This window comes from Jaculus jaculus, chromosome 3 (genome assembly GCF_020740685.1).
Source record: "Jaculus jaculus isolate mJacJac1 chromosome 3, mJacJac1.mat.Y.cur, whole genome shotgun sequence".
Lineage (NCBI taxonomy): Eukaryota > Metazoa > Chordata > Mammalia > Rodentia > Dipodidae > Jaculus > Jaculus jaculus.
Genome location: NC_059104.1, coordinates 172,480,737 through 172,624,915, shown reverse-complemented (window position 1 = coordinate 172,624,915; position 144,179 = coordinate 172,480,737). Strand labels below are relative to the sequence as shown.

Genomic DNA, 144,179 nt, shown 5'->3' with positions numbered 1-144,179 from the left:
CCCGGCAGAACTTAACATCTACCAGTTCCCAACACTTCATCATTAATCAGTACTCAACATCCACCTAGAGAGGTCTTTCTGCTCTTCTGCCTCAGAGGATAGGCCTGTTTCCCGATTTTGGTATCCTTCTCTGATATTCCCAACTTGCTGCATCTCCTGACCATATGCAACCCCAGGAGATGATAGCCCTATCCCGTTCTCACAATAAGGTCAATCCTCTCATCCTCTCTAGAACGGTATTCCATCAAATATTTCCCTTGTCTCCTAAGCCATTGTTAATACCATTTGAAAATTTCCTGCTTAAGTTTTAAAGCATTGTTAAGTTTTCTCTCCATTATTTTGTATGCTAACTATTGGTTTATCTGATCTTTCTCTTCAAAGAACAGGATGCAAATTTTCATTTGCAGACTTGAATTTTCTTCTCACCTCTAGGCACATTATATTTTGAGTGATTGTTATAAATCTCTACTTTCATATTTCGTGAACCTATCAGACATAAAACTCAAAATATAAATTTATTTCCTTGTCTTCAAAACATATTCTTTCCCCATCTCTAACATTTCAGTAAAATTTTCATTCTTTTGTCATTCCAGGAACTAAAGAGTAGAGAGTCGTGTGTGACACTGTGACAATATTGAAGACCCAGTTTTCTCTTTCTCAGTGTGCTCCGTGTTACCTTGATCAATAACAAGCGGTGAGTATGTTCTTCAGTAATGGCCAAATAATGAACACTTAAAAGCCTTTCTTTGCTCATCTACACTTACAATTCTGAAACCATTTGTCTACGACCAGTCTGCAATAAAGAAATGCCACTTGGAATAGAGAAGGAGCCATTACTGAAGGGGCAGGCAGAGGCTGGGTCAGTTTCTGAGATCCAGGAGGCACCTGGTGAGGACATATTCAGAGGCTAGCGCAGGGAGTGGCCTCCGGACAGGCCCAGAGCACTCTAGTCCCTCTGTCGTTCACAGAGGACCGTCTGGGGCTGAGCTTCCCCAGAGAAAGGGAAGAAAGGCTCCATAGCTCACCTTTCAAAGCCTGATAAGAGCGGGTCATTTCTGGGTAGCAGTCCTGGGACAGAGTAGCTTATAGTCTGTCTGGAGCAATACATGTCACGAAAGGCCACAGAGCTCCAGAGTCAGGGTGTGAAGGAGACCCAGGCTCAGATTGGTGACATTCCAGAAGCCCCCTGGCCTCTCTCAGCTTTCTCCCCAAGCTGAGCCAAGTATGTCTCCCTGTTACGTTTCCAAGTGCGTTCCTCTTTTGAGTGACCCTCAGAGATCCTAGTTTGTATTTGGAAAATTTCTCAGCTTCCCCCCAGAGTACTGCGCAGTCCTGTCCGAACTGAACAAAAGCCTGTAAGGCCTTCACAAAGAGAAACAACAGTGGATATTTAAGTAAAGGAGGGACGCTGTGTTCTTAAAGTGACCTCTGTGAGGGGCAAGTCTGCTTCCCTCAAATGCAGTATTTCCTGAAGAAGGAAAATAAAGAACCTTGTCCAGCTCTGCGGAGTCTTTGGGCTCAGCCAAAGTTGCTGTTTCTTCAAAACCCAGAAGGAAGAAAGGAAGGGAGGGAGGGAGGGAGGGAGGGAGGGAGGGAGGGAGGGAGAGAGGAAGGGCTTAGTTGAGTCATTGTGCAGCCGCTGACAGGAGAGATTGAGTCAGACTCCAGGGCTCACCACTTAGGGGTAATTATGATCATACTGTTGTGCTGTTCCTTCACGTTTCTGTTAAATTCATACAACCATACCATCCACTCCAGTATGTTGTTATTTATTTATTTGCAAGAAGAAAAGAAACAAACAGAGGGGGAATGGTGCCAGTCCCTCGAGCCACTGCAAACTCCAGATGCGTGTACCACTTTGTGCATCTGGCTTTACATGGGCACTGGGAAATCTTTAGGCTTTGAAGGCAAGTGCCTTCACCATTGGACCATCTCCAGCCCCTCCAGTGTGTTTTTAAAGATCAAATGAGATGACAACTATACAGCATTTCATGCAGTGTGGGCCTGGAAGTGCTCTGATAGTGGCAATGATATGGATAGTAATTTACAATTCTCCCGGACAGGTTCAAGCCTGAAGAGAACTCAAGTACTCCTTTATCTAGAACATGTCCTTTCTACGATTATTTACTTCAGTCTTCCACTGTGAAGTACTCTGGACTGCCAGCTTGACTGAGCTTCATTCCATGGCATTCTTTAGCCGTAACTCCACTGCTCTGGTCTCTGAATTCTTCCTCATCTGTTGCCCTAACTACCAGAGTTGGCAGCACTGGCTGTCCCTGCCCCTCAGCTTCCTCTTCCTCCTGGCCGTGGGAGCCAACATCACCCTCCTCGTCACCGTCCGGCTGGAGGCCTCTCTGCACGAGCCCATGTACTACCTGCTCAGCCTCCTCTCCCTGCTGGACGTCGTCCTCTGCCTCACCATCACCCCCAAGGTCCTGGCCATCTTCTGCTTTGACCACAGGGCCATCAGCTTCCCGGCCTGCTTCCTCCAGATGCTCATCATGAACTGTTTCCTGACCATGGAGTCCTGCACCTTCATGGTCATGGCCTACGGCTGCCATGTGGCCATCTGCAAACCTTTGCGGTACCCCTTCATCCTAACTGACCAGTTTGTGGCTCAGGCTGCCTTGTTTGTTATAGGCCGAAATGCCCTTTTCAGTCTCCCTGTTCCCATTCTTTCTGCCAGGCTGAGGGACTGTGCAGGGAGCATCATCAAGAACTGCATCTGCACTAACCTGTCTGTGTCCAAACTGTCTTGTGATGACATCACCTTCAATAAACTCTACCAGTTCGTAGCAGGTTGGACACTGCTGGACTCTGACTGTACCCTTATCATTCTCTCCTACTTCTTCATCTTGAAAGTTGTGCTAAGGATCGAGGTGGAGGGAGCTGTGGCCAAGGCCCTGAGCACGTGTGGTTCCCACTTCATCCTCACCCTCTTCTTCAGCACGGTCCTCCTGGTGCTGGTCATCACTAACATGGCCAGAGAGAGGATTCCCCCGGATGTCCCCATCCTGCTCAACATCCTGCACCACCTCATTCCCCCAGCTCTGAACCCCATTGTTTATGGGGTGAGAACCAAGGAGCTCAAGCAGATTTGGAATCCGGAACCTGCTGAAGAGGTTCTAAGAGGTACCTGTCCACTTTTGGATTTGTTAGTAAGTAACAGGGAAATTGAGAATACTTTTGATGTTGGAAAGAAATTAAAATTTTTTTTTTTTTTTTTAAATTTTATTTATTTATTTGAGAGAGACAGACACAGAGAGAAAGACAGATAGAGGGAGAGAGAGAGAGAATGGGCGCGCCAGGGCTTCCAGCCTCTGCAAACGAACTCCAGATGCATGCGCCCCTTTGTGCATCTGGCTAACGTGGGACCTGGGGAACTGAGCCTCGAACCGGGGTCCTTAGGCTTCACAGGCAAGCGCTTAACCGCTACGCCATCTCTCCAGCCCAGAAATTAAAATTTTAAGTCCTGGAAAGTGTTCAGATTCTGCTTTTTACCAGCCTTTCAGGCAACAATGACAATACTGATTTTCTGAATCACTTTCCCTCTTCTTAAAAAAAGGAAATCCTCTTTCCTAAGATCTGGGGATATTTTGTAATTTTTTCCCCAATTATTTATGCCTTCACCAGAGGTGAATTAGGGTAGAGTGTTTGAGCTCTAAAGTAACAAACTTTTCCTGATGCCCTTGAAAAGACCTGTGTCCTGATTTTCAAAGGACACAGTTTCCTATCTGATTCAATGCTGCTTTTGTGCTTGAAGGGATTGATTGTCTGAACAGAAATCCAGATGTCAATCCTAGAACATAGCTCTTGGGGGGGGAATGCATTGTCCTGAGCACCCATCTCTTCTGTTTAGTCAGAATCTCCTTTCCTTGGCTCCCCACACCTTTCTAGACCCAGTTCAGATGTGTGGTCTGTTCCACTTCTCAGGGTACATTTCCTATTCCTTCCTTCTTCCCTTCCTCTCTTCTCTCCCTTCCTTCATCCTTCCCTGTCTTCCTTCCAGCTTTATCTCAAACTGTTTTATCTGCCACGGTAGCCAAGGTACTAGCACTGTTTTTCTATTTCTATTTGACATTTTACACATCAATCTGGTTTTACTAATCATTTGCCAAATCCTGTCTTTTATCCCAGGTTTAGTTCAGGAGCTACCTCGTGTGGGAAGCATTCCTTTCTTGGTTTTCTCAACTCTTTTATGGCTTTCATATCTTAAGTAGTTGTCTGTCATTCTCTGACATTTCCTTAAGCTTCTTTTAGGTTGAGACAGTATTTTGTTCATTCTTTATCATTATCTTTGTTGCTCCTTATAGAGAAGTTTAAGACAGGAGTGTATTGAACATTGATTGTGGCTATAGCACAGTGGTAAAGTATTTGTCCAGGATGTACAAGGCCTTGGGTTCAATCTCCAGCCCTGAAAAATAAGCAAACAGACAAACAGACCCCCCCCAACACATAAATGAATTAACAAAATTAAATGCAAAACAAAAAGCCCATAAGACCAAAACAAACAAAGCAACAAACAAAAGTACATTGACAGATGCTAAGAACTTATTGCTGAAGATGCCACATGCTTCATGTAGGACACTGAAAGTGCGAGCTGCAACTGAGCAGGAAGCCTCTCTGCTGGCTGGTCGTCAGGGTGCTGGAGGGTGTTATGCAGGCTGGTGGTATACCAACAACTTAGCAGTGGTTCCTACGAACTACACAATCAGACATCCAGGAAAGAGGTGCAGTAGTGGAATGATTGTTGTAGGAATAAACAGCTACTTTCTGATTGAACTTGAAGCCAGTTTTATGGGCCAGAATTCATCCAGAATTCATGAAATCTAATCCAAATCTTATTGCTGGAAATGTCAGAGGCTCACCAGAAACTTTTTTCAGGACAGCTGCTACTGTGGTTGAGCTAAATGGATGTGTTCTATGCCCAGCAAACTGCTCTCTAAATGTTTATGTTTATGGCTATAGATAGCGCTGCCCTGATCTTTGGTGAAGAGATGCTTTCTTTCGCAGTTGGTGGTGACTACTGAGGTGACTCAGCTCATCAAAGTGCTGAGAAGAAGTGACTTTTAGTGCGCACACTTCCCTATTATGTTCTCTAAGACTCTTGGCACGCTGAGAATGAGGGAGCTGCTGGAGTGTGGGGAAGAGTGCTCTTGACCACTGTCTTCTTGACATGACATGACTGTCGCATTCATGTCCTCATAGCAACTGCCATTACCTGCACCCAACCTGCACAAGTTTGGGCCCAGCAGCATTCTGTTATGGATGATAGGAGAGGGCAAAAAAGAACATCAAATAAAAAGGAACTAGTTGAGAAGAAAAGGAGTTCTGTGGAAAGGAGGTAGGGGAAGGGGAAGAAGAGAAGTTAGTGGGAAGGGATTCTAGTCAAAATATATTACATATATATATATATATATATATATATATATATATATATAACTGTTGATTAAACGTAAAAAAATTAATACTACCATCTGACCTAAATTAGTAACAATTTCTTAATATCAACATTACCTGTTATCTAGTCATATTTTTAGATGTTTCATTAATTAAAAGAGAATAATTTCTTTTGTTTCAATCACAATCCAAATAAAATATGAATGTTGAGCCTGAAAAAATGTGTTGAGAAAAATGGAACATTATTAAAATGTATTAGCTCCCTTGCTTTCTTTGAAAACTGCTCACAAATGATGATCAAATCTTAGCTACAGTGTGTTTTTATCACATATAATACAAATTTATAGAACCTCCCTTCTATTCAGCTCTAAATGGAACTTTGTACAATGAATAGCAGGATTGGAGTGGTCAGAATAGTTGGAATTTAGTTATCTGATAAAATATCCAGCTGGATCATCACTTTGGTTTAACAAAATTTAGATAACTTGGTGAATCTTTGGCTTCCATACTTTGAAAAGGGTGGAGTTTAGTGATCTTATTTCTTTTTAAATATTTAGTTATTTATTTTATGAGAGAGAGAATGGGAATGTGCATATTAGGGCCTCTAGCCACTGCAAACTAACTCCATATGCATGCACCATTATGTGAATCTGGCTTACTTGGGTTATGGGAAATTGAACCTAGGTCCTTATGCTTTGCTGGCAGGAATCTTAACCACTAAGCCATCTCTCCAGCCCTAATGATCTTATTTCTTACTGCTGTCTTGAAGACTGAGTGACCATGTTTGTATATACATATTTAATTACATGCACTCTAAGTGAACTGTTGTTTTCATTATTTCCCTAAGCACACTGCTACCTTTGCTGACTTTGAATAGGAGAGGCATTCCTGGCAAAAATATCTCATTTTCCCTGGGGTGGAAGATCGTTTGTTTCTACGTCTGTATTTATAGTGTGTGTGTGTGTGTGTGTGTGTGTGTGCCACAATGCCCTTGTGGATGTCAGAGACAACTTTGAGCGTCAGTTCTCACATTCTACTTTGTTTGGTGGAGTTTCTCTTGTTTACCAGGCGAGTTGGCCTTCGAGCTTCGAGCTTCCCCTGTTTCTTACTGCAGGCACACTGGGATTCCAGATGCTAGCACTATGTGTCCAGCTTTGTGTGGTTTCTGGGCACTTGAACTCAGGTTATCAGGCTTGAGTAGCTATGCTTTACCCACTGAGCAATCTCCCCAGTCCCCCATGATCAATTTCATTATAGCTTGTTCTCTTTGTAAATCCTCTTGCGTACATGAGAATTATCATGTGGGAGCACAAGACTATGGGATATGCCACAAAATTGTCAATGGGACATATTCTATTGATATCCACGTGAGACGAGGTGTGCCAGGAAGCTTCCTTCAAGCCTCCTTTCAGAGATATCCGGGACAGACACCAGTGACATGGGAATGCACCACCACCTCACGGCTCACGTATTTGAAACTCCCACTTAACTTCCTGACAAGCTCTCTTCACAGTTCCACTGGAATAGTAGTTGAGGGTCCAGGACAGGTCACACTGGTCAAGAAACTAGAATTTGTTTCTCTCACATGCAGAAACTTTCTTAGTAAATTATCTTCTTGATTTCCAGCTTGAGTGCTTTACAACTTCTGCCCAAAGTAGGAAAAAGAATCAATACTGCTTAAATAAATAAATAAGTAAATAAATAAATAAATAAACAGACCACAAATGCTGTATCATGTATGTTTCCCAGGCAGTCTCCAGGATGTCTCACTTGTAGAAGTAGAGTTGTCTTGGCAATTTACCTAAGCATCAGCTGCCAGCAGGCACATGGTCTGCAAAACACTGCTAAAGCATCTCAGTAGGAAAGAATGTTAACATCTTCCCTTGGCAGGCCATTCTTGTCTTCTTTGCTCTTTCCTATCATAATGGCCCTTTCCTTCCATTTGCTGTTTTTCCTGGCTGAGGGTCTGGGGTGAACTATGTAAACAACAAACAAACCAGGAGGCTGCAGGATCCTTCTTGCAAGCTCTCCTCTTGTCCAGGAGGTTGGAATGGTAAAGTGTAGTAAAACAATCTCTATTCCTAGGCATTATTTATGGCTGGCTTGGCCAGAGGAAGTAAGCTGTAAACTGACGTTCCCTTCAGAAAGCAGGGAGACAAGTTCAATTTGTACCTTTCCTAGTTATGCCCCATCATCTAAAATATGACAGCTGTCCCATTATTGAAACACATACCTTGTGGACTAAGGAAGATAAAGGAATGTCGCTCAGGATCCTTTCTAACTCCCTTACTCCTATTGCTATGGGCACTACTACTGCACATGTGCAGATGAAGCCTGTATTTGCTCAGTTTCTGTGTCATACTTTTCCCTGTGTCATGCCCTTGCACCAATCATCATTAGGATACGAATGTAGCTCAGGTCTCTTCCCTTTAGCGGCCATCCCCAGAGTGGTAGCTGCCAAAATGAAGTTCAATCCCTTTGTGACTTCTGACCGAAGCAAGAACCATAAAAGGCATTTCAATGCACCTTCCCACATCCGGAGGAAGATTATGTCTTCCCCTCTTTCCAAAGAGCTGAGACAGAAGTGCAATGTTCGTTCCATGCCTATCCGAAAGGATGATGAAGTTCAGGTTGTACGAGGACTCTATAAAGATCAGCAGGTTGGCAAAGTAGTCCAGGTGTACAGGAAGAAATATGTCATCTACAATGAACGGGTACAGAGGGAAAAGGATAATGGCACAACTGTCCATGTGGGCATCCACCCCAGCAAGGTGGTGATCACCAGGCTAAAACTGGCTAAAGATCGCAAGAAGATCCTGGAACGGAAAGCCAAATCTCGCCAAGTAGGAAAGGAGAAGGGCAAATACAAGGAGGAAACACTTGAGAAGACGCAGGAGTGGAGCCGTCTTGTGTACAGCTTTCCCTGAACACTTAAGATTCAATGATCCTGGCCATCTAAAAAAAAAAAAAAAAAAAAAAAAAGAATGTAGCTCAGTAGCGGAACACTCAGTCAGCTCAAAACATTGGGCTCAAATCCCTAGCACCGCAAAGAAAGACAAGAGAGAAAGAAATAAATAGAGAAAACTATTTCACTTGCCCATTTCAATTTGCAATGAAGTCACTGCTCTGTTGGGAATAAGAGAGAAGATATATCTACAATATAGTATGGCTTATAGCTCAGCTTTACAAATATGACACTTCTTTTAATGAGAGAAATGTTATGTGTATATACTATTTATATGATAGCAAACTGAGAGGTTATCTTGTATCCATGTAGAAAAGCTACTTTTTTGGCTACAAGATGACCAATATCGCTTTCTGTGAAGTTAGTGATCTATCAATACAATGATAGGCAGAATGTAAAGTAATTTTATAACATGCATAGTCAGTTGATCCTGATATCTACATCATTTATATATTTATTTATTTAAGAGAGAAAGGGAGAGAGAGAGAGAAAGAGAGAGAATGAGCTCCAGATGCATGTGCGACCTTGTGCATATGGCTTAGGTGGGACCTGGAGAATTGAACCTGGGTGCTAGGCTTCGCAGACATGTGCCTTAACCACTAAGCCATCTCTCCAGCCTGGTAATAGTGTTTTTTAAATGCAGTGGTTACTGAGTGAGAATTATAATTTGTGATGACTCAATGGACAACTTAAACTATAATGTTCCATTGATTCTTGATTTCAAAACAAAATTCACATGAATATAAATGTGTGTCAATGTCTTGGCCCTTAATATCAAGGCTCATGAAAATACTGCATCTGCTGAATTCAATCTCCAAAAGGAAACTTGCTTTCATTTCCTGACAACATTTTCTCCTATTGTGTATGAGTAACATATCCCCTGAAGAGATCATAATCAATGACAAAGAAATGGAAGTTTCTAAGGAGAATTACAACTCCAAATGAGTTTGAATCCCTGATTCAGGAAAATAAAAAATGAAAAATGTGTGGAGTTGCATTTGTTTCAAAATTCAAAGCCCAGGCTATGTATCAGTCTGTTTATTGAGCATAGTAAGTGACAGGAAGTCAGACAAATACCAAGTCGAAGGAAGAGTAACAAACCAGAAGAAATGACGAGTAGGATTAGTTACACTAATCAGTTAATTTGGACACAAGGTCTCACTATGTAGTGCAAACAGGGACACTCCTGCTTCGGTCCCTTGAGTGCTGGGCTTATAGGCCTAGACCACCACATCGTGGCTCATTCTGGTGAGCTGCTTGTACAGTGCTGGTTAAGAGACACAGGGGATCATGTGGGTGTTGTGCAGTTACTGTTAGACAGGTACAACATTATAGCTAGGTAGGAGGATAATGTTCTGGTATTCCATGACACCGCAGAATATACGGTCTCAGAATAGAAGGAGGCACTCACTCTTAATAACCAGTACATGAGATAAATAGAAGGAAGAACTTGGGGTGCACTCACTATTAATGAACAGTAAATAGAATGAATACAGGAGGGATCTGAGATGCACTCACTGTTAAGAGATAGTAAATGGCTAGATGTTGGATATGCTTATTTTCCTGAGTTAACCATTATGTGATGCATGTGAGTTAAATTGTCATTTTGTTCCTCACAAACAAGTACAGATATTATGTCAATAAAAAGATAAAATTAGTTAATTAATTAGATGCAGATATTGGAAACAGAGAAGGAAGTAAATCACATGATTCCACATTTAGTATAGTTCAACCTTTTTTTTTTTTGACTTTGTGGAAGCATGATAGCATATTCAGGCTATATAGCTGTATTCAAAATTTAAAAATTCTGATGTTTTCCAGGTAAGTAGTTATACATGGTTGATACTATCCACTCTTATGACACTGGTTAACAGCACCAGTAAGCCACCTGACCACAAGATAAATGACAGATTTTTGTTTAAACACAGGGTACTGCGTTGCTGAGTCACGATGTTCTATAAGTTAGGTGTATCCAGTGCATTTTTAACATTATATTATTTTCAAATAAGATGTGTTTATTGTCATGCAAATTCACTGTAAATCAAAGAGTACTTGCATTAAATCTTCATTTAAACATAGTTTGGAGTTGGAGAGATGGATCAGCTGTTAAGGTACTGGCCTGCAAAGTCCAAGGAGCTGGGTTCAATTCCCCAGTACCCATGTAAAGCCAGATGCACAAGGTGGCATATGCATCTGGAGTTCGTTTGCAGTGACTAGAGGTCCTGACATACACATTCTCTCTCCATTTCTACCTCTCTCTCACACAAATAAATAAAACAGAAATAAATAAAAGACAAACAAAACAAACATATTTTTCTTATTTTTAAAAATTTTCATTTATCTACTTATGACAGAGGGGGAGGGAGGGAGGGAGAGTGGGAGAGAGAGGAACAGAACTATAAGAGTGTCAGGATTTTGTCCCTGCAAACCAATTCCAGATGCATGCATCACTTTGTGCATCTGGCTTTATGGGTAGGCTGGGGAACTGAACCTGGGCTAACAGGCTTTTCAAGCAAGAGGTTAAAACAAGAGGCTTTAATCTCTGAGATATTTTCCCATCTCTAAACACATTTTTTCTACAATCCATATTTGAAGTAGTTATCTGTATCCTAAGTCTATAAATATTTGCTTCCAAATGTCCGTGCTCATTTAGAATGACCATTCTTCTTTTTTTGTTTGTTTGTTTGTTTTTGTTTTTAGAGGTAGTGTCTCACTCTGGTCTAGGCTGATCTGGAATTAACTCTGTAGTCTTAGGGTGGCCTTGAACTCATGGTGATCCTCCTACCTCTGCCTCCCAAGTGCTGGGATTAAAGGTGTGCACCACCACACCTGTCTAGAATGACCATTCTTCTTGATTTTCCTAAACTATCTTTTGCACTTCATCATTAGTCACAAATTGAATTTTGTCTTCTGTATTTTCTCCCCCAGTCTGTAAGGAATAGATTTTTTGCGCTTTGTTTAAGGGCCTAACATGGCTTTAACCCCTGGGGCCAGTGTGGAGGGAAGGGACCGAGTGAAGTAGGGCATGGAAATTCCCTAAGAGACTCTGAGGGCCTGGGCCAGATGGTGCGGCAACCGGTTATAAATGACATTTGCAGCACAGCCTCCTGGTTCAGTCTCGAGAAAATTTTGTGGAGGCATATGGCAACTCAGGTGTCCAATTCAAGCAGGAAGAACAATTCCTCTGGCAGAACTATAGAAGATTTGACATTCAGATTTAGATCGCGCCAGTCTCTCAGATCAGTGCATCCCTGCTTTTGGTTTTGTGTGAGCTGTATGCTACTCATGTAGAAAATGGAGCTGTAAGCAGTGCAAATAGATTCACAGAAGTAGCTTTATGTCTTCAAGGCTTCTAGAATATGGCTACAGGTAAGTTTGTATGATCTGACCTATAGCGTTTTTTTGTTTTTTTTACCTATAGGTTTTTATGTGGGTTTGTATATGCAGTTATAGCTGTTTTCTAATTCCACTTCTGCCTTTTGAACCTTCCTGGTTTTGCCACTCTTGATTAATAATTCCTAGTTCTAATTTAATGGTGTGCATTTGAAGGTATGAAAATCTTGGCCCTTTGGCTTTGGTTTGGAGGTGACTTTGGTTGTAATAGTAACTATGTATATATTCAATCCTAAGGTAGGAGCGAGGAAAGGGCAGGATGGATGGAGCTTGGTCAAGGTGGTTGGCTTGTATTTGCTGGGGCATGCAACTCTGGGATGACCCTGGCCGCTGGACTTCAGGAGACATTTTACACTGAAGTTGGGAAATAAAATAAAATAATAAAACAAAATGAAAATTGTAGTTTTGATCGTACCAGAGATGAAACCAAACAAAAGACTCTCATGTATACCACCCGAGTCAGAGATGCCATGAATCAACAGCAAGATTAAACTCATATGTTAAGGAAAACGACATGAGACATGCCTAATTCACTATTCCTGTAGAGCTATCCTGCTCACTATAGTAGCCAATAGCCACTGGAAATGCGACCAATTTAAGCTGCAACGATTTCAAAGATTTAAATCACTAAAACACTGCAAATAACTCTCTAGCATTTTAAACTTTTTATCAACAACCTCTCTGTATATATGCAATGTACCTTGATCATAAGCCCCTACCACTAACTCCTTTGTCTACGCTCTTCTCTCTCCCCTGCACTGAACCCCTTCTTGCCAACTAGTCCCTGTTCTATTTTGATGCCATTAGAATTTTTTTCCTCTCCTATGGTGCAGTTCTTGTGTGGTTAGCATCAGCCACTGGCGGGGTGGGTGGGGAAGGTCATGAATACCAGGGCCACTTTCTGTCTGGAAGACAGTGTTGTAATCACTTCTCCTCTTCCTTTGACTCTTACATTGTTTTAAAAAATATTTTTTTGATTTACTTGAGAGACAGAGGGAGTGAGGGAGGGAAAGCGGTGGAGCCGGGGGGGGGGGGCAAGGGGGAGAATGGGTGTTTCAGGGCTTCTAGTCACTGCAAAGAACTCCAGTTGCATGTGCTACCTTGTGCATCTGGCTTTACTTGGGAACTGGGAAGTCAAACTCAAGTCCTTAGGCTTTGCAGGCAAACACCTTAACCACTGAGCAACCTCAGCTCTTATATTCTTGCTGCCACTTCTTTTGCAATGGACCCTGAGCCTGGGAGTGTATGTTAGAGATGTCTTACTTGCTGAATAATCACTGTCACTTCTTCCCAGCATTTTGATGTGTTTTGAGTCTCTCTCCAGTAGTTACCATCAGCTGAAAAGAGAAGGTTCTCTAACCAAACCTGAGAGCAGCATTAATATAGGAACATAAACATAAGTATTTAGAAGGAAATTTGGTGGCCATAATATATCCATTTAGCCGAACAACAGTGGTAGCTTAAACCCTAGGGCTTATGGACTCCCCAGTTATCGGCTTTTGGTTAGGTTTTCAGATGACGTCCCCCATAGCAGGCATGCTGCTACTTTGTCTTGATGGCCAGGAATGAAGCTTGCAGGGTCCACGACTGGTTATGACCATTGATAATTTTCTCCTCCAACAGGCCAGCTAGCACTTTCCAGCGCTGTGACAGCTAGTCAACAGGAAGGGGTCTTCCAGCTCAGCTCCAGCTTGGTTTCTCCGTGTCCTGCAGCCCAAGCATGTTCAATGTGCTCTTGTTCTATGGTATATGGTGACGCTATATGGACTGTAGGGAGGGTCGTAACAGAGTAGGCAAAACAGATGGGCAAATCTGTTTCCTTCAACCTCCCCAGATCTTCAACTGTTCATCCTTACTCCTTGCCTTTCAGAGACTGGCTTTAACTTTCCCAGAAAAGAGAGGGAAGTTGACTATAAGAGGCTCCAGCACTCAATGGGACCTCTTTCAGTGTTGATATAAACATGCCTCAGCTTGGATTTTCCCAAGGCATTTAATAGTGTCACTAACTGTGGCATAGAAACCATGTGATAACTTAGCTCATTAAAATAATGCACAATAGGTTATCATTTACTAGACCAGGAAACCAGGGGAAATTATTTCATCTGCCTTTGTGACTTCTTGTGAATTCACAGGAATTTCTAGTGGTAGGAAAAGGAAGTGGTAAAAGTTTTAGGCTTCACGGCTTCACCACTGTGGTTTGAATCAAGTGGCTTTATTTACCTATGCATTTGTCTCTTCATCTGCGGAACTGGAATAGCAGTGGCATTCTCTCTTAAGGTGGGTGACCACATAACTTATCCAAGTCATGCACAGACAAGTGGAAAACAAAATTGACATGAATTATCCGAGATAAACTAGGAAATAAAGCCTTTGTATCAACTCTGCCAGAAGCCATCTAATAGGAAAAGTTCATAAAGATAAGGACTTAGAACATAATCAGATGCTTAGATATATTTTAGCATATAAATATTTGCTATTCTTCAATAGATATTTTTGTTGAAAACGAGCCACTTACCCAAGGGTATTCATGCTGTGTAAATAGATTTCTCTTTCTCTATTCTATGCCTCAAGGTTTTCTGAAGTGTTGGTCCTGATTAGAAGGCAGGAGATGGAGGCTAAAATCAACAGTTCCTCACTTCTAGTCTCTGAATTCTTCCTCATCTGTTTCCCTAACTACCAGAGTTGGCAGCACTGGCTGTCCCTGCCCCTCAGCTTCCTCTTCCTCCTGGCCGTGGGAGCCAACATCACCCTCCTCGTCACCATCCGGCTGGAGGCCTCTCTGCACGAGCCCATGTACTACCTGCTCAGCCTCCTCTCCCTGCTGGACATTGTCCTCTGCCTCACCGTCATCCCCAAGGTCCTGGCCATCTTCTGGTTTGACCACAGGACCATCAGCTTCCCCGCCTGCTTCCTCCAGATGTTCATCATGAACTGTTTCCTGACCATGGAGTCCTGCACCTTCATGGTCATGGCCTATGACCGCTATGTGGCCATCTGCAAGCCTCTGCGGTACCCCTCCATCATTACTGACCAGTTTGTGGTGAGTGCTGCCGCCTTTGTTATAGCACGGAATGGACTTGTTACTATGCCTATCCCCATACTTTCTTCTCAGCTGAGATACTGTGAGAGGATTATCAAGAACTGCATCTGCACTAACCTGTCTGTGTCCAAACTCTCTTGCGATGACATCACCTTCAATAAACTCTACCAGTTTGTCATAGGCTGGACCTTATTGGGTTCTGACCTCATTCTTATTATTCTTTCTTATTCTTTAATCCTGAAAACTGTGCTGAGAATCAAGGCAGAGGGAGCTGTGGCCAAGGCCCTGAGCACGTGTGGTTCCCACTTCATCCTCATCCTCTTCTTCAGCACGGTCCTCCTGGTGCTGGTCATCACTAACATGGCCAGAGAGAGGGTTCCCCCGGATGTCCCCATCCTGCTCAACATCCTGCACCACCTCATTCCCCCAGCTCTGAACCCCATTGTTTATGGGGTGAGAACCAAGGAGCTCAAGCAGGGAATCCGGAACCTGCTGAGAAAGTTGTAAGAAGGATAGTTGAGACCGAGGGACCCACTTTCACATGCAAAGGACACTGAAATACTTAGTCTGTTAATAAGCTTGAATTTGATTCCCTTGATGTTGATCATTGGATGGATATTCAGCCTTGGCTCTTGTTTTATTTACTTTTTGTTTCCCAGCAAAGTCAACATTGATATGACATTAACCCAAAGGAAATAAAGCTACATAGTTTACAGTTAAATAATTTTCTATAGCATTTTTGATGAGTTGGGTAACAGGCACATGCATTTTATAAGCATGGGCTAAAATACAGCATGCCTAATTTGAATGATTGCCAGCACTATATTTTTAAGGCTTCTGTGTATCTTTAAATTCCTTAAAATTTTTAGTGTATATGTGTAACTTTCAATTGTTACATAATTATATTAAAGTAAGACCTGATATGGGATCATCATAACAATAGAAACTCAGTTCTATGCCATAGTAAAGTCAGACATAAATACTATGAAAAGAATAAGAGAGTGGAAATGGGCTCACTAGATTCAGCTTGGCTCCCGTTTCTTACTGCTGTTAGTGGAACCTTAGTTTCCTGCATTTTGGAGTTGTCTGGAAGTTCCCCCTACTTCATCTATGCAAGAGGGTCTTGGGCTGGAGGGATGGCTTAGCAGTTAAGGTGTTTTCGTGCAAAGCCAAAGGACCCAGGTTTGATTCTCCAGGACCCAGGTTAGCCAGATGCACAAGGGGGCGCATGTGTCTGGAGTTCGTCTGCAGTGGCTGGAGGCCATGGTGTGTCCATTCTCTCCCTCTCTCTCCCTCTCCATCTCTCTCTCTCTCTCTCGTTCTCTGTCAAATAAATAAATAAATAATATTTATTAAAAAAAGAGGGTCTTGACAAGCCATGACTTCAGGAGCTTTGAAGGATACCATCTGTCAAATACAGGCTAGATACAAGTCTAATATTTTAAACAATTCTTAATTTCTGAAATTTGTTAATCAATACTTATGCATTAGATCTTTCGATTATCCCCTGATATAGCTCAATCCACTTTAGTACTATGAATGGGCTCTTGTCGAGGCAGAGAACTGGCTACAGAACTTTGCTCTACATGGTATGTGCCATGTACTGAACGGTCTAAGCCTAGCAGATCTTACTAACAGTTTTATTTAATCTCTTCTGTAGAGTATTAATTTCCTATGATTTTGTAGGATTTAACATAATTCATGGTTTTGGTTGGTGGTTATTTTTTCCCCTTTTGACATTCTATGTCAACAATTCGATGTCACACCATCCTACCTGACTCTTCCATGAGATTTTAGGCCACCATCTGCACCCACCCTGTTATAGTCACCTAAGACGTGTAGTTAAATTTTCTTTCACTCTCTACATTCCTCCCTGCAAATCAGCTCTCACATCTTGTCCTGGACCAGTGTAGCTTTCTCACGGCACCCGTCATCTGAGTTAGTGAGTTTATGAACAGGTATAGTGAGTTCCACTCTCCACAGTTTTCAGCCTGTTCATGGGTGGTAAATGGTGGGGAACAGATATTGATTGATATTTCCTGTGATGAACTTACATTAGAAGCCAAGTCCCTTTGGGACAGTAATTGAGAGCTGTGTATTATTTGTATAGATTGTTTCTTAAGAATCATTTGAGAATGGTTTAAGCACAGCTGATTTAGGATGACTTCACTATTCCTAGAGGACTTATGAATGAATTTAACATTTTCATGACTTTGTCTTTCGTCAAAATTGATTTGATCCTCTTTGCTTCTCAACTTCCATGTCTGATCTTAACCAAACTAAAATTAAAAAAAAAAAAAAAAACATTTCAAACACTTGTCTATTCACTTCTCCTTCCAGTTAATTCATTTTTTTACTGTGATTATGCCTTTACTCACTGATATTTTTGCTTTGTCTATGTTTAAGTATCCTTTTAGAAAAATCCAACAATACTCTTTTCATTTACAAACTATATCTACCCTAAAACCCTCAGTTTAATCTTCATCTAGTCTATGATTTCCTTTACCTACTGCACCTTTAATCACGAGGACATGTATGTCTTCTGCTGATATGGGGCTGTAAGGTGCTGTGATTCTGGTGAAGGGAGACTATTCATCTATTAGGCTCTATATGCTTCAGAGCTGAAGATACAATGCCTTTTCTGTTCTGTTTTTTTGGTCAAATAAAAGTGAATAAAACATCACATCTTGTTTCTTACTTTCTCTGAACACTTCTTAAGGAAAGAGTCAAGTTTTTAAATGGGTTTTGAAAAACACCTTACCAAAGACCTTATATAACTCCTAGCTCGATGCCACCTTATATATCACAGAATCTAAATCTACTTATCCTTGAGACTGACCTTAAAATTTGTGGTGTGTGTGTGTGTGTGTGTGTGTGTGTACGCGTGCGTGTGCACACATGCGCGCGTGTGTGTGTTCAACATGATTGTCAGGGTCTCTTGCCTCTGCAAGTGAATGTTCATCTGGCTTGAAATGGGTGTGGTGATACCTCCAGAGGTGTTTGCTTTGGTGAGGATATGTTTAGATATCCAAGCCTGCTGCCATTCCATATGAGCTCTGAGATCATTTTTTCTATCTCTTTGAGGAATGATGCTAGGATTTGTGTTGTTATCACATTAAATCTGTATATTGCTTTTGGTAGAATTGCCATTTTCACAATATTAATTCTACCTATCTGGTAGCATGGGAAGTTTTTCCATCTTCTCAAGTCCTCGGTTTCTTTCTTGAGTGTTTTTATGTTTTCATTATATACATATTTCATATCCTTGGTTAGTGTTACCCCAATCTATCTGATATTTTTGTGGATATTGAAAATGGAACAGTCTCATTGACTTCCTTCTCTGCATGTTTGTCCTTTGCATATAGAAAGACTAATGATTTTGTGTGTGGATTTTGTATCCTGCCACTTTGCTGAAGTAATGAATCACTTTTAGAAGTTTTTTTTTTTTTAATTTATTTATTTGAGAGCGACAGACACAGAGAGAAAGACAGATAGAGGGAGAGAGAGAGAATGGGCGCGCCAGGGCTTCCAGCCTCTGCAAACGAACTCCAGACGCGTGCGCCCCCTTGTGCATCTGGCTAACGTGGGACCTGGGGAACCAAGCCTTGAACTGGGGTCCTTAGGCTTCACAGGCAAGCGCTTAACCGCTATGCCATCTCTCCAGCCCACCTTTAGAAGTTTTGAGATGCAGACTTACAGGTCACTTATGGATAGGATCATGTCATCTGCAATTAGGACTGACTTGACTTCTTCCTTCCCAATTTATATCTCTTTTTTCTTCCTCCTATCTTATTGCTTGAGCTAGGACTTCTAGTACTATGTTGAAGAACAGAGGTGAGGGTGGGTACCCCTGTCTTGTTCCCAATCTCAATAGGAACTCCTTGAGCCTTTCCCCATAAAGTATCATTTGGATTTTAGGTGTTTATATATATATAGCTTTTATTGTGTTGAGATATAAAATGTCCATGCCCATTCTCTCCAGTGGTTTGATCATGATGTGATGCTGTCTTTTGTGAAAGGCCTTCATTACGTTATTTAAATGATCTTATGATTTTTTTCTGAATAGGTTTATTTATGTGGTGTACTATGTTGACCAATTTCTATATGTTAAACTATCCCTGGGATGAATCCTGCTTGATCAAAGTTGATAATGGTTTTGAGTTATTGTTCAATTCAGTTTGCAAGGTTTTGTTCAGGATATTTGTCTCTAAGTTTGTCAGGTATATAGACCTGTAGTTTTCTTTTCTTGTTGGATCTCTGTCTTATTTTAGCATTAGGGTGATTCTAACTTCATAAAAGGAGTTGGGGAGGATTTCCTATTCTCTGACTATGTGAAACAATTTCAGAAAAATTGGTTTTAGTTCTTCAATGAAGGTTTGATAGAATTTGGCCAAGAAGCCATCCAGTCCTGGAATTTTTATTTTGGGGAGGTATTTGATTAACATTTCAATCCCAATGAATATGTAACAGGTTTGTTTAGAGATTAATCTGGTCTGAGTTTAGTTTTGATAGGTGGAGAGACAGGGGATAGAGGCCAGCTCACAGTAGATGGTACACCCTCTGGATCAGAAGAACAGGGATTTTGTGACCCAGGGGCCAGTCATTCAGGAGGAAGCCAGAGCAAAAGGCCTGCCTTTGCTTCACATATGCAGGGACCAGGCAGACCCATACAGCAGCAGTGGGACCAAAACCAGGGAACTTGGAGGTGGGGAAGGAACCAGGAGCTCTGGCCCACTCATTCCCCGTGTGCACCCTCTAGAGCAGGGGGTCCAGGAGCTGGGGACTCAGGGGCAGGTCAATCTGGAAGGCAGAATAAAAGCCCTGCTTCAGAAGAATGCCAGCAGGGTCCAGGCAACCCTAAGCTAGCAGCCGGGCTACCAGGACCAGAGAACTGGGAGGTCAGAGAGGAACCAGGAGCTCTGGCCTACTCACTCTGGGTATGCATCCTCCAGAGCAGGGAATCAGGGCAAGTTTTTAATTTTAATTCTTTTTTTAAAATTTTCACAATTTTTATTAACATTTTCCATAATTATAAAAAATATACCAAGGTAATACCTCCCTCTCGCCCTTTCCCCTTTGAATTTCCATTCTTCATCATATTACCTCCCCATCTCAATCATTGTACTTACATATATACAATACCAATCTATTAAGTACCCTCTTCCCTTCCTTTCTCTTCCCTTTATATCTCCGTTTTAACTTACTGGCCTCTGCTACTAAGTATTTTTCTTCTCATGCAGAAGCCCAATCATCTGTAGCTAGTATCCACATATGAGGGAGAACATGTGGCACTTGGCTTTCTGAGCCTGGGTTACCTCACTTAGTATAATCCTTTCCAGGTCCATCCATTTTTCTGCAATTAATTTTAATTCTTGCAAACATTTCCTGTCATATTTATATACTTTTCAGAAAGCATTTGCTTATGTCTATATTTTAAAGTGTCTTATCTAGAATTTTTTTTTAGTTTCAGGTCATTCATTAAGGTCTTTGATTCATCTAAAGTTGATTTTTTTTGTATAAGGTGATAGGTAGGGATCTTGTTTCAGTCTTCTTCATATGGACATAAGTTAATTTCTAGATTCATATTCCCTACCAAAATTGAACTAAGAAGATATATTTTTCTTTTCTTTTTCTTTCTTTCTTTTTCTTTTTTCTTTTTTTGGATAGGGTCTCACTCTAGCCCAGGCTGACCTGGAATTCACTATGTATTCTCAGAGTGGCTTTGAACTCTCGGTGATGCTATGACCTCTGCCTCTTGAGTGCTGAGATTAAAGGTGTGCTCCACCATGCCTGGTTTGATATTCTTTTTCTTTTAAAGGGCATATCCTTTATGTCCCTAAGTGCTATTCCTTCCAAGTGAAACTAATACATGTCAGGTTATGTAATCCTCAGTCACCTCTAGGGAGACCATATATGGAGTTTGAAATCAGAAGTCTGCCTTTCTACATTGGCTATACCTATGTGTCTACAAGGATGTAGGAGCCCATGGGAACATTTCCAAACCAATGTCTACTTTCCTGCCACTGGAGAATGACTATTAAAGAAATTACATTTTAATAAAGGCATTCATGTGTCAAAGCCACAGTCACAGGGCCAGGGATAACTTGAACAGCCACACATTGCCCCAAACCAAGGAACAGTTAAATCTGCTATCTGAAGAAGACTTTGTAAGTATTTTTAGGAACTGTACTCTAGAAAAGCAAGTATGAGTGACACTCAAAGTTTGTTCTTTGACTTGATGCTTATTTCAAAGGATGTTATTGATTTCTGTAGCTATTAGTTAGTATATGAAGACCCTGAGGTTCATTTATATCATAAGAATCTGAACAGGCTAGGGGAAGTTGAGTTGAGCTCATAAGGCATGGTGTCTCTGTATCCTTACCAATTGTCAGTAAGAGAAAAAGACAGATGTCTTATCCAACTTCATTGCAGAGGTGGCTAAAAAGTACAGATTCATGCAGAGAACTAAGACTACTGAAAAGGAACATATAGAATTCCCAAAAGAATCAGTGGTAAGAAGAAACCTTTCAAGTTGGAAGGCCAGAGATTGGCCAGAACTTTTTGTTTGTTTGTTTGCTTTTTGTTTTTCTAGGTAGGGTCTTACTCTAGCTTAGGCTGATCTGGAATTCACTATGTAGTCTCAGAGTGGCCTTGAACTCACAGCAGTTCTCTTACCTCTGCCTCCTGAGCACTGGGATTAATGGAGTGCTCCACTATCATGCCTGGCAACTGTTTTTATATAACTGAAAATAATGGGAGAAGCAGCCAGTTTATCTGAGGTTTGGAAGAGCCTGATGAGAAAATCATGATGGGTATCCATTGTATATATTCAAGACAAAGTAAACATCTTCAAATCTTGAGTAGGGCTTTTTTTTTCTGCATCCTATAAACTCCACACTGCAGACCTCTAACCCAGTAATTTTCCCTGTGCATCAGAGGAGATCATAACCCAGCCTAGTATCTTCTTCACTTATCAGTTTCTGGATGGTTAAGGAGGTGCTCATAGGGAAATGGTGCTTCAACCTGGGTGGTACTAGGTGCTGGCAAGGTTCAGGTATTTCTCCAGTTTTTTTCTTCATTTGTGAGCGCATGTGCCTGCATGTGTGCATGAATGCATGTGTGTGTGTGTGTGTGCATGCATGGGCATGCCAGTGTCTCTTGATGCAGAAACAAATGCTATCCAGCTTTATGTGGGTGGGAGCTGGGGAATTGAACCCAGGCTAGCAGACTCTGCAAGCAAGTACCTTTAGCCCCTGAGCTATATCCCGTAGCCCCTTCAGTTATTTCTTTTATTAGAAGGCTTGCTTACTATATTTGTTCTTTTTTTCTAGATATTCAGAGGTTAATTTTGGTAGCTACAAAATAAATAGTAAAAAAGGTTGCATTTATATCATTAATATTTATTTTTTACAGTTTTATATTTTTATCATCATTAAATTATCTTTTACCTTCTATTTCATTCAAACTTTTGTCAGTGATAAACAAAAGTTTAGGTGGTTTTTAGTAGTGCAGACAATAGAGATGCTAAATAACATAGAATAATTATCAAAGGCATTATGATTTTTTTCAGGACTCTATGAGACTGGCATACTTATTGAATGACTATCATTCCACTAGGTGCCTAGTGGAATTTTATGTGCTGAAATAAAAAGATAAAATTCCATTCACAACTCTTTGGAAAACAAATAGAGAACATAAATTTTGATTGATTGATTAAATAGTTTGATTAATACTTTACCAGAAACATGCTTGGGCATTTAAGGATTAGGAAGGAGAGGTATTTAAAGTGATTACAAGAAAACATTTTCAAGAAGTGTAGCTTTTGATACAAATAAGAATGGGATAACAGGCTTTTTTTTTTTTAATATATGACAAAGCATATCCTGAAGGTGTCTGGACCTGAGTGTGTATGAGAGAACTATCAAGTCTGCTTATGATTAGGGACTCATTCTTTTTCTAGAGTGATGAATGTTAAAGGACATTGTTTTTAGCAGAAAAGTATATGATCCACTCTAAATTTTAGATCAACTATTATTCAAGATGATGGTGGATAAAGATCAGTTAGGATGCTATTAATGAAACATATAAACATTTGAATTCTTGTTGTTTCTTTTCAGTGATTTCTGACCTCACTGTCCAGTCATGGCATTATTTCCCAACACCACAGGGACTCAGGTGACCGAATTCCTGATGATCTGCTTTCCAGGAATGCAAGACACGCAGCACTGGCTCTCCATCGCCCTGGCTCCTCTCCTGGTTTTGGCAGTGGGGGCCAACATTGTGCTGTTGCTCACCATTTTGAGGGAGGCATCTCTGCATGAGCCCATGTACTACCTGCTTGCCATCCTCTCTGTGCTTGACGTCATCCTCTGCCTCACAGTCATCCCCAAGGTCAGTCCCTCTCTGAGCTCTTCCAGACATCCTGCTGTCATCTTTAGACTGTACTTGGCTTTGGTTCTGCAATTTGCTCTTTTGCTGAAGGAAAGCACTCAATGTATTACTCAGCCATCATGTCAGATATCTAACAGCTCCCAGTTATGTCCCTTCTCATTCTTAACGTCCATAACTTCTTAAGTTTTTTATTAATTCCCAACTGATAGGCCTTCTCACAATGTGAGTTAGTGATAGTTCAACTTCTAAATTTCCTCTCACTTCTAGAAGATGCGATTTGATTATAAATTCTCCTACTCTTACAACCAAGGTTTCTAGAATTTACTATCTAAAATGTAATAGGATGTAAGTTTATGTCATATTCTGAGATAGGAAGCACATTGGAAAATTTTTTTATGTGTATGAAAGGGTTAGAGAGCTCCCTCATATATATTGTCCTTATTACCTTTGATCCTTCTGTGACACAGACATCATGTGATGGCCAGATGTGCCCACTGGAGTTTGGGTAAAGCTACAGAGCTTGGCTGAGGACAGATTACAAGTAAACACTTTAAATCAAAGGCTAGTCTCTAGATGTAGAGAAAGCTATAATGTGGACTTTGCAGATTGAGATGGACATGGAGTATTTGAAATAGTATACTGCTCCACTGTGGAGATAATTGGATTATGAATGGTTTTATTTTTATCATCTACCTAATGATTTCCTTAAGGTCAAGTATTCTAAGCTGATAATGAATATATGAGATCTATGAGAATAACAATTCTGGCAGGTCCTGCTCATCTTCTGGTTCGACATGAAGCCCATCAGCTTTGTGGGATGCTTCCTGCAGATGTTCATCATGAATACCTTCCTTCCCATGGAGTCTTCCACATTTCTGGTCATGGCCTATGATCGCTATGTGGCCATCTGTCATCCACTGCGTTATCCATCCATCATCACAGAACAGTTCATCATTAATGCAGCCATCTTCATTGTCTTTCGAAATCTGATAGCCACAGTGCCCACTCCAGTCCTGGCTGCTAGACTCAACTATTGTGCCAGCAATGTGGTAGAGAACTGTATATGTGCCAACATTTCTGTAGCGAGGCTCTCATGTGACAATATCCACATAAATAAGCTCTATCAATTTGTGAGTGTTTGGTGCCTACTGGGCTCTGATCTGGTCCTCATCTTGCTGTCTTACTGCTTTATCCTGAGGGTTGCTATGTGTCAGCGGTCGGGAGGTACAGTCACCAAGGCCTTGAGTACCTGCGGTTCACATCTCATCCTTATACTTTTCTTCTATACACTACTACTGGTCTTCATCTTCACAAACAAGGCAGGAAAGAAGATACCCTCCGAGGTACCTATTCTTCTCAATGTTCTGCACCATCTCATCCCACCAGCCCTCAACCCCATTGTTTATGGAGTACGAACCCAGGAAATCAAGCAGGGGATTATTAAACTTCTTAAGCCCCAGTTCTGAGAGACATGAGTCAAAGAAGAACTTTTATTTTAAAAAGGGATTGTGGCCAGGCATGGTGGCACATGCCTTTAATCCCAGCACTTGGGAGGTAGAGGTAAGAGAATCACTGTGAGCTCCAGGGTAGCCCGAGACTACATAGAGAATTCCAGGAAAGCTTGGGCTAGTGTGAGACCCTACATAGAAAAACCAAAACCAAAACCAAAACCAAAACCAAAACCAAAACCAAAACCAAAACCAAAACCAAAGCAAAAACAAAAACAAAAAAAGGGTATTGTGAAAGTCTAAATATATTTTATCATTGCTTTCATCTGAGTGTTACAGAAGACACAATATAACAGCTATGCTGCTAACTTCATTTTGTAAAGAATATTTTATTTATTTATTTGAGAGAGAAAGAGAAAGAGGTGCATAGAGAAAGAGGGAGAGAGATATATAGAGAGAGTTGGCATGCCAGGGCCTCCAGCCACTGCAAATGAAGTCCAGATGCATGTACCACCATGTGCATCTGGCTTACATGGTTACCGGGGAATCAAACCTGGGTCCTTAGGCTTCACAGGCATATGTTTTAACTGGTAATCCATCTCTCCAGCCCCACTGCTAACTTCAAAGTAAACTTAAACCTTCATAACTTCTATCACGTTGCTTATCAACATTCTCCTCCACAAATATATTCTTCATCCTCTGTTTGAACATGACTCCTCATTAGTCATTAAAAATGTAATTAATACCTATGTACTCAGTCATTAGATTCTGAGTGAATCTCACATTTAACTTATAGGATAGGAATGACAAAATGATTTCAAGAGGACAGGAGTTCTATGAATAAGACTGGGGAGACCAAGGAGGACTTTATTGCAGTAATCCACATTGAAAGTGATGTCTTGGACCAAGGTGACTGAAAAGTGAAGTTATGGGTCACAAGATTATCAATGAGTCCAAATGCAGAGGATAAGGAGTAAAAAATGATGAAAATGATGCCAAGGTTTTTAGGGGGAGAAATTGAAATTTTGGGAAATTTTCAAGTTTTTGAAATTTTTCCATTAACTCAGGAGCTAGTCCGGAATAGCATACTTGAACAACATCTTAAGATGCTGAACTTCGTTACCATACCAAAATCCTTCCCATGACTGTACATTTGAAGTAAAAATTAAGTAACCAAGAGAAGAGGGACAAGTAAGCAACTGGGCATATTAGCACTATACCTAAGCTCAACATGGAGATTTCAGTTACCAGAGTATATAGATAGAATTTACATCACACTTAGATGGGTTTGATCTAGGATTCACCAATTATCCACACATTTCCATTCCTTTCTTCAGGAAAGATGGATATCCTGCGTAGCATTGTGGCTGTCATATAGTAAGTACTTTTTCAATTATTGAATAAATAATATTTTCTTTTTTGAAGACTTTTCATCCCTCTATGTGGCATTTTGATGAGAGAGTCTTATTCCAAAATATATTAATACCTAGGAATAGGATTTTTTGTTGTTGTTGTTTTCTGAGGTAAGGTTTCACTCTAGCCCAGGCTGACCTGGAATTCACTATGGAGTCTCAGGGTGGCCTCAAGCTCATGGCAATCCTCCTACTTCTGCCTCCCAGGTGCTGGGATTAAAGGCATTTACCATCACGTCCAGTTTGTAAGATCTTACTAGAGATTAGTGACCTGGGCTCTTGCTTTGCCTCCCCATGGCTGTTTTCTACCAGCTCTCTGGGATGTCCATTATGCCTGGTCCTCTGCCCATTCTAGGCATAGGCTCTATATTTTCCATTCCATCTGATAGGAATAAAGGCTCTGTATTCTTTTATCTTCTATCATCTGTAAACTCAGTTCAGAAACCATCTTCAAAGCAAGTACATCCTAATCATTGTGTAAAAGTAGCTTTCCTACCTTTCCTAGTCACTGTAATACACTTTTGTTATAATGTTAATTCTTTTTTAAAAGTTTTTTAAAATTTATTTGAGACAGAGAAAGAGAGAGAGAGAGAGAGAGAGAGAGAGAGAGAGAGAGAGAGAGAGAGAGGAGATAGGAGAGAGAAAAGGCACACCAGGGCCTCCAGCCATTGCAAATGAACTCCAGAGGCAAGCTCTACCTTGTGCATCTGGCTAACGTAGGTCCTGGTGAATCAAACCAGGGTCCTTTGGCTTTGCAGGCAAACACCTTAACTGCTAGGCCATCCCTTCATCCCATTTCTTTCTATTTTATTACTGTATAGCAACTGCACAGAATAGTGTGTTTCATTATGAAATTTTTATATATGTGTATAATTTATTTTTATTTCATTCATCTCTATTACCCTTTCATCTCTACTCTCTCCTCTGGTCTCTCCCCCTTTTTGGTTTTGGTTTTTTGAAGTAGGGTCCCAATCTAGTCCAGGCTGACCTGAAATTCATTATGTCATCTCAGAATGGCCTCAAATTCACAGTGATCTTCCTATCTCTGCCTCCCAAGTGCTGGAGTTAAAGGCGTGTGCCACCACACCAGGCTTTTGTCCCCTTTCTTTTCTGCACTAGTTCTCATTATACTTTCATGATCATTTTAAGTATGGATCATGAGGATGAGAAAAAATTTGTGACACTTGTTTTTCTGTCACTTATTCCCCTTAACATGATGACTTCAAGCTCCTTGGATTTTCCTGAAAATATTATTTTCTTCTTTGTGGCTGATTTATGCTCTATTAATTAATACTTCATTGTATATATTTTACATATCCATTCATCTGTTTATGGGTCCATGGGCTGGTTCTATAATTGGACTATTGGGGAAGATTGCCACAAAATCATGCAGGTATTGCTATTGCATGGTTACTTTGCTATTTTAAGGTATATTCCCATGAGTAGTACAGCTTGATCATATAGCAGTTCTATTTTTAGCTTTACTGAGGGACCTCTGTATTGGTTTCCATACTGGTAGTACTAATTTAAATTTCTGCCAACTATGTTTCTTTCCCCACACCCTCCCAGCACTGTTCTTGATGACAGACATCATGACGAGGGGGAAAGGGCCTCTCAGGGTACTTTTAAACTTCTTTTTCCTGATTGCTAAGTATAATGAATATTTTCATCAGCCATCTATATGTCTTCTTTTGAAAAATCTATACCCTATTTAAGGAATAGCTGACAAAGAGTTTATCTTATTTGGTCAGCTGTCTCTTCAGTCTATTGTTTACTGTGCAGAAGTGTCTATATATTTAAGTATTTTCTGCTATTAGATTCAAAGTTTCCATTTTTACTTTAAGGTCTTTGATCCATCTGGACATAGTTTTTGTAGAGGGTGAGAAATGGAGAGCTAAAAATCTTTACATGCATACATACAGCTTGGTCAGAAATATCCATTAAGGAGGCTTTTTTTTTTCCCCCTGATATATCTTTTAAGCACCTCTGTTGGGAATCAGATGGGTATATCTGTATAGGTTTGTTTTGGAGTCTTCTTTCTTTTGGTATCTGTGCCTATTTTTCTGCTGGACTATACTGTTTTGTTACTATGCCTCTATAATAAAATTTAAAATCAATATGTCTAGTCATTTTTATATATCTCACTATTTTGAAATAATTTAATATTTTTTCCTTGTTTAATGTCTTAAGTTTCCCTTCAGGATGTACATATATCTGTTTTTCTTGTTCATGTACCATTTGCCCAATATTTGGGATGTGTGGCACATCTCAGGTATTGAATATATGCTAGATGAAGGTATAACCCCCAGATTTGCCCACCAGAGGCACTGCTGTGCCTTGAGTCAGCCTTCAATCATGGTCAATATATTCCTTTATCAGTCTCCAATGTCAGTTGAAATATTCTCTCACGTATCTGACAGATGCATCTAGTAGTTAGAGGGGAAGAGTTTCCAGTTCCAAGAAATACTACAGTTACTAGCAAATATTCTATTTTAATATTATCTAGGTAGTTATCCCATGGTCTAAGGAACAGCTTTTTTATTTCTTATTGTATGTTATTTTGTAAAGTATCCTTTTGTCTCATGTTCTCTCTTTAAAAATTTAAACCAGCCAGTTTTGTATAATATTCATATATATATATATATATATATATATATATATATATATATATATATATATATATATATATATATATATATATATTGCTTTTTCGAGGTAGGGTCCTGGAATTCACTCTGTAGTCTCAGGGTGGCCTCAAACTCATGGCGAGCCTCCTACCACTGCTTCACAAGTGCTGGGATTAAAGGTGTGTGCCACTATGCCCAGCTACTGAATAAAATTTTAAAACATTCTAAGACAAAATTTAAATTTAACTCTATTTTTATCAGGTTGAAAAGGAATAGCAAAATAATAAAATTATGAACAAATTATGGCAAACTCTCAAGATGACCTATAGATTACTTCATAACAATATTTCTTAATTTATCATTATTTGCTAACAAAAGTAGTTAGCAATAACATCTTGGATTTGAATGTGGCTTGTTGCAGTCACTGCAGATCTTTAGGCCTGTTTGACACTCATAAAGGTGGCAAAAAAGCTTTTTTGTTCTACTTTTTTAGTTTTTTGTTTTTCAGTTGGCATTCAGAGATTTAGGTACCATTCACTCTGGCATTTTCAAAAAAAAATGGTTTTAGTTGATTCTCATATCCACTCTTCTCCTGAACTTCCCTCTCCTTTCCATTTCCCCTTCTTCCCTCCCCACTTTGCTTACACGTCACATGTGTCCTTTTGTCCTTCCCTCACCCCTCTTCCTACTCATCTCTTGATCTTCACTCTTGGTTACTATTCTAGCTTTGTAGGATTGACTCACATTTGCCTCCCCCATGGAATGAATATATATATATATATGTGTGTGTGTGTGTGTGTGTGTGTGTGTGTGTGTGTTTGTGTGTGTGTGTATGTATGTATTCAGTCTAGCTTATAATAGATATATGTTGTTTATATACCTATTATTAGCCAAACTCTTCAAATCAGAGAAAACATATGGTTTTGGTCTTTTTGAGCATCTGAGCTTGGGTCACTTGACTTAATATAGTTCTTTCCAGGTTCATCCATTCTTTAAAAATTTCATTTTTCTGTACTGCTGAATAGAATTCCATCATGTATATGTACCACATTTTCATTATCCATTCATCCACTGATGGAATTCTGGTTGATTCCAAATCTTAGGAATCATAATCTTTTCATCCTTTGCGCTTACATTTCGTGTGCCGCTCACTCATTATACTAGTGTAAAGAAGCCATCACACTCCCAGACACCCTGCCGTGTTTTTCTGCTATGGCAGAGCAGAAAGGGATGCATGAAGCCATGATTGAGAAGCTGTCTTCTGTGACCATTCTTCTTATAAATAGCTCATTTTCCCCCCAATTAACATGTCATGCCCATCACTTTCCTCAGTTTACACTTTAGTGACTAGAGCAAAATCTCAACTCAGATTACTTCCTGCAGTGGGATACTTAAAGCTCCTGTCTTCTTTGTTACACAGTTTTCCTATGGAAATTGGGTACAATTTCATAAGTGAATCAAAAGTTCTCCCACATTAAAATATTTGAAACAAGACCAAATTTGGAGTTTTAATAAGATAAAACAATTTCAAAGCTATGGTTTAGAAGTAATGGTACATGGTGAGCTCTTCAGCTGTGGTGATTCATTTAAATTAATTTTACTTTTGTAAGGTTTTGAAAAACCTACCTTTGCTTTTATTTTTTATTTACTGCTTTTATTTTGAGACTTCTTATTGATAGTTGGTTATGAACTTGTTGAATTAAAGCCTTCAGAAATACTAATATTTTCAACAAGCAAGGTTTTCATTAGTCATACTGGTTTATGTACTAATGAATATATAGCAAACAGAATTTCAGTCTAGTTTTAGTAATCATTATTGCTTATTATTTAGTGAGATATTGAATACGTTTTCATTTCCAAATTTCTAAATAAGAAAACAATAGCAAGCTGGGCGTGGTGGCACATGACTTCACTCCCAACACTTGAGAGGCTGAGGTAGGAGGATCACTCTGAGTTTGCCAGCCTGGGCTGTGGAATCAGTTTTAGGTCAGCCTGGGCTACAGTACAGTACCAGTGAAATAAAAAAAAAAAAACCATCAAAAAGCTACCAATTTTTCCTGTTAGTTATTATATGGAATTTGACAGAAATTGTTGAATACAAAAGATAATGTGCAAGATACAGCTCAGCAATTCATCAAATATTTTATCTCAGGAGAAGTGGCCTAGGTCTTGGGAAGTTTTCTGATTGTGGACTTACAGGCAACTTCGTTTTGGGATAACATTATGGTTATCCCATAACAGACTAGTGAACCAGTGGGCACGTCTTGCCTGGATGGATAGTATTTTGCATGCAGGGGCCATAATTGAGTAAGACTCTTCTTAATGCTCCCCTAGCAGCCCGCCCTTCTGTCACCCTGAGGGCTGGCTAGCAAGAAGGAAGCTTCTGGCATCGTTCCAGATTGATTTCTCCATGTCCTGCAAACAGGATATGCGACGTCTCCAGTAATAGGGTCTTACCATCTCGTTCTGGTGGGCAACCAAGAGCAATAATAGTCTGCATTGTCTCGGGAGTTTTAGGGTAATATCTAGTATCTAACAAAGATTCTAGATTGATAAGATGCTTTGAAAAATTTTGCCCAACTAGTATTAGATGCTAGTATATTTAAGTGTCATCCTCATCTTCCTCTCCTACACCCTTCTCCTGTGAGCTGCACTGAGGCTCAAGGCAGAGGGCACCCCAGCCAAAGCCCCGAGCACATGAGGCTCCCACCTCATCCTCGCTCTCCTCTTCAGCACCATCCTTGTGGTCTTCATCTTCATTGAAGAAGAAGGTCTCTGCTGATGCCTCCACCCTGTTACCCCTGCAGCCCTCCATCCCGTCATCTGTGGTGTGAGAACCCAGGAGATCAAGCAAATTGGGCTGAAGCTCACAACTCAGAGATAAAATTTCAAGAAGCAAAGTGAATACTAATTCTGAAAAAAGTTCCTGACTCTTCAGTTTTCAAACTCCAGCACTCTGCCCATCCCACCGGCCCACAAAATCTGACATCTCTGACTTTCAAAATCTCTCCAATATTTATGATTATATTAGTTGATGCTTAATCCTTTACTAGTAAAATAATCTTTGCCCACTCTGGGGAGGAAATTTTACAAATGGGGATTGGGTGATTAGGCTAAGTACATTGAAGGAGGGAATGAAGACAAGGAGTCGAACCATTTCTCAACGAGAGCTTTAAGGACCTTACAATCTGTAGTCAAGAGAAGACCCTCAGGGAACTAATTGACTGTCCTTCAGCCTGCAATCAGGTTCTGAGCACTTGGTGTATGCCACAGTAAATGATTCAGTTTCTAATCATATCACAGCCATTCCTCATTTGCCTTTCTTATTCATAAGTAGTGTTAATCACGAGAGAACTGGTCAAGTTTGCCATTCAGAGAGGTTTCCTGGGACTGTATGTTAGTGTTTCTGTCAAATTGTTACAGGGTTTTCATGAACCTTTGCTCTCTTAACAATTACTACTTTATAATTCATTTTTAATATTTGAGAGAGCAAGAAAAAGAGGCAGATAGAATGGATGCAGTAGAGCCTCTGGATATTGCAAATAAACTCCAGACACATGTGCCACCTTATGGATCTGGCTTTACATGGGTAATGGGGAATTGAACCTGGGTCCTTTGGCTTTGCCAGCAAGTACTTTAACCACTAAGCCATCTCTCCAGCCTACTTTATAATTTTTTTTTAATTTTTTGAGATAGGGTCTCACTCTAGCCTAGGCTGACCTGGAATTCACTATGTAGTCTCAGGGTGGCCTTGAACTCATGGCAATCCTCCTACATCTTCCTTCTGAGTGCTGGAATTAAAGGCATGCGCCACCATGCCTGGCTCTACTTTATAATTTTTAGGAAATATTCTTTTAATCTATTTTTGGATCTTTTCTAGGATTAATGCAATGTTTATTTGTTGGAGGCTATGTTCTCATGCTTCCAGAATTAGCTGTAGTCTTCATCCTCTTCCTGAAAGAGGACAGTGAGGGTCAGTCACCGAGGTCACTAGTAGCCTGTGAGCTCCTGGGCACATTAAGTGATAAGGTTTGAGTGTTCTGGATATACCTACTTGCCTTTCCAGTATTTTGTGCACTTAGATTGGGTGTTAAGAGAAAGCTGAAACAAATGACTTTGCGTTTGGCAAAATCTAACTGGCTGTATTTCTTGCTATGAGTTTAATTTGCTCCCCACATTAATCAGTTTGGGATGGAGCCAGGCTGCTGTCGGTCCTGAAGCTCAGCTGAGGCACTCCTGGTGAGTTGATAATCCTCTGCAGTTTGTGTCAAAGGCTCATGCTGTGCGGAGGCAGCAATTTAAACACTTTTATTTTCTCCTTATTATAATTTTGGTATTATGTGCTTCTTGTTGTTGTTGTTGTTGTTTTTCGAGGTAGGGTCTCACTCTAGCCCAGGCTGACCTGGAATTCACTGTGGAGTGTGAGGGTGGCCTCGAACTCACGGCGATCCTCCTACGTCTGCCTCCCGAGTGCTGGGATTAAAGGCGTGCTCCACCATGCCCGGCTCTTTCTTTCTTTTCTTTCTTTTTTTTTTTTTAATCTTTACCAGTTCTCTACTTCTCAGAAATTATTTTCCTCATTTGTGCCCACTTTAGTGCATGCAAGAGAACCCTGTGGTTGTCTCTATCAGCAACATTTTGTCATGGATCCTATAGATTCTTCTAAGTGGAAAACTTTACACAATAGATGTCTACTGAGTAATAAATACACCGTGCCAGTAGGGTCCTTGACCACTGAAGAGATGTAAGGGCACAGGCAGTTAAATATCATCGTCTAGATGTTACTAGTGACATGCATTGATTTGGCTAAAACGAGCACTCAGGCAAGTGTGTGAAAGGCCCCCAGCAGGGCTGCTCCCCAGGCTTGTGGAAGCCCAAGTAGCCACCAAGGTGATGGCTCTGTGGGACTGGAGAAGGAGTTCCGCCCGCGCTCATCTTCCCACGGCACGCTCAGGATGTGAGCATCCCGACACAAGCATGAACCACATCTCATACTTGTCATGTCTTGTGTGCATTTTATAAATATTTAAATCCCCTTGGTTAATTATGCTTACGTGTTCTGGAGAAGGAATATTTTTTAAATGGATTCATGATGAGGTAGATCCTAAAACTAAGAGAAATAAAGTACAGTTACCTTTGCTCGGTTTGTTAAAATCAAAGTTTGTGCCACAGTCCACAGAAGACGTCTCCAGTCCTCCTACTTTACCCCCGAAGCTTATCTTCCTTTTGTGAACTTAATAAAAACTGTCTCAAATAAAAAATAAGTGAATGAATAAAATAAAATGGGAGAACTCAAGAAGATGACTTCTATAGTGAAAAAATTGACTCCCAGCCAATATTGGGTTTATAATCTTTGCATATATTCATCATAACTGTATAGATTAATAGCCTTGATTGCAGCTCATTATCATAAATATTTTATCATTGTTAATTCAGTTGCATTATGCTGTTGATGAAAGAACAGGTCCAGACTCAAGAGATGGGTCTTTCATCTCCTGGTTAACTTAATAAGATCACCCCATAATACCCTCAACCCAGATTTACTTACAGAGGAGGTAAAACATGGGGTCTGGCTTCATGGATTCAGGTGTAGTTAGCTCCAAAAGCACCTGGGCAGTTATAACACTAGAGCCTCAGGGTTCCTACCCTCGGTGAACTTCTGTTTATCCTCCTCTGGATCCCAAAGGCCTTCCTGAGAAAAGCAGGCAGAGAGATGGGACCAGATAATAATTTTGTTTCGGAAAGGAAGTTTCCCTAGTAAGCCACTGTGCCTTGACTATGTGTTCTGTAAGCCATCTCCTGGGAACGGGGTTTGTAGTGCACTCCACTATGGGCTCACGCTCACTGCGTGGACTCACTCAGTGCCTTCGACGGGTTCCCCAAGCTCACGCAGTTGTTATGTGCTTCCTGCACACGTCTATCAGAGAGGTACAGCCCATGCCACTGAATGAAGTAAAGCTGAGTTACCCTGGCTTTTTTATTTGCAGAGAGAGGGGAGGACCGGCCAGGGCCCTTAGTCACTGCAAATGAATTCCAGATGCACGTGCCTCCTTGTGCATCTGGCTTACATGGGTCCTGAGGATTCAAACCTGGATCCTTTGGCTTTGCAGGCAAGTGCCTTAACCACTAAGCCATCTCTCCAGCCCTACCCTGACTTTCGTGATGACACTGCAATCACAAAGATGGAAGAGAAGGTGGAAAGAATCTTAGTGAGGAAATTCTAGTGTCTGCTGCATATTGCTCAATGGTCATGTTGTGATTTAATGGAGACAATGACTCTCCTTTTCTTCCTTTAGGTGAGGCTTAATCTGCCCTCAATCCCATGTTGTCATTGCAGACACCACAGTTTCCATGTAAGCCAGATGCACAAGGAGGCGCGTGCATCTGGAATTCATTTGCAGTGACTAAGGGCCCTGGCCGGTCCTCCCCTCTCTCTGTAAATAAAAAAGCCGGGGTAACTCAGCTTTACTTCATTCAGTGGCATGGGCTGTACCTCTCTGATAGACGTGTGCAGGAAGCGAAAGGGTCACCTCAAGTCTTCTGAGCCTCTACTTCATTCTTGAACAAAGAAAATAAATGCAGTTCTAGTAATTATCTCAAGGCTCTTATCTTCTAATCAATTCTAATATTATTGTTAATTTCAATTGAGAACATACCTTCCTCACCCTATTTTAGGTTACATTTTCTACTTATTTCCACATTTAGTATTTCTTATTAGATATCATATCAGACATTTTAGACTTTGGTTTATTGGGTATTAGCTCTTATATACTTCAATTTTTATGAATATTCTAAAGAATCACTTTGGAATGAGAATGAGTTATTTGAAAATTATTTTATCTTTTGGGCGTCTGCTTAAGATTTATTAAGATAGAGTCAGAATGACTTTTATTAAGAAATTGTTTTAGGGCTGGAGAGATGGCTTAGTGGTTAAGCACTTGCCTGTGAAGCCTAAGGATCCTGGTTCGAGGCTCAATTCCCCAGGACCCACGTTACCCAGATGCACAAGGGGGCGCACGCGTCTGGAGTTCGTTTGCAGTGGCTGGAAGCCCTGGCGCGCCCATTCATTCTCTCTCTCTCCCTCTCTCTCTCTCTCTCTCTCTCTCTCTCTCTCTCTCTCTCTCTCTCTCTCTCTTTCTCTCTCTCTCTCCCCCTATTCTCTCTGTCGATCTCAAATAAATAAACAAAAAAAATAAATAAATAAAAGAAATTGTTTTATGGGAGGGTGAGAGCGAGAGCAGAAATGAGAGTGATCGCAAGCGCGGAACTGGTGCCCCAGGGCCTTCAGCGACCGCAATCAAACTCCAGACACGCGCGCCACCTTGCGGTATGTGCAACCTTGCGCGTTTGCTGCACCCTGTGCCACTGGCTTACTTGGGACCTGGATAGTCGAACGTATGGGTCCTTAGGCTTCTCAGGTAAGTGCCTTAACCTCTAAGCCATCTTTCCAGCCCAGAACAACACTTACTCAAGTATTAGTTTTGATCCATTCCTGAGAAAGGACTCTGAGTAGGTCCTCAATGCCTTGTGACTTATGATGTGTTCCTTCCCAGCTGATGGGATCAGGCATTTCCTTTTCAGGCCCTAGATGAAACCTGGCTCTTGCTCTCCCTAATCGTCTGGGTACCTCCCTACCCTTACGTGTGTGCTTTCATCCTTGGGTGTGGACTCCCTGGAGATTTTCAAGAATCTTTCGGTTCACTCCTCTCTCCTTCACAGCTCTGATCTGCCAGCGGTAGCGCTTTTAATATTTCTGTAGCATCAACTATACCCCCTCAACTCCAGGACTCTGCTGAGTTCCTCCCGAAATCAACCCCTCCTCCCTGCACCTCAGCTGGAAACACTTTTAAGGCAGCAAATTGGGGCATTTGTAGGACTTACTTCATTGGTTCCTATATATCAATTCATTTTAAATAATTTTTGTTTTTATTAATTATGAACTTTAGTATATAAAGAAATTCATGTTGGTCATATTCTCCTCTTCTATCCCTTCTTTTCCTCCCCCATTCCACTGACAGCCCTCCTCTGGGAGGTTATTGGCATTTACTACAGGGTCATGAAGACATTAGTCAGTGTCTTTGTGGAGGGTGTGTACAATGCCTCAGGATATCCCTTCCCACCCCGTGGCTCTTAGAATCCTTCTGCCCCCTCTTCCACCATGTTCCCTGAGCCTTGCTGGGTGTGTTAAAAGTCTACTTTAGTGTTAAGCTCTCTGCATCCTCTGTATTTCTGCTTCGATGAGTTTTCTCCTCTGCCACGGACTGACTCTCGGGGAGATCAGGACCGAGGGAGAACAAGGGCGAAGGCTCAAGGAGAACTCGGGATTCGGCAAGGAAATGACAGACAGACACACTCTAAGTTGAATATGCTGCTGCGATTTACTAAAGTTTTCATCAAGGTTTTATACAGATTGAACAAGTGATCTTAAGAATTATTAATCTAAACAATCTTAAGTATTGTTCTACTCTAAGCATACATGCAGTGTTTATCAGGCAGGAAATGTACCCATTTTCTGAGAAGCACGTCCCGCACCATTGACCACAACATTATATGAACAGAAACTAGAGTAAAAGGTGTAAGGTGAATAACAGGTTACTTATTTCTTATACCCCAAGGACTGTCATGCCCCAAGGACTGTATAAACACCAAGGCTTACGCTTCCTTGCTAAGCGTTCCATAAATGGAAGAGAATGCCATAGCCTTCTTTTTCCTTCATAATTCACCCATCTATTACCGAATTCATCATATCCTCCCTCATAGGGGAGTGGAACTAAGTAGTTTCCAGCTCTAGGAGTCCACCATCTGCCCTTGATCAAGTACTGAACATATCCCCCAGGAAGTTTCCTGATGGGAATGCCTAAGTTTTGCAACTCCTTTTCTGCAGAACTGTCATGCTTCTTATGAACATTACCGATCAACATTTCTACTTTCATATTCTCAGGCTCAGTATCGTTCTCAAACATCAAAAGCTGTTTTTGCTCTACACCATCAAAAACTTGTCCTAAAGTTAATTTTTTATTCTTAGTAGAGTTATACATTCCCTCCATTGCCCTAATTATAGGAGGGGCACATTCAATGCTTAGATTGTTTCTTGTACTCTGATTGCGTGCATGATTACTAGTAAGTGTTGAATTAGCTGTTCTTAGACAAACAACTAGAAGGAAGCAGAAAAGAAACAGAGCGCAGAAAACAGCCCATTGGCGCCAGCAATCGGGTCTTTGTGACTTCTTATGGGCAGCAGGAACCATTATAGTAACTGACTGCCAAGGGGACACTGGGGGCATCCCTCTGAGGAGTGCTGGCCCTCTGTCCTCAGCTCTCTTCCAGTATAGAGGCATCTTTGCTACACAGGCGAGGTCGCCGTGGACGTAGCACTCCTCAGTGTCTGTCTGCATCTCCCTGGGGCAGGTTGTCAGGACACAGTGAGAACAGCACTCACTTTCTCTGAAATGTCTCCTGGCTGATATGTAATGCCCTGGCAGACGTGCTAGATGAGGCTTGGGTAGCGCTAGGTGGCTGGCTATCTCTTCTTGTTGTGTTGATGGATCTTGGTTCTCCCCAGTTTTTGTTGCCATTGCCTGATGCCTTGGTGTGAAATCTGTCTGGACCCTTATGGTGGTCTTAGCAGAGCCTGGGGGTTTGGGCTGAGATACCTTCCTGGGTTTCTCCTGGAGCTGGAATGGGGTCACCTTTACTTCTGCATCCATTTGCTGCCTTCTTCTCCTTCTTCTTCTCCTCCTCCTCCTCCTTCTTCTGATTCTTGATTTTGCAAGGCTGGTGTGCGTAGGGGGGAAATCCCTTTCCAGTAGATCCACTGTTGCTGGTTCAGGCAGGGCCTGGCCTAACCTGTGGCAGTACTTTCCGGGTAGGGCCTTGCAAGTAGAAGCATTTCCTAGCAGCAAGAGGCTGGGGCCAGTCCTGGCTGGCTATTGGTTCCTATATTTCAGTGACCCTGTCTTTATGTGCTTGGTGCCTGGTGCCCTCAAACCCATTGCTCGCTCTGTCTTGTTGAATGGCTTGTTTGGTTCAGGAAGGCAGCAGAATCAGTCCCTTTGGTTCCATCTTGGTTAGAATATGAAGTGCATAGGAAGTTCAGACTTCAACTTTACTTTCCATTAGATTTTGATGTGGTTGTCCTTAGAGGGTGACTATGCAAATAGCAGGCCATTCAAGCTTGAATATCTTTTGTGATCTCTTTATTTTGTGTTTAGGATGTCTCTTGGTTTCACTTATGACCAATAGAATGAGTGAAAAATAAAAAAAAATATTAAATTCTAAGACAAGTTCCCTTTTCTAATGTTTTATTCATTTCTTTGAAAAAGAGACAGGAAGAAACACACACACACACACACACAGAGAGAGAGAGAGAGAGAGAGAGAGAGAGAGAGAGAGAGAGAGAGAGAGAATAGGCATGCCAGGGCCTCTTGCCTCTGCAAATGAACTCCAGACACATGCACCACTTCGTGCATCTGGCTTTCTGTGGGTACTGGGAAAATGAGCCCGAGCCATCAGGCTTTGCAAGTGAATACCTGTAGACCATATTCTTCATCCCCTAAGACAAGTATTATTATTATTATTACTATTATTATTAATTTTTCTTTGGTTTTTCGAGGTAGGGCCTCACTCTAGCTCAGCCTGACCTGGAGTTCACTCTGTAGTCTCAGGGTGGCCTTGGACTCTTGGTGATCCTCCTACATCTGCCTCTTGAGTGCTGGGATTAAAGGCGTGCGCCACCATGCCCAACTCTGTTCTTAATAAGCCGTTTAAGTTCAATTTCAGTGTTTTGGATAAGTTTTTTAGAGAGATGTATAATTATGCCAAGACAGCTTTGCTGAGAAAAAGTCAAGCTAGCCATATGTAGGTAGCCTGTGCCCAGCTATCCTCAAATGTGTGAGTCATCCCAATTCGACTCAAGAGCTAGATATAGGAATAAAGATGCCATTTTTTATATTCTAGTGGCACGAGATGTCATATGAAGAAACATGGAGCCCTAGAAATGCCACCTGGGTAGCTTACTTTAAAAAACACTGAAGAACTGGGGCAATGGAAGAAGCTGAAAGAATAGAATGGGAGCTGTTAAGGGAGCAGGACAAAGAGGACCACAAAGGCAAATGAGAAGGGAAAGCCTGTGAGAGGGAAGGTGGGTAGAAGCCTGCTGAAAGATTCCACTCCCTAGCCTGCTCTAGCAGCAATTGAAGAACAGAAAGAAACACAAGACCCTCAAACCATGGTCCATGCTGCTTTGAAAGTGCCTTCAGGGCTGCTATGCGGACCCACTGACTTGGGAGAATGTCAGCTGAGCAGCATGCTGGTTTCAGAGCAAGGACTTCACTCTTTGAATCCATTGCCTTTTGGCTAACCAGTTCACCTACAGGATACTCACTTCCATGCCAGGGGATCCTAGCATTTGCACTCTCCTGTTTCAAATTTGGACAATTTGCTGAGTACCACGCTACTTTTAAGTGTTAGCAATTTACTGGATAAAATTAAAATGCTAGGGGACAATTTGCTGTGTGTAACATCATTGAACTATTTTAACATGATTTGTTAAATTTGTGATTCATTTTACCATTACAGTCATTGGTTGAAAAAAATTTCTGGAAAACTCTATTTACTGTTTTATGACAATGGAGTTTCTCTAAATTTGAAAAAATCTAATTAGTAATACAATAACTCAAGAAAAGTTTATCTATTTTCAAGAAAAGTTTTCTGTTTTCATTGCTGCAAATAGAACATTTGTTATATTAAAATCTGAATTATAACAACATAACTGTTGAAATGAGGTTAGAAATTTTTCTAAATAAATTTATAATTAATGAATTTCAGACATCATTTTTATTTACATGTGCTTGTTTTTAATAGAATATCCAGATATATGTAGCATTACATATGAAGCAAATCTTATTTAATAATTAAAATTTTAGCCTTTCCATTTACATTTCATGACATTGGTTTAATCTTAATATGATACAACAAGGGCTGGAGAGAGCACTCTGTGGTTAAAGGCACTTTCTTGCAAAACCTAATGGCCTGGGTTCAGTGCTGTACTGCCCTGTAAAGCCAGGTGCACAAAGTGGCACATGCATCTGGAGTTCATTTGTAGCATCAAGAGACCCTGGCATCCATTTCCTCTCTGTCTCTCTCTCTACTTTCAAGTAAAGTAAAATAAAAAATATGATATAGATGTCAACAAAAAGATTTTAAAAAGACAAATAACAAACAAGGTTTATTGCCTCTGAAACAAACAAACAAACAAAAAGAACAAATGAACATATTGTTGTAGGCATCTGTTTTATTGGAGTAGTATAGCAAATTCCTGAGGGCACGCTACTATCTAAATCTCTGGGGAAGAATTATGGTCAACATTCCAATATTTCACTGTAGGATTATAATTATAGTCTAAAGGGTGTGAAAATATTTGTTAAATAAAGATGGAACATGATGAGAACATGGTTACTCCTCAAATTCTCCTGCTGTATGGTCTGGTTGGGACTTGTTTTATGAATTATCATCAATGAAGAAGAAGAATTTTTTTGATTTTTTCAAGGTAGGGTCGGACTTTAACCCAGGCTAACCTGGAATTCACTATGTAGTCTCAAACTGGCCTCGAACTCACAGCGATCCTCCTACCTCTGCCTCCTGAGTGCTGGAATGAAAGGTGTGCACCACCACACCCAGTTAAGGGTCAATACAAGTCAGCACTGGCAGCAACTTAGATATAGTCAAGTACCTGATGGAGACAGAAAGGGAAGTTCTACATTAGAGTCTAATGACTATGTGTATAACAGTAATATCCACATGGGGTAGAAGAGAGTCCACTTCATTCACCCTCTATCCCTACTGCCTAGCACATTTTTTCCAGACTTAAAATGTCAGCTCCAAGATATGTAAAATATTTACCCAATTTGGTCTTTGAATGGTATTCCCTCTGGTATTTTCTCTTGTGTATGTGAATTTATCTTTTTGATGTTTTGCTTGATTAACTTTTAATGAATCATAATTTATTTAAATATTAATGAAATGTGTAAAAGTAAAAAAAACCCTTCAGTTTAATGTAAAAATGTAGTACAGCTGGGTAACTGCTAGTCACAATAATCAGGGATATATTTTAAAATACCTAGAAGATCACACAAATTTACAACATGTGGAAATAATTAATGTTTGAAGAGATTGAAGTGCTCATTACCCTGATTTGATAATTAAATACTATATGTTTATATTGAATTATAAAAAAGAAAAACATGGCTTGAGTGATGGCTTAGGTGTTAAGGCTCTTGATGGCTAAGCCAAAAGACCCAGTTTCAGTTCCCTAGTACCCATGTAAACCAGATGCACAAGGTGGCACATGCATCTGGAGTTCATTTGCAGTGGCTAGGGGTCCTGGCATATCTATTCTCTCTCTCTCTGCCTCTCTCATTTGCCTGTCTGTCTCAAATAAATAAATAAAATATTTTAAAAGATAGAAAAAAGAAAGCTATTCTGAAAACAAGTTCTTATTCACTATCCTGTTTTAAGGTTATACAAGTACTCAGAGGCATCGTGTATAGGTACAAACAACAAATTTCCCAACAAAAATTCGATTAAAAAAACTCACTTATGTCTGTCCACTTTGTTATTTACACTACACCCACTCCCATACTCATGCCCTGTTCCACAACCACATCCACTTATACATTTAATCACATGTACCTATACATTTAATTAGCTCTTACTGGAGTGCCGTGAGTATATCATTGGAAGGTAAAGTAGAATTCTTAGGTCAGGGATGAGTGGGAATCCAGCCATTCAAATCAAACTTTGAGCCCAGTGTGATGGCACATGCCTTCAATTCCAGCACTTGAGAGGCAGAAGTAAGAGGATTACCATGTGAGTTTGAGACTACCCTGACACTACATAGTGAATTTCAGGTCAGCCTGGGATAGAGTGAAACCATAATTCATCCCCCCAAAGAAAAGGTGGTCCTAAAATTACTTTCGTATTGGTTTCTAATCCAGGGGCATTTGTAACATTACATGAACATAACTACGTTTTCACTATCTAATATAGCTCAGAGACACAGATGAAATTTAGGATTATATGGCTATCTTTTATGTCAAAAGATTTATATTCATTCTCTTAGCATTTTCCATAGTTGAAATACTTGAAATTATAGTCATTATGTCATTTGATAGAACACTCAGATATATTCTTCCTGCATAACTGCACATTTTCATCCTTTAACCAATATTTCTCCAATCCACCCCTCACCACCCAGCCACTGCTAATCATCATTCTACCTTCTACTTTTAATGAATACATTAAGCATCTTGCTTTATCCATTCCACAATGCCTATATATTTCAAAACATCATGTAGATCATAGTTTCACATGTCAACTAAGTTTCACATATCAATAGACATATGAAACAATTTCCTATTTCTTCTGTGTCTGCAGGATTTAGGGTCAATCCACATGCCAATTAACATATTCAATTAAATTTAAATGTCATTTTCCTATGTCAACTTAAGAAATACAGGAATAAAATCTAGTCTTTAGCAGGTGACAAATCCACTGGGTGATACCCACTTTGGGCTCCACAGCATTACATCTGGAGTGAAAATATGAGCTAGAAATAAACCTACTATTACATCTCCTCCTCACTCCTACATAGCATGTCAAAAAATTGACTTACTCAAAGCTTATTGTAGGAGAGAAGTTTCCCTTTGTAAACACTGAACCATAGGCTGGTCCTCAAGTGACTTTGTACTCTGAGTTTATACCAACCTCTTTGGCTCAAGAAGGAATTTAATTCTCAGAATGGTGATGGCTTTAGAGAATAATAAAAGCAATTTTAAAAAATCTTTTCTTGAGGTCTCAGCTTTCATCTGAGGCCTCAAAGAATTTTAATACAGAATATTCGGAAGAAATCAATGTTTGTACAAAAAATAACAAAAATGAAAAAAATCAGGAGTAAAAGTACAAAAATGATAGATGGTAGAATCTAGTCTATAAAAGCTAGAGATACTGGAGTTATGTAATGAAAAATGTTAAACAAATTTCCTTCTGGCTTATTATAAATGAAAAATAAGCATGAAAATGTAAGTGATGAATACTTCATAAAAGAAATGCCACAGCTCCTAAAAATGAAAAAAACAACTCAGAGGAAAACGTTGAGACATAGGCTTAATAATAAGTTAGCTACAATGACAGAAATTACTAGTGTTGTAGTTAGTCTTGCATTGCTGGCAGAAAACACCCAACCAAGAGCAGCTTGTGGAAGGAAAGGGTTTATTTTGTCTTACAGATTCCAGGGAAGGGGAAAATGGTGGCATGTGCAGAGGGTAGACCTCACCTCCTGGCCAATATCAGGTGGAAAACAGCAACAAGAGAATGTGCCAAACACTGGAAAGGGGAAGCTGGCTATAACACCTGTAAGTCCACCCCAAGAATACATCACCTCCCGGGGCTCCAGTTTCCAAATTTCCACCAACTGGGGATCCAGCATTCAGAACACATACGTTGATGGGGACACCTGAATCAAACCACCACAACTAGTAAACTCAAAGAAGTAGAGAAATATTCGAAAAACATTTCACTGGATACACAGAAATACAGAAGTACTGTTAAGTACAAGGACATGGGATTCTGATTTGGAATAGTTGGTCTTTTTGTTTGTTTTATTAGCATTTAGAAGGTGAAGTTATTAATATTTAGAAGGTAAAGTATAGATTTCAATGCCTTGTTCATGGTACTGGGAGCCACATTTATTTGAAAATAATGTAATGTGGATAAAAGGAATCTGAAAGATATTTTAAATATTAGATTAAAGTGTAAGTAAGCTGCTAGAAGGGAGGCCAGAAGAGCTTGCCAAGGATGAAGATGGATAGAAGGTGAAAATAAAGGAAAAAGCTAAAGATACCTTGCGGGAAACAGAGGACAGAGCAGAGAGCATTTCACATACATGGTATCAGACTTCCAGATTGAAGGGTACAGAAAGTGAGGCAGAAGCTTTAGAATTTCCCAGAAAGGGTATGCTGCACCAGAAATCAGGTCTAAGGATCCAAAAAAATAAAAATAAAACAAGTGGGGCTCATACAAGTGAAGGATTTGTACCTGGTGTTAACACACACAGAGATGTAATGTCTGCAGGTACCAAAGCCAGAAGGGAGCATCTAAATGGTCAGTGTAAGTAATAAGATTATAAGAGTCAGTGCACACAAAGCCTTCTGTACCAGAATTTCAAGGTGAGAACTGTGTATTAATGACAGGGTCTTGGCCTCTTTTTTGACAAGTAACTATTTTCGAAAGTACCTTGATTTCCCTTCCTAGTCCTGTATTTGCATCTCTTTTAATTCATGTCAACAGTTGCTAGCTTTCTTTGCTCAGGTTGATAAGAACCCTGTTTCCTTCCACCTCTCCTAAGTAGCTCGTAGATGTTTTTTTTCAGGGCATCTATTACCTCTAAAGATCCTCCAGAGAGACCTTTCTGACTGATTTGAACATAGCTGCTCTTGGTGTCAAAAGGAGACATACCAGTGAAGAGGATTTTCTTCATAATCCTTCTCAGTGATAGGACTGTCTTTTAAATCTGACATCAAACCTGTTTAGCAGAAACTGGAAGAGAAGATAGATATTGTAGAATGATAAAAGATGGAGGGGGGTGAGAAAGTCTTTAGTGGAAAGTGGTGCTATCAATGTCACTCTCTTTGAGGGCTTATTAGGGATAAGCCATGCATAGTGGGGAGGCACTGGGCTGAATGGTGAGGAGGGAAACTAGGCTAGGCTGGGCAGTGGGAGAGCAGAAGCATGTCTATCAGAAAAGCAGGTAGTAGCGAAGATGGAAAAAGGAATCCTGGAAATTAGAGCAAAGGGGGTTAAACTGAAAGAGAAGACAAAGCAGGGAGAGAAGTGAGCACTGGATCACGGAGCAGGTGTTTATAAAGTATGAGAAAGGGGAAACTGCGAAAGTTGAGGCAGACTAGTGAAGAGTTATGGTAATATCAAGGGAACGTGATTTGGACCCGTCCTTTCCTTCCAAATTTACGTAACGCCTCCTGCTCCCATGAGAACTCGATAATGCTGGCTCAAAACATCTACTAACTTTGTTCAGATCCCTGGACCGCTGGTCCAAGTTTTCTCCAGAGTGCAAGAGTTTGGCCTTAGCGTTGGTGTAATCTCTACCTGGCCTTGTATCATTCCTCTGTGCAAGGAGTCTCCTCAACTCACCTTTCAGTTCAACCCTCATATGCCATCCATACAGCTTTTTAAAAAGTATTTTAGTTATTTGAGAAAGGAAGAGAGAGAATGGGTACACTAACGCCTCCAACCACTGCAAACCAATGCCAGACTCAGGTGCCAGTTTTTGCGTGTGGCTTATGTGGGTACCGGGGGATCAAACCTGAGTTTTTAGATTTTGCAGGCAAGCACCTTAACTGCTAAGCCACCCCTCTAGCATCCTCCAAACAGCTTTTCACTTGTCATACCAGTATTTATCCTGTGAAATTGGGAGCCCCATTATTCAGTGCATTTGAAATTATTTTATCATCTTGATGAATTGATAATTATATAGTGGTCTACTTTATTTTTTTTTTTTTTTTGAGGCGATCCCAACAGATTGGCCCTTTTTATGTGAGAAAGGGAGAGTGAGGTATTTCTTGGAGGCAATGTATGATTGAATCATGCTTTTAAAATCCAATTAGTCTGCAAGTTTTTATGGGTGAGTTGAGGCTTTTTTAAAACTTAAGTGTACTGTTGAGAGAGAGAGGGAGAGGTCTGCTAAAACATGCATTAAATAAAATTAGACAAATGTGTGAGCAGAAGTAAAAGACTAAAAAAAAATTAAAATATACATTAAGTAAAAATTCTACTAAAAGTATAATAAAAAGAAAAAAAGGAGAAGTAAGGTACAAAGCAAAAAGATGAAGGGTTGGAATAGTTTCTTTGTGGGACTTGAATATTTGAGGCTGCCACGCCATGTAAGTGTGTGTGTTGCGGGGGGGGGGGGGGGGTTGGGGTCACGTGGTCTGTGGACTCTTGTCTTTCCTTTGGTTCATGCTATTGCTGGGTCTGTTTTGGAGGAGTTAGTCGTATCTACCAGAGCTACCTTCACCATAGTAGCTTGCTTTCTTTGTGAGCCAGGCGCCTCTGCTGGCCACATTTGGTTTTGCATTCAGTGGGCTGGGCAGGTTATTCCACTCTCCCCAAACCCCCTCCCATGAGCCCCCCCACCCGCCAGTTCATACGCTTTGGAGTGGTTGGTTCATATGTAGCTAGGGGGTGTCTTCTGGGCATAGGGAGTGGGGGAAGTAACTACAACACTGAGATCTGTAAGGCAGTCCTGTTTTTGTACTTTCAAAACTTATTTAGCATTAATTACTGGGCTGGAGGGAAGCAGCCATGGATGTCAAAGGTTCAGGTGGAGCGCCCGAGTTACCGGATCTCGTGGCAGTGACCTTCAGCAATGAGACAGGGCAAGTAGGTAGCTCCGAGGTTGATTCACTCACTGACCACAGACTGAGGCCTAGCAAATACAGTTATGCTTAGCTGATGAGGTCTGCACCTAGGTACCATGGGAACTGCCTTTGCATACGTAGTTCATTGCCTGGAAAGAGCCCCGTTCTGCCTGGACTTCTTGGCTTTTCAGCATCCAGCCCTCCAGCTCTCCACAACTGTCTTCTTGGGCTGTCTCTCATCCTGGGTCTCTGCTAGATTGAATTAAGGCTTCCTGAAATGTATCATTTCCTGGATTCAGGCTTCTGGCTTTGTTTTTACACAATAGAGTCTTTTTTCCCACAGTATCTTATTTATTTAATTTTTGGAGGGGGGGGGAGAATGGGTGTGCCAGGGTCTTTCAGCTGCTGTGAATGAATTCCAGATGTGTGCATTCCCTGGTGCACATGTGTGACATTGCATGCTTGTATCACTGTGTCTGGCTATGTGGGACCTGGTGATTTGAACATGCTTTCTTAGGCTTTACAGGCAAGACCCTTAACTGCTAAGACCTCTCTCCAGCCCTCATTTTTTTTGTTTTGTTTTGTTTTTGGTTTTTTCAAGATAGGGTCTCACTCTAGCCCAGACTGACCTGGAATTCACTATGGAGTCTCAGGGTGGCCTCAAACTCACGGCGATCCTCCTACCTCTGCCTCCTGAGTGCTAGGATTAAAGACGTGCGCCACCACGCCCGGCCTCCTCATTTTCATTCTTTTAGTCAACTTACATTACAGGGATGTTTCGCTCAATCCTGATCTTTAGTTCACTTAACGTAGGGCCTAGAATGTAGGAAGTTCACAAGTATTGTTGCTTTATATTATTTTTTTGTGTAAGAAAATGACAGTTCTATGAAAGTTCCAGTACCATATGATTGTACATCTTTTAATTTGGTACTACTGTTATAACAACACAGTGTCTTCTGGAAATTTCTCAAAGATAACATCATCATTATTATTATTTAAACTATTTTCTGTTTTAAAGTTTATTTTGTTTTACAACTTCATACATGTATGGAGTGTGTTTGATAGTATGCATTCCCCATTGCTCTCTCTTGTCCCTACTGCTCCATCGATGATCCCCTTCCTCTTCTCACTTAATCCCCTTTCTACTTGCATTTGCCATTTTTTTGTAATTCAATGAGTTTAATTAGAGGTGCTTGCATGAACATGGCTGGGACATCACTGATCCTCCGTCCATTTTCCTTCGGAGACAAATCCACAGATGACCCTTGAGTGCACTCCTTCTGTAAAGGGCTTAGGGGTCCAATATATTTTCACACCATAACTAACTCCTCAAACCAGAAGGCATAGAAGAGAAATTTTCCTTGCTTATTCTCACTGATACTTCTTGAGTAGTATTCACCCCCATCCTTAGAAATCTAATCCATACGGTAATGCTCAGTGCAATCCATTTCCCTATCTTGCTCTGATATCTTTTTAAAATTTGCTGAACACTCTTATTATGACTAAAATTTATATTATAATATGTTCCCCGGGACTTGAATTTCACATCTTGTTGTATCACGTGGCTTTTGTGACATAACTAACTAATACACAATTTGTGACTTAAAATAACTATTTTATTTCAAGATTTTGTGCTGTCATAAACTATTTGAGTGTGGCATTTCTTGTTTGGTCTTCCTGACCCTTGTCTATGGATCGTGTCCTAGTTTGGCTGGATTGTCAAGGACGACCCCACATAGCCCACTGTGCCCGAACGCTGAGAGCTAGGGTGCTTCAATTCTTTCCTCCATCGCCCCCATCCTTCAGAAGGCCACCTGGGACTCCCAATGGTTCTGGAGTTTCAAATGCTATTGCAATAAATCTCAGACACAAGCTCTTTCCAGCCTCCACTTGCATCGTGCTTCCTAACTTCAAGAGAATTCATATCATATCCAAACTCGAGGTAGGAAAACAAACTTACCTCTTGATGAGAAAATACTAAACATTACTTTGCAAGGCAGTCTTTCGAGGGCAAGTCTTACTCATTTGACATTGCTCCACTTATCTAGACGTCTATGCATTTCCTGGTGTTTTAGTTGGTAAGGAAGGATGAAATTGCATCATTTGTAGAAAAATGGATAAAACTAGTGATAATTATATTAAATAAAATAAAACAAAATATTAAATATTAAATAAGCTTAAAATGCATTGATCGCATGTTTTCTTTCATATGGAATATATATAGCTATATCATATATTATACATATGACACAAAAGTAAAACAGGGATGATAAGGAGTGACGTGAGGAACAGGTGTAAAGGAGGAGGAGGGGAAGGTGTATATCAGGTTTTATCATATGTAGGATCTAGGTATCCATACACATAGGCCATGAAAACAGATGAGGGCGTATTTCTGGGAATGAAGGGGACCAACAAGGTGACTGAAGGGGAAAAGGAAGGATAATTGGGATAGTGAATATAACTAAGTGCAATGATATACGTTTTGGAAAAGTCATAATGTGTCCATTATTTTGTATATTAACTAAACATAAGTAAACAAAAAGCATAAAACAGAAAATTAAAATACAAATTGCTTTCAATAAATATACTTTTATTATAAAAGTTTTGTAATCACTTGTTGGATTTAGTCTAAAATATGTGGTTTTATAATTTTATTTTAAAAATATAATGGAAAACATAAAGTGCTAATGTAGATTTTTGTGTCTTTAAGATATTTTCAGTATATAGGAAAATATAGGTTAGCTATTCACTTTTGTAATGTATTTTTGAAACATTATGATAGTCTTGATTTTAAATTATTTGCTATTGGTCTTATTATTGTTCATTTGAAGATATTTTCCACTCTTTACCTGCTTTAATAATTTTCTTTTTCTGTTTGATTTCCTGTGGCTCTGTGATTTTTTTAAAAACAAATAATTCTTGGAATCTTTATACTTTTTGCTTTAATTTATTTCAGCAATTTTGTAATTTCTATTACTTCAATAAGGCTCGTGATCCATATTTTAACTCCTATTTTTTTATGGTCCAATAATATAGAACTTTTTCAAAAGCTACATTCTTTTTTATGTTGCCATCAACTTTTTCTGTATAGTTCATTGTTCATATTTCCTTCTCATTAAAATCAGTCAATTATCTCTTTAATTGGTTATAACCCATTGCTACCTTAAATACTGAGTGAATATTTTAAATTAATGACATTCAATGAAATATAACTACGATTACTTTTTAGTTCATGGCTCCAATTCTACATACTTTTTTTGGTGTTTATGTGGAGCATGTATACAGATGTGCTGACGCAGTACCATGTGGGCTCACCTGCAGCAAACACTGGATACTCCCTCCATCACCCACCTGCCCGTTTGTCCTTGTCATGAAGTCTTTGTTTCTGAAGTGTGAAATCTGTGAGCTCCAGAGCTTATTTGGTCTTGGATCCCCATTAGACTGGGGTTATGAACTTGCATGGCCACATTCAGGCGTTTTTGTGCCTTCTGGAGATTTGAACCCAGGTGTTCTCAGGCCTGCGACACGCCTGTGCAGTAAGTGACTTAGCCACTCGAATTCTATACCTGTACTCCAGTTTATTGTATGTGTTAACCATAGTCATCATCTCACTGTCTGTTTCTCATAATATTTGAATCTTTTTATTTGCTTGCTTTGGTAGGTATTGTGATGTATATACATTCAATGCTTGGTATAATGAGGGAATGGCTTGGCAGGCTGTTTTGGGCTATGTATAGCATCGTCCACCAGAAAACTTCTTTTTTTTTTAATTTTTTTTTATTTTATTATTTTTTTTAATTTTTTTTAATTTGAAAGCGACAGACACACAGAGAAAGACAGATAGAGGGAGAGAGAGAATGGGCGCACCAGGGCTTCCAGCCTCTGCAAATGAACTCCAGATGCGTGCACCCCCTTGTGCATCTGGCTAACGTGGGACCTGGGGAACTGAGCCTTGAACCGGGGTCTTTAGGCTTCACAGGCAAGCGCTTAACCACTAAGCCATCTCTCCAGCCCACCACCAGAAAACTTTTATTTGGGTTCTGAAAAGCCATTGCAGTAAAAGCATATGCAGCCAGTCTACATGGAGCTGCTTGGTTTATGAGTGATGGCTGGTCTTCTCTGATCCACCTTTGTTTCTAGAGTACTTCTATTTCCTATATTCCTAGGCATCTTGGTTAGATACCAGTACTTAACCATGATATATCCTTCAATGCTGCCAATGTGCTCATGGTATTAGTCTCTCTGAAAGATCTTTGCAATTAGATAATTTAAAGTGCATGCATGGAAAAGATAAGCAACACCAGGGACAGGCTTTACTGTTTTTAGAAATATTTTCCAGAATTGTAATTTTTTTTCTTTTTAAAATCTCTGTCATTGAGGGCTGGAGAGATGGCTTAGCAGTTAAGCACTTGCCTGTGAAGCCTAAGGACCCCGGTTCGAGGCTCAGTTCCCCAGGACCCACGTTAGCCAGATGCACAAGGGGCGAATGCATCTGGAGTTCGTTTGCAGTGGCTGGAGGTCCTGGCGCGCCCATTCTCTCACTCTCTTTATCTGCCTCTTTGTCTCTTTCTCTCTCACTCTCAAATAAATAAATAAAAATGTACAACAGCAAAAAAAAAAAAAAAAAAAAAAAAACTTTAAAAAAATCTCTGTCATTGTGTTAGCCCTTAAATATCTTAAAACATGGTTGAGCCGGGCGTGGTAGCACACGCCTTTAATCCCAGCACTCGGGAGGCAGAGGTAGGAGGATCGCTGTGAGTTCAAGGCCACCCTGAAACTACAGAGTTAATTCCAGGTCAGCCTGGACCAGAGTGAGACCCTACCTCGAAGCCCCACCCCCCCAAAAAAAAACCAACAAAAACAACAACAACAACAAAAAAAAACCCACAAAACATGGTTGAAACAATCTGCCTCATTTGTCAAAACTTTCTTGGTGGAAGCAATATGAAATAAGATAGTTTATACTTACTGGAAGTAAATATTCTCTCCTAAAAAAATCACATTAACACAATAAACTATCTACAATTAATTTGGCTTAATTATGCCTTTTGCTACTTTCTTTTATGTATAAGTTGTTTTTCTTATCATGTGATAACCATTTTAGTGTTATGTATGTAGATATATGTACATACATTCTAATATATATAAATCTTATATATACATATATAATCTTTGCTAGAATGTATTTCCAAAACAGTCCCATTTTGACTTAATTTCTCCTTTTGTCATAGGTTCAGATTCACTTTTCACTTTGAATATTACTGTCTTGTCAATGTATCCCTATCTTGCTTGCATAATTTCACTTTATATGATCCAGTGCTTCATGCCTTACCTGGAAAAAAGTAAAAATCCATATCTCTAAGAATGATTTTTTTTTTGCCTGTTTATGAACACAGATATAAGAATAGTATACTTGTGATTGTCTCATGGACTCTGCTGTTTATATTGGTTTACTTTTAGTTTATAAATAATAATTTTGTGCTTGCTTTGAAAAAAATGCTCCTAATTATTCTAGAAGTGCTGTATTACTTGTTTTAGGTTGCTGTAAATTTCCTAACAATAATTTTTATCTAGTTTTATTTGTGGCTGTTGCAGTCTGGTTCGCATTGCTGGTAGAAATCACCCAACCAAGAGCAGCTTCCGGGAAAAAGAGATTTATTTTGGCTTACAGGCTCAAGGGGAAACTCCATGATGGCAGGGGAAAACGATGGCAAGAGCAGAGGGTGGACATCACCCCCTGGCCAACATAAGGTGGACACAGCAACAGGAGGGTGTGCCAAACACTGGCAGGGGGAAACTGGCTTTAGTACCCATAAACCCGCCCCCAACAATACACTCCCTCCAGGAGGCATTAACTCCCAAATCTCCATCAGCTGGGAACCTAGCATTCAGAACACCTAAGTTTATGGGGGACACCTGAATCAAACCACCACAGTGGCTTATCCTTCATTTCAGTGCACAGCTGAAAGACCTGAAAAGTACTGTCATTGAAAAGATCCTGAAATAGAAATTGAGACAGTGATTTTCACAAGCATCTAGGTGAGGCACTGCTCTATTAAGTGGACACTTGGCACTTCATTAACAGGTAAATAATACTAAACTAGAAAGTACATGTACAATTAAATTGGTCATTATAAAAACTTTTGAATATGGCAATTCTCACTATATTCTAAATATTGCCTCCTGTCACTGAAACTGAGAGATTGGCATTCATGACACATTTTGAAAATATTAATTTATTATTAGCAAAAATCAATTAAAAATCATGTAATTATGTAAGATGATTACTATGGCAACTTCCAAAGTCAAATTTGACTTTATCTTTGCTTGAATAGTATTTTACTTAAGTTATTTAGTCATTTAAAATATTCCTTATGGTAGCCTGATATGGTGGTGCACACCTTTAATCCCAGCACTTGGGAAGATAATTGCCATGAGTTCTAGACCATCCTGAGACTACATAGTGAATTCCAGGTCAGCGAGACCTCCACTTCAGAAAACTACACCCCCACACACACATATTTTTTTTTAAATTTTTTATTAATTAGTTTTGTATTCAGCAAATATAGTCAGTTTGGTATCATTATTAGGCTCATCCATGACCTACTCCCCTTTGGCCCCTCCTTGTTGAGGTATATGGGTCATGCATTGTGGAGTTAGCCCACAGTTATGGGTAAGATAAGTGTCTCTGCATATCATAACCCAACATGTGGCTCTGACATTCTTTCCACCCCCTCTTCCGCAAAATTTCCCTGAGCCATGTTGGGTTCATTTTTGGTCTGCTTCAGTGATGAGGTGGTGGGGGCCTCTGGGTCTCTGGCTCTCTGATTTGGTAGGAGTTGATTTTTCTCTGTGTTGATCTTCCTCCTTGTGCTGGTATCCGGTTCACCAGGAAAACAGCACCCTTGCTTGTTTAACCATTTTTCCTTAGTTTCAGCCGGGGCCCTTTTGAGGTATGATGGGGTGGCTCTCTCCTTAGGATCTACATCTATCTAAAAAAGAGAAGCAGATTCTCCAACGGAGAGTAAGATAGCACCAGGACAAATGAAATAACCCTTCCTTTTTTAATACAGAATTTAATAGGTGTAGGCCCTCTTGTAGCCCATGATTGATGGTAACTTGATAATGGACAGTGGGCTTATGTTTGGATATGGTTCTGACTTGTTTCCCAGCTCCAGGTCCTCTACCACTGCGGGGATCAGTTAGCCAAATCAAGAGTTGGTTCCCCACCGTGGCTGCCCACACACATATTCTTTTTTTTTTTTTTTTTTTTTTAAAGTAAGTGTTATCTCAATTTTCCAGGTGCTAACTTACTCTCCATTGGAGAATCTGCTTCTCTTTTTCAGACAGATGCAGATCCTAAGGAGAGAGCTGCCCCAACATACCTCAAAAGGGGCCCGACTGAAACACATATTCTTTATGGTAATTTGACATTTGATCTCTTCTGTTGTCATTATAGAGAACCACATTGCAAAAATTTTAAGGTTCTTTATAATCTTATTTCTGTACCTGCCTTCTTTTCTTCTGCATTAGCTATTTTGAAGTTCATGAATGATTCTCCTTTTTCTTCTTACAAATTTAGTGTTCAATGTCATCTGGTTAACATTCCAATGCACAAAATAAATAAGCATTCTTTCTTGTCGTCTCTATATAATGTGGCCAAATCCTTTCTTATGTTTTCTCGTGTCTAACACCTAGTTCCTCTTTATTATTTGTTTGACCACTACTCAAATTCTAATTCTCCTGTCAGTGATCATTTGACCCCTAATTGGTTGTCTCTATGAAATAAGTATCATTACTACCTGAAAGTGATTTAGACAGTTCCAGCAATAAACTCTTCTTTCAGCAAATTCAAGTACTCTTCAAACTTACTCTTGACGGGCATATTCTGTCTGGTTTCCATAGAGAACGTGCACTGACGTGAAACAGCCATGCCCCTAGCAGCTGCTGCCAGATTTCTTTTGACACATATGAAAATGCTCGATGGCAGGCAATGTACTTGTGACACTGAAGAAGGAGGGTTGCAAGTAAAAGGCTAGCTACATAGTGAGATTTTAATTAAAAACATTAATGATAAATTTTGGTAGAATTAATTTTGTTAGTAATTTTTATTATGAATTTAGGTTGTCTTGGAATTTATTCTTCCTACTCAGTCTTTTTTGACAAAAAGACTTTTCACCCTCTGCTGGATCTGTGTGGTCCTGATCCCATAAATGACAGGGTTGAGGGCAGGGGGGATCACTACGTAGAGATTAGCCAGGAGGATGTGGATATACTGCGGGATGTTATGGCCAAAGCGATGAGTGAGAAAGGAGAAAAGAGCTGGGCCAAAGAAGGCTAAGATGACACACACATGGGAGGTACAGGTGCTCAGAGCCTTCAGGCGGGCGTCTTGGGAAGGGAGGTGGAAGACAGTGTGTAAGATCCTGGCGTAGGACACGATGATAAGAAGCACGTCGAGAAATAAGATGGAAATATTCCCAAGACCAAAGTAGACATTGACTTTGATGCTGGCACAAGCCAGACGTGCCACTCCCATGTGCTCACAGTAGGTGTGAGGGATGATTCTGTGTCCACAGTAAGGCAGCCTGAGGAGGAGGAAAATGATGGGAACAATCATGCACAGGCTTCTCACCACCATGACCACGCCTATCCCAGCAATGATTCTGTTGGTGAGGATCATGGTGTACCTGAGAGGGTTGCAAATTGCCACATAGCGATCGAAGCCCATGGCAAGAAGGACAATGCTCTCCATGACTGTGAAGAAGTGGATACAAAAGACCTGAGCAACACAGCACCCAAAGCACAGCTCCTGGAGCCTGAACCAGAAGATGCCCAGCATCCTGGGGATGGCGGCTGTCGAGAGACTCAGGTCAATGACTGACAGCATAGCCAGAAAGTAGAACATGGGTTGGTGGAGGCTATGCTCAGTCCAGATCACAAACAGAACGACAAGGTTCCCAACGAGCGCGATCAGATACACGGCACAGAAGGGAAAGCCAAACCAGAGCTGTGCAGCTTCCAGTCCCGGAATCCCCAGCAGCAGGAAGGAAGAAGGGTGGGACTCAGTGTCATTGGGAGGAGGCATTCTTCTGCAGGCCGACGCTGCTCCTGGTTTAAAGGCTGCTGCGGGCTTCCACTGGGAAATGCATCTAGGCATAATGAGAACTACAGAAATTTAAAACAAAAACTACAGAAAATTAAGACAAAGAGTTCTCAAAATAATTGATACTAGGGGTTGGGGATTTAGCTCAGTGGATGAGTGCTTGCCTACCAAGCGCAAGGCCCAGGGTTCGGTCCTCAGCACCAAAAAAAAAAAAAAAAAAGATACTGAAGTCGCATTTCTCTCAAGGCTATTGATTCTTCCCCCTTCTTTCAGCTCTGCACAAATCATCCTAGCAACACCTGTCACCTGGACCTAAAGAGTGAGGTTGGAATGACAAAATATAAGCTACACATGGTTCTCCTGAGCTTGATGTTCAGAGTAAGGCAATTTACACAGTCCTCTCTTCCTAAAAAACAGACACTATGAGGAGATAATTGACTATAATAACCACTACCAAAACCATGGTAGTTATCATAAGTTTGAGATCTACTATTCAAACATTGTACCTACCAATGTTTATATCTAAATCTCAACTGTCCTTAAAATTCCTTGGTGTAGGTCTGAAGAGATGGCTTAGTGGTTAAGTGCTTGCTTGTGAAGATTAAGGACCCCGTTCTGAGGCTTGGTTCTCCAGGACCCACGTTAGCCAGATGCACAAGGGGGCGCACGCATCTAGAGTTCGTTTGCAGTGGCTGGAAGCCCTGGTGTGCCCATTCTCTCTCTCTCCCTATCTGCCTCTTTTTCTCTCTGTCTGTCACTCTCAAATAAATAAATAAACATGAACAGAAAAAAAAAAACACTTTAAAAATTCCTTGGTGTAAATTCTATTGTGTCAGTTTTTTGTTTTGTTTTTTGAGGTAGGGTCTCACTCTGGCCCAGGCTGACCTGGAATTCATTATGCAGTCTCAGGCTGGCCTCAAACTCATGGTGATTCTCCTACCTCTGCCTCCTGAGTGCTGGGATTAAAGGTATGCCATACCATGCCCGGCTTGTGTCTGGTTTTATAGAAGAGAAAAACTATTCTGGTAAGTGTTTATTTAAATAAAAAGATAATAAGCAAAAGAGTAAAGATTTGGAAAAAGTTTGACATTCGCCATACAACATAGCTTGGCTCTGTCTTTATAATAGTTGCTAATCTGAGGCAGAATCAAGTATTTAGAGTGGACAAAATTTCTTCAAAGATCAAGTCTGAAAGATTTGTAGTGACATTTGTTGAGACTTTGGTAAAGCTGTAATAGAGTGTCAGTGGTCAAACAGGTAAACACATAGAAAAGTAGCAAAAGATAGATAGTGGAGTCGAGTTGACAGTCTGGAAGCAGAGCCACACATGTCAGAGGGTCTAGGTATTTAATAGTAAGGTATTTTCAGGTGGGGATTTAAGATTAATCAACACAAAGAAATGATAACCTGTGAAATATAAATTATCCATGTGAAGTTCCTTTTTAAGAGCTTATTAACATCTGCTGTACTTGGAAGACTGTCACCTCAAATCCAACCATCTGCCTAGAGCTAAGTAAAGTGAGAAGCTTGAGGGCATGGGTCCCAAGGCTGCTTTAAAGACTTCTGACACCTTCAATCTCAGAATTCCAAATATGCCCTCAGTTTATGTTTACTAGAAGGATTTGTAGAGATCATTTAAAACTATCTTACTCATAATTAAGGTTTCTTTTTAAAATTTTTTAAAAAAGAATTATTTTATTTATTTGAGACTGAAAAAGAGAAGAGAGAGAATGGACATGCCAGGGCCTCTAGCCATTGCAAATGGACTCCAAACGCACATGTCACCATGTGCACCTGGTTTACATGGGAACTGAAGAATTGAACCTGGGTCCTTAGGCTTCGCAGGCAAGTGCCTTAACTGCTAAGCCATCAAGTCACATTTTTTTGTAGGAAACAGACACTGATTAAGTTAAACAAAGGTATGATTAGGGAAGTCTGTGAAATTTCCAAATATGAGGTACCCATGGCCCCCTCAAGAGGTGAGGAGACATTACTCTCCCACCAATGTGTGACATATGCATGGACACATGCCCAGCAGGAGCAGTACACTCAGCACTGGCATATGGACTCGTGACTGTGCCCTTGGTAAATGAGCATGGCGGCTTGCTTGCTGCGTTGACGATGTAGTTGAAATCAGTCTCCAGGTGGACTCATGCTACTGGATCTAACCCTTTACCTGAAGCCATGGTCTTAGCTGTTATGGAATGGCCACCCCGACGCTAAGGTCTGCTGTTTGAAATCCCCACTTCAAACACAGACACTCCTGTCAGGTGTGATGAGGGATGACTTGGAGGAGCCAAGAGTAAAGCAGAACTCTGCAAAGTGAAATTCTTCGCTAAGCATTTTTTCATTTAGTTCTGAAAGTAATCTTGGCTACTATTGTATCTAAGCTTTTAACCTCATACCTCACCTTGGATCTTAGTCTCAATAATAAAGTAAGGTCTACTGATAATTAACTTTGAGTTCAACTTAATGCCTTTAAAGTATAAAGAAAGGAGAGAGTCCAGTGGCAATAGCTATATTATATCCTTTTCTATCTACATGAAGGTACTGTGAAGTGTAAAGAATGCAAACTCATTGCTGCATTGACTCATAGACTATTCAGGTTTTGTCACTTTGTGTGACATAACATGTCCCTCTAAACACAGCATGTATAGGAAAAATGAGCAGAATAACAGACTACTTAATATTAATGGCACTGTAGAACAGGTTGAATCCTGATTCAGTTCTCAGCTCTCTAACCTTAGGTAAGTTATACTATGTCCTGAGTGTCACTTTCACATAGAAAAATAAATTAGCCGGGCGTGGTGGCGCACGCCTTTAATCCCAGCACTCAGGAGGCAGAGGTAGGAGGATCACCAAGAGTTCGAGGCCACCCTGAGACTAATTCCAGGTCAACCTGGACTGGAGTGATACTCTACCTCAAAAAACAAAACAAACAAGCAAAAAAAGAATTATACTGTTATTCAACGAAATTGCCAAAGCCTTATGTATATGAAATATAGTAATTGACACCAAGTATTTTTCTTTCCAGTGTCTCCCACCTTAGTATTCTTTATGTCTCTCCTCTATCATCAATGTGTGACATTGTATTCTCCACTCCATTGCTCTACGTAACTCAATTTCTATGAATCTAAATTCCAGTTCTAAGTATACGTTGCATAGACTTACCAAAATTCCTTTCTCATTCTCATGGAGGCATGGAACATGTGTGCATTCAGTTTTTTAAAAAAATACAAGTAGTTTAAAAAGAGCATTAATACACCTTGAAGATATTAACCGAATGTTTGTGTGTGTTGGGGAGAGGGTTGGTAATAAAGTCTCGGGGTGCCAGAGCTGATCTGTTAAAGTGAATGGTGGTAATTCCCTTTTGGTATTGCACTGCATGAAGAGATGGTAGAGGGAAATCCCAGGGAACATTCTCTCTCCCACTTGGTCAATTGTCAGTTCCTGTTATTTAATATTGTGTTTATGACAAGTCCCACTTTATCTTTTGCTTTATTTCCTTTTATCCACCTCTCTTTAAGTCTATGTGCTGTTTGGTCTACTCCTTTGAACTCTACTAAGAATGTATACAATGGGTAACTCTTGCTAGTGTCAGAACACACATCTGTTACAAAACTTATCATTTTAAAATTTGCAATCCAGTGGCATTTAGTGTATTCCCAATGTTGTGAAATTTTCACTACTATATAGTTCTCTGAAATGTTCATCACCCCCAAAATGAAAACTATATTCCCTAAGCAATCACTCCCCATGATTCCCCCCACCCCCTTCTAGCTCTTGGGAGCCTCAGCTTTGCCTTTGGCTTTAAAATGTGTGCCGGAAAGCTCACGTGAACGGAGTCATGCAATATGTAATCATTCATGTACAGCGTCTTCCGTGTACTCTCGTGATTTCAGTTGTATCATATTGTAGTACTTACTCTCTCTTTTTCTTTTTAAAAGGATTTTATTTTTAGTTATTTATTTGAGAGAGAGAGAGAGAGAAAGAGAGAGAGAGAAAGAGAGAGAGAGAGAGAGAGAGAGAATGGGCACACCAAGGCCTTCAGCCACTGCAGACAAATTCCAGATGCATGCACCTTGTGAATCTGGGTTTATGTGGGTCCTGGGCCATTGAACTTGGATCCTTTGGCTTTGCAGGCATGTGCCTTAACTGCTAAGCCATCTCTCTTGCCCTTTAGTCTCTTTTGGACTAAATGTTACTCCATTGTATGACTATATACAGTTTGTTTTAGATTCATTGGTCGGTGGATTATTGGATTATTTCCATATTTTGACTATTTTCAAATATTGCAAGTTTGGACACATACTTGTAAATCTTTTAGGTGCATGCCTAGAAGTAGAATTGGGGGCTTACAGGCATTATGTTTGACTTTATGAGGAACTAGAATAATTTCGATACCATGTTTTCCATAGTGACTGCATACATTTACATTCAAGCATAAGCAGTGTAATGGAAGAGGTCTACTTTTCACATCTTCTCTGGCCCTTGATGTCTTACAATTACAGCTAGCCTAGTGGCTACCACGTGAGATCTCATCATGTTTTGGATATGCAGTTCTGAGGTCACAGTGACCATTTGGACTTCTTTAGAGATGGGAAATCATTCGCTCATGTTTGACTGAGTTACTTGAGTTATAAGAGCTGTTCATAGATATTCTCTGGAGAGGTGACTCCTGTGAAGGACTTGATTTCCAATCACTCATCCCATCCTATGGGTTGTAGCTTCACTCTCTTGTTAGCATTATCTAAAGTAGCAGCAAACTAGTTGTAGAAAGAACTTAAAACCTTATTCACTATGACACCCACAACTCTAACAACAACAATAACGCTTTTAATGCCAGGACAGAGTAGAAAGAATATAGCCTAAAATTTCAAGTATTACTGTAGCAGTCAGGTCTGCATTGCTGGCAGAAATCACCCAACCAAGAGCAGCTTGTGGGAAAAAACAAGCTTATTTTCACTTACAGACTTGAGGGGAAGCTCCACGATGGCAGAAGAAAACGATGGCATGAGCAGAGGGTGGACATCACCCCCTGGCCAACATCAGGTGGACAATAGCAACAGGAGAGTGTGCCAAACACTAGCAAGGGGAAACTGGCTGTAATACCCATAAGCCCGCCCCCAACAATACACTGCCTCCAGGAGCATTAGTTCCCAAATCTCCATCAGCTGGGAACCTAGCATTCAGAACATCTAAATTTATGGGGGACACCTGAATCAAACCACCCCAATGACAAAGAGAAATATACTAAAGATAGAAGAATATGGGAAATGGAAAATAAAGGAAATTAACAGTATTTTAAAAGAGAAAAAAAAAATCAGAGGAAAGTTTGAAAGTAAAGGCCATGATTATGAATAGAAAGCAATGGATAGAGAATAACAAAAAAATTACTATCAGGAGGAGAAGAAGAAAAAAAAGAGTAGCCAAAAAAATCTGTTCAATTAATATTTACCACACGTTGGTAACTAATGTGTAAATGTCTGACACCAGTGAGAAAAAAAAAATAGAGTAAAATCAGGTTCTATCACAGACAAGTGAATAGAAGTCACCTGGAAAATATCAAATGCTGAAAATTTTACTCCAGCAAATGTAAACCTTTTTATTGGAATACATTTAATTGGGTTTAAGTTTTGGAAAGTATTAATTAAATGATAATTTTATTACGCACATTGTTCAAGTAGCTCAGCATGGAAGAGTAGAAAATATATTTGTTGTATCTGCTAGATAAATCTGTTTTACTAAGAACAAAGAAATGCTTAAAATGTATAATTTCATGTTATGATAAATGTTATGAGTAAAAGCAGATCAGTATTGATGGGTTACATGGAAAGACTTTCTGAGGAGGAGATATTTGAATTGAGCCTGAATGAAGGCACCTGAGCTTCTTGGAGAAACATGGTCACCCAAGGTTCTCAATGAAGGAGCCTAAAAGGTTTGAAGGGCAGAAGGAAGTTTAATGTGCCTAGAGTGAACACAGTGGAATAAGCCCTAGGTGTTGGTGATAAGAAGTCTACAAGAGGCCATAAGGCCATCTTGAGAGGCATGTGTTGGATAAGTCAAAATCATAGAGAATTGAACAAACAGGTTCTTTAAAAATTAATCATTCTATTGGGCTTGGGGGGCAGTTTATAGCTGTGTGTGTGTGTGTGTGTGTGTGTGTGTGTGTAATAAAGATAGATAGATAGATAGATAGATAGATAGATAGATAGATAGATAGAGGGAGAGAGAGAGAAAGAGAGAGAGGGAGAGGGAGAGAGGGAGGGAGAGAAGGAGGGAGAGAGAGAGAGGTTGAGATGAATGTGGAATAGAAAGTCAAAGGGAAAAAAATCCCAGGTATTTTCCAGAGGCTTACCAATTTAATTGAAAATCACAGAGCAAACATATTCTATTGGTGTGAGTAAAGGAACAAAGTTAGGGAGAAGCAAGGCCACACCGATGAGTTCCTTCCATGGTGTATTATGTACGAGGAAGAGATTGAGAGGAAGAATTCTCCTGGGTCCATTAACTCTACTAAGGTTCCCAGGATACTATGGCAGTTACCATCGCAGGGAAAGCAGGACCAAGGAAGTATATATAAATATCTTCTACTCATCATAACAAGAAATGTGTCCCAGAAACATGGCAAAGGATGGTTCGTAGAGATCAAGGTAAGTTATATGTTGGTTATATTGTGAAACAGAGAGAGAGGGCTTTCTGCCATGCCAGAACAAAGCAACGGAGAGAAAGCAGAAGTACACAAACGCCGCAGAGAGAATGCACATTCTACTCACAACCTCCCGAGGCTCCACATAGTTATACCTGTGACTGTGCGGCTTCCCATGTGAAAGTAAAAGCAGAAAGCTCAAGAGGGAAGATTTGTGCCAATAGATTTCACATCAATTTAGACATTGTGTCATGTGGGCACACATGTGAATACCAAGAAAGTAAGGGTTATGTTCCTTTATTTTCAAAAGTACACAAGATATACCAAAATGAATCCAAGATATATTTCTGAAATGATGGAGTTCATGACTAAACAAATAAGCAAGGACCTGAGAAACGTAATTTTGTGAAAATAGGATACAGGGCTAAGACGGTGAAGCATCTGAGGAAGAGAACAAGGTTTATGATTGACAGATGGCCATGGGAGGCAGGACTTGATGAAGATGAGAAGGCATACATTATTTCTTCCATACTTATAAATTCTAGCTGGTGCCATATAACATATACTAATTGAGGTGAGTATTTTAAGTTTTTACAAATACAGCAAATTAAAAACACATTTTGTTTATCACTAGGATTCTGAAAGAAGTGAGGCAAAAATGAACACTGGAAAACTGACAGTTCTTTGCTATTCATAGCAGGAGAAATACTCATGTCTAATGATGCCCACCTGCATCCTTCTGCAATCCTCCTGATGGGCATCCCAGGTCTAGAACATGCACACAACTGGATTGGCTTCCCGTTCTCCTTTGTGTATCTTATTGCAGTCCTGGGGAATGTTGCTGTTGTATTTGTGATCCAAACAAACACAGTCTCCATGAGTCTCAGGTAAAAGGAATGATGCAGTGCCCACAGAAGCAGAGCCTCAGGAGGAGAAACACCAGTGGAACAACCTTGCACAAGCTCTGCAGAATTTCAACGCCAGCAGTGACAACAGTGCCTTTGTTGGTGACGATCATGGTATGTCGAAGGGGTTCGCAAATGACCATGTAGTGATCAAAAGAAAGAGCCAACAACATAGTGGTCTCCATCGCTGTGAAGAAGTGGATGAAGAACATCTGAGAAAAGCAGCCTCCAAAAGATATTTCTCTGAGACTGAACCAGAAGATACCTAACGTTTCAGGTCCAGGTCAATGGAAGCCAAGATGTCCAGGAAGCAGAACATGGGCTCAGCCTTCTCTCCAGTCCCTACTTTATTCTTTAATACCTAGTTACCAGATTAGCTTGTATTTAAGGAGAACCCCCCCCACACACACACTTTGATCAAGTCCTTCCAAAGCCACCAAGAACAACCATGAAATACTAAGCTTGATTTTTCTTACTTCTAAAGTGGTTCCTGTGTTCCTATGGCCATCTCCTGGTTCCCTTCTGAAAGCACTAGGTTAACTAGGAGACACAAAGGTCAGTGGACCAACAGTGCTGACAGCATACTCACCAGGTGTAAAATGTCCTCCCATGGGTTCATGTGTCTGAACATTTGGTACCCCACTTGTGGCACTGATTGGGAAGACTGTGGAAGCTTTAGGAGGTGGAGTCTTTTTGGAAGAAGTGAGTCATTTGGTGCAGGCTTTGAGATTTTCTAGCACTCCATCTTTTATGCTTGCTCTCCGCTTCCTGTATCAGCTGAGCCATGACCAGCCAGCCTGGCTTGTCTTTCTCACCATAATGGAATATGTCCTCTTGAAATACAAGCCCAAATAAACTCTTTCCTTCCTTAAGTTGTTTTTGGTGAGGTATTTATTCACAGAATCGAGAAAGGAGCTAACACACCAGGGTACTGGGGGAAAAAAAACCTTTAAGATGTACTATCTTATCAATTTCATGCACATTACTCAACTCTGATTGCCATGCTATGCATTATTAGAGCTTCAGAATTTATTCACATTATTGCTGAAAGTTTATCCCTTTGACTGAAATCTCTCCTCCTATCCTTTCTAGCAAAAAATATATTCCTTTATTGCCCAACCCAGAATACTGAGGGGGTCAAAATTAATAAGTGGCTAGGACAGGCTGAAAACAGATAAGAGAGGCAGGGATTACCTGCAACCAGCATCTCAGATAGCTCAGGAATCCAGGCACATTGCTCATGGCTCCTCAATATCCCTCATAGAAGGTTCTTCTAACCAGAGGTGGGTTTTGGGCACTCAGCTGTGCTGCCTTGGGCATCACAGTTACAGTAAAACTGTTCTTTCTGTCTTCACTTTATCTGTTCTAGGATGTGCTACTCCAACACTGTGTTAGGGCTTGTCCTTTGGTCTCTTGTAAAGGGATGCTTACCTACCTGTGGGTGGCTGTCAAAAATCAATGTAGGGAAAATCATAACATAAACACCCATTTCATCATGTTGTTATTGTCTCTCACAGCATGTCTGTCATATTCCATTGGTCCCACAGACTAGTCCTGATACCGTGAAGGAAGTAACCTGTACAAGAGGAGGATGTAAGTTTGGAGAGTAGCCAATATTAACAAATAAAATTGTTGAAAGTAAATAATGCAATAAATATTTTTGAAAGACAACCTTGAAAAAGAGATCAATGTACCATTATCTTGATTATAGTGATGTCTCATGCCTACATATTATGTTGGACTCAAATCACACATTTTAGAAATAGTTTGTTGTGTAGCAAGTTTCTGACAAAATTATAAGAGTTCAATTATTATATCCAAATTGAAGAATATCTAAAGAATAATACCTGAAGTGAGGTGGGAATACTAGATATTCTGATATTTCAAATCATTCCTTTAAATCACACATAATCCTAAGTCCAGCATAAATGGGGACACTGCAGCCTGGAGTAAATAGGCCAGACCCATTTCTGGTCCCCTCCCACTCTCCGGGTCTGAGTTCCTTGCACATAAGTGTGTGGGCGGCCACAGCCCTCTGGAATGAGGAGATCAGACTCCTGTATCTGGGTTTCTCCTGCCTCCCCAGTCTAGGTTGCCTGAACTGGTCCATGTCCTGGAGGGCTCAGCATGAAGTAGGCTAGATCTCTGTCCCTTTACTCCTCCTTGGCCCCTGGTTCTTGTAGGTCCCATTGTGCCTTGCTCAAGGAGGCCTGGCCCCTGTGTGAGCTGTAGAATCAGGCCTTTTATTCTGGTATCTTGACTGGACACTAAGTACCAATGTCCCTGTTCACCTGAGTCAGAGGGTGAATGGGCCAAAGGACATAAACTTGCTCCCTCCTCAATAAAATAAAGACTCTTCCTAAAATGGGTAGACAACAATGCAAAAAAGCCAACAAAAGACAGAAAACTGACATATCTCCACCAAAGATGCCTAGTCCTACTACAGAAGCCTCCAGTGAAATCATAGAGAAGTCAACAGAAATTCATTCTTAGAATTAAAACACAACAACCAATGAGACCCTGGTTAAAAAAAAAATGCTCAACTTGAAGCAAACCATCAAGGAACTAACAATGGTATCAATGAAATTGAACAGTATCATCTCCTAGAGCATTCAGCATTTGACAGTAGGCTTAACTTGATGGAAGAAAATATTAGAGTCCTCCAAAGAGATGGACAAATTGAAGGTAAGTTGAGAAATGGAAGACCTCAACAACTGGTTGATTAAGCTTAATGAAGTCTTGATCAAATGCAAGAATGGACTACAGAGCTGGGTGTGGTGGCGCATGCCTTTAATCCCAGCACTCGGGAGGCAGAGGTAGGAGGATCATCATGAGTTCAAGGCCTCCCTGAGATTAGCTAGTGAATTCCAGGTCAGCCTGGGGTAGAGTGAGACCCTACCTTGAAAAACCAAAAAAAAAAAAAAAAAAGAACTACAAGCATCAAGAAAATCAGAATTCAAATTGAAATCATACCTCAAAAAAGAGAAGGACATGGTACAAAACAACACAACAGAAAACAAAAATCAAACAGAATTTATGAAAGCCTCTGTAGACTCACTCACCAACAGAGTTACTCATGTGGAAGACAGAACCTATGACCTGGAAGATAGGACAGAAGAAATCAACTGGGAGGCCAAAAATTTTGCTAAGTTCAAAAAAATCAAGTGAACAGAATATGAGGGAACTTTGGGACACTCTAAAATGATAAAACATCCAGATCATGGGCATACCAGAAAGAGAGGAAATCCAGACCAGAGACATAGAAAACATACTCAACAAAATTATTGAAGAAAATTTTCTGCATTTTGCAAAACAGAGGTCCATCCAGAAACAAGAAGCCCACAGAACACCAAACAGGCAGGACTAAAAAAACTCTCCGAGACACATCATAGTTAAAATCCTTAACAATGAAAACAAGGAAAGAGCATTAAAAGCAGCAAGAGAAAAGCAATTCACAACATACACAGGCAATTCTATTAGAATAACACCAGATTTCTCAGTGAAAACCCTGAAAGCCAGAAGGTCCTGGAATGGAACATTTCAAACTCTAAAACACTGTGGCTTCTAACCCAAGCTACTCTACCCAACAAAAGTATCCCTCATAATACATGGTGAAAAAAAAACTTTCCATGAAAAAAAAATCAACTCTATAATTATATGAACATAAAGCCAGACCTACAGAGAATACTTGAGGGAATACTCCACACAGAACAGTCAAACAGCCAATCTCAGGAGCCAACAAGAAGATCACAATAACCAAAATAGACCAGGCTCAAAACAGCACATAATACAAATAAGCACCCAAGCCGGGCATGGTGCTGCATGCCTTTAATCCCAGCACTTGGGAGGCAGAGGTAGGAGGATTGCCATGAGTTTGAGGCAGTTTGAGGCCACCCTGAGACTACATAGTGAATTCCAGGTCAGCCTGGACTAGAGTGAGACCCTACCTTCAAAAAAAAAAAAAAAAAAAAAAAAAAAAAAGCAAGTAAGCACCCAACCACATTAAATACCTCATCATGGCTGGGATTAATTCAAACCTCACAGTAATAACCTTAAATATTAATGCTCTTAACTTATCCATCAAAGAACACAGGCTAGCAGAATGGGTCAAAAAACTGGATCCTTGGGACTGGAGAGATGGCTTAGTGGTTAAGGTGCATGCCTGAAAAGCTAAAGGACCCAGGTTCAACTCCCAGGACCCATGTAAGCCAGATGCACAAGGGGGCACACACTCTGGAGTTTGTTTACAGTAGCTGCATTCCCATTCTGTCTTTCTCCCCCCACCCTCTCCCTGACTATTTATGCATCTCTCTCTCATAAATAAATAAAACAAAATATTTTTAAAAAATTGGAGAGTGACTGGAGGACTTCCCATTGAGATCAGGAACAAGACAGGGGTGTCCACTCTCACCTCTGCTCTTCAATATAGTACTGGAAGTCCTAGCTCAAGCAATAATACAGGAGAAAGAAATAAAAGGGATACAATTTGGAAAGGAAGAAGGTAAGTTAGCTCTATATGCAGATGACTTGATTCTATACACCCAAGATACTCCATCTCAAAACTCTTGAAGGTGAGTAACTCCTTTAGAAAAGTAGCAGGATACAATATCAATGCACAAAATCTTAGCCTTCCTATATGCAAATGACAAAGATACAGAGAAAGAAATAAGGGACATTGTCCCATTTTTAATAACAACAACAAAATACCTTGGAATACCATTAGCCAAGGAAGTGAAAGATCTATATAATGAAAACATAAAAACACTCAAAAAAGAAGTTGAGGACTTGAGAAAATGGAAGGACCTCCTATGCTCCTGGATAGGCAGAATTAACATTGTGAAAATGGCAATCCTACCAAAGGCAATATACAGATTTAATGCAATTCCAATTAAAATCCCAACATTGTTCTTTACAGAGATAGAAAAAATGATTTCAAAATTCATATGGATAGGCAGAAGTCCTCGGATATCCAAGCATATCCTCAGCAAAAGAAATACCTCTGAAGGCATCACCATACCTGATCTAAAGATATATTACAAAGCCATAGTAATAAAAACAGCATGGTACTGGCATAAAAACAGGTCCAATGGAATAGAATCGAGGACCCAGACTTTGGGTCAAGCAACTACAGTTACTTGATTTGGACAAAGGCCAAAACAATAGAGGTTGGAAAAAAGACAGCATCTTCAACAAATGGTGCTGGACAAATTGGATAACCATATGCAGGAAACTGAAACTTGATCTCACCATGCACAATACTAAAGTCCAAATGGATCAACAACCTCAATATAAGACCAGAAACTTGGTTACTACTGAAAGAAAGTATAGGAGGAACTTTCCATGATATAAGAATGGAAAAAGACTTCCTGAACAAAATCCCAGGAGCACAGGAACTTAAATAAGGGTCACTCAACCAATGGGATCACATGAAGCTGGAGTTTCTTCACAGACAAGCATACAATAAGTAAAGCCAACAGATTACCCACAGAATGGGAGAAAATATTTTCTGAACATCCAACTGACAGAGACCTAATCTCAAGAATCTACAAAGAACTCAAAAAGTTAAACAACCCACACACAAAATGGGGCAAAGAACTGGACAGGCAGTTCACAGAGGAAGAAATACAAACAGCAAACACATACTTAAGAAAATGTTCATCATCCCTGATCATCAGGGAAATGCAAATTAAAACAACTATGAGATTCCACCTTATCCCAATAAGGATAGCAAACATTAAAAAATAAAATGAAAATAAATGCTGGTGAGGATGTGGAGAAATAGGAACACTCATCCACTGTTGGTGGGAATGTAAAATGGTACAACCACATTGGAAAGCAATATGGAGACTCCTAAAAAAAGCTAACTATAGAGTTACCAACAGACCCAGTTATTCCCTTACTGGGCATCTACCCTAAAACCTCCAGGCCTCTGTTCAGAGAGATTTGCTGAACCATGTTTATAGTGGCTCAATTTGTAATAGCTATGAGCTGGAATCAATCCAGATGTCCATCACTAGATGAATTGATAACTAAGATGTGGTATATCTACATGATGGAATTCTACACAGCAGTAAGAAAAAAATGACACAATAAAAATCGTTGGGTCCTTATATGATCTGGCTATTGCTTACCTCCTTAAGTTTATTTTCACTAAGATGCCATCCATGTTCATATCTTAATGTATTCTTAGCATATTATGAATACATCATATTCTCTCTCTTCTCTGGAAGTTTTCAAACCATCTCTATCTGATTCAAATGACATGAGCCTTTTATTTTTCTTTGTTTACATTACATTTGCCTGAATAACTATTTAGGGAGGACATATTTTCATTAATATTTTACTTCCCAAGGAAAGCTTTTGTGACAGATGGCCTAACAAGTGTAGATGCATTCATTTAGCCATATTTTGAATATCTGTTATTCTATGCGTCTTGTACTATGTTAAAGTGTGAGATGTAAAATAAGCATACATATATCTAGATAGGCTTTTTCTTACTTTAGTCATAATAATATGTGCATATTGTTTACTAATCATTACATTTGACACAAGTTTGCTTGAAAGAATTATTTATGTTTTCTTCATGTTAAATCATCCATTTTACAATTACATATTACCTCCCATGTCTCCTTTTATTGCTTCTGATTTAATGTCTATTTAATCTGATATTAACATGACTAATTTAGTGGTGATAGTGTACCATTTCTTTGTTGTCATTTCAAAAGAGTAGCTTATTCCTTCTCTTTGTTTTCTGTTTTAGTTTGTCTGAGACATGGTGTTCTTACAGTATACACAAAATTAAATCTTACTTTCTTACCCATTCACTATGCCTTTTAATTGTATCATTAATGTATTGACCCACAGTTTGTCAACAGGTAATATCTCACACTGGTTTATGACTTGCTTTGTAGTCTCATTGCTCCTTTTATTTCTCCCCAAGAGTCTTTGTGCTTAGGTAGGAAATGGAATCAACATAGGTGTCCATCAACTGATGAGTGGATAATGAAAATGTGCTACATATACACAATGGCATTTTACTCAGCTGTTAAGAAAAATGACGTTATGAAATTTGCAGGAAAATGGATGGAAATGTGTCAGACACTGCCAGGCACTGGCTGGAGCCTTCAGTAGATGGGCCTAAGCTGCCAGGCAAAACTAAGGACCTCCAAGCTACAGGCCACTCCCTCTCCAAGCCTGGAACACCTGAACTTAGGCTTCCCAGTGACCTCTGGCCAGTTGCCTAAGAAACTCCTTATATGGTATCAGCCCTTCACCTTTGCACAGCCCTTCCCCCTGTACCCTATGCCTTCTCCCTGCTGCTGCTATGTGCTGGGATGTATGTCCCCATATGCTGATCAGGCATCAGCAATCAACCTTGTACATCCAGTCCCCTTAGGACCCTCTTTCCACCCTCAACTGCTTATAAACCCATTTCTCTATTGATTAAAGCGAGCTGTTCACAGAGACTGTCTTATGAAAGTGATTCTTTGGCGCGCTTACCGCAGTTGCCTGGACACCTTCAGGGGAACCGTGGCAGGTCCCTGAGGATCCAGGGACGCACAGAATTGGGAAAAATTGTACTGAGTGAGGTAAAAAAATACCCAGAAAGAAAGAAAAAAACAAAAACAAAAACATGGTCTCACTTATTTGTGGTTTTTCACATTTAATGTTTGTATGTATGTAAGTAAGGGGTTGCAAGGCTGAGTAGGGGCTATAATTTGAGATAGAAGCCCATGAGAGAAGAAAATGAGGAGGAGGAAAGGAAATGTAGCATGAAAGCAGAAAGGAGGCTAAGGTGACGGGGCAGAGGAGCAAGGGAGAGACAACTGGAATGGAGGGAAGGGAAGCAAAACACGTGCTTGAAAACACCATAAATAAAAACTATTTTTAATACAATTTTGACTAATTAATTAAATTATTCATTAATTTAGTCAGCATTTCTTATATAATCAATGGAAAACTAGCTGTGATCATTTATTTCATCTTTTTCATTTTTTTTCTTCTTAGAATAAAAATTAGTATTACACTAAATAGAAGTAGGTATTCTGGGAATACTAGATTTGTCTTTACTATTTCACAAATTGTAATGCTTACAGCATATTGTATGTATCTTAAGTAAACCCGAAGCCTGTCTTATTTTCTGGAAGTGTAATAGTCACAATGGAGCACACAGCTTTGTGTTCAATTTGGTCACAGATGTCTACATAATGCAACAACACACAAAGAAAGACTATGATTTATAATATAAATAAATTATAAATAAATATAAATTTATAATATAAAGTCTATGATTTATAACTGAAGGGGGTTGGTACTGATATGCTTTTAATGAAAACTGAAAGATGACATCCATTTATTCTGTGTTTGGCTGAAATCTTCATACATTTGCAGTGAGAAATCATTTTAAATTGTTTTACAGTCCTTTCAATAGTAATTTTCTCAATAAAATATTAAGACTATCATCCAACCAACAAAGCATATGCAAGTAAATGTGATACTGTTTTACCACCATTTCAAAAAGAAAAAAAAACATGTGTTTATTCCAATAATTATAAACTATTATATTAATCAACTTTATAAATTTACAAAATAGAACATATAAAGGATTCAGAAAACCTTTCTGTGTTATTTTATAGGGTGTGTATGGTTGACTCACTTTCTTTTATTAATAATTATCTATAAATCATATCTCTATGAATATGTGTGTATACATGCATATTACATAAATAGTAAGTGATGAGATTGAATTTTAGTCAAGATAAATGACATGGGCAAGACAACACTATTTCTGTGATCAACAGAACTCCTAGTCAGAGTACACGCTGGGGAGATACAACTTTGGTAAAAGTTTATTTTTTTGTTAACCTGCACTAAAAGCACTAATAGACCGAAATTATATCAAATGTCCCACAGGAATTTAATTTTCCAACCAGAGCCCTCTGAGACACTGTACTGCAAAGACCCAGTAGGGTGCATGCACACACCCGAGGCTGCAGAACACTCAAAAGGTACAGCCATGGTGGGCAGGGGTCGAACTCTAGACGCTCCAGACTCTCCCTCATGGACACGAGTCGGGTCTTTGCTAACACTGAGGTGACTTTGATTGACTTTCAGCAGCACTTGCTTTCTGAAAATAAGCTTTAATTCTCTGAAAAACACGTGCTTGGTTTCACTAACACTTTATGTCACATTATCATCCATGTGGGGGATAAATGTGAACCAAGTCTGAAACCACTTCATAATTCCTCAGAGACAGCAAAGTTCAAGTAGTCATGGGTTGCAATGGGAGAAAAATAGATTTTTTTCCTTCCCTGATGCATCCGTTATACTATATGATACTGAGAATTGTTTTCAGTGGACATGGGTGGGGAAAGAGGGAGAAATGCAAGATTAGAATACTAGGCTGTATTGAGAGGGCTTGCTGGAAGATGTGCTGTAGAAATCCTCCAAGGCAAGTTTCCCATGCAACCAGATTCCACACAGCATCTGTATAAAGGGTTCCAGGACGAGACTCCAGCAATCTCACAGGTCATTTTTCTCATGTGGAGAACCTCCCAGTGAAAGACTCCCTTAAATTCTCACATTTGTACCATCTCTTCTGTAGTATATAATTAAGAATAAGATACTTGTATCTTGCACATGAAAATCAGGTCCTAAAGGGGAAAGTGCGGGGGGGGGGAGGGTATTACCATGGGATATTTTTTATAATCATGGAAAATGTTAATAAAAATTGTGAAAAGATTAAAAAAAAAGAAAGAAAAGCAGGTCCTTCCTGTGTCATCATGACTTGTTTATACTTGACTTACATTAAACAAGGGTTAAGATAAGGTTGCTGTTGTAACAGGTCTTCTTTGAACTCGTAGGGGAAAACTCAAACTTTGTTTTGAACCTTTCCTCAGCTGTCCTGTAAGCCTAGATATATTCAGTCACCATGCTGTTGCGTTTTCTCATCTATGTACAACACAGTTGAGTACAGGATCAACCCGCACTGGAAAAAGGGCATTTCATCTATTTGGCTAAGGTTTCTAAAAACAAACAATTAAAATGCTTTCATGTATAAGGAAATCAATACATACTTATTAAATGAACGATGTGTGTCATACATTCTGGAAATTATACTAACATGTAATAGCTTTTACTGAATTCTAGGCATTGGGTAGAAGAGTGATTCTCATTTTGTCTTTTGAGCACAACCTCAATATGGACTACTATGAGTCCTTTCCTCCCCATGAAGATTTCTAGTATTTGTGCAAAGAAATGTTTGCTTGCTCAAGTTGAGCCCGTGGTTTTTGTTGCAAAGAAGCTGTAGTCCAAAGACTACATGTTTCTTTCCTAGGCTTGTAATAGAATATATTCTTGTTGTATTTTGAGAGAACAGAACTTATTTGCTTAGTTTTCTTTCTTTTGGATATATGATGGTACTGCCAGTAGTTCAGCTAATTGTAGGCCACCGTGAATCCATGAAACTGAAATGAGCAGTTCTCAGCAGAAGTGTATGGATGGAAGAGAATGAAAAGCTGGTATTGATTTGTTTGCCTGTGATTTGGTGAATGTTGTGGGGTGATTTTTTTTTTTTTTAATTTCAAGGTAGTCAGGGTCTCTGTGAGGGTTGACCGCTCTAATTTGTAAGCCAGCAATGCAAACTCCCCAAAATTATGCTTCTCCAAGAACTTGGGATTATTCTTCTGAGGTTGTGGCTTTGGAGCCCTCTGGGTGTGTTGGAAGCAGAGACATCTAAGGATCATTCCACACAAGCCAGCCTTCCTGAGGAAAGCTCCACTGGGCAGTCGCTTCATTCCTACTTGGTAGTAGGAGCTTTGCAGGGATTTAGGAGGAAGGCTGTCTCTAGATCTTATTCCAGATGAAACAGACATTTATAATGCTTTTCCTATCTAAACAGAAGTGTATTTGACCTTAGTAAAATTTCCTTCTTACATTTGACATCCCGATTTTCTATCACAATGAAGGTCTCAAAATCCTACCCTACTTTTCTCAGCCTGCCCGCACAGTGACACAAGTTCCAGCAAGGTGCATAGTTCCACCTTCATTGACATGCATCCGTCAAGAGAAGCCCGATCTCATAGAATGTTCTAAATTGAGGTAAGACGTCACAATCGTGGTAACAACAGTAGTGACTGCTACTGATATTTACTTAATATCCACTATGCAGCCTTATTATACTGTGTCAACTTGTCTTTTTGAATAATCTTGTTAGCTTTATGAACTTGGTGCAACTACTATATCATTGTAGAGAGTGAAAAACGAGTGTCAAATTGATGAACTGGTTAGCCTCATGTACTATATGAAGTAAACAATGCAGATAGATTATGAGCAAAAACAGAATTAATCACTTCTCATTTTAGGTCTATCATTTATTTTCCAAGCTCCCTACTTACCTCTGGCTCATATTCTGGTCCAGGGAACTGACCCTGCTAAGGACTATAAGATGCTCTCATCCTCTGAGACATCATGCCTGCAGCCAACAGCTCCAGCCTGATGCCAGGATTCTTCATCTTGAACGGCATTCCTGGGCTAGACGCTGCACACGTCTGGATCTCCCTGCCGTTCTGCTTCATGTATATCATTGCTGTTGTGGGCAACTGCGGGCTTGTCTACCTCATTGTCCATGAGGAGACACTGCACAGGCCCATGTACTACTTCCTAGCCCTACTCTCCTTCACTGATGCCACCCTGTGCACCACCACTGTGCCCAAGATGCTGTGCTTATTCTGGTTCAACCTCAAGGAGATTGGCTTTAATGCCTGCCTGGCCCAGATGTTCTTTGTCCACACGTTGACTGGAATGGAGTCTGGAGTGCTCATGCTCATGGCCCTGGACCGCTACGTGGCCATCTGCTACCCGCTGCGCTATGCCACCATCCTCACGAGCCCTGTGATTGCCAAGGCTGGTCTTGCCACTTTCTTAAGGAATGTAGTGCTCATCTTCCCATTCACTTTGCTCACCAAAGTGCCCTATTGTCATGGAAACCTTATCCCCCACACCTACTGTGACCACATTTCTGTGGCCAGGCTAACCTGTGGCTATGTCAAGGTGAATGCCATCTATGGTCTCACGATTGCCCTTTTGATTGGTGGGTTTGACATGTGCTGCATCTCTGTGTCTTACACAATGATCCTGCGGGCCGTGGTGAGCCTGTCCTCTGCAGATGCTCGCCACAAAGCCTTCAGCACCTGCACATCTCACATCTGTGCTATCGTCATCACTTACGTGCCCGCCTTTTTCACTTTCTTCACTCATTGCTTTGGAGAACATAATATTCCCCACCAGTTGCACATCATTGTGGCCAACCTTTATCTTCTAATACCTCCTACCATGAACCCCATGGTTTATGGAGTCAAGACCAAGCAGATTCGGGAAGGTGTAGTCAAATTTCTACTTGGAGACATGACTGGGATTAGCTAAAACAAATGCATTTAAGAAGCAATTCATTGTTTGCAATGGGGTAGATAGTAGAGAATAAAGTAATAAAAGATGGATGCAATGGTAGGGTCATCTAATATGTAAACATTTAAAAAATATTCTATTGAGTTATTTGCAAATAGAAAGAGATAGAGAACAGCGAAACATAAAGAGAAGAGAAGAGAGAGAGAGAGAGAGAGAGAGAGGCATATCCAGGACTTCTAGCCACTGCAAATGAATTCCCAACACATGTGCCACTGTGCATCTGGCTTTACATGGTTACTGGGGAAAAACCAGATTTTCAGGCTTTACAAGCAAGTGTCGAAACCACTGGGCAATCTTTCCAGCCCATAACATGTGATTCTTTTGAAGTCTTTGCAAGTGTATATTATGGAGTGTTGCTTATTTGTTCAATTCTACCCAAGTACATAATACAGAAATTAAAATGGAGCTTACTACTTGGAGAATTTTAAAAATGGTTATAGAATAATAACAGAAAGGTAATTAAATAAGGAATGCCATAGGTACAATGACATTCTGTAGGCTTACAGCAACATTGACCAATCCTTTCCTCTTTATTAAAGAAATCTTTTACTTCTTCTATTACATTTATTTTTAAGTTTTCATTTTTTTAGTGATTGCATGTGGAATTGCTTTGTTTTCTATTTCAGACAGCTTGAAGCATAGAAATGATGCTGATTTGTTTGTATGTTAACTTTGACCTTGCAACTTTGTTGAATTAATTCAGTATTTTTAATAGATTTTGGATTTTTAAATAGATATCATAATTTGTAATCTTTAGATGGCTTGGCTTTTTTCTTTTTCAATTTAAATTTTTTTTTTTTTTGACTTCTTTCCTAATTGATGATTAGGGCTTCCAGCACTGTACTGAACAAAAACAGTAAAAATGGACCTTTCTATGTTAGAGAGAAGGGAAGCATTTTTCTCTCTGTATGATGTTATCTGTTGACTTATTTATATGTTCTTTTGTGTTGAAATGGAGTCCTATAAAACATTTGCTTGGCGATTTTTATAAGAAATTCTGATAAAAAATTTGTTCACATTTTGAATGTTTGAATTTTTACCTATTTATTAACCAATCAATTCACTATTTTCATTTTTTAAAGAAAACTTCCTCCTATTGAAAAAATTTTATCCCCTTCCTAAAACACTTACACATCCCTTACTTCCACTCCATATTGATTTCATAAAGGAAAACTAATGAGTGTTTCTCCCTTTTGGGAGGTAGTGAGTGGAAATATATTTTGTTCTGTTTTGAAGACAGTTTCATGTACCATAGACTAGCCTTGAACTTGCTTGGGAGCTAAAATGACCTTGAACTTCTTTCATTTAAAAATGCCTTTATTAAAGAGTTTTTATACCCACTAAAATAACCACAAAAGCTTCAACCTAAAGATGTGAATGATTTCTGCACTCTTTTTACAATCTTAGATTGCTCTGAACTTGTCTTTAAAGCTATTCTTGCCAGTGAGTTAACTCACTCACGATGAGCATCCATCTTTGCCCTTTTGATAGATTCCCTTTGATGTCTTTTCCATGAACAGTTCTGGTGCAGATACATTTTTCTCAGCCTTTATTTGTCATGAAATTTGTTAAGGATGGCTATGATGAACATAGTATTATTATTATTATTATTATTATTATTATTTGGTTTTTGAGGTAGGGTTTCACTCTAGCCTAGGCTAACCTGGAATTCACTCTGTATTCTCAGGGTGGCCTCGAACTCACGGTGATCCTCCTACCTCTGCCTCCTGAGTGCTGGGATTAAAGGTGTGCACCACCATGCTCAGATAAGCATAGTATTCTTAATTGGAAGCTTGGTTCCTTAATTTACTGTCAAAATCTCTTGCCAGGTTCTCTTGTACCTGTAAGATTTCTTCTGAGAAATTTGTTCAGGGAAATTAGGAAACCCTCATGTGTTGTTTATTTCTTTATTCTGCCTTGAGAGCCTTCTCTTTATCTTTGAGAAGTTCCATATTATAATCTTGCTTGAGTCAAATCTGAAAAGTGGTTTTGACCTTCCTAAACCTGTATATTTGTATCATTTTATTGGCTTGGAAAGTTTTCTGTTTTTGCTTATTTGACTCTGTTGCCTACCTCTTCTGCATTCTGAAGACCTACATTCTCAAATGCCAAGAAGGAGACTATTCATTCTTTTGCCCATGTTCCATACTTCCCATAAGCTTCCTTCATCTTATTTTTACCTTCCTTTGGCTGTATTCTCCAATGGCTTATGTTAGAGACCCTAATTCTTTCTTCTGCTGGGTCAATGATGCTATCCATGCCTTCGACCATACTTTGATGTTGAATTAGTGAATTTTCCAGCTCAAAGATTCAAAAAAAGCCAGAGTTAGCCATCAAAAACTTCCCACAATTTCACCATAAATCTGGAACAGAAATGATAAATGGATTCTTGCAATTCAGCAGAGACATTTTGGGGGAATATTTTTTTCTGTTTCCCTGTAACACTAGGATATTTGTTCATGTGCATCCCAAATATTGTGGATTATCTATGCTGTGTGAACTTTATTCTTCCCTATGCATCCCCTGCAGTGCCCAGACACAAGGATATTCATAATCATAATGCGTTCACGACAGGTTGCTTTTCCCTACTCCATTCTGCATGTGTTCCATGAGATGTCACTAAGACAAATTGTGTAAGATGTATAATTATTTCTTGACTATTTTGTTCATTTCTATCAAAGTAGGCACATTTTATTCAAGATTGTGTGTTTGGCTTGTGAATTTGATGGCAGAACACTCCCTGATATTTTCCATAGAGTTCATGCATATGTTTTCTTTCTTGATAACTATCTTTGTATTTATGCCAGTCACATGGTTCTATATCTTGGATTTGTTTCTCACTCAAAATGTCTTTGTGTCTAAAGAACAGCTTAATCACTGACTTAATCCTTCACTGATTTGCTTGGCCTTTACTCCATAGATAATTGGATTCAAGGTGAGAGGCAGCAACAGAAAAGTGTTGGCTATAAAAAATGTGGATGTAGCCGGGCATGGTGGCGCACGCCTTGAATCCCAGCACTCTGGAGGCAGAGGTAGGAGGATCGCCTCCTGAGACTATAGAGTGAATTCCAGGTCAGCCTGGACCAGAGTGAGAACCTTCCTCGAAAAACAAACAAACAAAAAATAAATGTGGACATGGTGAGGAATGGTGTGTTCTCCAAAGTGGCGAATGCAGGAGTCACAAAAGGCTGGGCCGTAGGTGATGACAGTGGCTCAGATGTGTGATGTGCGGGCACTGAAGGCTTTGCGTTGAGCTTCTGCCCTTGACAGCTTCATGGCAGCATGGATAATAATGGCATAAGACATGGAAAAGCAGGTTATAGCAAAGCCTCCCCCAATCAATACAGTGGCTACTAGACCATAGGCAGCATTAATCTTCATATTGCCACAGGATAATTTAGCCATGGACATGTCGTCACAATAGGTGTGGAGGATGAGGTTACCTCTACAGTAGGGAAGTAACCTTGGTAATCGTAGTGCTGGTGAGGATGGTGGAATCATAGAGGGTAGCAGATGACCACACGGCGGTCTAGAGCCATGAGCTGTGTACTTGCAAGACTCCATGCCTGTCAGCATGTGGATGAAGAAAACGTCTGTATGAGGCCAGCATTAAAGTCAATCTCCTTGAGAGTAAGCCAAAAGATGCGTAACATACTGCAAACAATTGCACTACACCCAGAAATATCCATAGCCAACAGCATGGCTAGGAAGTGGTCCAAGGGCTGATACAGGGCCTCTTCATGGCTAAGGAGGTAGAGAAGCCCGCAGTTCCCTGAAACAACAATGATACACATGAAGCAGAATGGCAGAGAGATCCAGAGATCACAGCTTCCAACCCAGGAATCCCATTGAGGTAAAGTATCTTGGTGTCAGGCTGGAGCTGTTGGCCTTGTGCATGGTGATAAGTAGGTAACAGGTCACTTTCTGTGCCAGTAAAGGTATCCTGTACTGGAAGAGAGTAGTGATAGGATTTTATTCCAGAGAAAATATATGAAAATAATTTGTACAATACTAATGAATAGTAAATATGGAAAAAGCATGCACATTTTGAACTAATTCTGTTGTGTCCTATAATTACATCAAAAGAGGGCAAATGCAGTGAAAAAAAAATAGTGTCCAACTCTCACCTGGCTTGGCTTTTTATGGTATAACATGAACTCTGTTCACATATTCCTACTTGCATTCTCAAAGCTAGTGAGTAGGGACTAATTTTTCCACTTTAACTCATTTCCAAATTATGGTCTGAACAACATGAGCTCTACTAACTCCTCACCTAATTTCATTTCTTTCCAAAAGGGTTTTCAGATGCCAATCTTATGAACACCTGAACAGTATGTATATCTGCTATAAGAATGACTTTGTTAAATGCCTGTGTAAAGTTGATAAATATGGGTTTGATAAATCAGAGTCAACAAAGACAGAAATATGAACGTGTTTTTACACATGACCAGATGAATATTAAATAATAAATCACAACTGGCGAAGTATGGTCACATACAATTGGCTTTATGGCTCTCGTTCTTGCTGGTTAAAAAAAAAGATGTTTTCAATATTTATATTTATCCATAACATTGTTAACCTTTAATTAAGTCTAATAAGTTTTGTTAGTTATCTTCAAATCCATGTAGATATATGGCACATGTAATGTTTACATATATAAACATGTTTCCATATGTATTATGGTATCTATATAACTAATATATAATCACAATTTTCTTTCTTCTTTTGTTGTATTATTTGATCACCCAATCATCTTAGATGCATGTATTCAATAGCATGTGATCCTTACTAATTTATTTATCAGATTTTTTGTAAGCAAGTGCCTTTTTTTATTAATTAGTTTTGTAGTCAGTGAATACAGTCAAGTTGGTACCATTGTTAGGCTCATCCATGTCCTAGACCCTCCCCCTGGCCCCTCCTTGTTGAGGTATATGGGTCATGCATTGTGGAGTTATCCCCACAGTTATGGGTAGGAGAAATGTCTCTGCATATCATGACCCAACGTGTGGCTCTGACATTCTTTCTGCCTCCTCTTCCGCAAAATTTCCCTGAGCCATGTTGATTTCATTTTTGGTCACTTCAGTGATGAGGTGTTGGGGGCATCTGGGTCTCTGGATATCTGATTTGGTAGGAGTTGATTATTCTCTGTGTTGATCGCCTTTACCCAATAAGATTCTAAATATCTTTTCTTGTAAATTCTTTTTAAATATTTTATTTATTGATTGATTTATTGAAAGAGAGAAAGAAGCAAAGAGAGAGAGAGAGTATGGGCATGCCAGAGCCTCTAAGCACTGCAAATGAATACCTGATACATGCACCACTTTGTGCATCTGACTTTATGTAGGTACTTGGAAACATCAAGATCATAGTTTACTATTATCCTGGGACAAGTGGAGCTGAGTGAAATCTACAGGAGTTGAAAACAGAGGAGTGCAGTGCCATGATGTATCTTTTGCTAGAATGGGCAGATGCCATGGGCAGAAACAGAGAATCTAGATTCATCTTTGGTAGAGAAAAGCAGAAAATACAAACACAAGCCATAAGACACAGATCTCATTCCAGAATAAGAGGCTTGTTCTTAAAAATATAGTGCAAGGTTGGGGATGTGGCTTAGTGGTTAAAGGTGCTTGTTTGCAAAACCTACTGGCCACAATTTGATCAAGCATAAAAAGAGAAGCCTCAAACTAACAAAATCAGAAATGAAAAAGGAAATATCAATGAAATTGGAAGAGTCATCAGGGAATGCTTCCAAAACCTCTACTCCACAAAATTAAATTGTCTGGAAAAAATGGATGAATTCCTCGACACATACCACCTAAACTAAACTCAGAGCAGATTAATCTCCTAAACAAACCTATCATATCCATAGAGATTGAAAAGGTAATCACAAACCTCCCCCAAAAGAAAAGTCCAGGACCAGATGGCTTCTTAACCAAATTCAATCAAACCTTCATTTAAGAACTGAAACCAATTTTTCTCAAACTGCTTTGCATAATTGGAGAACAGGGAATCCTCCTCAACTTCTTTTATGAAGCTAGCATCATCCCAATACCAAAACCAGACAGAGATGCATTCCCTGATGAATTTAGAAGTGAAGATCCTGAACAAAATCCTCACAAACCAAATTCAACCACACATCAAAAGTATTATCCAAAAAAGTGTTATCTACCTTGATAAGTAGAATTTGTCCCAGGGATGCAGGGATGGTTCAACATATTGAAATCCATTAATGTAATACACCATATAAATAAATTTAACCGTAAGAACCATGTGATCATCTCAATTGCTGCAGAGAAAGCCTTTGACAAAATACAGCACCACTTCATGATCAAAACGCTGGGAAGAATAGGCATGGAGGACTTATATCTCAACACAACAAATGCTATGTATAAAGCACCCAAAGCCCAAATAATACTTAATGGGAAAAAACTCAAGGAGTTCTCACTGAGATTGGGAACAAGACACCACTGCAATTCAATATAGTACTAGAAGTACTAGCCCAAGCAATAAGACAGGATAAAGAAATAAAAGGGATGCAAACTGGAAAGGAAGAAGTTAAATTAGCCCTATTTTCAGATAACATGATCCTACACATAAGTGACCCAAAAGTCTCCATCTCAAAACTTCTAAAAATAAATGCACAAAACTCAGTAGCCTTTTTATAAGCAAAGGACAAACATACAAAGAAATAAATCAATGAGGCTGTCCTATTTTCAAGAGCAACAACAACAAAATACCTTGGAATAACACTCACCAAGGATGTGAAAGACCTATATAATGACAACACTAAAAAACTCAAGAAGGAAATCGAGGAGAACTTGAGAAGATGGAAAGACCTCCCATGCTCCTGGATAGGTAGAATTAATATTGTGAAAATGGCAACATTCTACCAAAAGCAATAGATAGTTTTAATGCAATACCAATAAAAATATCAACATCATTCTTCACAGAGATAGAAAAAAATGATCTCAAAATTCATATGGAATGGCATCAGGCCTTGTATATCCAAACATATCCTCAGCAAAAACAAAACAAAACAAAAAATCAGCATGGTACAACATGGCATAATAACAGAAACAAAGACCAATGGAACAGAATTGAAGGTTCATACCTTAGGTCAAGGAACTACAGCTACACTGATAAAGTCCACCCTCTGAAAGAAAAGCAAACATATCAAATTTCCACATCCAAGATGTAGAGAAAATGCTAGTATATTGGGGGAAAAAAAACTCAACTTCTATCAACATATTAACAACTGCAGGAAAACTTTTGGTAAAAATGTTTCTACTGGACTTGGTGTTATGCATCTGTGTTCTCAGCACTTGGAAAGCTGAAGTGGAGAATCACATGAGTCTGAGAGTTCAAAACCAGCATGGGCAACATAGCAAGATCTGGGCTAAACATGCAAATTAATGCTGGGCAATGGCAGTGCTTGTCCTTCAAGCTTGCACTAGGGAGACTGAGGCAAGGAGATGGCGAGTTGGAAGCCACCATTGAATGCTTAGCAATACATGACTCAAACAAAACAGAAAAAAAACTGATGCACATAAATAAACACATAAAATAAAAGAAGCAGTTAAAATTTCTCAAGATGACATACTGCTTTCTATAAATTTATTTGGTAATAATTCACATGAACTAAATAATTATTATTGCTTTATTTTTTCTTATGGCTTTATATTCATACATTCATGTCTTCAAGTAAGGATTATTAATTAAAATTGTAACATATTCACCTGGAGAAATGTTTTTAGACCCTTTCTTGTATTGTTTGGGAGGAATGAGCTAGGTAGTTGGTGGGTTGCACAGCATTACTGTGGGTGAAGCAGAACTGCATGCCAAGTATTTTCTTTCTTCTGTGGTCAGTTGGAGCTGGAGAAAACATGAACATGCATGAGATTTGTAAATTATAAGTAAAGGAGTCATTATTTGCTGAAGGCTATGAAAGTTTGTTAAATGTATTTAAAGACAGAAGTAGAGGTGACAAGTCTTTTCTACTTATTCTTGTACTTGCTAATTACTTTTATCCAGAACAAATGAAGAATATGTCCAACAACAATAATGCAAACAACTCAATTTGGAAAAGCAAATTTTTTTTGAGCAGATTTCACCAAAAAGGGCATATGAGAGACAAATAAGGAAATGAAGGAATGCTTTATGCTGCCAGCCATCAGTGAAATGCTAAGCAAAATATTAGTGAGAGGTCAATATACCTGTACATTAGAATACTTAAAAAGATCTCTGTCACACCATTGAAGGTACAGGAACTAGAGAGGAAGGGGTGGTGGAAAGAATGTAACAGGCAACAACAGGTGTGGAGGAGTGCTGTGGAACAAGCTCTTCCAGACAAAAAGCGGTGGCTGCATTCATGATGTCACAGCAGTTCACCCTGCACAATTTTGGGCCTATCATTAACATGTCATGGATGATGGAGGAGGGAAAATAAATAAATTCAAACAGAAGATGGATGACTTGAAAAGAAGAAAGGATTTGGGAAAAGGGGATAGGGAAGTGGGAAAGAAAATAGTAAGAGAGGATTATGATCAAAACATATTATGTATATGTATGAAAATTGTCAACAAAAACAAAGAGATTGACTATATCAAGTACTCATGATGACATGGAGCAACTGAAACTTAGCAAAATCTTTTTCTGTGGGGCCTTGTACATGCTATACAAGAGTCTTAACATTGACCTACACCCCAGGCCTGAAGGGTACATGGTTGGTTTCAAGTACATTTAAATATTTAATTATTTTTGAATCAGCAAATCTACTTTTAGCAATTTAATGGGTCAAATTGAACATGTATGTCCATATAGTCTTGCCCATAAATGTTCCTTGTAGACAGATTCATAATAACTTCAAATAGGACATAAATGAGTATTTTAAAACATTTATTTGCTTATTTGCAAGGCAGAGAGAGAGAGAGAAAGAGAGAGAGAGAGAGAGAATGGGCATGTCAGGGCCTCTAGCCACTACAATAGAACTCCTGATACATGTGCCACTTTGTATATCTGGCTTTACATGGGTACTGGAGAATCGAGTATGGATCCTTAGGCTTTGCAGACAAACTTCATAACCAGTATGCCAATCTCTCCAGTTCCATAAATGAGTATTGTTATGAGCAACTGCATGCACTTCTTAGTCATATAATGATATATGAAAAGCAATTTTTAAAAAACAAGCCCTTCTTGGGGAAATGGCTCAGTAGGTAGGAGTGCTCACTTACTACACCAGCATGAGGCCCAGACAGGGCTGATTTGCTGAGTTTGATTCCCCGCATATACAACGGGGCAAGACCACCTGTAATCCCTATCTTGTGTGAAGCAGAGACTGGAGAATTGCTGGGGTCTCTTTGGCCAGCCAGTCTGGTGGAAAATAGCAGCTGCAAGTTCACCAATACTCCATCTCAAGAAAACACATGGATGAGAGACCGAGGGGGCGCCTGACATTAACATGGGGCACATCTATCTGTACACATACCTGTACACACACACACACACACACACACACACCACATATACCACATCACATATGTAGCATACCACATATTATACACACACACATGCAAAAATTATAACGAACAAGTCATTAATGCAATAATGTAGTTGTAGTTTACATATATATTGGGTGGAATATAACAAGTGTATAAGAAACATTGTATCTTCTCTGCCATAGTGATCTCCAGAAGAAACAAATCTATAGTGCTCTCAAGGAGACTAGGGACTATTTGGGTATTAAATGTGGTTTTGAGAGACTGAGACAACAAAATTTAAGCACATTTTTGTGTCATAAGAATAGAACTGTGAGAGCATATTTGTCAAATTTTATCAACTGTATGCTTTAGTATGTGCTTTTATGTGGTTGTGAGTTATATGTCAATTAAATTGTCTTTAAAACCAGTAAAATAAAGCAACATTACCAGTAAAATAGAAAATAATCATAGACTTACTCCAAAAGATAAAACACAATGATCATAAAATTGAAAACCCATAAAAAAATCCTCAGAATTGCAAAATAGTAATAAAATAAAATAGATATTTATTTTAGAAGATCTATGAAAACATCATACACAATGACTAATTGATGTTAAATCAGGATTATCTTATCATTAACGAATTAAAATCTCCTAAGCAGCCGGGCATGGTGGTGCACACCTTTAATCCCAGCACTTGGGAGGCAGAGGTAGAAGGATTGCTGTGAGTTCGAGGCCACCCTGAGACTACATAGTGAATTCCAGGTTAGCCTGGGCTAGAGTGAGACCCTACCTTAAAAAAATCAAAAACCAAAAAAAAAAAAAAAAAAATCTCCTAAGCATCCAAATCAGGTATTTCTGGATGTGTGTTGTATTTCACAATATGTGAATTGTAGCAAACATCTGACCTTAGTATTACAAATTGGTGTGTGTAACTGTAAGCATGCAGCCAAGGACAATTCATTATTAATGCAGTGTGTTATTTTTATTATTACAGAGCTACAGTTTTGTGCTATAAAATTTTATTTTACCTCCTATAGGTTTCATTATACCCTGTCATCAGTTGTGATCAAAGACATGGGTTATCACTACCACTGGTAAATATTCCATAGCTGGGCAATGCTCATTGTGAAAGAGGCAAGAAAAAATTGCATTAAAACAGGAAAAGAAGAAATGTGTTCTTCTTTCACACACCTTATGATCATTTTCACATAGATAATAATCTATACAAAAATTGTTACAGTGAATAAGCAAATTCATCCATGACATTAAACAACACACGATATCTATAGTTCAATTGTTTATAGACTAAAATTATTCAATATTTTTTCAAAAATACTTTTTCAGTACCAATTTTGGGAATGACGTGTTAAATTTGAAAGAAGCTTAGAGAAAGTTGTATCACCCAAAAGAATGTGTTTGTCTCTAAGTAGGACCCTCACTGGAGTGGGTACAGGGATAGTGCTAACACATGATGTGTCCATACAAAGCTTCTACTTAATGAAAAAAAGAATGTATTTGTTTCAAAGTCCAAATGGTTTCATATCTACTTAGTCTCTGTTGTATCTAAGAAAGATTTCTGGCCTCGAGAGCTCTACATTATGGTGACAATTCCCAATGGCTCAACTAATGTCCTTAGTATCCAGATACACCTGATTCTTAGGTCTCTTATAATTTTGATTTTAATAGTGTAAACATCCACATGCACACATGGGAAATCACATCACCTTTGAGGCTGCAGTAGGAGTCAGTAATCACTTTGTTTTCTCTATGACTTCAGAGTATATCACGCTCTCTTCCCCAAGACGTACTTACAGAAGGATAGAAATGTTCCATCTGCCACTTGCCTCCCAAGGTCCCAATAGAAATCTTATATTCCTCCTGAAAACTGAAGAGTATCACATAGACATGAATATGACTTAGCCCATGGATACGTTTAGTTTCTCAAGGAACTTGGGTAGTTTGAAGACTAAGCAGACTTTTACTTTGTGATTGCATTCTTGTTACTAAAATGGCTTCAGGAGGAAGGGTGACTAAGTGAGGTTTAGACCAGGTAATAGCCTCACACTGGAAAGTCTCAATGTTACCTACTAGAAGGCTACTGCTTCTTACTGCCTTGCATGCTTGGGTTTTCACTTTGAAGAATACATTCAGTTCTCATCTGTTGAAGCCTAAGCTCTACAAGGAATATTTTTAAAAGTTATTAAAACTACATTAGAGTCATCAACAGCAATTCTGTGAGAAAAGGTTTTATCCTTTGGTAAGTGAAATGATGGTTTTATTATACATTCTTACTTGTATTTTCTCCTTTTAGAGAACTGCTCCCATTTTACACTATGTTCATGAGATCTGAACTATTACTCAATTCAAGATGCCTCTGGAATGTATCTATTAACCCTTAATCTTTTGAAAAGATATAAAGACAAATAAAATCACTTAAAAAAGAGAAATCAATTTAATAAACCTCAAATTTCCAGTAGAGACACCTATTGGAATGATATCTGAGTCTCTTTCAAGTAGTCCAAAAAATGCTATTAAGTTAGAAATTGTTATTTTTAAATAAAAAATTATTTCCCTTTCCTGCAATGTCCTCTGCAAGACTATGTCCCAGGACCAGAATGCTTGCTTTCATTGTTTTCAACAAACACATCTAGTTTAAGGCAGCCCACTTCTTCAGACTACTGCATTCTGTTTATAGCCATCCTTTGGTCACAAATTTGTTCTTATGTCCTCCACACACGCTGCCACATCCAATATTCCCCTCCTTCACTATGCCAAAATGTCATGTTAATCCTGGTTCTACTCCAGCCTGTTTGCTGACAGAGGATAAAATCCATGATCTGCTTTATATCAAAGAAGCTCGGCTTGATTACATGACCTGACATGATTCTATAGTTCTCTGAGATTGATATTTTGATATGACTAGAACATAAGATACTGTGTTACAGAAGGGAATGCAGATTGATCTAGTTTAAAACAAGAAATTGTTATTTAGGTTTTTTTTTTTCCTTTACTTTTAAGAGTGCTCATTGGTTTTGCTTTTAAGATGCTATCTGTGCAAGTAGATGGTTTCTTTGGAACCATTGACATTTCCTGCATATCAAAAAGTGGTGGTGTGAGCTAAAATTAGGTTGAAATCCTTATCAGAATGTATATGAGGTGAAACTTACTTAATTTTAAAGGTGAGCTCCACAGGAGCCAGTGATGTGTGTGAATGTCTCGTTGCAGAACCCGGAACACAGCAAATGTTTCATCTCTCCAGGTTGCTCTGCTAGCGGCGACCTGTAGCCTGTCCAGTGGGTGGCATGATAACCAGGAAAACTAGACACATCCCAATCCAGACGCAGTGACCAGACTCAGCCTCATCGCCGTCTCAACATCTACCACTTGAGGCATGGGCCCAAACAGGGTATGTACCATGTGTAAAACCGATACAATCACGTGCGTTTCTTGATCTACAAGAAAGACAAACAGTGGTCATGGGGAAGAGAGTGATGTTGGTCAACTTTTGCGATTTCTTTTTTTTTTTTTGCTCTCTATGTTGACAGAGACAATTCTGCAGAGCTCTTCAGTGACCTTCCCACAGTCGTCATGTCACTTCTGAACGGCAGCAGCCTCACCCCCGCTACATTCATCCTGAATGGTATCCCTGGTCTGGAGGAGGTGCACCTGTGGATCTCCTTGCCCTTGTTTACCATGTACAGCATTGCTCTTATAGGCAACTGTGGTCTTATGTACCTCATCTACACAGAGAAGGTCTTACACAAACCCATGTACATCTTCCTCGCTCTTCTTTCCCTCACGGATCTGCTCATGTGCACCAGCACCGTTCCCAACACTCTCTGCATACTGTGGTTCAACCTCAAGGAGATTGACTTCAATGCCTGCCTGGCCCAGATGTTCTTTCTGCACACTTTCTCGGGGATGGAGTCTGGAGTGCTCATGCTCATGGCTCTGGACCGCTACGTGGCCATCTGCTACCCGCTGCGCTATGCCACCATCCTCACCAATGTGGTCATCGCCAAAACAGGGCTTCTTGCTTTCCTCAGGGTCGCAGTGCTGGTTGTTCCTTTCTCGTTCCTCATCAAACGCCTCCCATACTGTAGGGGCAACGTCATCCCTCACACCTACTGTGACCACATGTCTGTTGCCAAGATATCCTGTGGGAACATTAAGGTCAACGCCGTCTATGGTCTGGTTGTGGTCCTTCTCATTGGGAGCTTTGACATCCCGTGCATCACCATCTCCTATACGATGATCCTGCGGGCAGTTGTGAGCCTGTCGTCAGCAGATGCGCGACAGAAAGCTTTCAGCACCTGCACGGCGCACATTGGTGCCATCGTCATCACCTATGTCCCGGCCTTCTTCACCTTCTTTACACACCGCTTTGGGCAACACACCATCCCTCCCTACATACACATCATTATGGCTAACCTCTATCTACTCACGCCTCCCACGATGAACCCTATCATATACGGGGTGAAAACCAAGCAGATACGAGAGATTGTCACTAGGTTTTTGTATAGAGGAAAGGAAAATTCTTCTCTTAACATTTAAATAGAGCCTTCTAAGGCTCCGGAGAGCTCTTCATCAAGTGTAAGTCAGAAGAACCCTTCAAACCAGGTGCCTGGCTGCAAGGAATGCTTAGATGTGACTCAACTTCTTCTAACAGGTTGTGACCATGTTCACGTAGGTAAAGACTCCGTTGTGAAATTGAAAGAATCCTCACTTGAGTTCTCTGAGTTCACTGTGATGAAGGCAATCCAGACACTTGCAGTACAGTGATTGTGTCACCAGGACAGTAGTTGAGTGCTTAAGAATATTATAGCCCTGGCCATCTATGATCCACGTTCACTAATATGCGTGCTAATTTACTTAGCTGTCTTCTACCAAAAATGATTTGGTGTTTATACTTTTTTAAGCTTTTTATTGACAACCTCCACTCAAATACACAATAAACCTGATCAAAATCTCCTCCCAACACTCTTATTTTGTTCCCCTCCCTATTCCTCTCCACTGAACCCCTTCGAATTTTCAACCTGTCCCTCTTCTATTTCAATGCCATCAATTTTATTTTCCTCATGTTATGCAGGTCTTGGAAAGGTGGCTTCAGTCACTTTAAGGTCATGAATACAACAGCCACTTTGTGTCTGGAAGACAGTATTTTAAGCGTTCCTCCCCATTCTTTGCCTTTTACATTCTTTCCACCACCTCTTCTGTAGTGGTCCCTAAACCTTGGATATGTGATAGAGGTGTCTCCCATCATGCTGAACACTTCACTGTCACTTCTTCTAGGTGCTTCGATGGGTTTTGAATCTTGCCAGCAGTCATAGTTGACATTCATTTTTAGTTGCCATAGTATGTTCTGTTTTCTATCCTAGCTTTCCCTGCTTTATATTCAGTTGTAATCCATACATCTGTTCACCAGCATACTTAAGGAATGTGAACTGTAGCATATTCCTAATATCTAGGCGCTGGAAATATTACTAGTGGCCATCAACATCAAAAATTGTAATTTATTCAAATATAATGATAAACAGGTGACATAAGACATATATTTTATTTGTATGAAGCTCAGAAAGAAGAAAAATAATTTATGGTATTACAGTGTTTGCCTTTTCAAATGAGAGATCAAGTAAATATGGATACATCTGAGATTTGATTTCCTGGATGGCAAGTGATATTTTGTGAAGTTTTCACTTATGATGTACATTGTGTTTTGTATGCTTTCCTTAATATAGAATTTAACTCAAATAATATGTCTTTTAAGAAATACATATATATAATACACTTACATAATCCATATTATATATAATACACCACTGTCACCATCCTCTAACATTGTGATAGACCTTCAGACACTATACCTTTTACCTAACTTTAGAATTCTACCAGTTGGATCACCTACTCCCCTGCCCAAAGTCACCCTACTTTCCCATTCCTGGTAAACACTATCTATCCTAAACATTTAGATCAGCTCTTTTAGATTCCTCATGCAGTGGAATAAGGGAGTACTTGACTTTTTCGTGCCTGGTTTATTTCACTTAACATGATGTTCTCTAGGTTCATCCATGTTGCTGTACTACATAATCTGTACTAATGGATGTATCAATTCATTCCATGTATCTGCCATATTTCCTTTTACTTTACTTTTCAAATGTTTATATCATCATCATTGTTATTATTAACAACATATTTTGTGTGGACACATCATGTGTTGGTATCCTCTTTTCCCTCTTCCCTGCAGCCGTTCGGCTGGGGACCCGCCTCAGTGGGGTTGCAGGTATTCCCCATGGGGTTGTGAGTTATGTGCTGTGGGAGCAGCAGTCAGTTAGTTTGGAGGGGAGGGAATGCCTCTAGGCATGTCTCCACCTGTGGCTCTTACAGTCTTTCTACCCCCTCTTCCACAAAATTCTCTGAGCCACGTTGGGTGAGTTTTATGTCTACTTCAGTGATGAGCTCTTAGGAGCCTCTGGATCTCTGCTTTGGTAAAGTGTTGAGAATCCTCAGAGTCTGATTTCTTCACCCTGGCGCTGATTACCAGGTTCACCATGGAAGCAGCGCTCTTGCTCGTCTCCCCAGTTCCTCTGTGGTTTCAGCTGAGGCTTGGCTGAAAGTGCAATGGGTGGCTTATCTCCTCTAGTCTCTCTACCGTCTGAAAAAGGAGAGCAGATTCTCCAGTGGAAAATGAAGTCAGCATAGTTTAAATGGGATAAGCATTGCTAATTTAGGGGTAATTTGATGTATGTAACCTCTTTTTTAGCCAAAGACTAATGACAGCTTGACACTGGAGAACATAATCCTTGTATCCACAGGATTCTGACCTTTATCCCAATTCCAGATATGGGTTCCTTTACACTCAGCAGGTCTCTTAGCTAATCAGAAAGCTATTGGTTACCCACCAAGGGTGTGTGCCACTATTGCACTGGTGTGTACATTGTGCCAAGATGTTTGCTTCTGGTTGCTCTGGTTGCTCAGACCTTTGTAGGCCATTTCCACCCACTAGCACATATAGCCCTTTCCAGCACTAGACACGCTAACTGTCTGGGGACTGGCTTTCTTCTGAATTCCAGCCGGGTCTCTCTGTGCTCAGTGTCAGCAGCATATGGGGTCTTCACAACTTCATTATCCATTCACCCAATGATGAGTACCTTGGTTGATTCCAGTTCTTAGCTATAATTAATTGAGCAGCTATAAGAATGGTTGAGCAAATATCTCTGTGGTGAAACATGGTGCATTTAGGACAAATGCCCAGTAAGGTCCATTGGCAGCTCTGTATTCATCATTTTCAGAAATCTCCATATTGATCTCCATAGTGGTTGTACAAGTTTACATTCCCACTAAGAGTTGATAAGGGTTCCTGTTTCCCCACATCTTTGCCAACATTTCTTGTTTGATTTTTTTTTTTTTTTAATGATTGCTGTCCTTACTGGAACAAGGTGCAATCTCATAGTTATTTCAATTTGCATTTCCAGCTGGGCATGGTGGAGCACGCCTTTCATCCCAGCACTCAGGAGGCAGAGGTAGGAGGATCGCCGCAAGTTCTCGGCCACTCTGAGACTACATTGTGAATTCCAGGTCAGCCTGAGCTAGAGTGAAACCCTACCTTGAAAACAAAATCAATTTTCATTTCCCTAATGGTTAGGGATGTTGAACATTTTCTTAAGAGTATGCTAGCTATTTGTATTTCTTTCTCTGAGAGCTCCTTATGCAATTTTCTGTCCCATATTTGGAGTGCATTGATTTTTTTTATTGTTTAGGTTTTTTTGGAGTTCTTTGTAGGTTCTGTCAGTGGTATAGCTGGTGGAACTTTTCTCCCATCCAGTTGGTAATATATTGGCTCTGTATTTGCTATGTTTTCTGTGCAGAAGCTTTTTAGCTTTATTGGATCCCATTGGTTGAAAAATTGTTTAATTTCCTGGGCTACTCTTGGTGTGCATATGTTATGCTCCATGTGTGGAGGTTAGAGGACAATCCTGTGTGTCAGCTTTTGTCTTCTACCTTGTTTGAGTCAAGGTCTCTTGTTATTCAGGTCTTCATGCACCAGGCTCTCTGGCCTGTGAGTTTTGGAATTCTTTGCTCCACCTGACATCTTGCTTCAGGAGCATTGGTGTGCTCTTCTACATCTGGCTTTGTGTGGGTTCTGAGGGTGCAAACGCATGTTCTCATGCTTTCACAGCAAGCAGTTTTCCTACTAAGCCATCTCTCTAGGCTCATAAATGTACTTCTCATTATACAATTACTATGCAGTTTTCTACATATTCATTTTAAAAAAAATATGAGAGAGAGAGGCAATTGGCATTCTAGGGTCTCTAGCTACAACATTCAAACTCCAGACATGTGTGTCACCTTGTGCATATGTGTTACCTTGTGCATATGCATTACCTTGTGTGTTTGGCTTGCATGGGTTTTGGGGAGTTAAACCTGGGTCCTTAGACTTTTCAGACAAGTACCTGAATTGCTAAGCCATCTCTCCAGTCCCTAACTAATGATTTTTTTAAATATTTATTTACTTACAAACATAGAAGGAGATAATACAGACAGAGAGAGATATAGAAAGAATGGGTGTGCCAGGGCCTCTAGCCACTGCAAACAAATTCCAGATGCATGGGCCACTTAGTGCCTCTGGCTTTATGTGGGCACTGAAGAATTGAATCAGGGTCCTTAGGCTTTGCAATCAAGCACCTTAAGCACTAAGCCATCTCTCCAGCCCTAACTAATCATTTTAATAACACTATTTTAAAACATAAGTTCTATTATTTTTCATTATTATTATAATTAATTTAAAGGAGTTTATAATAACATTATTCTACAGTATTATTTTCCTTAAAAGTGAATAGATTATTCACATGATTCTTTAATAACTTTCCTAATTTTGTGAAATATACTATTTTACTTGAAACAGTACAATGAATACACACATAGTTAATTTTAGCATAGTTTCTTATCTTTAGTGAGATAAAAACCACATACCACAATATTTACGTGAATAATTTAAAAGTGTTCAGCTAAGTGACTTTTAGTATTGTCAAAATTCTGTATAACAATTATCACTATGTAAGAATTCCTGAGGATTTGAAAGAATGTCTGTGAAGAACTCCATACCCATTAGCTAGTATGTCTTTATTGCTCTTAACATCCATTTCCCAGCATCCATCTGGATTTTGTGGATTCCCCTATTTTGAGCATTCATTTGTTTTAATGTTTTAAAGATCACTATGTTCTAGTACATTCCAGTACTTCATCACCTTGGGGGTTTTTCTTTGTTTTAATTTTTTGAGATTCATGTTTTTTGTTTATTTGCAAGTTGTTGACATGCAAAAATTAAGTAATTTTTTGCCAAATTTAACAAATTAAACTTTAAGAAAATAATTTTATGAAAGGCTGAATCATGGTGTGATGGGAAATATAATCAGATAATAAAACAATTATGATAGTGGAACTCTTAAGTAACTTTCTCAATTGTGTATAACCACTTTATGGAAAAACTTCATTTCATTTATTCATTCACTATGTTAAGTATTTATAGATTGTTTATACTTTCTGACTAGCAATGTTGCAATAAACACTGATGATATACAAGTTATTTTTTCTCATCTTGCTTTTAATTATGTTGAGTATGTGCTTAGGGGTAAAATGCCTTAGAGTGATTGTGTTTAACTTGCTGAGCAATTGCCAAAGAGTCACCAATGACAGTACCCTTTACATCTCAAACTCAACTAGTGAGGATTTATGTACCCACAAAGCAGGACACACTACCTGATTTCATTTGTTTGGTAAATAATACCCACCTTAGAAGAAGTTGTACTGGTATGTTACTGTGTTTTGATTGGAATATGCCCAACCATCAGTACCAATGATATTTTGAAAACTTTTTCCAGTTACTCCTTGGGGATTATATGTCTTCTCAGGGAAATGTACATGTGAGGTCTTTGATTACTGAAAAGACTTGACACAAAACTTGCAAATTACAAAAAGGCAGAAGTAACTCCTACTTTCTCCACAATTACATTTGAATACAATGTACTAAGTGTCCATTTTAAAAGAGATATTGGTGAATACCATAGCTATTACAGTTGCTTGGAAGAATTATCCATGGAAAATCAGTAAAACAATGAAATGTGTGTTCTGTATGACCTCCTCTTAAATTCCTTGAAACCAGCAGCATCATAAAAATAGCACATATATGATAAAGACTTTGCTTGACATCCAAAGAATATAAATAATATTTTGACCTTTTTTCTATAGTTTTAACTGTTGCCATTAATTTGCAAGACTGTAATATGCTACTATATCCATATTACTGACTTGAAGTCATTGGAGGATATAATGGGTAAATATAGAGAAAATTAAAAATGAGTGCTTTCTCTTCTTAGTTATGTTTAACATCCAGCCCAAGCACCTTGTATAAGCTTTGTCTGAGCTCCTTATTCTTCAGGGCATATACCATGGGGTTGAGGGCAGGAGGGATGACATTATGTAACACATTCAGTAGAACTGGGATGAGGGGAATTTTCATGCCTGCACTATGAGTGACAGAAAGGACAACAATGACCGTGTAGAAGAAGAGGATCAGGATGAGGTGGGAAGTGCAGGTACTCAAGGCCTTGGAAGCTGCCTCTGAGGAGTTCAGCTTCAGCACTGACCGAAGGATCCAAGCATATGAACAAATAATCAGTCCCAGGTCACTTCCCATGACAGCCCAGGCTATGATGAGCTGGTTGATACTGTTGATTCTCCTGTCATCACAGGACAAGCTGGTGACACCAAGATTGGAGCAAAGACAGTGCTCAATGCTATTCCGAGAGCAGTAATGTCTCTGGGCAGCTAACACAGGCACTGACATGGGAGCTAGACAATTTCTGAGTGCCATGATCACAGTTGCTTTGACCACAAAGGATTCAGTAACTATCGATGGATACTGCAGTGGCCGGCAAATGGCTACATATCTATCTATAGCCATGCAGACAAAGATACCTGACTCCATGGCCACAAAGCAGTGGATGGCATACATCTGAGCAAAGCACTCAGGCAGACTGATAGACTTAGCATTGAACCAAAAGATGGCTAAGATCTTGGGCATGATGGTGGTGGCCAGGCCGATGTCCACCAAAGCCAGGATGCTCAGAAAATAGTACATAGGCTGGTGCAGTGCAGACTCTTGATAGATGACTGTCACGATCATCATGTTGGCAAGGAGCGCCAAGAGGTAGAGCAGGGCCAGGGGCAGGGAGAGCCAGTGCTGCCAGCTGTGGATGCCCGGGAATCCCATCAGAATGAACTCAGAGACCTGGGATTCAGAGCTATTGGAATCTCTGAGATTCTGGAACATCATTCACTGAGAAGAAAAAATTTCCTGTTTATTCTTTTTTAAAAAATATATTTTGTTTATTTATGAGAGAGAGAGAGAGAGAGAATGGGCACTCCAGGGCCTCCAGCCACTGCAAACAAACTCCAGATGCATGCGCCCCCTTGTGCATCTGGCTTCTGTGGGTTCTGGAGAGTCAAACTGGGATCCCTTGGCTTTGCAGGCTAACACCTTACAAGCTGAGCCATCTGTCCAGCCCCTCCTGTTATTGTTCTTTATTAGCACAGTGACGGTAGTAGCAGAGGCTTTGTCCCGGATGATGGTATTTAGGGGCTTCGGCATCTTTAGTTTAATGTTGCCATTCATGTTAGTCAGGCATCTCTTGAACTAAGCTCTCTAAGCAGTCATTGGTGGGGAAGGAACTGTAGTGTGTGGAAGTTTGGGAATGCTGTGGGTGCGCATGTGGACAAGGAGGTGGGAGTAATCGAGTTAGCCTCTACCTCCTTGCACTCCGTTTGCCATTCTTTTCTTTCTCCCCCGCACCTTTGTTGGTAGTGGGCATTTACATTTGTGTTTCTTCTCATCCACTAACAAATCTGTAAATTTTCCTAGGGTTGAGGGTAGTAAAAAAGGCAGGGAAGGAGGTGGTAAAAGCAGAAGAGCAGGAGGAGGACACGCAGATGGGGAAGATTAACCTGGACTTAAAGAAAAGAGCCCCGGAGGAGGGCACAGAGTTAGTCCTTCATAATTGCTTGTGTGTCAGTGGGGAAACTGAAGGCCTGAAATGACATCTTTAAAGAACAAGAGTTGCCTAGTATGGCTAATGTGCGATTTATTTCTTGCGATCAGTTCCCCAGCTTACATAAACGTTGAAAGTTGGAACTTAGTGACAATATAATTTCTGAAGGCTTGGAAATCCTGCTATAGAAATGCCCAAGTCAGGCTGGAGAAATGGCTCGGAAGTTAGGGCACTTGATGGCAAAGACTAAGGACCATGGTTTGATGCCCGCTATCCATGGAAAGCCAGAGATAGATGCTCAAAGTGGCGCATGTGTCTGAAGCTTGCTTGAAGTAGCCTGTGGCTCTGGAGCACCCATTCTCTCTCTCTCTTTCTCTCTCATAAGTAAATAATAAAAAAAAATTAAAGAAAAGAAATTCCCAAATTTCACCTACCTCAATTTGAGTGTAAACAAAATCAAGGATGTCAGTACAGTAGCAACAATGTTTAAGTGTTGACTTGTTTAGGTGTGAGGTCACAACCTGGAAGACTATAGAAAAAGCTACACATCATGTGCTTAGATGGATTTGATCAGGAAGAAAACACAGCACCAGACTCCCATGAGGGTGAGGGCAAGAATGGAGATGAAGATGAGGAGGAAGATGACGCTTGTCCACCTGAAGGAGTGAAGAGGACCAAGATGAAGATGAAGCAGGCTCAGAATGGGAGGATGGGGCTGGTTTGACTCCGGTGTCCCCCACTGACTTAGGTGTCCTCAATGCTGGGTTCCCAGCTGACAGAGATTTGGGAACTAACGCCTCCTGGAGGGAGTATATTGTTGGTGGCGGGCTTATGGGTGCTATAGCCAGTTTCCCCTTGCCAGTGTTTGGCACACTCTCCTGTTGCTATTGTCCACTTTATGTTGGTCAGGGGGTGATGTCCACCCTGTGCTCATGCCATCGTTTTCCCTGCCCTCATGGCGCTTCCCCTCAAGTCTGTAAGCCAAAATAAAGCTTTTCCCCACGTGCTGTTCCTGGTTGAGTGATTTCTGCCAGCAATGCGAACCTGGCTGCAACCGAGGAGAATAGAAAATAGAAGAGGAAGTAGAGCTTGTATCCATTGAAAGAAGAAATTAAAGATTAAGAAGAAGATGATGAATATGTTGAATAAGGGGAAGAAGAGGAGGGAGAGGATGGAAAAAGTTTTCAGGGAAAAGAAAAGGAAACAAGATACTAAACATGATGGAGAGGAAGGAAATGGGTAGATCATTCTAAGACCAGATTCCTTTTGTCCCTGGGTGTGTAATAGAGGGATTATATCTTCTCTGTTTCTTCATGTATGATGGCTGTCCCTACTGAAGGTAATGTGTAACTTTTTAGAGGAAAAGTGTGGTTTTGCTATTTTTGCCTTATCATTCCAATTAAGATTTACTAGTCTGTTAATGACCATAATGTATATAGGAAAGAATCTTTATTAAGCACCCCATTGTGAAGTTCTCTAGCATTGTATTTGGAATCTTAATTTTTCTAATGCATGCTTGCTATATTAGATGTTTTTATTTCAATTTTAAAAATTTATCTAAGAGAAGAGGAGAGAGAGAGAGAGACAGAAAGGGAGAGAGACAGAAAGCATGTCAGGGCTTCTAGCCACTCCAAAGGAACTCCAGATTCACAGTCTACCATGTGCATCTGGCTTATGTGGAATCTGGGGAATCAAGCCTGGGTCCTTAGGCTTTGCAAGCAAAGGCCTTAACTGCTAAACCATCTCTCCAGCCCTATATTACATATTTTTTTCAGAGAGAGAGAATTGGCATGCCAGGGCCTCAGCCAGTGAAATTAAATTCCAGATGCTTGCATAACTAGTGGACATGTGAAACCTTGTGCTTGCATCTGGATAGTCGAACATGGTTCTTTAGGCTTTTCAGGCAAGTGCTTAACCACTAAGCAATCTCTGCATCCTTATATTAGACATGTTTTATCCCCAAACTAAAACATGTTTGCGTAAAAATGATCATGTGTAGGTGATGCATTCTGTATCTTAACTCTGCAAGCCATCTCTAAAATTGCATATTGTAGACACCATATTTATACTATGTATTTTTTGCCAAAGAAATGGACTATTCAGACATTACAGCAACTCAGAACTGTGCCCACCAGCTGCCATATGTGATACAACAAGAAAATTGAAAGTTATCTGGTATCACCTCTGACTCTTCGATAGGGCTTTAGTGGTGTCGTTGATCGCCTCCAAAACCCAGTGGGTTTATCAAGGTCATTCTGGCGCAAACAGGCTTCTTATGTAGAAGCAAAAGAACACTTTTCTCATGTGGTTTAGAATGCAGTAGGTACTGGTGTGTGCTTTTTAAATTTTCATTAAGTTATGTGACAGAAAGTATTAGACTTCTTTTACACTTGGGAAGCTGATGTACAAAAACAATAATAACCTCTCCAAAGCCAAGGATTTATGAAAAGAATAGTTTCAAATTCCCAGACCTGTTTAAATTATATTGATTATATCTGTAAGTAAGAGCCCATTTTGAATAATTTCTGTTCTGTAAAGCCTATAGACATCTATACTATAATGAGTTGAGCAAACTTGAAAAGTAAGTAAGAAAAATGTGCAAAAGTTTATGCACTGATCTTGTTTAAAGCCCCATTTTTCTTAGTAGTCTGTATCTAAACTTCCTTTACGTAAGCAAGTGTTCACATTTTAATGTAAAATGTTAAACACATGCTCTCTTCTTGCCAAGTCAGTGCTATTTATTAATTTTTTCCTTTTGAAAGATTTCAATTTTAAAAACAGAAAGATATTTAAGATTTAAAAGTCTTTGGCTGGGCATGTACTTTGGTTGTAGTGTGCTTTCCTAGTATGCATGAAGTCTTGGATTCGAGGCCCAATGCTGCAAAAATATTGTGTTAAAGTGATTGAAACTAGACTGGAGACAACATGGCTCAGAAGTTAAAGAGGACTTCCTGTGCAAGCAGAAGCACATGAGGAGGCTTGAAAGACCAGTTGAGTTCAATCCCCAGGACCCAAGTAAATAGTTGAGTCTATAATCATTCCAGTAGGGAAGCAGAGACCCAAAAATCACCAGAGCTCATGAAAAAAAAAAATGGCAAACTCAGGGATTGATAAGAAATTCTGGCTCAGTAAGCACAGATAGAGGATCCATGGAGTAGGACAACCAATGTTTAACTCTAGCACAGAGCCCTGAAGGGGACATACATGTACTTATACCAAAGAGCATATGTGCAAAAACACACACAAACACACCATCACCACCACACAATGATTGCACCTACAGAGTAAGCAGTGTTGGTAAAGAGCTGGGAAGTCTCTTTATCTTTATCTAAATGATGAACTAAATCTTTCATAATGAATCAAGGCAAATTAATGACAATATAATAATGTACTTCAAATATATTATCTCAATATCTTATTCTTAGTCGTTTTTTGTAATTTTGTTTGTGAGCCTTTTATTTCCGAGTTATTATTGAAATGCCTGCTCAACTTGTGGTATTAATTCAGACTTACAAAACAATCTTAGATGCTGTGCCGTTGTGTGTTAAAGAGCATCAGCCCAGAGCATTTATTTAGAGTATTCATGCCTATCCTCTCTATTCTATTGCTGACATTTTAATTGTCTTGTTTCATCGTTCTTTTCACAAGAACTATCCATTATTTCGGAAAAGAATACACCAGCATACACACCACATGCATGAAGGACCAGTTGCAGCTTTCTTGGGTTTGAGTCATAGTATGGTCCCGGGAAACTCACACTTAAGAATGTTGTGTTCAATTCTATACCTTTAGGGTGGCTTATGTTCAGACTTGTCAGACGTAATGTATGTGCACTCTTGGGATTTGTTAAAATCCCTCACAAACTTCCAGTGATTTATTGGTAGCTAATGGTTGCTAGGAGAGTGGGAAATACTATATTCAATAGTATAGCTGCTGATAAATTATGCGTGATCAGGTAAAAAACCCTTCCACTCACCCTCATGCAGCAACCTCAGCTAAATGCAGGGGTCTTTCATATTCCTGCTGTCCTCCACATGCACAGGGGACATCAGTGCAGAAGAGTGACAAGAAGGAGTTCACTGAGACAGGATGGTGAGAAAAAATGTTAGTAAATTAATAAACGTTAATAGCTGGGCATGGTGGTTGCATGCCTGTAATCTTCATAATTGGGAAGTAGGAGGATTGGTGTGAGTTTCAGGCCTGCCTGAGACGACAGAGAAAATTACAGTTTAGTTTGGACTAGAGCAAGACTCTACCTCAAAACACCCCTTCAAAATTGTCAATAAATAAAATAAAGCAGTTAAAAATAAATGTTATTCAAAAATATGTTCTTGTATCATAATAAAATCTTAGAGTCACACAGTGGCAGACAGAAATGACAAGCAATCCAAACTCTGGACTTCATCACAAATACTTGTGAAGCGAACAAGGCACGCGGTCTTAACCTGCAGGGTGCCTGCTCTTTGCTAGAGCAGCATCCTCTCCGGCTGCTTGTTCCCGGTCACCTCATGCTGACCTTTTTTTTTAAATTTATTTTCAAAGCAGAGTCTCTCTTTAGCCCAGGCTGACCTGGAATTCACTAGGTCATCTCAGGTTGGCCGCAAACTCTTGGTGATCCTCCAACCTCTGCCTTTCAAGTGCTGGGATTAAAGGCGTGCACCACCGCGCCACAGGCCTTGACTTTTAAGCTTTCTGCTCTTGCAATCCTCTGTTCTGTGCTGTGCCCTAATCCCCCCCCCCAAAATCTGCCTTCAGTCTTTATCTTCCTTAGGAAAACTCATCTTGTTTACTTCTAGAAAATAAAGAACCCCTAGAGATTACTGTAAAATGAAATTAGAAAAGTAGCAAGTTTGTCTGCATGTGGTATTGCATGCCTTTGATCCCTGAACTCAGGAGACTGAGGTAGGAGGATCATTGGGAGTTGACGCCAGCCCTGAACTCTGCCTCTCTCATAAAAAACATATACATATTGTTTAAAAAAGTGACAAGTAGACTGGGCGTGGTGGCGCACGCCCTTAATCCCAGCACTTGGGAGGCAGAGGTAGGAGGATCGCCGTGAGTTCAAGGCCACCCTGAGACTACATAGTTAATTCCAGGTTAGCCTGGGCCAGAGTGAGACCCTACCTTGAAAAACAAAACAACAACAACCACAACAACAAAGTGACTAGTAGGAAAATTAGGGAAGGTACGGATACCCGTAAGCTGGGGTGGGAAATTATGTACTCCACATAGACTGTGCTATATTCTGAATATATTATTTGGTAAAACACGAGATAAAAATTATGTTTATTTCCCTCATAGCCATATGTTTAATTATCAACATTTATTTTATTGTTATACACGTGGTTTTTACCTGTTCAGTATATTTTCAAAGCTCTCAGGTAAAGAGGTAAACAGACAAGCAGTGATCCTGCATTAACTGCAAATTAATTTAGATTTTTTTTGAACATAAATACACAATGCTTTCAATAATATGTAACTTTCCTTTCTGAAAGGAAAGAGGCTCACTATGCTGTGAGTGAGAAGACTATTGTAGTAACATTAAACATGAATAATAGCAGGTATAAAAATAACAGCTTAGAAAACATCTATCGTTTTTCTATCCTTAGTCTAAACCCTATAAATAGACAAGTCACTGTCTTGATTAAACTATCTGCAAACAGGACAAACCCTGTTCTTTTCTCAATGTGACGATGGGCTCATTAGATTCTGTTCTGACACTAAAAGAGGTTGTGATAACTACATCTCACTAGACCAGAGGCAAGTTAATTATATGCCCTTCTAAAGAGCAAGGGGGCAGGGAAGGAATAGCAAGGTGCTGAAATGATCAGAAACAGTGCTAGCTATTTCTACTTGCCACATCATGTCTTAATCTGGCTGCTGTCATCTTCAATGATTGTATTTTGGTCAGAGAAAGTGTAGATGCTAACAATCATCATGAAAGCATACACTGGACTGCCATCTTAGAGCTGGGTAAATAAGCATTGCAGGAGAGAAAAATATCTCTTACAAACTTTCTGCATTTAACTGTTTCAAATTAAACCTATATTTCTGAGAATAATATAGTCAATCAAAAATCACTGTCCATATCAGCAAAACAATGTATCTACCACTAGCAGCAAAAATATTCTGGCTTTATTCCCCCTTCCTTTTTATACCCATGGTACCTAGTTTCTGGATATCAAAACAGCGAGCAGAATGAATCACGTCCAAGTAGTCAGGGTTGGCTAAAAACCGTCAGAATACTGCTATATATACATATATCCATACAAGTCCCTCAGCACCCCAACCCCTTGATAGCTGAACAACTGGAGCTACCTGGCCTTTAAAGGAACCTAACCCCAAGAGTTGTGGAGTTGCAAGTGTTTGTATGAGAATCAATACCACCCATATGGGAGGAAGAAAAAGGGGAGGAAATTTCCATCCTTACCACCTCTAAGATGCTGCATAAATAAGTGCATAATTTCATGTGTGTACACCCATACATGTCTGTGTGGGAAGGGGTGGCTATTTATACCTGAGGGGAGGGGAAATAATTTGTATGAAAAAGGCACCATTTTAATATTATTTCATGGTTATTTCTTTCTGCTTAGGAGATCCAAGTATTAAGCACTTACACAAAATAATTAAATTAAAAGACTCACACATTTATATGTCCTTTATTCACAAATGATTTCTTGGGCCTACTTACTCAATATCATTCATTAAGTATTTAGTCTGACCAATTCAATAACAAGACTGGTTTTTAAGGATTTTATTTTCAGTAGAGAATCATGATGAATATACAACATCAGAAAACATATCAAGGTTGAGGTATATTCTGCATAAAAATTAAATTAGCAACAATTGAACTAAAACTAGTTTTGAAACACTAAAGGTAATGCCCTAAATGGCAATATAAAAAATAATGAAGTAATTACTTTCATCTGCATTTTGATTGGAAAAACCTGTCTGTATTTTTTTTTTTCAATTGTAACAGTAAAATGACAGAGATAAAAAAAGAATCACTAAATGTTGTAACATAGTGGTTACTTAAAATATATTTCTCAAAATACAGTTGGTATGCACTTAAAATTTTTGAATTCTGTACTTTACAGACAACTTAAAATGGATTTCTTAATATGCCATTGTAAGAACAACAAATTCCACTATTTTCAATCACCAAAACATAGGCAGCTCCATAAAATATTATTCCTAGTAATTTTGTTAGAATAACACCACAAATATGTACATTCTTAGTCATTTTCCTGTTCCTAAGGACCCAGGTTCGATTCCCCAGTTCCCACATGAGCCAAATGTACAAGGTGGTGTATGCATTTGGAGTTCATTTGCAGTGGCTGGAGGCCCTGACACATCCATTCTCTCTTACACACTATCTGCCTCTTCTTCTCCCTTTCTCTCACAAAATAAATGAAAAATATTATTTTAAAAAGTAGATGTTGGTGCTGGGTGTGGTGGCACACGCCTTTAATCCCAGCACTCGGGAGGCAGAGGTAGGAGGATTGCTGTGAGTTCGAGGCCACCCTGATACTCCATAGTGAATTCCAGGTCAGCCTGGGCTACAGTGAGACCCTACCTCGAGAAAAAAAAAAAAGGAGAGAAAAAGTAGATGTTGGTAAATGTCTGCTTTAAACATCTAATCAATATTATCTGGAAATTCTAGCCATGATGTAGGTAAAGTTATGAAATACATACTCTGCATATATTTCTCTTTAATTCCCAGAGACATGCTACTCATTGTAGTGAAGATCATTGCTCTGTGCTCAGAGACATCAAAGATTATTAGATTTTAATTATTACCATTGATTCCACATGTTACCTGGGCTCCTGCCATGGTGGCCCTGCTGTTTGCTCTTCACTGTGTCCAATGATGGAAGTTTGTAAGGCATAAACATGAGGATAAAGGGAAACAGACTCCCTTGGCATCCATCCTAAGCTCCTTATGTCAGCTTTGCTTTCACTCCTTGTTCTTGCGTGCGTACGCCACGGGGTTGAGGGCGGGAGGGATAACATGGTGTGGACATCGAGTGGAACGGGGATGCGGGGAACTGACAGCTTTGCACTGTGCGTGATGGATATGACACCGACGACTGTGTAGAAAGGGATCAGGATGGGGTGGGAAGTGCAGGTACTTAAGGCCTTGGACGCTGCTTCTGAGGAGTTCAGCTTTAGCACTCTCCAAAGGACCAAAGCATATGAACAAATAATCAGTCCCAAGTCACTTCCCATGACAGCCCAAGCCAGGAACAGCTGGTTGATACTGCTGACTCTCCTGCCATCCACGGGACAGACACCAGGGTTGGTACAGTAACAGGGCTCAATTTTATTCTGGGAGCGGTAATTTCTCTGAGCAGCTAACACAGGCACTGATACGGGAGTCAGACAATTTCTGAGTGCCATGAACACAGTTGCTTTGACTACAAATAATTCAGTAACTATTGATGGATAGCATAATGGCTGGCAAATGGCTACATATCTATCTATAGCCATGCAGACAAAGATACCTGACTCCATGGCCACAAAGCAGTGGATGGCATACATCTGAGCAAAGCACTCAGGCAGACTGATAGACTTAGCATTGAACCAAAAGATGGCTAAGATCTTGGGCATGATGGTGGTGGCCAGGCCGATGTCCACCAAAGCCAGGATGCTCAGAAAATAGTACATAGGCTGGTGCAGTGCAGACTCTTGATAGATGACCGTCACGATCATCATGTTGGCAAGGAGCGCCAAGAGGTAGAGCAGGGCCAGGGGCAGGGAGAGCCAGTGCTGCCAGCTGTGGATGCCCGGGAATCCCATCAGAATGAACTCAGAGACCCGGAACTTGGAGCTATTGGAGTCTTTGAGTGATGCAGACATATTTGCCTACAAGGAAAAATAAACAAACATTTTTAAAGTGATTCTTTCACTGAGAGTATTCAACATCACATGCTACTTTTAAGCTTTCAGCACAGAATAGAGTGTGGTGCTCTAGCAAAATGAATGCATTTTGTTAGCCCATCTCTTTATGGAATTTATAATAAGTTGTAAGAAAGTTCTACTGTTGTAGCAGCAGATGGTAAAGCTAGAAGTCACAATTGTCAGAGATGATTGTGCAGCTCAATGGCCAAGAACCTTCGAACATTCATAAGATCTTGGGCTTAATTCTTAAATGTCAATAAATATGATATTTAGGGCTGGAGGTATGGCTTAGTGGATAAGGTGTTCTCTTGCAAAGCCAAAGGACCCATGTTCAATTCCCCAGGACCCACATAAGCCAGGTGCACAAGGGGGCACATGCTTCTGGAGTTCGTTTGCAGTGGCTGAATGCCCTGACATACCCATTGTCTCCCTCTCTCTTTCTCTCTCAAATAAATGAAATTAAATTAAAATAAAAATTTTTAAATATTATAATTACAATTATCAATGTGGACTCACCAGGGGCATTTTATCATGAATCTCAAATCTCCATATGTAGGATCTTCACTTATCCCTGGCTAGAATTACAACATAAGCACAGACCCAGTTTATCTAAACATTTCTTCATCTCTTCAGCATTTATATAGAATCAAATGAATGCCATAGTTTTTTAAATAGTTTTTTGATGTTGCTTGACTTAACTAATAACAACTAGAAATTTTACTATAGGATTATGAATAATTGAATTTTTACCATGTTTATGTAGATGTACATAAATATTTTGTATTGTTTATAAAAATTTTATCATAAACATTTAAATATTTATAGAAACAAACCATATTAAATAGTGTGGGATAGATATGTCTTTTATATTCTCCCCAGTTTTTCATACAAACCTATTTGAAGATGCTGCAAAAGTGTAACTTCATGAAAATTGACCATAACTGAGTATTTCAACTTAAGGAATCATATGTTGAAGACATCCCTTACACATTTTTTTTTCTAAATTGGCCCTGTAAATAAAAAGTGGCCCTATAAAGACATTAAAGGCAGGAGGATAGGGCAGAGCACTGTGGCATGCTATCTTCTGGACACAAAGTGGCCACTGCATTCATGACGTCACGGTGACAGTCACCTGAACCGAACATGTACAGTGTTGATCTAATCAACATTTTGTAATGGGTTATGGAGGGACTTTTGGACAGAACTAGGGGCTCAGTGGAAGTGGGAAAGGAAAAGGTGTATAAACGAAGGTCATTAGGATGAAAATTACATTCTGCACAGGTATGAAAATTGTCAACAGAAGTTTTAAAAATGGCACTCATTATCTTGAAGTTCTGTCAGTTTATATTTTGTAGACTGGTTCAACTAGCCAAGTGAAACTAGCAAATCAGACTTCCTTTTCCATCGAAAATAAATAAATAGAAAACTTCTTCCCTGCGTTGTTGACTTCCTCCCTCGGCTTTGCAGGCTGTCATCGCCTCCTTCAGTAGAACTGCCTCTGTGACAGATTTGGCCACGCTCCTTTGTCGTGTCTTTATAATTCATTCTTTTCTGCGAAGATCCAATCATTTTAAAATTGCCAATCTCTTGCTTAACACTATTCACAGTTTCACACTTTTGGTCAATCAAAGCCTAAATGCTTTCAAATACATAAGGAACACTGGGGTGTGACTCAAGGCCACTGAGAACCACCTCTTGGCTTCAACTTTCTTATTGTATATACTGCAAATACACATTAAATCTGAATATATTTTGGATATTTGCTTTTACAAAATTATTAATTCAGGGCATATTTTCTTCTTAAAACTTAACTACAGTAGAAGCTATTGCAGGCTTATGAGGGCACACACACAACCCTAGAATGTTATGCACTATTTAAAATATTGTTAAAACAGTATGCTAGCAATTTAACTATCAACTGTAGGTTTAGTCTTGACATAATAACTTTAAAATACAAAAACAGAAATAATTTTTTTTCCTGTGGTGTCACTAACAATAAACATTTATTAGCAACTAGTTGTTTTTCCTTGCATATCTTTCTTGTAGCACTCATATTTTAATGAATGTATACTCCCTGCTGGCTGAATGAAGGTATGCTTTGTTTTGGATGAATGCAATATGACAGAGTCAGATTATCTAAATGTAAGCATGCTGTAATGTAATGCATGAAAGTATAAAGGGGCTTGAACATGAGCTAGCTTTAGACTGAGCCTTCAGAAGAGAGGCCCAAAGGGGTTCAGCACAGTAACACCATCATGAAAACTTGGAGGTGCGTGAGCTGTTCAATTATGCAAGACCTGGTAGTTTTCAAAAACCCTCACTGATTGCTCCCCAGCTTCATATCACATAGCTTTACTTGAAAAAGTATCTCTTTGTATTTTCATACGTTTATAATGTATTTTGATTTTATTCCTCCTAATTACACTCTCTTATTTCCCCCTCCTCCTTCCACTAACATCCTTCTTCCTTCCACATTAGTCCCCATTTTACTTTCGTGAAGCTTTTCTTGTTACCCATTGAGTTAAATTGGGGTTGCTTTCGTGATTGTGGGTGGAAGGTTATTTACCACGGAATGGGTAACGTACCAGTGACTGCATCACTGAGCAACCTCATTCCCCTTTCCCATCAGCCACTAGCTACTCTGGTAGGCATGGGTTCTTGTCACATAGCTTTTATATTTGAAGCATACTCATTTTCTTTCTTTTCAAAAACCATGTCTATTGATTTAACAGAGGGAGGGAGGGAGAGAGAGAGAGAGAGAAAGGGAGTATTTGGGTGCACAGGAGCCTCATGCCACTGCAAACAGACTCCAGGTTCAGGCTCCACTTTGTATGTCTGGCTTATGTAGGTGGCTGAGGAATCAAACCCAGGCCATCAGGCTTTGCAAACAAGTGCCTTTAGCCACTGAGTCTTCTCCCTGGCCTCCCCTCTCTGTTTTTCTTAATTTTTAAAATATTTATTTATTTATTTAATTGATTTGAGAGAAAGAGAAGCAGAGAGGCAGTTAGAGAAAGAGGAAGAATGGGCACACCAGAGTCTTTAGCCACTGCAAATGAACTCCAGATGCATGTATCACTTTGTGCATCTAGCTTACATAAGTACTGGGGAATTGAACCTGGGTCCATAGGCTTCACAGGCAAGTACCTTAACCACTAAGCCATCTCTCCAGCCCTCCTATATCCCTTTTCAAGACATATATTTTGTTTATTTTTACTATCAATTGATAAATTACAGTTGTATATGTTGATGGTATCCAAAGTGATGCTATATTTTGTGATATGATATGGGTAATTTAGTTAATTTGAAAATATGTCTACCTCCTCAAATATTTAACACTTTTTTCTTATGTAATATTGGACATTTATTCTGTTATCAATATTGAAATGCACAATATTCAATTACTAGTTATATTCAGGATTCAATACAGTTGTCCTGAAACAATCAGACAGTTCCTCCTGACAATTTGAGGCTTTGCTTCTTTGATCATTTTTCCTCACTCCTTCATCACAATGCACACTCTGATAATAAACACCATCTCCTTCCAACTGGATGTGATGGCAAATGGCTTTAGTCCCAGCACTCTGGAGGCTGAGGCATTGATATGAGTTTGAGGTTAGCCTAGGTTAGAGGGAGACCCTACCTTGAAAACAACTACAACAACAAAAATCTATTCTCTGCTTCTCTAAGTAAATAGTTTTAGATTCCACATGTAAGTGAGAACACATGGAACTGTGTTATTTCCCTAAGCACAGTGTTCTCTATTTCTACTCATGTTGTCCCAAGTGACATTGTACCATATAATTTTACTCAGCCGTCTCCTGGTGGACTCTTTGATTGAGTCCATAACTTGGCTATTGTAAATGATATTGCAATGATCTAAGTTTTCAGAGATTACTTTATGAAACTGCATTTAAATCTTTTGAGTGCATACTTAGAAGTGGGATTGCTGGATCATATGGTAATTATGTGTTTAATTTTCCCTATTTTCTTCTAAATGTTTCCTCCATGTAATTTTTTGTTTACAATTCAGAGTACTGAATTTATAAAAAAAAACACTTTTAACTTTTGAGACATTAGATCATAGACATAAAATGTGATTCTTCTATTGAAAATAATTAATATGTAGATTAAATATTAATTTACATATTAATGTTCAGATAATGTAGAAGGTTCTCTATTTTTACAGAAAAATCTATTTTTCTATTCTGTATCATCATGGTACTTTGCAGTTTTGCCCTTAGCTCCCTTTTCAAAGGCTTTACACACCTCTGCATCCTGCTCAGGTACAGAAAAAGGTCAATCCTTTTTTCTCAAAATAACCAAAACAACATTAGGCATCAAACATTGTGATTTGGCTAATATGACCTTAACAAGATTTGTAAACTTACTGTCTTTGTAAACAGAGAATCATAGACAGGGGTCTTGGTAATGGAGAGAATTTTCTACTTGGCAAATGTAAGACATTTTGATGATTTCTTCATGTCTGATGAAGACACCTTCAGCTGAGGTGTGGGGCAGAAGTTATGGACTTCTGGAATTTATAGGGCATAATAGAAGTTAGGTGATATAAGCATAAACATACCTCCATTAGAGATATGATGGAGAAAGGACCATTGAGAAAGCTGAATTCCTGTGATGCTAAATCCAAAAGTACAGCAAGATTAACCCAGAGACATGTTTCCTGTTAATGTTACTTAATATCTTATATGAATAGAAAAATAAAACATCTTCATCCAAGAGGCTAAAATGATTCTATAATGGGTGAGAATTTTTGAATTGTTCTTAAACACAGTAATTCACAAGATTATAAATTCTATGATTTGGAAGCTTATTTTAAATATTTTTAAAACCAAAGTATTCATCCATTCAAAAATGTAGGGAGAGTTTCTACTGTGTTTACAAAACCTAGTAGATGCACAGTGATCAAGAAATTACTTACTCTCCATATTTTCACAGAATATTGGTCCATGGGGGTGAAGGAAGAGAATAATACTAAATAAAAAGCAAGCAAATATGTAATAATAATAATAAACTTAGATAATTATGTTAAAACAAACTTGTCCACTGAGGCACAAAAACAGGCATATAACTAGTACAATAGGAAAAAAGATCACTCAGTGCTGGTCATAGAGACCCTTAAGGGCCCCAAAACAATATCAGCTGTTGCCAAAGCTCTTTGATGTCCATCATGACTAGATAGTAAGACTCTATTGCTATAGACAACATATGTATCAGTCTCAGGACACTGAAAAATAAAGCTGGCATAGTTCTGGAAAGTACTAAGCAGGCTATTGGGTGGGAAATTTCAACAACAGGCTAACCTAACTCTAGAGCAACCCTGTGTGTTACACAACAGACCTACCAAACATGACTGTTCTCTGATTGGGCCAGAGACCACTGCAAGGGAGAGAATGCATATCTACTACTGAAAACCTACTCAAAAACCTAGGGAACGCACTCCACAAATGATCACTTTGGCAACTGTGAAAGCACAAAAACACTTAAAAGAAAACTTGAAAATGACTCACAGAGATATCAAACCTTCCAATATTCTTCTGGACAGAAGTGGAAATATTAAACTCTGTGACTTGGCATCAGTGGGCAGCTTGTAGACTCCATTGCCAAGACAAGAGATGTTGGGTATAGACAATAAATGGCACTTGAAAGAATAGACCCAAGTCCATCATGACAAGGCTATGATGTCCACTCTGTTGACTGGAGTTTGGGGATCACATTGTATGACTTGGCCACTAGCCAATTTCCCTGTTTGAAGTGGAATAGCATATGTGATCAGCTAACACAAGTCAGTAAAGGCGCCTCTAAGGAAAATCCTAAGGAAAAATAATTCTGAGACATTCATCAACTTTGTCAACTTGTACGTTACCAATGATGAATCCAAAAGGCCAAAGTATAAGCAACTTCTGAAACATCCCTTTATTTATTTTTTCGAGGTAGGGTCTCACTCTAGCCCAGGCTGACCTGGAATTCACTATGGAGTCTCAGGGTGGCCTTGAACTCACGGCGATTCCCCTACCTCTGCCTCCCGAGTGCTGGGATTAAAGGCGTGTGCCACCACGCCCAGCTCACAACCCTTTATGTTGATGCATGAAGAACGTACCATTGAGAGTGCACACTATGTTCGTAAAATCCTGGGTCAAATGCCAGTTCCTCCCAGCTCTCCCATGTGTGGCAACTGGTAGTACTGCTACATCAGACTCTAGGGAAAAGGGCTGGGAAGGGAGCAAGGCAGAATTTTCAACCTGTGTCACAGTGCTTTTATTGCTTACCAGACACCATGTGCATTAAGACTGGTGTTCACTTCCATCATGTCTGTATACTTTTCTCACCTAGAAAGTGCATCCCCATCACACCTGACTGATCACACAGTGCTCGTGCTGGTCAGAGAGACCTCATCCTGCTCTTGTGTGATGAACATGTACATGACATGTGGAAGTCAGCCGATCAGGTGTTGACTGTGATTAGATCACGTCTTAAATTCATTTCTAGACTCAAAACCTGGCCACACAGCTACTGGAATGGTTCTGCTAAACTTCCAAATCCTACAAGGACACAGCGATGAATGTACTACGTGTGTGCATAGAGACTCGGATTCAAATGAGAAGAGCTTGCCCAGTCAGTGAGACATACATGCTTTTTGGAGCTAGGAGACAAAGGAGGAATTTACGTTCTTCACCAAGTGCACTTGAGTTCCTGATTTGATTTTTTTGTTGTTGTTGTTGTTTCTTTCCAGTCACAGTCAATGTTTAGTGATCCATGTTCTCAGCCAAAGTTCCTGTATAAAATATCATATTCAATTAGAATAAATTTATCTTTACCAAAAACCATGGTGCACTCAAAGAGGTGAATATTAAAATATTGAGATAGGACAGAAGTGTTCTTTTTTCCTGAACAGGCCTCCTTCTCACGGGCAGACTCAGGAGTCTGCTACTCATCACAGGAGGTGCTGCCAACTCGCTGATCTGTCAGCCACCAGTACTGACGGAAGGAAAAAGGACAGAGGGGAGTTTACATGGGTGCTTTTCATTCTAGTACCTTGTCTGGGGCCAGTCGTAGCAGCTACGTGCTTCCCTGGCCTCACACAGATACTTTACCATCGTAATCAACCAACGGGGAGCAGTAGCGATGCGCCTTGACCGATGTGATGCAGATGTCTTGTGGACAGCGGAAGAGCAAGCCTCAGCCTGCCTCTTGCCATCACTGGTCCAGGTCTGCAGGTTCTAACCTCTTCCTTCCCCTTTCCCAGGGGTCTGTTGCCATCACATGACTTTTAAAAAAATTTTTTTTCTTTTAGGAGGTGACTTTTGCTTAATCCAAATTTAATTTTTTTTTCAATACAAATCCCTTTATCATAACCAGATATTTTTCTTACCAAGGACTTTTCTTTAGCCTTCAAGTCTCTCACATGCTCCGATTGAAAAGGCTGAGGAAAGCGGGACCCGTTATTTGGTAGGTGACAAAGATGCAGTCTTTCCTAGAGACACACTTGAGGAGGGGATGTGAAACAGCCGTCTTCTAGATAGGCCCCTGTTGTGCAGGAGTCTCTAGCAGCTCACCATCTCCCTTGGAATTGGAGCTCTACCCAACCCCTTGCTCCCAAGAAGGAAAAGTCAAAACCCTAGACTGGATCCTAGAGGCCCACTTCTCTTGGTCTTCCCAGGCTCTGGGAGGTGCTCCTTCAGCGTCTGGGCCCTGGGGGCCAGGCATTGGGTAGCAGCTGAGCAGCAGCGGAGTGTCACCTGAGATGTAAGTGATGCCATTGCGGAATCAAACCCTGGCAGGGACTGCTGTGTCTCCTCCCAGAGTGACAGTCACAAATGCTACAAAACAACACGGGGGGAACGGTGCTGTTTACTTACATCCTATTAATTGCTGAATTCAAAAAGGATTCCTCTCTTTGCCCATTTGACTAATTCCCTTGTTTTCCCCATGGTGTCCTGACTCTTACCATTCCCAGTGTTGTGAGTGGAGACATTGCACTGTGGCTTCCTTCAGCCACACCAAGCCGTCATCCTCTGTCGTTCCCAGGACTCAAGAGGAGTTTGTTTCTCTGCTGTCACCTTCGTGCCTGGCTCAGGGTAGGGTCACTTTGCTATAATACAAATGGAGATAAAAGCAGTTCTGACTGTCCAGGAGCTGGTCTGACCAGTTGTGTGGATGACCACATAAAAAGGTAATTTTAGAGCTGGAGAGATGGCTTAGCGGTTAAGCGCTTGCCTGTGAAGCCTAAGGACCCCGGTTTGAGGCTCGGTTCCCCAGGTCCCACGTTAGCCAGATGCACAAGGGGGCGCACGCGTCTGGAGTTCGTTTGCAGAGGCTGGAAGCCCTGGTGCGCCCATTCTCTCTCTCTCCCTCTATCTGTCTTTCTCTCTGTGTCTGTCGCTCTCAAATAAATAAATAAAAAATTAAAAATAAATAAAAATCAAAAAAGGTAATTTTAGTGTATAAATCATAATTATGGATGTTGTCAATAAAAAAGTCAATTAAAAAAATAAATAGAGTAGAAACTTAGGGGTGAGGAGTTTATTATAATATATTTTATGAAAACAAAAGGGTGTGTAGTATTCCAAAACTATGAAAATAGTGTAAGAATGACACATTGTGAGCTCTGGTTATTTTTCACTTGTGCCATATAAAAGTGTATAAAAATATCAAACAGCTTATGTGCAGGGATATTGCCTTATTTGTCTGTAAAATGGAGCTCAGTAACATAGCTGCTTCTTGAAACATTGGAACATTTGTCCTGTATTCTTGTTTGAACTCCTCCTCTATTTAAGATATATACATGGTAGCCGGGTGCAGTGGCACACACCTTTAATCCCAGCACTAGGGAGGCAGAGGTAGGAGGGTCACTGTGAGTTCAAGGCCAATAGTGAATTCTAGGCCAGCCTGGGCTAGAGAGAGACTCTACCTTGAAAATAAAAATAGATATATACATGGAATCAAAGTGTTTATATAATAGTTCTATCCTTTTGCCTTTAGGTCCGTTGTAATAAATCTAGATGTGATTTAAAAAATAGAACTTTTGCAAGAGATGGCTTAGCAGTTATGGTGCTTGCCTGCAAAGCCAAAGGACTTAGGTTCAATTCCCCCCCAGGACCCATATAAGTGAGATGCACAAGGTGGCACATGCAACTGAAGTTTATTTGCAGTGGCTAAAGACCCAGGAATGTTCATTCTCTCCTCTCTCTCTCTCTCTCTCTCAAATAAGTAGGATAACAAAATAAAAAAGTAATAACTTAATCAATGGCTCATGAAATGAATGAGAATCAATAAAAAAAATGAACTCAGTGGAATAAACTCAATGAGGTCATATTCAAATGCAGAAATGAATTCTAAGAGTCAATTAAAAAGACAAGCCAAGAAATGATAATGAAATTCAACAAGGAGATGAAGATGCTGAAAAAAAACCTAATGGAGAACAAAAATGAAATAACTCATTTGAAAGGCTCCCAAGGGCTTAGCAGTTGAGGTGCTTGCCTGCAAAGCCAAAGGACCTTGGTTGGATTCCCCAGGACCTACATAAGCCAAATGCACAAGGTGGCACATGCATCTGGAGTTTGTTCGTAGTGGCTGGATGCTCGGTGAGCCCTCTCTCTCTCTCTCTCTCTCTGTGTGTGTGTGTGTGTGTGTGTGTGTGTGTGTGTGTGTGTGTGTGTCTGACTCTCTCGCTCTCTCAAATAAATAATTTTTAAAAAGGCTCCCAGGAAAGCCCCACTATCAGAGCACAAGGTCAAGATAGAGGAAATGGACGGGGAGTCTAAACACAATGACAAGTCAAAAAATGTGTGAACAGAATATGAGGAAAATGTGGGGTACCTTAAAAAGACCAAGAATTCAGATCATGGACAAAAAAGAAGGGGAAGACTACATATAGGCCAAAGGCTGAGAGAATATCTTCAGTAAAATTGGAGACTACCAGTAACCCCACTGAGGAGGGCCCTTGTGGAATGTGGGCAGAAAGAGGGAAAAGATGGTGCCAACAAATGAAGTAGCCATATACAATATATTCTTTTTTTAAAATTTTTTTATTTGTTTATTTGAGAGTGACAGGCATAGAGAGAAAGAGGCAGACAGAGAGAGAGAGAGAGAGAGAATGGGCGCGCCAGGGCCTCCAGCCACTGCAAACGAACTCCAGACGTGTGCGCCCCCTTGTGCATCTCATCTGGCTAACGTGGGTCCTGGGGAATCGAGCCTCGAACCGGTGTCCTTAGGCTTCACAGGCAAGCGCTTAACTGCTAAGCCATCTCTCCAGCCCTAAAATATATTCTTAATAATACAATTATTTTTGCCAGGCGTGGTGGCACACGCCTTTAATCCCAGCACTCGGGAGGCAGAGGTAGGAGGATTGGTGTGAGTTCAAGGCCATCCTGAGACGACAGAGTGCATTCCAGGTCAGCCTGGACTAGTGTGAGACCCTACCTCAAAAAAAAAAAAAAAAGAATTATTTTTAAAAATACAAAAAAAAAAATACAGAAGACTATTTCCCTGAACTTATAAAAAAGAGGTCTATCTAGATTCAGGAGGCATGTATAACACCAAATAGACAGGGATGGGGAATAAATTTCCCATGTCATATTATAGTTAAAACACTGAACACAGAAAACAAATAGAGAGTACTAAAAGCTACAAGAGAGAAACAGCTATCATTTACAAACATAAGCCCATCAGAATTACTCTTGATTTTGCAATGGAAATGCTAAAAGCCAGAAGGGCTTGGAATGGAGTATTTCAGATTTTAAAAGCCTGACAACCAACCCAAGCTACTATATCCAGAAAAATTATCCCTCATCATAGAAAGTAAAATGAAAACTTTCCATAATATAAGACAGCTTTATGACTGTATGAGCACAAAGCCTACCCTGGAGATAACGCTGCCTAGACTACTCCACAGTGAAGAGATGAACAAACTGAGCAGGGTACAGAAAAGAAAATGCAATAACTAAAACCAGAATATATGAGAACACAGGAAAATCAAGAAAATGCCACACTCCACAAGTCTTCATCAAAGCAGGTATTAACTCACATCTCTCCATTATAACTGAATATCAATGGACTCAACTCCCTAATCTAAAGGTGCAAGTTAACAGGATGGATCGGAGCACTGAATCCATGCCTTTTCTGTCTACAGGAAACCCACTTCAGTGTTTAAGATATATGCCACCTTTGAGGGAAAGTATGGAAAAGGATATCCCAAGCAAATGGAAATAGGAAACAAGCATGTATAGACATACTAATATCTGACAAAAGAGCCTTTGAACCAAAAGTAATCAAAAGAGATAAAGAAAGCCACTTTATACCCATTAAGGGAACAATTCAACAAGAGGATATTATAATCACAAACTTTTATGTACCATAGTATGTACCAAACATAGTTGCACTAACTTTTATAAAGCAAAATTTACTAGACATTAAATCAGAAATAAGTCCCAACATAATAATAATAGGAGAATTTAATACACCACTATCATCAATAGATGGATCTCTACACTGAAAAAAAAATTAAAATAATGGAGCTAAATAATGCTATAGATCAAAGGGACCAGACATCTACAGAACTTTCCGGCCTAACTCTGCAGAATATATATTCTCAGCAGCTCATGGAACCATCTCTAAAACAGATCATATATTAGAACATAAAGCAAGTCTCCACAAATTTGGGAAGATGGACCCATGTCTGCATTATAGCTGACTATGATGTGATCCACCTAGCTATCTATAATCTGCTTATACTAGATGAATTGATAAAGAAAATATACTTCGCATATACAATGGGGTTTTGTTCATCTGTAAAAAAATGGTAGAATTAAACAGGGTATAGTAGCTCATGCCTATAAATCCAGGACTCAAGAGGCAAATGCAGGCAAATATTTGAGTTTGAGATCATCTCATTCTTCATAATGAGCTCCAGGCCATCCAAGGACACACAGGCAAAACCCTGTCTAAAAAAAAAAAGAAAGAAAAGAAAAAGAAAAGAAAGAAAAATAGCCAGGTGTGGTGGTGCACACCTTTAATCCCAGCACTCTGGAGGCAGAGGTAGGAGGATTGCCACGAGTTTGAGGCCACCCTGAGACTATATAGTGAATTCCAGGTTGGCCTGGATTAGAGTAAGACTCTACCTCAAAAAAAAAAAAAAATGATATTCATCCCTGGGCAGCAGGTCACTGAAAACCCAAGCAGGAGCTGAGCTGGAAACCTCCTGCCTGTGGACTAGCTCTCAGAATACTGGAAAGGAGAGCTACGCAGCATGCAGTCTTTTGGGGAGAGAGAAGTCACTAATGGTATTAACTGTCAGTGGACCCAAACTTGTTAACTAGTCAGCCAGACCAAATGAAAGAACTGGTGCAATAGTGGCAGGACCTGCTGTGGTGGAAATCAGCTCCTCTGTAACTGGAGTGGAGGCCTGCTCCGTGGGAGGGAATGCATGCCTGGTACTGAAAACCCAGTCAGAAGCCTATGGCGGGGAAGGTCATAAGCCCTATAGGTGTATCTACTGTTGTCTGGCTCAATTGCTATATTATACCCACCAGAGCCCCTCTAAAACACTTATGCATAGGTCCATATGTTAATGCTACTCTCACTTGGTTTAGAGAACCTTCTTTCTTCAGATGGTGGTGACCACTAGGGTGACTCAAAACCAGCCACAGTGCTGGAAGAAGTGATAGTGGAGAGATTAGCACTAACTGAGACATCTCTATCACACCCTCCAAGGCTCAGGGTCCATTGAAGAAGAGGTGGCGGAAAGAAAACAATAGCCAAAGAAAGGGTAGAACTGTTTACAATGCTGTCTTCCAGACACAAAATAGCCTTGAGATTCATGACCTCACTGTGCCAGACATGACCTACACAAGACCTTCATAACAGGTGGGGGGAAAAGATGACATCAAAATAGAAGAGAGAGTAACTGGGAAGAAGGGATTCAGTGGAGGGTAGATGTGGGGACTGAGGGACACAGGTGGTAGGAGGGAATTATCATGGTGCATTGTCTATACTTACAGAAGTTGTCATTAAAAAGGGTTTTTCTAATGAAATTGTTTTTAGGAAAGTGGGTAGAAGTGGGGATTACTGGTAAGAGAAACACGTCACATTTTGAAAGAGAAAACTGCAGGTTTTCTCTTATATATGACAGCCAAGGTTTAGCACACACATCCCTTGAAAGGTATCTTGAAATCTGGCAGATCATCAGATTGGAAAGAAGCAATCATGGGCTTGGCTTGAGCTGAGAGATGCCTGGTCAGGTGTGAGCACAGTGTCCTCTCTTGAAGCATTCAGTGCCGTATACCTCAGAATAATAACGAGTCCAGCATGCACCGTCCCTTTTCATCTTTCAGAAGTTGAGGACAAAATAGAAGATTTCAGAGTAATGAGCATTAATAGCTTACTTTTTACAGAGCTAAATCACAGTTGTCAAACTGGAAATGGGATTTACAATTAGAAAATAGAACAATTAGGGCCATCTGGCCCTAGATCATTCTTTTCAGGAAATTAAGTTTCTGAATAATTGTGCCAATAGGCCCTTTGTGTTCTTTTTCTAGTTTATTTTGTTTTGCTCTGCTGCATTGGGAGCTAATGAGATATGAATTACACAAGACATGATGAAAAATTCCTTTGGAAAATGATTGTCAGGTAAACTGAATTTAGAAAATTCTTAATGGGGATGGGCCACTCACCATTTTCATTTGGCAAGGCCAGACAACTTCCTAGAAACACTACTGCCTACATTGACAAAAAAAAAAAAAAAAAATCCCTTTCCATCCCAACCATAGAAATATTTTGCATTTTTTTTTAACATATGTCATGAGATTTCAGTCCTTAAAATGTGAAGGATTTGGGCTGGAGATATGGCTTAGCAATTAAGGCTCTTGCCTGCAAAGCCAAAGGACCTAGGTTTGATTACCCTGTACCCACGTAAAACCAGATGCACAAGGTGGCACATGTGTCTGGAGTTCATTTGCAGTGGCTAAAGGATCTTGCATGCCCATTCTTTCTCTCTCTCATGAATAAATAAAATATTTTTTAAAGATGAAGGATTCAACATAGTCTTCAATCTGCTCGGCTTTTACCCAAAGTCAATAGACTTAACAGTAGGAGGCAACAAAAGATAAATATTAGCCACATTGATGTGGCAGGATGGAGGGATTGTGCGGCCTCCAAAACAGTGTGAAAGGAGGAAAAGAAGGCTGGACTGTAGGAGAAAACAATGGCGCAGATGTGGGCAGTGCAGGTGTTGAAGGCCTTCTGCCGGGCCTCTGCGGAGGACAGGCTGACCACTGCCCGCAGGATCATGGTGTAGGAGACGGTGATGCACAGGATGTCAAAGCTGCCAATCAGGAGGGCAGCCACCAGACCATAGGTGGCATTCACCTTGACATTGCCACAGGACAGCTTGGCCACTGGCATGTGGTCTCAGTAGGTGTGCCGTATGATGTTGCCTCTGCAGCAGGGCACTCGTCTGGTGAGAAATGTGAATGAAACAATTAGCAACACCCCTCTTAGGAAGGTGACAAGCCCAGCCCTTGCAAATGACGGGATTGGTGAGGATGGTGGAGTGGCCCAGAGGGTAGCAGACGGCCACATAGTGGTCCAAGGCATCAGCACCGTGAACTCCCTTGCTGTGAAGGTTTGAAGGAAGAACATCTGGAGTAGTACATGCGCCTGTGCAGGAAGTCCTCCAGGCAGGTGGGGTAGAGGAGTCGCAATTCCCAAGCACAGCCACCGCGTACATGGAGCAGAATGGGAAGGAAACCCAGACATGCCTGGCTCCCCAAGAGGAATGAAGAAGGGCAGAACAACATATGTGACACTTAAGCAGCAAGAGGAGAATGAAAGAATACCAAGGGGAATAGGAGGACAGGGAAGATAATAAAAGGGAGAAGAATCAACTAAAACAAATAATGATCATTACTAAAACTTTGTCAGGTTTCTTTTAAAAATAAAATTATTAAAAAAAAAGAAGAATTAATGAGAGAAAGGCATATGTTCACACTTAAAATCCTAGCTCTTGGAAGGCTGAGGCTGGAGGATTCCTGGAGTTCACTGCCAGCCTAAGCTATAGTGAACAAACACAAAATAAAAGCAGGAAGGAACAAGTGAGGGCACTGTGAGTAGTGACTTGAATAATAAGTTAAAAGTTAAGAGAGTGGGGCTAGAGGGATGGCTTAGCAGTTAAGGTGTTTGTCTGCAAAGCCGAAGGACCCTGGTTTGATTCCCCAGGATCCACATAAGCCAGAGGCATGGGGCGGGCACATGAGTCTGGAGTTCATTTGCAGTGGCTGGAGGCCCTAGTGGGACCGTTCTCTCTGTCTCTCTCCTTCTCTTTCTCTGTGTCTCTCTCAAATAAATAAAAATGTCTAAAAAATGTTAAGAGAGTTAAGAGTGAAATGCAGACTCTCTTAATACATGACAGGAAGCATCTCCTGCAGGACACCCTCAATTCTCCCTTCCATCACTCTTTTGGTTACAAGCTGAGTTCTAATTGAGTGAAATGACCAACATACATCCATGAAAACTATCAAGCTGAAGGAATCAGATTTATCATCCCAAATGTCTATCTACAGATAAGTAGATAATGAGAGCATATGCATGTAGTATATGTGTATAACAGAACTTTATGCAGCTGTAATGAAAACTGAAATGACATTTGTAGAAGAATGGATGAAACTAGAAATCATTACATTAAGTGGAATAGGCCAGATTCATAAAGACACATGGTAAGCTTTCTTTCATTTGAAGAGCCTAAATTTAAAATTGTATGTATAAATATGTATGTGTTTGTTATGTGCATTTATGTATTTGTGTGTGTTGATCATGAAACTAGAAAGGAGTTTATGGAAAATGGAGAAAGATTTTAAGAGAAGCGAGAAATAGATAATTGAAATAATTGAGTAAATGTAAATGTGACAAGAGAAGACTAACTGGAAGAAGGAAAGAAACCAGATAGAGGAAAGGGTTTGATCTATGGTTATTACGCTCATCCACGACAGGTTAATTTTTATCCAGGCTAAACCTGGGGACATGGGAAACTACGCTCCTTGGTAGCGTTCCTAGGACACAAGGAACTAAACAGCTTTTCCAACGATTTCCTGACAAGACAAACGTGAGTCTACTTGTGGTAATAGATATTTTTCAGTTCGGCCTAGACCCCCCATTGCTTTACTGCCTCAAATTCTCAATAAAAGGTGTGAATAAAGTCAGAACAGGGCTTCACTCAAGTGGAACCCCCTGTCCCTCCTTCAAATTCTATCTTGAATGTTGTGTGATCATTCTGTGTCCTCCCCGATACCACAGGACAGTAGTGACATGGGTCAGTGTAGAATTGTTACCCTGCACAGTGAGCTGTTGGAGGTCAGGGAGGACTGTGAGGCTCCCCAAACAATGTAGCACTTGTTTGCCCCATCAGATCTAAATGGTAAGATCCTACTGCCAAAGACACAATAGGCTGTGGTTCCAAGACATCAAGAGTTCATGTTGGAACTGAGAAGACAGTCCCCTGCTGGCTTGCCCTCACAGTGCTAGAAAGTGCCGTGGGAGTTGTAGCGGACGGCCTGAGGTTCGCAGAGATGAACTTCCAGACCAGGCGCCGTTATGGAGGAAGGGATTTATTGAAGCTTACAGATCCAGGGGAAGTTCCGTAATGGCAGAAGAACCTGGCCTGCATTCATAGAAACCCCCACCAAAACAGAGAGAGAGAGAGAGAGAGATTGAGAGAAGCCAAAAGCCACACAGAACAGCACAGCATACTTCAGGAACTCCAGCTGGGCATATATTGCATATCTTTATACTGGAATCTCAAATCCACCACCACACCTTAAGATCCACCCAGTGACACTGCCTTTATCCAGATGGTTACAAATGCAAACTAAAAACTAATAAAACATTGAATATATTGGGGGCCATCTATTCAAACTACCACAGTAGTTTCTGGGGGACAATGCTCACCAATAGGGTGAATAAGCTAGAGATCCAGTGACTTACACAATCAACCAGTCAGGCAAGACGTACACACCTACCTGCGCAATAGGGCCCACTGGCTTCAGGATGGGCATGAGGCCCTCTCAGCCCTTCATATGTGGTAGTGAAACCCAAGTCAGATGCCTATGGACAGGAAAGTCATAGAGCCTAGAGGGAAGCTTCCACTGTTCTTTGGCTAAAATTGGAAGGTATGGCCATGAAAGAGTCTTCTAAATGTATAGTTTATCCCCTTTAGTCAATGCTGCTTTCACTTTTTGTGAGAGAATCCGCTTTTCACAGATGGCAGTGAATACCACGGAGACCCAAGAGCCATTAGCTTGACAAGAAAAGAAGTTGAGGCGTCTCTATCACATCTTCTAGGGCCCCAGCAGACATTACAGAGAAAGTGGCTGATTAAATATTAGTGTTTCTCTCATAGCTGGCCTGAGATCCCCTCTATGGAGATGGTGGTAGACACTGAGGGGACTCATCAAAGCAAAACGTCAGAGGTTGCAGATAGCTCAGTACTAAAGAAAACTTATAACATGCCCTCCAGGGCTCAAGGAACATTACAGAAGAGGAAGGCAAACAGATTGTAAGAGCCACAGGGTGGGAAGGAGTTTTCTGAGGTATTGTACCCACCACAGAGACTGACTGATACATTCATAACTCCATGATGAATAGAGATAACCCCACTAAGGAGGGCCCTCAGTGGAATGGAGGTGGGGCAGGAGAAACACAAGAATATAACCATAGCCAGGTGTGGTGGCACATGCCTTTAATCCCAGCACTCGGGAGGCAGAGGTAGATGGATCGCCGAGAGTTCAAGGCCAGCCTGAGACTACATAGTGAATTCCAGGTCAGCCTGGGCCAGAGTGAGACCCTACCTCGAAAAAAAAAAAAAAAAATATAACCCTTTGGAAAAATAAAGTTCACAATTAATAAAATATGTTTTATATATGTGCATATAGTGTATATATCAAATATGTATTAAACTTAACAGGTTACATACTTTGTATGCATACCTAAAAAGTTAAAGGATCATGTTCATAAAGAAAGGTTAAGAAAATGAAGGGAAACTACTACAGACATAAAAGAAAAGGTAGGATTGTGTGAATCATGGAAAAATCTCAGAAAACAATGCTTGAATAGAGCTGGAGGTTTTCAGAGAGACAGGGTAAAAGAAGTAGCTTCTCACACTTTATATATTCACCATAATAAGCACCAATAATTGCACTTTGATTATGACAAAAAATTAATTTGAGAAAAATTTACTGTTGTTCCTACAAACACATCACACGTGATAAGGGATAATAGTGCAACATCACAGTAATGAACAGATGTCCTGATTCTTTGCTTCTTCGGGGTAAGATGCCGCATTAGAGCCTTCCACAACTCAAACAGAACGGTCAGGATCACAGAAGTCCACATGCTCTGTACCAGCGCTTGCTCAGTTCAAGCCTCTGTCCTGCCACAGAGGTATTATGCCTGGATCGTTGCATCTCCTCTCTTCCTTCTTTGAAGTTCTGATGGAGAAATGCAGGATTTATAGGAAATCAAATGTTTCTTGCAGTTTTCATTTGTTGAGCTGTCGTTTTACTGCCCTGTCTTACAGTTCTTCCAGATGGCATGCTAACAGTTCCAGCCTAGAAGAGCACATTAGCATTTCAGACCTGGGATACTGGCAGAAGACCAGCAGGTGAGGAGACCCCATGGATATGCAAACACTCTCCTGAGCTCATCCAGAGCCGACCACCTGCAGGACACCGTGGTCTGTTTTGGGTGTCCAGGTGCTACCTAGGTGGAGGAAACTTCTTATTTCTACTCTTCTCCAGATCAAGAGAAAAAAAATGCACAAACTCACTGCTGTCCCCTGTGACTTCTAGTTATTGAAAACAATCGCAAGCTTCTACAGAGGAAATTGTGCTTCCATTAAAACCTCTTTTGAGTCTCAAATACTGAGGATTTCTTAATCATAAAATGTTGTGAAGTTTCTTTCTTTTTTTTTTTTTTTAGTTTACTACATCCCTTCAATACTCCAGAATTACTTAGATGTCTTGAACCCAGTCCATTGTCTCTTTTGAAGTACCTTAGTGACCCTCTCCCGGATCTCCTTAGTCTTAACTCCATACACCACAGGGTTTAGAGCCGGTGGGAAGAGCAGATAGACATTTGCCAAAAGAATATGAATGTGGACAGGGACATGGTGGCCAAAGCGGTGTGTGAAAAAGGAGAAGAGTGCTGGTGTGTAAGAGATGAGGATGACGCAGACATGAGAGCCACAGGTCCCTAGGGCCTTGGATCGAGCTTCTTGTGATGAGAGGCGAAGAACAGCTTGTGCAATGAGGGCATAAGACAGACTGATGCAGAACAAGTCAGCCCCGATGACCAGGAGCGCTACCGTCAACCCGTACCCACGGTTCGGCCTGGTGTCTCCGCAGGCCAGCTTTACCACGGCCATGTGCTCACAGTATGTGTGTGGGATCACATGGCTGTGGCAGAAACTCAAACGCCTGATCAGGAAGGGGCATGGCAGCATGAGCAGAGAGCCTCGCACCATAGCTGCCACTCCAATGCGGGCAATGGTGGTGCCCGTGAGGATGGCAGAGTAGCGCAGTGGGTGGCAGATGGCCACGTAGCGGTCAAAAGCCATGGCCAGCAGCACCGTGGACTCCATCATGCAGAAGGCATGAATGAAGAACATCTGTGCCAGGCAGGCAGAGGCAGAGATGCGCCCAGCTCCACACCAGAGGATGGCCAGCAGCTTGGGCGCTGTAGAGAAGGAGGCAGCCAGGTCAATGGTGGACAGCATACACAGGAACAAATACACCGGCTTGTGCAGGGCTGGCTCTGTGGCAACCACAACCAGGATGGTGATGTTGCCTACAAGTGTGGCTGTGCCCAGGCAACACACAGGGATTGACAGCCACATGTGGAACTGCTCCAGACCAGGGATGCCCAGAAGAAAAAAGGTGGAAGGATCCAGGTCTGTGTGGTTAGGAGACTCCGTGATCTGACCTGGAGTGTTGGACATCTTTTCTGCTCAGAAATTTCTACACACCCTCACATTATCTGGAGAAACAATTCAGAATGGAGATACGAATGAGTCCACAGCAATTCTTCTTTGCTAGAGAATTTTTGATAAACTTCATCATCTCCCAAATAGTAATAATAATAATACATAAATAATATGGGTTAACAAGTCCAAAAAGCTTTTGATAGTAGTTGAAATATAATGTATATTTACTCATGAGTAAATATGAGGAAGGATTCAAATACGTACTTAAATAAACTGTGATTACATATCGGCTAAGAGCGCTTATCTTCAAATAAAGGAATATACTCCCTGTTTTAGTTACTTTACTTACTGCTGTAAGCAAAAACCTGATAAGAAGCAGCTTAAGGAAGAAAGGGCTTATTTCAGCTTACAGATCCAGGGGTACAGTCTATCCTATCACATGGGGAAGGCATGCTGTCAGAAGCAGGAGGCTGGCTGGTCACATTGCATTCACAGTTAGGAAGAGTGAAAAAAGAAAGCGGGTCTGGGCTATGTGAGGTTTAGCCTAAAGCGTTTCTGCAAAGGTCTAAGTTTCCAATCCATTTGAGCTTGGTACTTCTCTAAGGAGAAACACAAGATAGAAGTTTGGATTTGAACAAACAACTGACATTAATGGGAGTTTCACTTTCTCATAGCTTTGTTCAACCTCTCACCCATGCATCACAGGATCACTGTGAATACGACCCAACAGGTTTGTAGATGACAATGTCATGTTAGACAACACTGTAAGACCTTGGCTATTCAGACAAATGTGTATAGCATAACTCATGTTTGACCTCTTATATTCTTTAAGGAGAAAGGATATATATATGAAACATAAAATCTTGGAATGATTAAAGTATACATGCATGGTAATAAAAATGTAGGTATTAGAATCCACAAAATTGGGATTCAGTCTTTTTATTTCCCTTTTAATAGTAGTGTTGTTTTGAATAAGTCAAGTTTTTTTTGGGGGGGTGAGAGGGGAATCTTGTAGGTCCCTAATGTGTTACATGGAAATAATAATACTTTGTAAGATTGTGAGAATTTAAATTAAATCACTTCCAGAACTGTGCAGTCCATAAAATATGCTTAATACATGTTATTCATAATTACCACTGTCTTCATTTTAATGGGTAAACAATATTATTGCAGAGTTGTCCCTTTGATTTCTTAACCAACTAGCATTTCGTCAACCTAACATATAACGATGAACTACTTTATTCCCAATGTAATTGTCACATTGTTGAGCCGACTTGTTCATGAACCATCTCTTGTCTATCTTTTTCCTGTCTGTCATGTAGGGTCCCATTAGGAACATCTTTGCTTTGTGATTTAATTGACTATAGAAGCTGGACTAGGCACATGCTACCACGTATTGCTTAACTATATTGGCTCCTAATTTAACACAGCTGAGGCTTACATGTGTGCTCTGTAGTCTTTTCTTTCTGAGAAATTCCAAGCTTTAAACACGCAACCCTCATAAGAGCCACACACTCTTAACCTCTTGTTTTTACTTCCATCGTCATTATTCTAATACTGCGAAACTTCTGATACTCAAACTGCCATTTGAACTTGTCCCTGTGACTCGGCCACTCCTCCTGCCCTCATTAGGATGTTAAAGCCACTGCCTTTATTAAGATAAAAGTTCTGTTCAGCCAAACCTGGAATCTACACACAGAAGAAAAATCAACTGGCATAGAACCCCCTCCCCGCCCCACCGAAAAGAAAAAAGGCTATGCAGGCAAATTTCTAATTTTAAAAATGTACTAATACAAGAAACGGGCCTATAAAATACTCTTTGGCCCAATGACCCCTCCATTAGCATGTTCACTGACAGGCAGCCGACTCTGTCAAGAAGCCATAGCATTGTGAATGTAGAAAGTGGGTCTGTGTCCTTTGGGAAGACACATCTTCACCTTCTACATACAAAGAGATTCCATTATTAGCTTCATGAGTAGATAATTAATAGATCTGTCTTATCAACTAAGAACAAAAGCTGTTCTCATACTGGCCTCAGGGCCATCATGGGCATTCAGTGACTTGAGAACAAGGACGGATCAAAAGGACATGGCTCAGACCAAGAACAAAGGGTCCTGGAACACGGTTCCCACACATCAGTCCTGTTCAGCCACTAGGCAGAGCCCCATCCGTGTAGAAAAAAGAAGGTGTCTACTGGGATGCAGAGAGCCTTGGATGTCCCCAGTACCACCAGATCCACCCAGAGGCTTCCCCCCAAACCACCAGAGCTCAGTGGCTCTTATCAACCATGGAAGCAAGCAACCACTTCCCAACTTTGGTCAGATACCTGGACCGCTGGATCCCTCAAGTGAGGTGAATTCAACCGACTTTTCAGACAGGACCAAGCCAGGCACAGAGTCTGGCCAGGCGTGGTGGCACAAGCCTTTAATCCTAGCACTTGGGACGTGGAGGTAGGAGGATCGCAGTGATTTCGAGGCTACCCTGAGACTACATAGTGAATTCCAGATCAGCCTGGGCTAGAGCAAGACCTTACCTCTAAAAAACAAAGGAGGGGCTGGAGAGATGACTTAGTGGTTAAGACGTTTGCCTGCAAAGCTAAAGGATCCCGATTCCACTTTCCAGGACCCACGTAAGCCAGATGCACAAAGGGGCACATGTGTCTGAATTTCGTCTGCTGTGGCTAGAGACCCTGGTGCACCCATACTCTCTCTCTCTCTTTCTCTCTCCCTCTGCCTCTTTCTCTCTCTCAAATAAATAAATTAAATATATTTTTTAAAAAACAAAGGAAAAGAGAGAGAGAGAGAGTTTGAAAACTGCTATTTAATTACCCAGTGTTTTACAGCTAGTCTATTGAATATCTAAATAGATGAATTAGCCTGTCTTTGCTATTAAGATACACACTTCCTCATACCTAGTTGATAATTCATTGTTTTAAAAATAGCAATAAAGAGGATGTAGAAAAAAAAAAGTTCTAACATCACAAATGGAGGAATGAGATTGGGGAAGACTTTCCACGTCCTGAAACTGTGCTACAGACCAAACGCCACCTCTGCATAAAAGAGCAGCTGAACTTGGCCCCGTTCTGTCCCTTGTGAAGACAGTGGTGCAGGGCGTGGGAAAGCCAAGGTTATTTAGTGTACGTTTCGCTGATTTCCTCTGCCTCTTTACTTCTCCCTGTCTTTGCAATGTCACTAGGCACCCAAATTTCCAGTAAGTGTTGAATGAGAATTTTTTTTTTGTAATCCGTATAAATGCCTTCAGCTGTCTTCACGGTCTCTTTCATTTCTGTGGGTCACGTGTCACTTCCTTCTTCCTTGACTGGCACTGCCCCACTTGCGATCACTTTCCTAGGACGCAGCCGAATGACAAGCTATGACTGCTGTTTCAGAAAGCTGCTGATTAAAATCAAACCAAATATATATTTTTTGGAAAAAAAAAAACAAAAAACAAACTTGCCTTCCCTAGATTTTATATCTCCCTCTCCCAGCTTGGAGGCAAATTTCCCATAACACATTGCATATACAGACTTCTCTTAAAGGCTAAGCAATGCCTTCTTCCTCCCCAAACTTACATGGCTCCTGGAGAACAGAATCGAGGAGCTCCGGTGCCCTGGACATAGCCTGACAAGGCTGGCGAGCGCAGCTGTGCCCACACGTGCCCAGAGGCTGTTATACCAACACAAGCCACCTCACAGGCCCCTGGGAGTTTGCCAGGTTGCATTTGGATTCAGGCTTAGCACCAGGCAGGGAGCTTCTGTGTCTCCTGCAAAGCTGAACCTCAGATTTTCTACTTCTGGTGACCCCATCAGAGTGTCGAGAGGAAGTGAGAGGCTTTTGTTTAAAAGGCAGGCAATGAATATTTTTACCCTATTCCCTTGCAACTCTTCCTCCCTCTTGTTTTGTGATGCTCTATAGCTCGATACTGACATTGTTCACCACACTTAATCTTTTAGAGCCATGGAATCTACCAGGGCCATGTATGTCCTAATTCCTCTCCTTTCCCCGCGTGGCTCCATTCATTCCCTCAGGACCCTGGGACATACTCTCCCTTCTCTGCCCTCTGAGGTCTCCTTACCCCATGGTGCTATGCTTACGCATGCTCCCATATGGCCATTGTTACATATTTGCATATATGCGGAGTGACTGGCTTTGTGAGACATCTCCCCATTTGTTTTTAATCTAACCTGTGAGATATATAGTAAGATGGTGGTAGAACTTCATAGAAAATTATGCCCTCATATAAAACCTAGATATTGTGACTTCTTAAATGCAGCTTTTTGCCTTATTGGATAATTATTTTTAGAAACTGGGAAAGGCCAAAAAGGCTTACACATTACACGTTACTAAACCTGCATGTCCTTCTATCCTGTGCTGGGAACCTACCTACCATGGTCATCTCAGCAAATTGTACTGCCCCAGAGCAACTTTAAACCCACAACTTACTTTTCCACAGGACTCACTGTTACCAATAACCCCCACATGAAGAATCTATTTGAAAGAGCATCTCCATGAACATAATTGCTCCAAGACTTCCTCAGAACAAGAATATGCATCTACAACTCCTAGTGCCAGAAAAAGAAAAATAAAATAAACTCCTGCATAATCCTAGCTCTGACATTAAGACAATTAGATTTATAGTCTCTTTCTACAGTTTATTGCAGTTCACCTCTTCATCAACTGTCCAGATCCTCTCCATCCATAGCTTAAGTAAGGGGATCTATACTTGTCTTAAGCTCTACCTTTCTCTGTGTTAGATCTGACCTCTGGTCACCTGTATATGCTGGATCTTAGATGGGACTCTCTAATTGAGTGGGGTAAAAATTTAACGCCTCAGTATTACCAATGGCACTTATTAAAACACAAATTGGTTTTCTGCATGTGGACGTGGCCGAGGAAACATCACTGAAGATGAAGCCTGTCTGCCCACCACTGACATGAGGAAGTCCTAGTCTCCTAGGGAGCCCGAACAGCTGCGGAAGCTCTTCACGGGAGGGCTGAGCTTCGAAAGGACAGACGAGAGTGTGAGGAGCCATTTTGAGCAATGGGGAGGACTCACTGACTGTGTGGTAATGCAAGATCCAAGCAGCAAGCTCTCCACGGGCTTTGGCATTTATGCCACCGTGGAGGAGGTGGATGCAGCCCTGAATGCAAGGTCACACAAGGTGGATGGAAGACTTGTGGCACCAAAGAGGGATGTGTCTAGAGAAGATTCTCGAAGACCAGGGGCCCACTTGATTGTGAAAAAGATCTTTGCTGGAGGCATTAAAGAAGAGCATCACCACCGGATACCAGCACAAGGGGGAAGGAGATCAACGCAGAGAAAAATCAACTCCTACCAAATCAGAGAGCCAGAGCCCCAGAGGCCCCCAACACCTCATCACTGAAGCAGACCAAAAATGAACCCAACATGGCTCAGGGAAATTTTGTGGAAGAGGGGGCGGAAAGAATGTCAGAGCCACATGTCGGGTCATGATATGCAGAGACATTTAACTTACCCATAACTGAGGGCTAACTCCACAATGCATGACCCATGTACCTCAACAAGGAGGGGCCAAGGGGAGGGGGTAGGTCATGGATGAGCCTAATAATGGTACAAAACTGACTGTATTTGCTGAATACAAAACTAATTAATAAAATATAAATAAATAAAAATTTTAAAAAAAAGAAGAGCATCACCTATGAGATTGTTTTGAACAGTATGGAAAAATCGAAGTGATAGAAACTATGACAGACAGAGGCAGTGGGAAGAAAAGGGGCTTTGCTTTTGTGACCTTTGACGACCATGACTCTGTTGATAAGGTTGTCATACAGACATGCCATACTGTGAGTGGCCACAACTGTGAAGTAAGGCAAACCCCATCAAAGCAAGAGATGGCGAGTGCTTCGTCCGGCCAAAGAGGCCGAAGTGGCTCTGCAAACTTCCGTGGTGGCCGTGGAGGTGGTTTTGGTGGAAATGACAATTTTGGTCTTGGAGGAAACTTCAGTGGCCGTGGTGGATTTGGTGGCAGAGGATATGGTGGCAGTGGGGATGGCTGTAATGGGTGTGGTGACGATGGTGGTTGTGGAGGAGGTGGCCCTGCTTACTCTGGAGGAAGCAGGGGCTATGGAAGTGGCAAGACAGGGTATGGACGCCAGGGCAGTGGTGGTGGTGGGAGGGGCAGCTATGACAGCTCTAACAACCTGGAGGAGGCCAAGGCAGAGGTGGCTTTGGCCGTGTTAGTGGAAGCGATTTTGGAGGTGGTGGAAGCTACAATGATTTTGGCAATTACAATAACCAATCTTCAAATTTTTGACTCATGAAGGGAGGGAATTTTGGAGGCAGAAACTCTGTCCCTTATAGCGGTGGAGGACAATACTTTGCCAAACCACAAATCCAAGGTGGCTGTGGTGATTCTGTCAGCAGCAGTAGCTATGGAAGTGGCAGAAGATCTTAATTACTGCCAGGAAACAAAGCTTAGCGGGAGAGGAGAGCCAGAGAAGTGACAGGAAGTTATGGGTTACAACAGATTTGTGAACTCAGCCAAGCACAGTGGTGGCAGGGCCTGGCTCCTCCAAAGAAGACATGTTTTGACAATACTCACGTGTATGGGCAAAAAACCTCAAGGACTGTATGGGCTGGAGAGATGGCTTAGCGGTTAAGCGCTTGCCTGTGAAGCCTAAGGACCCCGGTTCGAGGCTCGGTTCCCCAGGTCCCACGTTAGCCAGATGCACAAGGGGGCGCACGCGTCTGGAGTTCGTTTGCAGAGGCTGGAAGCCCTGGCGCGCCCATTCTCTCTCTCTCCCTCTATCTGTCTTTCTCTCTATGTCTGTCGCTCTCAAATAAATAAATAAAAAAAAATGAACAAAAAAAATTAAAAAAAAAACAAAACCTCAAGGACTGTATTTGTGACTCATTGTATAATAGGTTATATTAGTTTCTGTTCTGTGGAAAAGGTAAAGCATTCCCCAACAAAGGGTTTTAATGTAGACTTTTTTTTTTTTTTCTACCCAGGCCGTTGATTGCTAAATGTAATAGTCTGATCATGATGCTGAATAAATGTGTCTTTAAAAAAAAATGGGGGCTGGAGACACACAAGTGCAATAGTGAGTGGCACACAGCCAGGGTGGGGAACCAAGTGCTCTTGATTTGGCTAACTGATTGCCTCAGTGGTGCGGGACCCATAGCTGGAGCTGGGAAACAAGTCAGAACCATATCCAAACATAAGCCCACTCTCCAATATCAAGCTACCATCAATCATGGTAAGGGTTATCTCATTTGACCTAGTGCTAATTTACTCTCCGTTAGAGAATCTGCTTCTCTTTTTCAGATAGATGCAGATCCTAAGGAGAGAGCCACCCCATCATACATCAAAAGGGCCTTGACTGAAACTAAGGAAAAATGGCAAAACAAGCAAGGGTGCTGTTTTCCTGATGAACGGGATACCAGCACAAGGGGGAAGGAGACCAACACAGAGAAAAATCAACTCCTACCAAATCAGAGAGCCAGAGCCCCAGAGGCCCCCAACACCTCATCACTGAAGCAAACCAAAAATGAACCCGACATGGCTCAGGGAAATTTTGTGGAAGAGGGGGCGGAAAGAATGTCAGAGCCACATGTTGGGTCATGATATGCAGAGACATTTATCGTACCAATAACTGTGGGCTAACTCCACAGTGCACAACCCATATACCTCAACAAGGAGGGGCCATTGGGAGGGGGTAGGTCACGGATGAGCCTAATAATGGTACCAAACTGCCTGTATTTGCTGAATAGAAAACTAATAAAAAAATTTAAAAATAATAAAAAAATAAAAATAAATAAAAAATAAACTGGGGCTGGAAGAGATGGCTTAGCAATTAAGGCATTTGCCTAAAAAGCCAAAGGACTTAGGTTCAATTCCCCAGGACCCACATAAGCCAGATGCAAAAGGGGGCACATGTATCTGGAGTTCGTTTGCAATGGTTGGATGCCCTGGTGTGCCCATTCTCTCTCTATCTGCCTCTTTCTCTCTCTCAAATAAATAAATAAATAATAAATAAAGGTTAAAAAACACAAATTGTCATATATATATATATATATATATATATATATATATATATATATATTGAAATCTCAGAGTTTCTCTATGAATCTGTCTGAAAATCGAGAATCATTCCTGAATTAACTTGTCCAGAGAATTATCAGGAAATATTAAAATACTGATAGTAATGCACAATGGTTTATAAGTTCCCACAGCATACACTTTCATCTGTTTATGTTTATTAAGATTTAAGAGGTTGGGCTGGAGAGACAGCTCAGTGGTTAAAGGTGTGTGCTTGCTTGTCAAACCTGAAATCCAGATGACCCAGGTTCAGTTTTTCAGTACTCAGATATTATAGTCAGTTTTACTTTGCTGGGATGAACTTCCAAACCAGGCACAGTGTAGAGGAGGAATGTAATTTATCTGAAGTTTACAGATACAGGGGAAGTTCTATAATGGTGGAAGCAGCTGGCCCCCTGCATAGTCCACACAGAAAAATGCCACCACCAGCACCATCAGGAAGCACACTCCAGGAACCCCAGGCAGAGGTCGAACATTCTGCTTATCTTTAAGCTGGAATTTCAAATCCCCCCAGCCAGACACCTTAAGGCTGGACCCTAGAATCCACCCATAGTGACTCCTCCTCCTGGCAGGCTACTGTAAATCCAAGCTTTAGGAAAACTGAATCTATTGGGGGACACCCATTCAAACTATCACAGCAGGTAAGTCCAAATGCATAAAAGTGGTACATGTGTCTGGAGTTCATTTGCAGCGGCAGGAGGCCCTGGCATGCCCATACGCACTCTCTTTCTGTCTACCTCTTTCTTTCTGTCCCTCCTTCTTTCTCTCAAATAAATATAAAATAAAATATAATCAAGAGGTTAAATTCTAACTCTTTCATTATGATTTTATTTTATTCCCAATGATTATATATATATTATTTGTTTTAGTGAATATATGAATTATTCACACATATTTATACTTATACAAGCATTATAAGTATTATATATCCAATTGTTACATAATATCCTAGTTAATTTCTATGCTTCTGTATATTGCAGTTAGGATAGTATGCGGATTCTATGTCTTTTAAGGGATTATGCATACCATTTCGTAAGCAAGAACCACTAAAGATGGTGGTGAATTTGAGCAAGATATAGTCATTTCCCAGTAGTAAGAACAGAAAGCCAAAGTGTTGATAGCATTTAAAGTTCTGGAAAGAACTAGGACTATTTCCCCTACTATGAATAATAATATTAATTAGTATTCATCAATGAGAAAGAAGGAGTAATTGAAAAATCAGATTAATAAATGAGCTTCTTTTTGTATTTTTTATTTTATATATATATATATATATATATATATATATATATATATATATATATATATATATATATATATAAGATATGGATATATTTAGTAGGTAAACAACACATGTGGTACCACCCTTTCCTTCCTCCCTGCGTCTTTTCTCACTGGGGATTCAGGTCAACCCCATGGGGATTGTGGGTCATGCATTATGGGAAGGGGGTAGGCAATGTCTCTGTGAAAAATGTACCACCTTTCTGTCTTCATGTAGTAAAAATATCACCAAAACTCTGTTCCCGGTTACACTTAAACAAAAAGAAATGCAATTACACAAACTTGAAAAGACTTTCCATTACATGGAAACTGGGAATGGTTGAAATGACCTCTTTTCCCATGGGAACTGCTTTTCAGGTCATGTCACATTTTGAACAATACCAGTGGGATTCCCTGATGAAGTCCTTCTTGCCTGTCTCCTTCTGTGGTCTCTAAAGACTCATGGCTGCGCTTAGAGTTCTCCAAAAATGAAACCATGTTGTCCAAAAGTTTCCTTATATAGCAAGAGAACCATGGCTCACCGCAACAGAGAAACTTATGTGTTATTATTGCAGAAAAATTACTGAAAGAGAGCAAGGGTGGATAGAGAATTCCTGAGTGCTTTTCATTTGTGGCTCCACAAAGTTTCCTGAACCATGAGATAGGCAGATTCAATGTCTGGTTATTGGTGAGTATATAGTGAGACATTTCCAGGTAAGTTCTCATTAAAATGAACTTTTCATTAAAATGAATGCCCTTCTTTTAATCTAATCATTTCTGTAAATTTCCCTCTGTAGCTCCCACTGATTCTGTGTAACTGGCCCTTATTCCCCAGCCACCCAGAGCCTCCCTACTCCAGACGCCTGAAAATACTTCTTCCCTTCTGAAAGGTAAAGAGGTTTATGAAGATTTAAGGGGTGCGGGGATGAAGATCCGGGTATACAGGGTTTGAAATGATGAAGAAATATGACTGGGTGCGTGCGACAAGGTGGAGTTATTTTACAGCTCCAACCTCACGGCAAGTACTTAACGAACACTAGAGAAATGAGGGGTGCTGCTGAAAGAAAGGAAGTGTAAGGCAAGGGACAGACAGAGGCCAAGCCATGCTGTGGGCAACAGACAGGTGGGGAAGATTAGACTGAACTGTGCGTTTGTCTAAGATAAGAGAAGTGTGGTTAGCATAGTGAGAAAAGGCTCTGTCAAAGATTCCTCCTGACCCTGTCCTCACGACCCCATGTACTTGACAGCAAGGGCCCACTGAATTTCTCGTTCTTAGCTACACCTAAGTTTTCTGATATCGTGTCTTTTCACTCATTTTCTTCTATGCAGAGTGCTTTTCCCTACTTGATTTATTACGTCTTATTATTGCATATCTGGCAAGTTTTACTTCTTTAAAATTTTTCTTTGCTTTTGTACAAAGAAATGCCCTTTCATGCTCCTTTTCTCCTTCTCACTTACAACACTTATTGGACCTTGTAGTTCCTTCCTGTGAATTTACTTAGTGAACAAAGAAAAATGAAGGAGGATGAGAGGAAAGTAACAGGAAAAAAAAAAAAAAGAACTAATGGAAAAGAGGAGAACCTAGCTCCATGCATCCTGTAACCATAGCGTCTGACTAAGCTCTTGCACTGGCCATGCTTACCACAGCCATACAAGCAAAGACCTCCACGAGCTCTAGAGCGGAAAGCTGGCGGTTCTGGACATTTGGGTTGAAGCATTGGGGCCCAGACACGAGACTTGCTTTACACCTTAGTGTTTGCAATATACAGCAAAACTACGAACCATTTTTTGATTTAGTGAAGTATAAAAGTATTTAGAAGCAAAGCTTGTCTTCAAAGATAATATGTGCCAGGCATGGTAGAGCATGCCTTTAATTCCAGCACTTGGGAGGCAGAGGTAGGAGGACTGCCATGAGTTCGAGACCACCCTGAGATGGGATAGTGAATTGCAGGTCAGCCTGGGCTAGAGTGATACCCTACCTGAAAAACCAAAAATAAATAAAAAGAAATAAAAGAAAGATAATAAGTAGTTTAGTAACTCTCTAATATTAGTTTAATAAGCAGTGAAATTTTCATACACTCACATAAAAATAGGATGTGAGCCATGTGATATTTCTTGGAGGTAGACTAGCAGGAACACAGACCATGAGGAAAGTAAAGCTTAATTTGCAGGAAAAAAAAAAGTCAAGTGACAAAGAATGCCATAGGTTGGGGGAAGTGTGGCAGAATGTGAGGTTAAAGTGGTGAGCTGGACCAGGATGCTAACTTTTATATCAAGGATATAATGATTATTCAAGATGGACTTATACAGTACAGATGTCTGATTTTATTTCCTATATAATAGAATACTATTGAATATTATGATATCATGTTAATTTTATATTTAAAGATTTTTAACATGATATGATTACACTTTAGCAATAAGCAACATATCAGCAAAAGACAAGAAGAAAGGCCAGTGAAAGTGTCTATCAGCAGGCTGGTAAAAACGAAGCATCCTAGATAGAATGAGAAAGATGAGTTCAGTAGGGGAGAGTGGGGTGTCACGGCAGGACTAAGTTCTGTGTGGCTTAGTTCAGAAGCAGATGAATAACGTTGAAAACGGGATGTGACAAGTCGTCCATCCTAAGTGGACGGCAGTATACAAGTGCTGATGCTGTGGTGCTATTCCTAGTATTAGTAAAACTATTTGGCTTCTTTATTTTCTATGGAATAGAAAGATCGTCTATTTTGAGGTGGAAGGCAGAAATAAGGAGAAAGACAGCAGAATGACTAGGAGTGTGGATGGCAGCATGGTATGGTTGCCTTGGTTTCCTAAGAACTCCCCCAAGGACTATGCTTAAATAGAACCAGTGGTCATGGTTGTGCTTACTGGAAGTTGTGCTCAGCTGCTTCAAGGAGGAGCAGAACAGATAGAAATGGGTTCAACCAAGGTTACACCTTTGCTCCGTAAATACGAGGAAGGAAAAAAGAACAAAGAAAATGAGTGCAGGGCTGGAGAGATGGCTTAGCAGTTAAGGCATTTGCCTGCAAAGCCAAAGGATCCTGGTTCGACTCCCCAGGACCTACACAAGCCAGATGCGCAAGGGGATACATGCATCTGGAGTTCGTTTGCAGTGGCTGGAGGCCCTGGCATGCCCATTCTCTCTCCCTCATGTTTCTGTCAAATAAATAAATAATATATATAAAAAATAAAATGAGTATAAACACAAGAAAGCGATGGGGGGAAGGTAAGATGATACTAGATCAACAAAAATGATGGTAGCATTGGTGTGTTAGACAACCTTTTGATGCCAAAGAATTGTTGAAATAGAAAGTACTAGGGGGAACCCTGAACTAGATATTAAAAAGATGGATTCTGGGCGTGGCAGAGCACACCTTTAATCCCAGCACTCAGGAGGCAGAGAAAGGAGGAGCATCATGAGTTCGAGGCCACCCTGAGACTACATAGTGAATTCCAGGTCAGCCTGGACCAGAGTGAGACCCTACCTCGAAAAACAAAAAACAAAAAACAAACAAACAAACAAAAAAGATGGATTCCCTTATTTTTACATTCTTATTTTTATTGTTCATTTCTTTTCTTGAAAATACTGTGCCTCCACATGTTAAACTATGCCTGTTCAATGGTAATGGTCAAATATCTGTGGAATGAAGTTCATGTTATCACCATCATCATTATATGGAGGTGCTAAGGAAAGCTGGGAAAGGAAAAGATATATGACAAGCTTATTTTCTCATTAACATTTTTGCAATTATGAAGTTAAACATTTATTTAAACATGACCTATCTTTTAAAAAAAATTTATTTATTAATATGCAAGAATATAGAGAGAAAATGGGTATATCAGGGCCTCTAGCCCCTGCAAATGAACTTCAGATACATGCACCACCTTGTGCATCTGGCTTTACGTGAGTACTAGGAAATCAAAATTGGGTCATTATACATTGCAAACAAGCACCTTAATTACTGAGCCATCTCTCCCACCCAAAACCTATCTTTGAAACTGGTTTAAAAGTGATTCAGATGAACCCAATTAATATATTGAAATTTGCAGACATTTTTAGGAAAAATGGAATTCTTTATTTTTCCTCTATTTTTTTTGTTTTTGTTTATTTTTCCTCCCTCCTTCCCTTTTATCCTACTTCCTTCCTTCCTTCTTTTTTTCCTTTCTCCTTCCTTCCTTCCTTCCTTCTTTCCTTCTTTCCTATTTTTCTTCTTTTTCTTCCTTATTTTTTCTCTTCCCTTTTCTTTATTATTAATATCATTGAAAAAATATATTTTAATCATAATACCCTCCTATTACCTTTTCTTGATATTCTGCCCCATCTATTTTCCACTGAACCCCTTTTTCTTCCCAACTAGTTCCACTTCTGATAAAGGACTACATGAGGCCCCATTCCCTTCTGAGGAGTTACTGGCAGTTACTGGTGGCTGGGGAAGTGGGAGATGCTTTATGCAGTCACTAAGAGGACCCTCATACTCTGGCAAATATTCCCCCATCTGTGCCCATGCAGACAACCTTAGTTAAATTGAAAGGGTCATACCCACATACATGAAAATGGACTCTTGAAAATGAGGCTTTAATGATGGTACTATTATTTTACAGAATCATTTGTAATATTGTAAGTGGCTAAATTGGGATGAAGAGAAAGATCACAGGAAGTGAGTTCATGAAATAAAAATCTCAATTCCTTGTTTGATTTCTGACATGAAGTAATTGTAGTCAAAGTTATGACAGAAGTACTGATAAGAGAGATACCGAAACAACTTTTTTTTTAATATATATTTTTTTAATTTTTTATTTATTTATTTGAGAGCGACAGACACAGAGAGAAAGACAGATAGAGGGAGAGAGAGAGAATGGGCGCGCCAGGGCTTCCAGCCTCTGCAAACGAACTCCAGACGCGTGCGCCCCCTTGTGCATCTGGCTAACGTGGGACCTGGGGAACCGAGCCTCGAACCGGGGTCCTTAGGCTTCACAGGCAAGCGCTTAACCACTAAGCCATCTCTCCAGCCCCGAAACAACTTTTTTAATAGAAGTGGCAAAAAAGTTTAATTTGATATAGAACACTGAGTAAGAGAGCGTAGATAATTGAAATGGAAAGGAAAAGAGGAACTGAGGGGCTCTAGCTTTTGGGAGTGGGAGAAACAAATTTCTGGATAGCACAATGGGGGGAGAAGACCTGGCACATGCTCCACCTTCCTGGCACCCTCTCTGAGCCCTCATCAAGCAACGGGCTTCTGGTTAACCAGAACGTGATGGGCTCTGGTCATTGTCTCATTTCTGCTAGAGGAAGATGCTAAAGAGAATTTTAAAGAAAATAGTTTTTGACCACAGCTTATGAATTTTAAAGAGCACAGTGTAAAAATTTTGGAAGAAAAAGATATAGAGAAAATTAAATGTGATTAGGAAATTCCCTATATATTCTCTGACAAAAGATATTAATGGTAAAGCCTGGCAACGAGGGTAGATTACCTTCAAATGGCAATAGTAAGTAAGGGTGCAGGACACAATTAGATTCATTCTGAAGGCAGCCTAGGGAGGAGTAGATGTTATCTTAATTCATCTTCTACAGATGAGTTTGGTAACAAATGGGACAAAAGGTGTTATGTGTGGACAAGTCAAAGGGAGGTAAATTAGCAGGTACATTTTGGCTTCCAGAAGCATAAAGAGATCTCCATGCCTCCTGATCTGGACTGTGTCTACTTCAGAACTGTCAATCTTATTAAGACTGTGGGTTTCCAAACTGACACTGAGGCTGGCAATGAGACTGTGGAATAGGAACATTTTGCCAGGAGATAATATATTTTTAGAATCCTTTCTTAGCAACAATTCAGGTTCTGACAATTTTTTGTCAAATAATTGAAGTTCTTTATATGTTCATTTTCTGTATGAAAATGGAAAGTGTTGGCTGAGAAAGTTTATAAATTCAACATGGGATGATAGCTATTGTCCTTGAGAGTAAGGGCTTTTCAAATAAATGGTGTGCAAAAATAATTGTTGATATTTGGGAACCCAGTTGAAATTAGATAACTGGGTAATGAGATCTATCAGAATTGTGAAATGTTTTGCAGGCATCACAGTAATTATGGCATGATTGATTTGTGTATTAGTAATGTAAAGGATAAAAGGAAAGAGAGGGCTGGAGAGATGGCTTAGCGGTTAAACACTTGCCTGTGAAGCCTAAGGACCCCGGTTCGAGGCTCGGTTCCCCAGGTCCCACGTTAGCCAGATGCACAAGGGGGCTCATGCGTCTGGAGTTTGTTTGCAGAGGCTGGAAGCCCTGGCGCGCCCATTCTCTCTCTCCCTCTATCTGTCCTTCTCTCTGTGTCTGTCACTCTCAAATAAAAAAAAAAAAAGGAAAGAGAGCTTGAGGCCATAAAAATAAATTTAGGGATTGAGAAAACTGGCTCAAGAGGTTAAGTATGAAGACTGAAGTTTGAATCTCCAGCACCATGGAAATGCCAGGAGTCATGGCAGCCCCCTGTCTTCCCAGCAAGCACAAGGCGGAGACAAGCAGTCACCAGGGCAAAGTGGTTAGCTAAGGTTAGCTGAATCAGTGAGCTCTAGGCTCAAGGGAGAGAACTTGCCTCAGTAAAAAAGAAAAAGAGGGTGATGTAGGAAGACACTTGACATCATCTGACTTTCACAATCACATACATATCCACCCAGTGCCTACATACACACATGCACACACACATGTACCAACATCACATCCATCACATCACAAGCATATGCAAAAAAAATAGATTAAATAGGAGGAAAAATTAGAAGACTGGAAGGATATGAATGTGTGCAAGAATGGTAATGGACATTGGAACTGTAAAACCAGTTCATCCGAGTAAATGTTTGATTTATCCAGAGGATAAGGAGGATTGAGCAGAAAATATAAGATCTATAATTTTGTCTCCTTAATGGTACCTCCCATCTCTGCCCATAGTAGCATTCCTATTCTGTTTTGTTAGCTCCAGAACCAATAAAGAGACTAGACTAAGCCATGTCTGTTGATTATTTTCTTAAATAAATGGTTATCACAGACCTATTTCAAATACTCGATGAATGGAGACCATTTTAAAGATGTGAACTATCTAGGAGCTTGAACTCCATGTAATCTTTACAGCAATTTCGACAAAAACATTAATTTTATGAGTTGGTTAAAAAGACAATGTAGGGGCTGGAGAGATGGCTTAGTGGTTAAGTGCTTGCCTGTGAAGCCTAAGGATCCATGTTTAAGGCTCAATTTCCCAGGACTCACATTAGCCAGATGCACAAGGGGGCACATGCGTCTGGAGTTCGTTTGCAGTGGCTGGAGGCCCTGGTGTGCCCATTCCCACTCTCTCTATCTTCCTCTGCCTTGTTCTCTCTCTCAAATAAATAGGTAAATAAATAAAATCTTTAAAAAAAGAAGACAATGTGGAAGGGGTGATGCTTGCCAAGCATTTTAGTTATAGTCACCGGTTTGAGCCAGGTAACAGTAAGGAAAGCAAAGAGATCTTTGATGAGTATATATAAAAACAATAATAATTGTTATAGGACTCAGATTCAAAAATGTAAACTTAAGGTATATCTATGATTTTAAAATACAAAAAAATGCATAAGTCAATTCAATATTTATAGTTCTACCATATGTTGCAAGCTATAAGGACCCTGGTAGATGGTGCAATTTGCTCAAGTACAGAATTCATTCTAATAACACTACATTTAACCTGAAGCAAAAATTTCTGGAATCCTTAGATTCTAGAGAAATGAATTAAATTTGCCTTATTGTCCCTACATTTTATGGTTGTGATTATACTTAATGACAGATTTAGTAAACTTAGTGATTTACAAAGTCTTTTCACAAAGTTATGAAAATGCATGTGTTCTTGACAGTGGAATTTTAATATAGCAAGAGTTCCAGGCCACATTCCCAGGTAAATGCCTAGTTTCATTTTCACCACTTTTTGGTCTATACGAGATCTGTAACTTCTTTTTTTAATTTTAATTTTTTGGCATTTCAAGGTAGGGTTTTACTCTAGTCCAGGCTGACCTGGAATTCACTATGTAGCTTACGGTGGCCTCGAACTCATGGCGATCCTCCTACTTCTGCCTCTCAAGTGCTGGCATTAAAGGTGTGAGCCACCAAGCCTGGCTTGTAACTTCTTTTTTGGTGCCCCTATCTGGGATGCCTCCTGCTTGAATCAGTACTGACTGTTC

The 144,179-nt window shown here is 40.1% G+C and overlaps 9 protein-coding genes and 6 pseudogenes across 9 annotated transcripts; 9 read left to right on the top strand and 6 right to left on the bottom strand.

The window, feature by feature from the left end:
- Window positions 1–2,183: 2,183 nt before the first annotated feature.
- LOC101593360 (olfactory receptor 56A4-like) lies at window positions 2,184–3,129 on the top strand. The gene is given in 2 exon segments (XM_012950918.2): window positions 2,184–3,098; window positions 3,100–3,129. Coding segments are annotated over 2 exon segments (945 nt in total).
- A 4,710-nt stretch (window positions 3,130–7,839) lies between these two features.
- Window positions 7,840–8,327, top strand: LOC101593657 (60S ribosomal protein L26-like). Its single transcript, XM_004650946.2, has one exon. The coding sequence runs from the start codon at window positions 7,863–7,865 to the stop codon at window positions 8,325–8,327; it is 465 nt and encodes a 154-aa protein (XP_004651003.2). The 5' UTR covers window positions 7,840–7,862.
- A 6,027-nt stretch (window positions 8,328–14,354) lies between these two features.
- LOC101593947 (olfactory receptor 56A4) lies at window positions 14,355–15,305 on the top strand. Its single transcript, XM_004650947.3, has one exon. It carries the CDS (start codon window positions 14,367–14,369, stop codon window positions 15,303–15,305), a length of 939 nt encoding a protein of 312 aa, XP_004651004.2. The 5' UTR covers window positions 14,355–14,366.
- A 7,635-nt stretch (window positions 15,306–22,940) lies between these two features.
- On the top strand, window positions 22,941–24,655 carry LOC101607597 (olfactory receptor 56A4-like). Its single transcript, XM_004650719.2, has 2 exons — window positions 22,941–23,189; window positions 23,960–24,655. Exons 1-2 carry the CDS (start codon window positions 22,941–22,943, stop codon window positions 24,653–24,655), a joined length of 945 nt encoding a protein of 314 aa, XP_004650776.2.
- Window positions 24,656–55,256: 30,601 nt separating this feature from the next.
- Window positions 55,257–56,195, bottom strand: LOC101608165 (olfactory receptor 52E8). Its single transcript, XM_004650720.3, has one exon. It carries the CDS (start codon window positions 56,193–56,195, stop codon window positions 55,257–55,259), a length of 939 nt encoding a protein of 312 aa, XP_004650777.3.
- A 19,041-nt stretch (window positions 56,196–75,236) lies between these two features.
- LOC101594226 (olfactory receptor 52N2) lies at window positions 75,237–76,190 on the top strand. Its single transcript, XM_004650948.2, has one exon. The coding sequence runs from the start codon at window positions 75,237–75,239 to the stop codon at window positions 76,188–76,190; it is 954 nt and encodes a 317-aa protein (XP_004651005.2).
- Window positions 76,191–78,565: 2,375 nt separating this feature from the next.
- LOC123459496 lies at window positions 78,566–80,129 on the bottom strand (annotated as a pseudogene).
- A 9,170-nt stretch (window positions 80,130–89,299) lies between these two features.
- On the top strand, window positions 89,300–90,265 carry LOC101608751 (olfactory receptor 52N1-like). The gene has a single exon (XM_004650721.2). The coding sequence runs from the start codon at window positions 89,300–89,302 to the stop codon at window positions 90,263–90,265; it is 966 nt and encodes a 321-aa protein (XP_004650778.1).
- A 5,815-nt stretch (window positions 90,266–96,080) lies between these two features.
- Window positions 96,081–97,043, bottom strand: LOC101609044 (putative olfactory receptor 56B2). Its single transcript, XM_004650722.2, has one exon. It carries the CDS (start codon window positions 97,041–97,043, stop codon window positions 96,081–96,083), a length of 963 nt encoding a protein of 320 aa, XP_004650779.2.
- Window positions 97,044–97,696: 653 nt separating this feature from the next.
- Window positions 97,697–98,998, top strand: LOC123459495 (annotated as a pseudogene).
- Window positions 98,999–105,712: 6,714 nt separating this feature from the next.
- Window positions 105,713–106,614, bottom strand: LOC101609623 (annotated as a pseudogene).
- A 5,507-nt stretch (window positions 106,615–112,121) lies between these two features.
- LOC123459494 lies at window positions 112,122–112,856 on the top strand (annotated as a pseudogene).
- Window positions 112,857–120,733: 7,877 nt separating this feature from the next.
- Window positions 120,734–123,719, bottom strand: LOC101609910 (annotated as a pseudogene).
- A 1,949-nt stretch (window positions 123,720–125,668) lies between these two features.
- On the bottom strand, window positions 125,669–126,658 carry LOC101610191 (putative olfactory receptor 52P1). The gene has a single exon (XM_004650723.2). It carries the CDS (start codon window positions 126,656–126,658, stop codon window positions 125,669–125,671), a length of 990 nt encoding a protein of 329 aa, XP_004650780.2.
- A 4,918-nt stretch (window positions 126,659–131,576) lies between these two features.
- On the top strand, window positions 131,577–133,076 carry LOC101610484 (annotated as a pseudogene).
- Window positions 133,077–144,179: the final 11,103 nt, after the last annotated feature.

Excerpts from the sequence above, each read along its gene's own strand:
- LOC101593657 (XM_004650946.2), top strand. The coding sequence starts at position 7,863 with ATGAAGTTCAATCCCTTTGTGACTTCTGACCGAAGCAAGAACCATAAA.
- LOC101593947 (XM_004650947.3), top strand. The coding sequence starts at position 14,367 with ATGGAGGCTAAAATCAACAGTTCCTCACTTCTAGTCTCTGAATTCTTC.
- LOC101607597 (XM_004650719.2), top strand. The coding sequence starts at position 22,941 with ATGGCATTATTTCCCAACACCACAGGGACTCAGGTGACCGAATTCCTG. Across the intron at positions 23,190-23,959 it reads GCCTCACAGTCATCCCCAAG|GTCCTGCTCATCTTCTGGTT; the intron begins GTCAGTCCCTCT and ends CAATTCTGGCAG.
- LOC101608165 (XM_004650720.3), bottom strand. The coding sequence starts at position 56,195 with ATGCCTCCTCCCAATGACACTGAGTCCCACCCTTCTTCCTTCCTGCTG.
- LOC101594226 (XM_004650948.2), top strand. The coding sequence starts at position 75,237 with ATGCCTGCAGCCAACAGCTCCAGCCTGATGCCAGGATTCTTCATCTTG.
- LOC101608751 (XM_004650721.2), top strand. The coding sequence starts at position 89,300 with ATGTCACTTCTGAACGGCAGCAGCCTCACCCCCGCTACATTCATCCTG.
- LOC101609044 (XM_004650722.2), bottom strand. The coding sequence starts at position 97,043 with ATGATGTTCCAGAATCTCAGAGATTCCAATAGCTCTGAATCCCAGGTC.
- LOC101610191 (XM_004650723.2), bottom strand. The coding sequence starts at position 126,658 with ATGTCCAACACTCCAGGTCAGATCACGGAGTCTCCTAACCACACAGAC.